General features: G+C 31.4%; 16 protein-coding genes, 1 long non-coding RNA gene and 1 pseudogene across 30 annotated transcripts; 13 read left to right on the top strand and 5 right to left on the bottom strand.

The window, feature by feature from the left end:
- The first annotated feature begins 206 nt into the window (after positions 1-206).
- On the top strand, positions 207-4,166 carry LOC114421003 (zinc transporter ZTP29-like). 6 transcript variants are annotated; one of them, XR_003668477.1, is made up of 6 exons: positions 207-302; positions 411-454; positions 639-695; positions 766-883; positions 965-1,885; positions 3,958-4,166. XR_003668477.1 is itself a non-coding variant. In XM_028386743.1 (5 exons), the coding sequence occupies exons 1-5, from the start codon at positions 300-302 to the stop codon at positions 990-992; spliced, it is 255 nt and encodes an 84-aa protein (XP_028242544.1). In that variant the 5' UTR covers positions 207-299; the 3' UTR covers positions 993-1,491. The 6 variants fall into 6 exon arrangements, 2 of the variants coding, with proteins under 2 accessions (XP_028242544.1, XP_028242545.1); XR_003668476.1 differs by lacking the exon at positions 3,958-4,166 and adding an exon at positions 2,733-3,242; XM_028386743.1 differs by lacking the exon at positions 3,958-4,166 and having other exon boundaries at positions 411-459; positions 965-1,491.
- Positions 4,167-7,640: 3,474 nt separating this feature from the next.
- LOC114424569 (probably inactive leucine-rich repeat receptor-like protein kinase At5g48380) lies at positions 7,641-10,581 on the bottom strand. The gene is made up of 2 exons (XM_028391423.1): positions 9,618-10,581; positions 7,641-8,823 (listed from the first exon to the last, which is right to left on the bottom strand). Exons 1-2 carry the CDS (start codon positions 10,533-10,535, stop codon positions 7,903-7,905), a joined length of 1,839 nt encoding a protein of 612 aa, XP_028247224.1. The 5' UTR covers positions 10,536-10,581; the 3' UTR covers positions 7,641-7,902.
- Positions 10,582-11,525: 944 nt separating this feature from the next.
- Positions 11,526-14,220, top strand: LOC114421955 (probably inactive leucine-rich repeat receptor-like protein kinase At5g48380). 2 transcript variants are annotated; one of them, XM_028388102.1, is made up of 4 exons: positions 11,526-11,754; positions 11,844-12,115; positions 12,785-12,850; positions 13,025-14,220. In XM_028388102.1, the coding sequence occupies exons 2-4, from the start codon at positions 11,903-11,905 to the stop codon at positions 13,904-13,906; spliced, it is 1,161 nt and encodes a 386-aa protein (XP_028243903.1). In that variant the 5' UTR covers positions 11,526-11,754; positions 11,844-11,902; the 3' UTR covers positions 13,907-14,220. The 2 variants fall into 2 exon arrangements, with proteins under 2 accessions (XP_028243903.1, XP_028243901.1); XM_028388100.1 differs by having other exon boundaries at positions 11,527-11,769; positions 11,863-12,115.
- A 1,290-nt stretch (positions 14,221-15,510) lies between these two features.
- Positions 15,511-18,234, top strand: LOC114422984 (probably inactive leucine-rich repeat receptor-like protein kinase At5g48380). The gene is made up of 2 exons (XM_028389565.1): positions 15,511-16,624; positions 17,081-18,234. The coding sequence occupies exons 1-2, from the start codon at positions 15,704-15,706 to the stop codon at positions 18,005-18,007; spliced, it is 1,848 nt and encodes a 615-aa protein (XP_028245366.1). The 5' UTR covers positions 15,511-15,703; the 3' UTR covers positions 18,008-18,234.
- A 676-nt stretch (positions 18,235-18,910) lies between these two features.
- On the top strand, positions 18,911-20,405 carry LOC114421458. The gene is made up of 2 exons (XM_028387379.1): positions 18,911-19,515; positions 20,129-20,405. Exons 1-2 carry the CDS (start codon positions 19,276-19,278, stop codon positions 20,249-20,251), a joined length of 363 nt encoding a protein of 120 aa, XP_028243180.1. The 5' UTR covers positions 18,911-19,275; the 3' UTR covers positions 20,252-20,405.
- A 6,547-nt stretch (positions 20,406-26,952) lies between these two features.
- On the top strand, positions 26,953-30,255 carry LOC114421340 (sulfite exporter TauE/SafE family protein 2-like). Its single transcript, XM_028387220.1, has 4 exons — positions 26,953-27,783; positions 28,592-28,726; positions 28,809-28,955; positions 29,604-30,255. The coding sequence occupies exons 1-4, from the start codon at positions 26,953-26,955 to the stop codon at positions 29,910-29,912; spliced, it is 1,422 nt and encodes a 473-aa protein (XP_028243021.1). The 3' UTR covers positions 29,913-30,255.
- A 1,029-nt stretch (positions 30,256-31,284) lies between these two features.
- On the bottom strand, positions 31,285-38,878 carry LOC114421339 (kinesin-like protein KIN-14C). The gene is made up of 17 exons (XM_028387219.1): positions 38,684-38,878; positions 38,359-38,598; positions 37,989-38,133; positions 37,351-37,460; positions 37,140-37,259; positions 36,728-36,931; positions 36,081-36,290; positions 35,910-35,984; positions 35,604-35,750; positions 35,327-35,462; positions 35,107-35,216; positions 33,795-33,956; positions 33,505-33,710; positions 33,140-33,221; positions 32,944-33,048; positions 32,744-32,848; positions 31,285-31,759 (listed from the first exon to the last, which is right to left on the bottom strand). The coding sequence occupies exons 1-17, from the start codon at positions 38,708-38,710 to the stop codon at positions 31,574-31,576; spliced, it is 2,370 nt and encodes a 789-aa protein (XP_028243020.1). The 5' UTR covers positions 38,711-38,878; the 3' UTR covers positions 31,285-31,573.
- A 2,495-nt stretch (positions 38,879-41,373) lies between these two features.
- LOC114421841 lies at positions 41,374-42,998 on the bottom strand. Its single transcript, XM_028387930.1, has 3 exons — positions 42,808-42,998; positions 42,502-42,707; positions 41,374-41,746 (listed from the first exon to the last, which is right to left on the bottom strand). The coding sequence occupies exons 1-3, from the start codon at positions 42,904-42,906 to the stop codon at positions 41,530-41,532; spliced, it is 522 nt and encodes a 173-aa protein (XP_028243731.1). The 5' UTR covers positions 42,907-42,998; the 3' UTR covers positions 41,374-41,529.
- Positions 42,999-46,739: 3,741 nt separating this feature from the next.
- On the top strand, positions 46,740-49,368 carry LOC114422629 (protein HEAT-STRESS-ASSOCIATED 32-like). The gene is made up of 5 exons (XM_028389087.1): positions 46,740-47,049; positions 47,343-47,534; positions 47,650-47,860; positions 48,612-48,835; positions 49,067-49,368. The coding sequence occupies exons 1-5, from the start codon at positions 46,927-46,929 to the stop codon at positions 49,175-49,177; spliced, it is 861 nt and encodes a 286-aa protein (XP_028244888.1). The 5' UTR covers positions 46,740-46,926; the 3' UTR covers positions 49,178-49,368.
- Positions 49,369-50,602: 1,234 nt separating this feature from the next.
- On the top strand, positions 50,603-53,359 carry LOC114424312. Its single transcript, XR_003668969.1, has 2 exons — positions 50,603-50,790; positions 52,751-53,359. It is a non-coding gene; the product is annotated as an uncharacterized LOC114424312 (long non-coding RNA).
- A 3,356-nt stretch (positions 53,360-56,715) lies between these two features.
- LOC114422060 (anthocyanidin reductase ((2S)-flavan-3-ol-forming)-like) lies at positions 56,716-59,397 on the top strand. Its single transcript, XM_028388246.1, has 6 exons — positions 56,716-56,845; positions 57,370-57,536; positions 57,684-57,884; positions 58,326-58,485; positions 58,599-58,812; positions 59,208-59,397. The coding sequence occupies exons 1-6, from the start codon at positions 56,716-56,718 to the stop codon at positions 59,350-59,352; spliced, it is 1,017 nt and encodes a 338-aa protein (XP_028244047.1). The 3' UTR covers positions 59,353-59,397.
- A 1,970-nt stretch (positions 59,398-61,367) lies between these two features.
- LOC114421336 (anthocyanidin reductase ((2S)-flavan-3-ol-forming)-like) lies at positions 61,368-64,495 on the top strand. Its single transcript, XM_028387217.1, has 6 exons — positions 61,368-61,601; positions 62,254-62,420; positions 62,556-62,756; positions 63,170-63,329; positions 63,454-63,667; positions 64,140-64,495. The coding sequence occupies exons 1-6, from the start codon at positions 61,475-61,477 to the stop codon at positions 64,282-64,284; spliced, it is 1,014 nt and encodes a 337-aa protein (XP_028243018.1). The 5' UTR covers positions 61,368-61,474; the 3' UTR covers positions 64,285-64,495.
- Positions 64,496-64,714: 219 nt separating this feature from the next.
- LOC114421335 (calcium/calmodulin-regulated receptor-like kinase 1) lies at positions 64,715-70,320 on the bottom strand. Of its 7 annotated transcripts, none has more exons than XM_028387210.1 (8): positions 70,127-70,320; positions 68,547-68,902; positions 67,742-67,895; positions 66,857-66,986; positions 66,133-66,227; positions 65,945-66,016; positions 65,338-65,541; positions 64,715-65,204 (listed from the first exon to the last, which is right to left on the bottom strand). In XM_028387210.1, the coding sequence occupies exons 2-8, from the start codon at positions 68,849-68,851 to the stop codon at positions 64,887-64,889; spliced, it is 1,278 nt and encodes a 425-aa protein (XP_028243011.1). In that variant the 5' UTR covers positions 68,852-68,902; positions 70,127-70,320; the 3' UTR covers positions 64,715-64,886. The 7 variants fall into 7 exon arrangements, with proteins under 7 accessions (XP_028243011.1, XP_028243017.1, XP_028243014.1 ...); XM_028387216.1 differs by having other exon boundaries at positions 66,857-66,983; XM_028387213.1 differs by lacking the exon at positions 70,127-70,320 and adding an exon at positions 69,617-69,704.
- Positions 70,321-77,836: 7,516 nt separating this feature from the next.
- Positions 77,837-83,266, top strand: LOC114421334. The gene is made up of 6 exons (XM_028387209.1): positions 77,837-78,238; positions 78,533-79,550; positions 79,680-79,867; positions 81,686-81,722; positions 82,229-82,287; positions 82,392-83,266. The coding sequence occupies exons 1-6, from the start codon at positions 78,141-78,143 to the stop codon at positions 82,876-82,878; spliced, it is 1,887 nt and encodes a 628-aa protein (XP_028243010.1). The 5' UTR covers positions 77,837-78,140; the 3' UTR covers positions 82,879-83,266.
- A 1,002-nt stretch (positions 83,267-84,268) lies between these two features.
- On the top strand, positions 84,269-89,712 carry LOC114421333. Of its 2 annotated transcripts, XM_028387207.1 has the most exons (4): positions 84,269-84,599; positions 85,502-85,664; positions 85,790-88,192; positions 88,304-89,712. In XM_028387207.1, exons 1-4 carry the CDS (start codon positions 84,486-84,488, stop codon positions 89,389-89,391), a joined length of 3,768 nt encoding a protein of 1,255 aa, XP_028243008.1. In that variant the 5' UTR covers positions 84,269-84,485; the 3' UTR covers positions 89,392-89,712. The 2 variants fall into 2 exon arrangements, with proteins under 2 accessions (XP_028243008.1, XP_028243007.1); XM_028387206.1 differs by having other exon boundaries at positions 85,790-89,712.
- Positions 89,713-93,572: 3,860 nt separating this feature from the next.
- On the top strand, positions 93,573-98,743 carry LOC114422222 (annotated as a pseudogene).
- Positions 98,744-101,477: 2,734 nt separating this feature from the next.
- On the bottom strand, positions 101,478-102,980 carry LOC114421332 (pentatricopeptide repeat-containing protein At1g55890, mitochondrial-like). The gene has a single exon (XM_028387205.1). It carries the CDS (start codon positions 102,920-102,922, stop codon positions 101,777-101,779), a length of 1,146 nt encoding a protein of 381 aa, XP_028243006.1. The 5' UTR covers positions 102,923-102,980; the 3' UTR covers positions 101,478-101,776.
- A 10,418-nt stretch (positions 102,981-113,398) lies between these two features.
- On the top strand, positions 113,399-117,240 carry LOC114424281 (transcription factor bHLH112-like). Its single transcript, XM_028391116.1, has 7 exons — positions 113,399-113,965; positions 114,306-114,939; positions 115,217-115,330; positions 115,470-115,535; positions 115,685-115,750; positions 115,842-115,892; positions 116,524-117,240. The coding sequence occupies exons 1-7, from the start codon at positions 113,553-113,555 to the stop codon at positions 116,680-116,682; spliced, it is 1,503 nt and encodes a 500-aa protein (XP_028246917.1). The 5' UTR covers positions 113,399-113,552; the 3' UTR covers positions 116,683-117,240.
- The last annotated feature ends 4,656 nt before the right edge of the window (positions 117,241-121,896 follow it).

Below are 121,896 nucleotides of genomic sequence, written 5' to 3'. Positions count from 1 at the left end.
TACTTTCTCAAAAGCATATTACATACGTACAAAAGTCACCATATAATATAGTATTCATCTTTGCTTATTAAAAAAAAAATACAAAAGACTATTAAAAAAATAATGACCACAGGAAAGCAATCAAAAGCCACCATTTAATAAAAAATATATAAAATAACTATATTGCAGTATAAACTTACATAGGAAGTCATTCGTACGCACACAAACTTGCAGATAAAGTTGTTCTTTCGAAGAAAAATATATATGTGCATGTTTGGCCTTCAAATTTATGACAGGATAGGAGCTATAAGGATGATTTAATGGTTGAAAGAAGAAAAGAAAAAGAAAAAAAATCATAAGTTTGATTTTTTCTTATTAACAAAAACTATTAAATTAATTACTAATATTAATCCTTTGATTTTTTTTACTAGAGAATAACGAAGCTAAATATGAACAACACAATGACATGCTTAAGGTCAGGTGTGGCATGCATCATATATAACAACCTTGCACTATTGCACACAGGATCCTTCTGTTAATTTCAGAATTTGTTTAAATGTTTAATGGTTTTCATAACCATAGATACATCTTGTTGTCTTAAATATGCGTGACTTAGTAAAGTTAAACTTATCGTGACAATTTTTCTTCCTTCTATGTAGGCTGTCTATTCCCTACTAGCCTAAATCCTGAGATTCTTGAAGGTATCCTTGGATCAGGTTAGTACTAATACAACTAGTTGTCAAATTTTGTTTTTGGGCACTTTATTAAGTATATTTTGATAAGCAGTTGGTGGAGTTATGGCTTTTGTAACTCTTCATCAGATGCTGCCACTGGCTTTTAAGTACGCGGGACAAAAACAATTTGTTAAGATCATATTTTGTGGAACGACTTTCATGTCTGCAAGGTAATAACCTCATTGCCAATATAAAAACTTAGAAGCAATTTGCTTTTTGTTGTTACTTAATTTGATAACTATTTAATGCAGTACAACGCTACAAGGTCTTAACATTTAGTATTGGTGGATGTGCAACCTGTATTTTCTACGTATCAGCTTAGCAGAGGACGTGTAGATGGGAAGTATCTCTGTTGTTAACATTTGTAATATTGGCTGTGAAAACAAATGACTTATTTTTTTTTTATAAAAAAAAACACTTCCTAAAACGATTCTGTCAAAATTATATTAAAATGTATTACATTTTAAGATGAGTAGGAACCGTTATCGTAGATGCGTCAATATTGTACGACGTCCACTATGATGATAACGGTTAAAAACCAACGTCATGTATGCTTCATATCCGACGTAAAATTGCTGTTACATGGAGGTGTCATCATCCTTATAGAGATTACTTAAAGTTTCTGCTACTAGAAACATTACAAATAGCATATTAATTAATGCTAAAGATTGATGCTAATAATGAGTTTATAAATAACAATTATTTTTATATATGAAGACTGGAAGAGACACCAAACTGATATATTATATTACATGTATGAAATGAAATTAGTAATAGTTAGCTCAATCAATCTTCACCATCCATCCGTTATTATCCTCTAAAAGACCCGTATGGATTCCTGTAATCATATCAAACAACTTCTGGGTCACAGTGTCGGCTCCTGTTTTGAACTCAACCCTGCACTACCCAATTGTTTTACACTATTAATAGCAGTAATTTATTATTAATTGTAATAAAGTATAAATTAATATTACAAACTACAAAGCTACGAAAATTAATGATCGAATCAAGATTTTGAATTCTATTGTACCTTGTATTCTTATAGGTTGCACTTCCAACCGCAGAGATCCCAACAGCAGTTCCAGTACAGAAAACCTCATCAGCTTCTAGAAATTCATCAACCGAAAATTTGCGTTCCTCGGCCTTGGCAAAATTAACGGCCAATTTTTTTTGTAAGTGTTGTTACAATAATAGTATTAAAATTTATTAACAAGCCTCCAAATTAGATTAATCCATCCCTATATAACAAATTCAAGAATTCATTTGAGAGAAATATATATTTTATACATATTTTCATTTTTATGTTATTATATTTTTTTTATAAAATTTTTGACATGTTTTGAATTTTCATATCAAATTAATATTTTTTATGTTTATTATTTATTTATTTAAAATATTTTTTGCTAATTTGTTTTTTAAATTCTCAAATTGTTTAATTAGCAATAAGCATATATAATGAGGTGTTTACAATTTTTTTATTTATTAAAATATTCTCTAGAATTAAACTAATATTTAAAATGTTCAAAACCAAACGTTTGAAATGACCTTACTGTTTATGTTTGTATTTATTAAAATAGTTTTTGACAATTATTTTTTTAAAAAATATTTCCAATTTATACATTTTATATTTCATTTATATTGTATAAATATCTAGGTAATACGCATGATACTAGTTAGTTGAACACCGTTTTTAACATTAAAGTATTTATTATTTTCATTTAAATTCTTGGGAGACATTTCCTGGACCATGAACTTGAATGACACCATGTTTATGATATACATTAATTTACAATTGAAAAACATGGGGAATGTTTCGTGCTGTACGTAAATGTGTTTACCATGAATTGTGTAGCGGATTTTTTCTTTTCTTTTTGATACTTTATATATATATATATATATATATATATATATATATATATATATATATATATATATATATATATATTAAAATGTCAGTAATAATTACCTGGTAACCCAAATCACGAGCAAGTTGAATGATGCTATTCCTTGTTATTCCAGGAAGAATAGTTCCGAGTGTAGGTGAAGTTGAAATCACGTCACCCTAAAATATGCAGAGGTGCCATGCATGCATATTAACAAGCAAATATATACATATGTAATATATGTTGAAGGAAAGTTGTAAAATTGGCAAAGTAACAAAATATTAATTACCTTGACCATGAAAACATTGCACGAAGATACCTCTTCAATATATTTATGTTCCTCTGCATCTAGGAAGAGGACGTCAAAAAATCCTTTGGCTTTTGCTTCTTTCGTCACTTGGAAAACCTGCGTTAATTTAGTCACTCAACTTCATCATTTAATTGAGTTAATTTGTGTAGCTAGGTACCTTAATTAATACCGATTTAAAGTACTATATATGTTTGAATTAGAGTGCGTGTGGCTATTTATATAAACTTACTGGTGCATAATTGCCTATATTTTTCACTCCTCCAGTCCCACCGGGAAATGCACGAGGAAGTGTATCTTCAATCAACAAGCTCAAGGTTGAATTAGTATGTCGTCCCTGTCCAAATGAACAATGTTAATATATATATCATAATTACCTATTTTGTGATTGATGATATAAAGAAAACATTAATCAACATGTTAGGCAATCAATTCCTCGGCTATCTTATTTTTCTACTACATATATTTGTTCAACAAAATATATATAAACTTGTATAGTTTAAGTTCAAAGTTGAAACCTAAAGTTTACTCACTTTGTAAGCGTTGGAAATTGGATTAGTGTATATTAGGAAGGTGCAATGTGGTGCAGGTGCAATACCCATAACAGATCCACTTCCAAATAATAAAGGCCTAATGTACAACGCTCCTTTTCCGTGAGGAGGCACCTGCATGCATGTTCCAATTACAAAACTCAAAACTCATGATCCAAGAAAAAAAAGAAAAGGGGGTGTTTAATTTTGTTTTTATTTTCTGTTTTAATTTACTTTTTAATTACAAAACTGTTATCTTGTTTTCAACTTGTTTCCTCTTTTGAAAAAATTGTATAGAAAATACTAAAAACAACTTCTTTTCTTCTCTAGTTTCTGTACAAATCTTTGAAAATAGGAAACACATTGAAAATAAGGTGGAGGATTTATAATTAAAAAGTGGAAATAGAAGATGAAAATAGGAAATAAAAATGCAAGTAATTAAACATCATCTGATAAAAATAAAAATGGGAGCAATTAATTAATACATACCCAACGCTTATTTGCATGAACAACTTGTTTGACAGCATCAACGTACTGCTCAACAGAAGGTGCCACCATTAGCAACCTCTCTGCTCCCATCTGCATGCGCATAGCATTTTGTTCTGGTCGAAATATCTGCACCTCACCATCTGCTCTTCTGTAGGCCTTCATGCCCTCAAATAATCCCTATTTTCATGAATGTATTATTTATATATATTCATATGTATACTACACATTTTAACCTGTACTGTCATGCACGAATATTAAATTTTTAATAATCTATAAATTTTATATTAGTATAATTTTTAATGTATCGTGTTACTATTTTTTTTTTGTTTTACAACTTAATTTGTCAAAACATTTTTCCTTTTGGGTGTTTTTAAAGCTAATTAAATAATATTAAAAACAACATTTATGTTTGGAGTTATTATGGCAAAGTTATAAGTTTTTAGCCAGTTAGATATGCAATGTACGATCATTTATGTTAACTATAATACACCTTCCCATGATTTTTGTATGAAATAAGTTTTAATATATTTTAAAAAAATCAGAGATAATAACATTATACATATATTTGACAACTCATTTTTTTTTAATATTTTAATGCTATGTATGGATAGGATGCACTTAAAAAAAAAAAAAAGAAGGTGCACTTAAAAGCCAAACAGGAGTCGAAAGCGATCATGACCCTTATTTTAGCATTTTCCATATGGGGAGGAAGTTTTGTGTCCTTTTCTTTTGTTAGGTGTTTTGTCTCCTTTTCTTGCTTTAACTTTAAACAAAACTTCAAATAAAAAAAAAAAAAAAAACTCTTTCTCCATCTCTTCCTCTCTCTTTCCAATTTTTTCCTTTTCATTCCACTAAATTGAATATTTAATTTGTGAATGAAAAAGCAATAGCTGACCTGTCCGTAATTTAAAACAGTAGAATGTGGTTCGATTTGAACGGTTCCAAATGGTACGAGATCTCCATTTGAGAAGGTCCCTTCTTCATTAGATTTCATTATGTACATAAAATCAGTTGGAATCACTTGAAATCCAAGCTTATCCCAGTCCATCTTGTTATAGCTATCTTCTGCCTCCCTGTAATGAAATTGGAACAAAAAAACTTATGGATAGTTCTTTAGGTGTTGTTGGCAATGCTTACCGATCTGAATTGAAGTTTCATCTCAATAATCTATATTGATTATTGACATTTAATAAGGTTAAACTTTAATTCTTAATGGAAAATAACACCAAAACACATACAAATATGGTGTTCTTTGTTTGCTCAGCCTCAACAATTAATCTAGCTATTTCTTCATCATGAAATTTGAAAAAGCCGATTGGAATATTTGAAAAGCAAATTTCAAAAGGCATGTTAACTATTCATGCAAAAAGTGCTTCTGTAAAATGAATTCAAATTTGTTTTTGAATAAGTACCCGTTGGCTGCTGGTTGATGGGAAAGTGCCATGAACCAATGGGCCAAGTAAAAATGAAGGTTAGAAGAGAAACTAATTAAGCTTTTGTTTTTTTTTTTTTTAAGGAATAAGCTTTAAACATGCTAATATTTATAGGTACGAGAGAACCTAAAAATTGACTCCGAGCTTATGTGGAAGTAGCTGTAGCTTCCTGTCAATTATTACTATATTCTATTCTTTTGTTTCAACCGACTTCTGTTGAAAAGCACCTCCATCAATGTATTGCTTATATTTTCCCACATTAGATCCTTCAATTTTAGCAAATGAACCTAATTAACTTTTAATTTAATGAAAACGATATGATCTAACGCGACAAAATAACAAAATATAGGATTTTAATTGGCTCTTAGTGTAAAACAAATTTACGTGCAATATTGTATTACGTACGTAGTCATTAAATTATGTATTTTCTTTTGAAGAAAATATTACTACTAAAAGTTTCTTCAAATTTTTTTTCGGAAGGCTATCACTTGTTACAGTAACAATTCTTACAAGGATTTTTTTTAAGTAAATACTGCAGGTATTTTATTTTTTTTGAGAAATAATATTTCTTGAATTGAATCGAACAGACTTACTATTAGCAAAAAAACTTCTTCTGAGTATTTAACATAATTCATTGTTAATTACTCCCCCAAATTAGAATAAAATGGGAGAGAATTGATCACCTCCTTTTTCATTTTTTTGTTTAACTTTTAATTTTTATAATATATTTATTTAAATAATTTATGTGAAGAAAAAAATAATAGATTAAAAGAATATAATTTTAATTATTATAAAATATTATTCATTTAATTGATTTATTTATTTCACCTTCTTTTCCATGTATATTTTAGAAAAGTTAAATTACAATTTTAATTTGGGCATACATTTTTTTTATTTATAATTCTTGTTTTTTATAAATATTAATGAAATGCCAGCTTATTTTATTTTTCATTGTTTTCTACACAAATATTTGAAAATAAAAACAAAAGATATATTAATGTAACTATTTATAAGAAATAAACACTTAAAAAATATTTTTCAAACCATTGGCCGATGGGTAGATTAGGAGCAAAGAGAGGTCCTCATCATCAGAGCTCCAAATTTAGACCATCCATGGTATATATGTAAACTTAGGAAACTTTTGTGGGGCAAGTTACTTTTTAGTTCATACAATTCATGTAACAGTTATGTTAACACTTGTATCCTCTATATTCTTTTGTTTTCCACTTAAGTCCTTTTTAATATAATGGCTCTGGTTTTATGCAAGAATAACTCATGACTATTTTAGTTATTTTAATTTGCAGAAGACATATTTATTGTTTACACTATAATATTATAGATTTATTTTTTGAAAGGTCTAGCCTTGAATCTAATGTAGGTCAAGCAATAAACTTTTGTCAAGTGGTCTGTCATATTTTCACTCCTAGGCGTAACATTTTCAAGAAAATAGTTTGGAATATTGTAATTCTTGTGTAATAAATTTAAAAATGAATTTAATGACAGTGTAAAGATTTTTAATACAATCAACCAATAAGATGTCACATCTTTATAACAAAAATTATGAGTCTTATTTTAATCACCTTATAAATCCTATATACTATGAATTGTGTTTGATAATTAAACTCTTTAAAAATGTTGTTTTATATACTCATGTAATATTTTTTTGTTTGTTTTTAAAATAAATATTTATTACAGAGTAAGATAAGAAATATATATTATAATTTAGTTAAAAAAAACTTTCTCTGTTGTATCCGGTTTTAACAACAAAGAAAGTTATTTTGCTGATGATGAAGACACGAAGAGCAGGAATTGAATATCATGTAAAAGAGTTTGGGTAATCCTTGTACTCTATTGAATAAAATTTATTTGGTTATTTGAAAAACAAATAAAGAATAATAAAGATGAAAGAATAAGAAAAATTGTACATAGTACGGATTGATTATCCCCCACTATAAGCAATGATTCAATGATCTAACTATTTAAATTGAAGAATCACACGTCCTGAACTTGATGACAAAAATCATCTGATTCTAATGGTTAACAAATTAAGTCACAAATGTGATTTTGCCGTGAATATTCTGTAAAACTATGAGAATGATTTTCTCTTTTCTTCTCTGGCAATGGTTACAAGGTTTTTTTAATCTTCCCTTCTAATTGGTTTTTTCTTATGATACTCCTCTCAAATTGACAAGTGACACAGCAACAAATTTCAGCATCACATGCAGATTTTCTACGGATTAAATTTGCAGGAAATGTTGAAAGAATAATGCGCAACACCCCAAAAATAAGCAAGCATAATATTAATAATAGCGAGTAAAGTACTTATATGACATCTGTAATATTCTTAGAAAATAAAATGTTTTTTTTAAACTTACATCATGAACAATATAGATACATGTAGGCCTAAATATAACTTGCTTTTCCCCTAAAGAGGGCCATATCTAATAAATAAACTTGTACGCAAATAAAATAGAGGAGAGTTGCCACTTGAGAAAATGGGAGTCCACTCACGAATGTTAGATGAGTATGTATGCCCGTTGATATTTTTCATAGCTCAACAATTTCATCTACACTAGTAGAAGAACTAGATACGTTGAGTGTGTCAGAACCATCACTTATTCTATGTCGCTCTCCCCATATATCGATCATATAGTTATAAACTTCAAGCATCGTTGGTCTTTCATCTGGGAAAGGCTTAACACACTTACATGCTACTTTGATGAGAGTGTAGACCTCATTTTCAAAACCTTCCCCAATTAGAGATTCCTCAATTGCATTATAAAAATTAGAAGGGTTACCAGATAGGTTAGTAGTATTGAATGAACATGATAATTCCTTCAATGTTTTCCCTGTGATTAGCTCAAAAAGCAAACTACCAAAGTCATAGACATCCTTCTTCCCGTCGCTTACATAAAATGTTGTGCTTGCACTGTCCTCAATGTTGGGATTGATAAACTTGGCATTTCCAAAATTGGATATTTTGGGTTCAAAATTCTTATCTAGCAAGACACATCCCGAACTTATATTACGATGCACAACATGCAAATCACAGATATGATGGAGCCAGGATAAGCCTCTTGCTACCCCAAGAGCTATTTTGATCCTCTGAGGCCATTTCAATGTAACTTCACTTTCTAAAGGATGCAACCATTTTGAAAGCCTTCCATTTGACATGTATTGGTATACCAGAATCCTTTCCTTTCCTTCCACACAGAACCCAAGCAGGGGAACTATATTTTTGTGTCTGTACTTGCCCAAAATTCTTATTTCTAAAAGAAATTGCCTCTTAAATAGTTTAGAATCGAATAGTCTCTTGATCGCAAGGTTCCAACCATTTGGTAACCTTCCCTTGTACATTATTCCAATTTTCCCCATCCCAATGGCATTGTCTATGGAAAAGCAATCAGTTGCATCTCTGACTTCGTTGAGCCTCATTGTTGACTTCATTCTGTCTGTCACTACAGAAATCTGTTGATTCCATCACAAATATTAATCATTGCTAAAACTTAATTATAATGCATTAACACTACTATTACATGGACATTCTACTAGTTACTCCTATTGTTTTTCTTTTCTTTCTATTTAGACTTCAGAACATAATTTTATTTCTGTCTATCTGATTGTTTATTAGTTTAAGACAAACATTGTTCATTAGTATCTTTTAATTATTTCCCTTTTCCATATCTAATCTATAAAGAAAAATGTTGTTCTTTATGAATCAATTTTCATAAAAAAGATACAGTATTCTGATTTTTGACAAATTTTATTTTATATTTTAGAGTTTTTTAATCAAGAAAAAATATAAAACTTACACTTATTTTTTTTTAGCTTTTCCTATCACATCATTTATTTATCACTTTTTCTTTTTTATTTTCTTTTGACTTAATTACACTTTTAGTTCCAATTCCAATTGTTTAATTTTGATCCTAAAGTTTTAATTGTATACTTAGTATCTAAAAAGGAAGATTTTAGTTTTTGAGTTCCAAATATACCAATTGAATTTCTAGATATCACAATTATGTAATTTTATTCTATGAGTTAAATTATATTAATTTAACATTGATTGATGACGTGTCATTTAACATGACACAAGATGATGTCATTAATCAATGTTACATCAAGAAATTCATACTAATGAAAGAATTAAAATTACATAATTGGAATACTTAAAAGACCTAATTGGATAATCCAGAGGAGGAATTGGGATACTTACAAGACCTAATTGGATAATCCAGAGGAGGATGGTAGGGATAGAAAAGTACCTCTTTGATAGCTTTCTCTTGCAACTGCAGAGGTTGCAATTCTTGTTCGGTATGAGGTTCAGTTGGTGTCTTCCTCCCTGCGATGGAGCAAATATATTTGCGGAATTCTTTAGCCTTGTAATTTGTTTTATGCTTTGATTCTGATTGTTCCCAAGGTGCAAAGTAGGAGATATAAATGACAATAACAGAAGTCACCGAAAAAGCATAGCCAATAGCAAGGCCCTTCTTGAATGTTTCAGTGAAATCATCGCTTGACCCACATGGTGGCAAAGGCCCTCCACAAAGTTCTCTGTTATTGGCATAACAATCAACACAAGTTAACCCAGGTTGGAACAGAGGAACCGGCCCTGATAAATTATTGTTGACAAAAGAGATTTTTCTAAGCCTAGGAAGCTGTTCAAGTTGTTGTGGGATTTGACCACTTAACATGTTGTTATCAAGTCTAAGAGAAGTCAGGTAACTGCAGTTACCCAAACTTGGTGGAATTTCCCCATTAAACTTGTTATTTGATAGGTCAATGGAAGTAGCATAAGGGAGTAATGTGGATATATCAGATGGGATGGGTCCTGTGAGCTCGTTGTGTGAAAGGTTTAAGGATGTCAATGAAGGGCAATCCCGAAGATCACGTGGAAACTCACCCTTCAGACCCATGTTTGTGAGGTTGAGATGTAGCACTTTATTCTCGCCAGGGTGCCAGCATTCAACGCCAACGAAATCGCATATGAAACCGTTGGTTTTGTTGTTGAAGTTCTTCCAACTTGATAATTTGTTATGTGGGTCTTCTAAGGTGTTCTTAATTGATTTTAAGCAGGATATATCGCTTTCAACGCCATGAGCTACTACTACCATGCAGAAACTGAGTAAGGAAGAACACCAGAAGGCATGCATGAGAATATCCCTTTTTATTTGAAAAACCATTTCTGTGCAGATCCTAGAGTTTAAGAAGAGGAGAAGGATACAGAAAAAAACCATACATCAAAGATTTAAACAATAGTAGTAAGAAAAAATTGAGGATTAAAAAATATTTTAATTTTCTTCTTGTTAATATAACAGTCTAACACGTTAGGGAGAAAAGACAAATGTTATTTCTTGGAAAAAACTACTGCATGAATGAACAAAGAAATCGCGTGGGTTATTGTGAGGTAACTGTTACCAGATTATGGAAATACTAGTATTTTAGTGTAATAAATGGCTTATTGACCATAGCAGTAAGAAGAAATTGAGGAGAAGGATACAGAAAAAAACCATACATCAAAGATTTAAACAATAGTAGTAAGAAGAAATTGAGGATTAAAAAATATTTTAATTTTCTTCTTGTTAATATAACAGTCTAACACGTTAGGGAGAAAAGACAAATGTTATTTCTTGGAAAAAACTACTGCATGAATGAACAAAGAAATCGCGTGGGGTATTGTGAGGTAACTGTTACCAGATTATGGAAATACTAGTATTTTAGTGTAATAAATGGCTTATTGACCATAGCAGTAAGAAGAAATTGAGGAGAAGGATACAGAAAAAAACCATACATCAAAGATTTAAACAGCAGTAGTAAGAAGAAATTGAGGATTAAAAAATATTTTAATTTTCTTCTTGTTAATATAACAGTCTAACACGTTAGGGAGAAACGGATACATTTTGAAAAAGTTAAAAAAAGTGTAAGTCATCTTATAAAATCATGTTTTAAAATATGGTTTCCCTTTTTCAGTTTTTTTTTTTATATTTATAATGGCTAAAAAAATCTCCTATTATAGGAATGAAACTATTATTGGAGCCTTTTAATTATAACTACTATACTTGGTGCCAAAAAAAATTGTTTTTTAGATATCACTAAAAAGATGGTCCACAAGAGGACTCCAACCACTCATTTTCACATCATATCCCTCACAAAGAGAGATATATGCAGAAGCTGATATATATTGTTTCCATGTTCTGGGAAACCAATCATGCTAGAATTCATACAGGTGTAACACGTCTGCTTTCCAATCAAAAGAAGTAAAAAAGTCAAAGAGCATTCCAACGCGGATAGAGAGGCTTTCATGAATATACAAATAAGAAACTACTAACAAGTAAAACTCATCAATTTTCCATTGCATAACATCTGCTCTCTCATACATTCAACTAGCTGCTGTTTCAACAAGTAAGGAGTTATCAGGTGAAGTTCCAGTAGATATTTTTAAGGTCTACTTTTTATAGAATTTAATTTACATAGCTAACAAGAAGTTGTAGTGAACTATGCAAATAACAGGGTACTCTATGGTGGACTTTGATATTCTGTAATTGATTTGATGGAATCTTCCAACCAATTCAATGAATCATTTAGGCAAGGTCTTACAGCTGGATATGTCTTTGCTGCAACTTTTGTCATAGTACTTTATATGTCCTCTTGTCTCCCTGCACAACTTATCAAGAACAGGAAGAATAGAACGGGTGGATTTAAGAAAGCAACACAGAAGCGTAAGTTGCCGCTTCAGGAGTTGAAACAAGAAAAAAACAAAGAGGTTGTCTTTCCCTTTGCATCTCTCTTAGGCACTTTCTTTTTATTCTATATGGATTGTAGACAGTTTACAGAAATGTTAGTTTGCTAGTTCATTAACTGTTACAATCATTCTTTTTGTTTTGCAAATTGTTTTGATAATATTGAAAGTTGTTTTAGAATATGATTGATATAGTGATGACCGATGAGCATGTCTACTTACAATCAAGGTTTTTAAAAATGATCTGTGACCGTGTTTCAACTAGGACATCAAGGTTTTTGGAGTGTTTGTGACTGTAATTATGATCACATTTATTTGTAATTTTTCGCAATATCAAGAAAGGTGACACAACTCCAGCCGTGACCACGACCTCAATTTAAAATCATATAATATACAACAATACGGATTTTCACTTTATGTTGAGTTAGAAAAATTGTAAGTGTCCACCTTGTGATTTTGAATTTAATTTGAATGCACTGTGTTCCAATTATAGATGACTATGAATATAAGATTCTTTCCTTTTCATAATAATTTTAATGGAATATCCACGGTAATTGACAGAATAATTATTTTTATACAAATAATGTATGAAAATTAAAATACATAAATTTACATGAGATTTCATTTAAAAAATTGTTTACGACATAACTGTCATTAATGGTAATCTGTTGTCGCATGCATTTTCATGAACAGAAACGAAAGAGAGCAAGACAGATAGACAGAGATCTTCCTGTGGAGTTGCTAGAGAGAAGAATAAAGGTTACCATGAATCCTTGATCTTTGAAAAAACTTATTGTTATTAGAAATAACAATCCTACCAAGTTAAATACATTTTATTTTCTAGGATATATATAATTCCATTGAAACTCATTTATACTACTTTGTCTTCAATAGTTTAGATTATTAATTTTCTATGATAAATTACAACTACAGATCAATGACATTGGATGGTTGACATGTAGAACGAGCTTCGCAGAACTGTATGAAGCAACCGAACACTTCAGTGAGGACAGTGTCATTGGTGAGGGAAGGACTGGGACAATGTACAAGGCAACACTTCCCAACGGTTGGTTCTTGCTGGCAGTTAAGAAACTCTATGATTCTGAGTTGTGTATCAGAAGTTTCGATTTAGAAATAATGATGGGGAGGTACAGTCACAGAAACATAATGGTCCCCATCAGTTTCTGCATAGAAGAAGAAAAAAATGAAAGAATTTTGGTGTATCATTACATGTCAAATGGAAGAGTTTCTGATTGGTTGAATGATACCACCACATTAGGATGGCCTGCAGTTATAAGGATTGCATTAGGTGTTGCAAGAGGGTTATGCTGCCTTCATCATAGCTTGCATATGGTTCATCTCAGTATTGGTCCCGAGAGTATCTTGTTAGGAAACAATTTTGAGCCAAGAATATCCAATTTTGGAATGGCCATTTTCATAGACTATGATCTAGACAAAAACATTGGATTTGATAAGAAGGATGTGTATGACTTTGGAACTTTGCTTTTTGAGGTGATTAGGGGGAAGGCATTCGGCCAAACAAGTAAATGTTTTAGCAATGCTAATACTAATGGTCCTTTTACAACTTACACATATGCTACTAATCTGTTCGAGGACCCTTTTGGCTTCTATGATGCCGTGGATAAATGTCTAAATGAGATAGAATTTGAAGATGAGGTTTCTGCTTTACTCAGAGTTGCATGTGACTGTGTTCATCCTTTACCTCCTAAAAGGCCCACGATGCTTGAAGTGTATAGTAAGATGAGCAACATATGGGAGAGAGATGGCCTTTTTGAAGATTCTTCCACGTTCTAGTGTTTTTTATTACGTTTCTATATTGATATGTCTAGCCGAAATGCCTCACATTCTTGAAGCTTGGAATAGTTAGCTTGATTGGTTAATTTATTAGTTGTTAGATACTTAGTAATATAACAACATGAAAGCCTTATCCCACTACATGAGATACACACTAATAAGTTCTGTAAATAGAACACATCTCCCACATTATTTTGTATCTTTCTGGTTCCTATTGGTCCTAGTTTGGTGATATGTTCTTCTTCTCTCCTAATGAGCTCACTCATGTCCCCTAGGCCCTAACAAATCTTATAGATTATTTTTTTTATCATCAACATATCTTATAGATTGGGCAGACATAGCATGTTTCTGATATTCAAATTAAATTGGCCAAAATGTTTCTCTCTAGCATTTCAGCCTAGGACAGAACGTTCCTTGGAAGCGTCTGTGAAAATAACCATCTAATTTCATGTAAAATGTTTGAATAAGGAAAAAGAAATCTATTTATTGCACGATTATCCAAATTTTATAAGGATTATATGCTAGATGTGGACCTCATCGCATAAATAGTTAATAAAGATATGCATAGTCCAATTTACAATAAAATTTATTATCATGCATCTTAAAACTTAAACTTATAGTTTTATTATCAAAAAAATATAATTCAATTGATGGAATAAAACACATGAATTATTTTAAACTCTCTGATACCAACCTGTCTTGAATTCCTACTAAATACAACTCAAAAAGACTTCTAGCTTAATTCAACCACACCAATTCAACTTGTAAAATGAAGACCGTGAAGTCTTGTAAGAATTATATTTATACAAACTATATTAATTATATCTTTAGACTTTAGTCCAGGTGAGATGTATCCTCTTGCATCTTTATTTTTTATGAATAAGATCCTGTTGAAATGTTACTAGTGTTATGGACTCTCTTTATTTTTGTCTACTTTCCTTCATTTATAACCAAGCTTTGGGAGTAAGGTGTTGCAAGACTCTCACTCCTATTGCCACGTGTAAATATGCCGAAAAGTCATAATGAACTTAATCAACAGGAATATATGACTCAATGATGGTAATGGTGATTGTTGTAGAATGTGAACGGTGGATCCACAACTCTAAATTAATGGGTGTAAATTATAAAAAATAAAATTAATAAGTTCAATTATATAAATATAGATGAAATAAAATATAAAAATATAAAATTTTATTTACAAATTTAATAAATTTTAAAAAATGAAAAATACAAATGCACACATGTGCCTCACATGGTTACCCTCACATGCGTGTAGTTGCGCCACTAAATGTGGAGACTTTGACTTGATTCATACTCCGTATTGAAACAGTCAAAACACGTTTGTTTTATAATAAAAAAATGAAGTGGAGTGAGTGGATACGACTTTTGAATAGTCTTTGATTTCAGATCATATCATCCTAACCAATAATACAGACAACCAAATATATATTTATTAAGTTAAAAATATATTCAATAATTACTTGATTAGAATTAATTATAGTTTCCTTAATTTAGGAGATGTTAATAATAAGTTATCTAGGTGTGTCACATTGACTAATATTTCTCTGAAGTCTTATTGTTGTGGTGGTATTTAATGCTCTGCTCCGGGCACCAGTAAGATTCAAACTCATAATAACATCAAGCCAAACTCCTCACAAAATATATATGGTGAATACTTTACTAGTACTACCAATGCTCTACTTCTTAGAAGGTTGCATGATTGATGTTGAATCTCCAACACTAAACATGTTCAATGAATGCATCACAATAATCTCCATGCTCATGTAGGCTCAAATTATGTGTACGTGCAGCGAAATGGGTTTCCAAATAAAAAGGAGTATTGTGATCGAGAGATTCTTGTGTGGCTTGTTACTGGGTGTCTTAATGGTAGGTCACGGTACTGACACTGATGTATTCTGTTTAAGTTCCATTAAGGAATCCTTGGAAGACCCGCATGATTACTTTTCCAGTTGGAAGTTCAACGACGTAAACATATGTGTATTTGTTGGTGTTGAATGCTGGCAACATGGGGAGAATAAAGTGCTAAATCTCAACCTCACAAACATGGGTCTGAAGGGTGAGTTTCCACGAGGCCTTAGGGGTTGCTCTTCGTTGGTAGGCTTAGACCTTTCACACAACGAGCTCACAGGACCCATCCCATCTGATATATCCACATTACTCCCTTATGCTACTTCCATTGACCTCTCAAATAACAAGTTTAATGGGGAAATTCCACCAAGTTTGGCTAACTGCAGTTACCTGAATTCTCTTAGACTTGATAACAACATGTTAAGCGGTCATATCCCACAAGAACTTGGGCAGCTTCAAAGGATTAGAAACATTTCTTTTGCCAACAATAATTTATCAGGGCCGTTGCCTTTGTTCCGGGATGGCGTGACTAGTGCTGAAGCTTATGCGAATAATACCCAACTTTGTGGAGGGCCTTTGCCACCCTGCTCAAGCGATGATTTCCCTCAATCATTCAAGGATGGCCTTGTTGTTGGCTATGCTTTTTCGCTGACTTCTTCAATTTTCCTTTATATGTTCCTCTGTAAACCTTGGCATCAGTCAAAGCATAAAAGAAACAACAACCACTGGAATAAGGTTAAAGAAATCGGCAAATATATTTGTTCCATCTCAGGGAGGAAGACACCTTCTGAAGCTGACCCCACACACCAATTTCAAGCTCTGCACTTGCAGGATAAAGCTATGAAAGAGGTACTCTTTATCCCTCGTACTTAGCATCCAGTATCCATCTCTCTTTCTCAAACATTGCCTGCATACTCTGGATTCAAATATCTTTGTTTTCAAGATTTGGTGAATATAGGCTCAAATATGGTAAAGCTACCCTTAAATGACCCAATTTTGTTTTGAATTCTTAATAAATTTTAAGTTACGTATTTTCAAGATTTGGTAAACCAACATGTGTCTGATTCTAGGGTTATTAGGGTTGAGTCTCTTAAGTAAGACATGTGATTTGAGTCTGCTAAATAAAAAAAATGTGATTATTTTTTTTATTAAAAATTGTTAATCAGATTTTTTGGCAAAGATTAATCATTAATAAAGTTGATAGATATTTTATATTGATATTATGCCAAAAGAATGTAATAAATTGGGGTTAATGTATTATAATTAAGTTTTAACAATGACTAAAAGTTGTGCTGACATGAACAGATCTCTCTAGTAATGGAAAGAATGAAGTCCACGATGAGTTTGACCGAAATCAAAGATGCAACAGACTGCTTTTCATTAGAAAATGCCATTGGGATGGGGAAAATTGGAATAATGTATGAGGGAAGGCTAACTGATGGTTCGAACCTTGCCATTAAGAGGCTTTTTGGTTCTAAACAATTTAAGAAGGAATTTCTTTTGGAAATAAGAATTCTGGGTAAGTACAAACACAAAAATATAGTTCCCCTGCTTGGATTCTGTGTAGAAAGAAATGAGAGGATTCTGGTATACCAACACATGCCAAATGGAAGGCTTTCAAAATGGTTGCATCCTTTAGAAAGTGAAGTTACAAGATTGAATTGGCCTCAGAGGATCAAAATAGCTCTTGGGGTAGCAAGAGGCTTATCCTGGCTCCATTATACCTGCAATTTGCATGTTGTGCATCGTAATATAAGTTCGGAGTGTGTCTTGCTAGATAAGAATTTTGAACCCAAAATATCCAATTTTGGAAAGGCCAAGTTTATGAATCCCAACATTGAGGATGGTGCAAGCACGATATTTTATGTAAGTGATGGGAAGAAGGATGTCTATGATTTTGGTAGTTTGATTTTTGAGCTAATCACAGGGAAAACATTTAACGAGTTGTCGCGTTCATCATACAATGCTACTAACCTGTCTGGCAACCCATCGAATTTTTATGATGCAATTGAGGAATCTCTCATTGGGGAAGGTTTTGAAAATGAGGTCTACACTCTCATCAAAGTTGCATGTAAGTGTGTTAAGCCTTTCCCAGATGAAAGACCAACGATGCTTGAAGTTTATAACTATATGATCGATATATGGGGAGAGCGACGTAGAATAAGTGATGGTTCTGACACACTCAACGTATCTAGTTCTTCTACTAGTGTAGATGAAATTGTTGAGCTATAAAGGAATTCAACAGGCATACTCATCTAACATTCAAGAGTGTGTCTCCTTTTATATACTGAGATGTGAAGTTTCATATATATTGCTTTTTTTCACTACTCTAGAAACTTGTTTCATGGTGTGTCTCCTTCGGTATTCATCTAAGTGTGACTATCCTGTTAAATTTAAAATTTCATCTTGTAATATTCATCGCATTATCTTTTACCTTTTAAGTCATGACTCTACTTTAACTATAGTATTCATTATTCTTTCAATTTTTCTTCTATAAACAAATAATCCCTTTTGCTAACTTTGAAATATTAATACGGATAGTCTATAATCTTCTTAACTCATCTCCTCTATCGACAAATTAACCTCTAGAAGTATATAGATTTGAAAGAATATCAAGAAATTGTGTCTTGTTAAGGTTAAGTGCAGTTAAAAAATTTCTACTGAGATTAATGAAAATTAAACTCAAGTCAACTGCCCGAAGAACAAAACCAAAAACAGGAACTAGTGATGGCTGATAATCAAATACTATCTTCTTCTTTATATATAATTTTTTTGTTTGTCTTTTTTAAGGCTCTTTTCTAATTATTTTTTTACTAAAATAATCTTAATTAATTTATAATTTGTAAATTTAATAAAAAAAATTAATATTCATGCACTAATAATATAAAAATATTTTTCATTAACATCTAATAATAAATTGTTATTAATATGACTTTTTAAAGTAATTATCATAAAAATTAATAAATTATCATATTTATTAATTTATTATTGAATGACAACATAAAATTATTTTATATTATTACAATAAATAGTCTTTTTTCTCATGTACATGTATGAGAAAAAAGTATTAAAAATAAAAATAAAATGTATTTCTATGTAACTTCACTTTCTAAACACAAATTCAACTAAGTATATTTCTATAAAAAAAAAGTATTAAAAAAATAAAATAAAATGTATTGATAACCTTCCTTTATAAACAACCTCACAGGACCCATTCCATCTGATATATCCACATTACTTACTTTTGCTAGCACCATAGATCTCTCATTTAACAAATTTAATGGGGAAATTCCAGCAACTTTAGGTAACTGCACATACCCGAATACTCTTAAACTTGATGACAACATGTTAAGTGGTGATATCCCACAACAACTTGGGCAGCTTTCTAGGATTAGAAAAATTTATTTTGCCAACAATAATTTATCATGGCCGGTTCCACTGTTCCCCCTTGGCTTAACTTGTGTTGATTACACGAATAATAGTGAACTTTGTATAGGACAATGTTCAAGGAAGATCTTGCTGTAGGCTATGCTTTTTCTGTGACTTCTGTTATTGTCCTCTATATGTCTTACTGTGCATCTTGGAAACAATCGAAGCATAAAAGAAACAAGCGGTACCGGAACAAGGCTAGAGAATTCCGGAAATATATTTGCTCCATTTTTGGGAGGAAGACATCAACTCAATCTCATACCGCACACGAATTGCAACCTCCACACTTGCAAGAGAAAGCTTTCAAAGAGGTACTCTTTGTTTGTGCCTCCCATCTCTTGATTCAATTTTCTTTCGTTTTCAAGATTCTTGGTATTTAGCTAGAAACATATTTGATCACCCAATATCATTTCTGTGTGTTGAGGAACAAAAGATTAAGCTACTCTATCTTAAGCTACACTAAATTGATACTTGATAATTCTTCTCTGCCCATTCTATTTCCTTTAGTGTTTATTTATACATGACTCATGATTGTCTGTTAGTGGAAGGAAATCATGTAACAATAATATTCTTCTAACAGAATTGCACTACTAACTGCATAACAGAATTTGCTATAAACAGATTCTGTTATGACCTATGGCTAGATGGTGATGGTGCAGTAATCATTGGTGCTTCTTCCTATCACTGTGCCTAGTGAGAGAGAGCAAAGAGAAAGAAAAAAATACAAGTAGAATTGGTTATATAATGTGATGGATAGAGAGAGAGAAAAATACATCTAACTTTTCTCCTTTTCTCCTTTTCTCATCATCTCATGACATTATTATACTACTTGCATTGAATGTCCATTTAATAAATTGTAGTTGCAATGTCAATATCTTATAATTAAGTTTTAGCAATGATTAATAGTTGTGTTGGCATCAACAGATTTCGGTAGTAACAGAGAGAATGAAGTCCACAATGAAGTTCAACAAAGTCAGAGATGCAACTGATTGCTTTTCCATAGACAATGCCATTTGGAATAATGTACAAGGGAAGGTTACCAAATAGTTGGAAACTTGCAATCAAGAGACTAGTCGATTCTAAACAATTTAAGAGGCAATTTCTTTTAGAAATAAGAATTTTGGGCAAGTACAGACACAAAAATATGGTTCCCCTGCTTGGGTTCGGGTGAAGGAAAGGAAATGAAAACTTTTTTTTTTAAGATCTGCATAGTGCATTATTCCCATCACCCATGTGTGAGAGTTGAGTGACACGTAAAGCCTTATTGCCTTCTGATTTCCATTCCTCATATATTGTTTTCGTTCCCCGTTTTGTGTTTATTATCATCATACCTTGTGCCCTTCAATTCGCAGAATGTGTCCACCTTGTCGTCAAGCACAGTTATTATATGGTTGAAATTTGAAATGTTTAATCAACAATCCACGGTTTTTATTGTGTGTTTAAATTGGATTATAGGGCATTACACGTGTAAGCGTGTGAGAGAAATGGAAATGAAAAAAAGTAGCGTGCAGAAAGAAAGTGGAGGAGGAGTGGAATTCAAGATCACTTTAGCCATTTCAGTGGGGGAAAACCAGGCGCAATCAAAGGTGATATGTAGAAAGTATAGGCCACGTTAATATCTCATGTATTTTTTTTATAATATTTATCTATAAAGTTGATTATTAATCTTTATTTTTGATTAATCACTTTTAGTAAAAAAAATTTAATTACATTTTTTTTATCCATAAAACTTTAATTTGAAATCTTATTTGAGTTGATTAAGTTCAATATAACTTTTGGACGAAGATTTTTTGGTCATTATCGCATGTATTAGAAGGGAGCCATGTCTCCTTTCCCCGATTTTTTTTTAATTTTTATTTTATATGCAATGCATAATGTTATGTTTTCTTAATAAGAAAATTACAATACAGTCCTAATATAAGGAATTTTATATAAAAAAAATATAAAGTAGCAATCTTAAATCTCATAGATTATGAAGTAGCAATCTTTTTTACATATACAAGTGGTGTAATGTTTTGTATCAAATATTTTTTAATTGTGTTTAAGAACATAAGTATTTATGTTGTCCAGGTGGCATTATTCTGCCCCTTCAAATATTTATATATAAGTCTATCTCAAAACAAATACTTACACATATACAAAATATGCATATGTATTTTTTTAATAGTTGTTTTATGCACTTTTGTTTTTTTATAATATATTTATTTTCCATAAATATAATTTTTATAATGTGTGGTCAATTAATATGATTTTTTTAGTTATTTGTTAAATTTAATATGTTAATTTTAAATTTTAAAATTTTATCTTTAACCCCTTTAAGAAAATAAAACATTTTTAAAAAAATAAAGAAAAAATAAAATATTGAAAGAACATTTTCTTATTTGTAAGATCGAATCAATAATATTCCTGTAAAAAAAAGACTCAATAATATATATTAAATTATTTTTCTTAAGAGATAGCAAGTAAAATCTTAATATAACAACCGAAGAAAAAAATTACTATCCTCATTCATGTTTACCAACTGCAAATTAGAATTGGTACATGTTCTTTTTCACAAGGTGATCAACCCGTAATATTATATGCATTAATTACTTTTAGATTAAAATACTATTAATTAATTATACTAGCAAACAATTAAAAAATAGAAAAATATTAATAGCAATTGATAGTTTTAATTTATATATAAAAATAAAAATTAGGACATGTTTATTGTTTAACTAAATTAAATAATTTTCTACTAAAAAAATAATCAGTCATATTTTTTAAAAAATTAGTCACCAACTTTATAGTGAAATAAAATAAATATTTTTTTTAATTCTGATAAATTAAGTAATTAGGTCCTAATAAATAGAAATGAAAATAGTAAAAGAAAAAAAAAACATTGAAAAAAAAAACAGGAACAGACAGCCGAAAAAGACTGTTGTTGCTAGTACAAATACATCCACTATTGAAACTACTTTTTGTTTAAAAGCCAAATCCGATTGAAGAAGAAAAAACTGAATTGTATCATTTCCAGCTACACATCATTGACATTTCAATAAGAAATCATCAATAGTCGTCCAGAATCAAAGAAATAGAACTATAAAACAAAGTTGCCAATTGTTAATATGCTCTCCTAGCATTATGTACAAATATGCCTAAGTACGAAAATACATTAAATTTTTTTATTGATAAATATTAGTTAACAATTATTAATTTTTTTAGTATAGAAATCAAATTATAACATTTTTTCTTTTTCTTTTTCTTTAATTACTCAACTCACCTTATATTTTCTTACATAATATATTGAATTGATTTCATTATTATAGATATATATGACAAGGTTGGTGAATTTCAAGTTGGAAGGGGACAATAAGCTAAATTGGACAATAACTTCAGAAGTAAGAGACTGACCCAAGTAAATTAAATCGCTGGACTTACCACTTAGAGGATTGGATACATTAGAATAAAATTAATCATCATTGTTCCGCGAGAAACATTTTGGATCCATATTAAGTTTCCCATCTTCTTATGTTTCCAATAACTACTCTGAAAAATTGAACAACTAACTCAAGCCTTAACACCATCACTGGAATTCAAAATTGATGTCTGAAGATATCAGTTTTTCCAATTATTATACTCTTGAAAGGGAGGGCACTAGAGCAACTAAGCAAGGCCTAGAGCACATCATCGTGGAAGTCATAAACTACTTATATATGTCAATTCAGAGTTACTCCTAGGTAATCAACTAATTTATGTTGGGTTCAATCAATCTTACAATAAATAGAGCAAATCATATTTACATTTAGTGTCACAAAATTTCCATCCTCACACACAGCATGCCCAATGCTTATCTCCTTTATATATGCACGAATGATCATTGCTAGTGTACAAACATTCTGTCGATTGCTTGTCAGTTCTCGGTGCTAGTCCACATTGTTCCAACTTTCCAAGTGCTGGTTGGTGGCAGCCAATAGTTGAAACTTTGTATATTGACTCACATAAACTTCTAGCAATTTTATTCCACTTGCCTATCATAGTTTTTATACAACCCATTAGGTATGGGGTACTTGGATTAAATTCTAATGTTAAAAATCTTGTCTAGATCCTAAAAATTGACAACCCCCCAATCCCTTAGGTGTTTATGTGTTTGCTTGTCACTTGATGTGTGCTAAGAAACACATTGCATATCTCTAGAAGCGAATTCTCTAGATATATTAATAAATTAAAAGGTTTGTTAAAATTTGTTGGTCATATTGAAGTATTTTGGACCAGTGGATATTTATAATGAAGATTGATGAGACGTTGATAGGGATAGGTGTCTTTAATAGCTAGTACAAACCTTAAGTTTAATACAACTTTAAGAATATTTAAGAAAATAAAATTATATCTTTAGGGTTGGTTTAGCCTAATGTTCGATACATATTAAATCAAACAATATCTAAAATCCACATGAATTAATAGACTCAAACTTTGAAAAGATATCTCAGATATCCTCCTCTTTCTGATAAATTAAATGCCACACATGTATACTTGATAGTTGATTATATCTTTTCAACACTAAATAACACAAGTTTAATCACTAACAAACAATAATGTTAAAATCATTGAAACTTTTTAATGACATGCCCGTATTTCTACAAACTCTTTCAAATTAATTATATAGCCCATCAAAAATCTTGTTAGTACAAGGACTTATTCCTACTTTCGGCTTTTTAGTGAAAGACATGCACGCTGATAGGGAAAAAGAGGCTTTCTGCAATTAAATATCGCTTTCTGGAAGTGCTTAAAAAAATCAGCAAGCATATATAATGGAGGGCTGTGTCTCTCCTGCTTTTGCCTCCTTTATCAGTTTAGCTTTTAAATAATTGAAAATTTTGGCACTTTAAAGACATTAATTTGTGAATTGTCTTTATCTACCTCAGAGTCATTCGTCCAGCATGATGAATATAATGTGGTATAGTTGATGAATAATAATATCAATATAATGTAGTATAATATAATATATAGTTTGGTTGACAGATAATAGTATTTTTAAGTATATGACTAGAATTATTCTTAAAACAAAGCATATGATTAGAATTCAATTAATATCTAAATCTTTCTTTTTTAAAACCAAAGTATTTTTATTAGAAATAACCTTATTCGAATATGATAAAACTATTATAAATGAATAAATTTTACTTCAATTATTTAATGTAATTATATACTAAAGATTTAGAATTATTATGTTGAAAGAATCTCATACCATACCAATTAATGTAATGTGTTTCTCGGTAATTAATATCTAAATCTGTGTATATAGAAGAATAAATATATTGAGAGGAATTATTTTCTTAATAGAATTCGGTAATTTATAGAATTAATATATATATGCATATATAATTATTTTCTTTTTGTTTTACCCTTCTTTTCTCTCCGAATTCAAAAGGCAGCATCCGGTGGTAACTCGCAAGCAAAATGTTAAATTAGACACTTCGGAGCGTAAATGCCGAGAGATATAGAAAGAAACAAAAAACAAGTGATTTAATTTAAAATATAAAGTGATGGAGACACCATCAAAATGTCTATACATCAGAATTACATCTTCAAACTCGTGCGGACAGACACCCCACACCAGGCAAATCACAAAAAGGGGATTTTTTTTAAAAAAATTATCAAATGGGTAAAATTTAAATTAACACACGAAAATAGGTAAGTTGTATGATAACCTATAAATTCTGGATTGAAAGTAGTAAATTATTTTATAATTTTTTCTTTTTTTTCATTAACGTCGTAAAAAAAATTTATGACTTTAATCTTTTATTTTTTTAAAACACGATTTTTAAGGTTTAAGAGTTTTTTTCTTTTGTATTATTTTTCATATTACTTCAAATTTTTTGCATACTTTTAAAATTGTGAATAGTTTTTTATTTTAATTATTTATTAAGTTAATGTATTTTTTGGTTTTAATTATTTAATATTTTCTATATTTAATACTAATATTATGGATCATTGTTTTGTAAATTAGAAAATAATAAAAAGACTTAAATTTAAATAAAAAATATTAGAATATTTTGTTCGCATGTACAACAAGAGAATTTGAGGTTCAAAAAATTATAAATACATGACTCAAACAATGAGCAACCACATATATTGCTAAATTGAACGAATGGTGGCATGAGGGGAAAATTTGAGACACTTCGAATTATTTAGTACATTTAATATTTTTATTTAAATTTAAATCTTTTGTATTATTTTTTAATTTACAAAACAAATAATAATCCTTAACATTACTAAAAAAATGAAAAATATTAAATAAAACAAAAAAAGAAAACATACATTAATTTATTAAATAATTAAAATAAAAAAGTATTTAAAATTTTTAAAAAATTAAAGTCGTAAAATAATTTATAATTTTAAAATAAAAACATTACAACTTTAAAGTCGTTTTTGGAAAAAAATACAAAAGAAAAAAATTCTTATGACTTTAAAGTTGTATTTACGACTTCAATGAAAAACAAAATCATAAAATAATTTATAAATTTAAATTCAAAAGTAGTAGTTTAACTTATTCCTTTTAAAGTATTAATTTAAATTTTATCCCATTTGATAAATTTGAAACCCCCAAACCACATGTTTAAATTGTCTTTTCGGTGCACCCATTGTTTTATAGTTTATACTTTTAGGATATCCTCATAGCAAGTTGTGTTACAGAGGTCAAAGTGGGAAAAGTCTTGTTTGATTTTGAGGTGAAAAAGTATTTTTTTTAAGTAAAAGTATTTTTTTGGTTAAAAATTTAAAATTCTTATTTTTACTTTTATTTTATTTTTATTTATTGGATTTGCATAAAATATGTGCATAAAATTTCTTACTTTTATCCAAATATGCACGTAATTATTACTAAATTTATAATACTACTTTGTTGAAAAATTCATCATTTTTGTTATTAATTTTTTTAAAAAAATTAATTAGTGCAACTAATTATTCAGAGAAATATTAATGGGCAAGATTGTTTAAATTTTTTTAAAAAATAACTTTAAAATAAATTCTTTTTTAAGAAGTAGATAAGTTGTATTTCTTAAAATAAGTTAAAAACTGTTTTTAACTAAAAATAGTTTAGACAGACATACTTAAAAAATAAAAAAAATTATTTTATTAAATAAATATTTTTTTCAACAAATAAATTTAAACAAATTGATATATTAATAATAAATTCTTTTTTTCTGATTTTAACAACAAATTTTTTTGATTTCACTATCAATTATTGAATAAAGTTTATTAACTGCCTGAGATTATCAATACAACTGCTCAGAGGTTTGCTTTGGTGATTCACTCATAATCCTGCAAGTAAGTGGGCTTCGTAATGACCCTCTTCGGCCTGTTATTGTTGCTGCTTGTTTCTGCATTATCCCCTGTTTCCTTGTTGTTACCTGCTGCATTGCTATCACTAGCTCTTAACATTTTTCGAATAAAATGGAAAGAGGAAAAAAACAAGTAAATAAAAACAAGGTAATTCTCTAATAATCAATAGTAAAAATACATTTTAAAAAATTACAATATAAAAGAAGCCTACCCTTAACATGTCATTGTTATCCCTTAAGAATTTCAATTTTCTTTTGTTCAACTTTTTTTCTACCATTGTTTTCTTTGTGCATGTGACCCTATTTGTTTTTTGCTCATCAAAAAAGGCTTTGTTACCGGTCCCTCTTTATCCCTATATAAAGGCATTAGGCCATTCAGCTATTCACTCATACTCTTTACAAATTGCTAGAACCTCTCAGAAGCAAATGAGGATTCTTCTCAGCCTCACATGTTTGGTTCTCACCTTCATCTCCTTCAATCCTTGTAATGCAGAACAAGCACAAACTATTTCAAATTCCCTCAGCATTGACCATGTCCTCCAGAAAATATATGAATGGGGAAATGGTGCACAAGGGTTGCAAGAGGCACATATTCAAATTTCTGGCCCTATAGTGGTGGCAGGAGTGTTATGTTTCATAGCTTCTTCAATATCTAGTGCTGGTGGAATTGGTGGTGGTGGACTTTTCATACCAATATTAACCATTGTGGCTAGCCTAGACCTCAAAACAGCTTCAAGTTTGTCAGCTTTCATGGTCACAGGAGGGTCAATTGCAAATGTCATGTGCAACCTTCGTGCCACAAATCCTAAACTTGGTGGCAAGTCATTGATTGACTATGACATAGCACTTTTATCAGAACCTTGTATGCTGCTAGGAGTGAGTGTTGGAGTCATATGCAACCTTGTGTTCCCAGAATGGTTGATTACCATGCTATTTGCTGTTTTTCTAACTTGGTCTACCTCAAAGACCTGCAACAGTGGAGTGGTGTTTTGGAAGATTGAGTCAGAGGAGAGAAGGAAAAATGATGGATTTGAAGGGCTAGAAAAAGGACTATTGGAAGATGAGAGTTCTGAAGAAAGGGAAGAGGGAGTTCAGGTAGAGAAAGAAAAAGAAAAGGTAAAAAGTATTGAAGAACAGGTTATGGTTCCTGAAGAAAATATAAGGGTGAGGATTCCTTGGTTGAAATTAGTGGTCTTACTCTTGGTCTGGTTCTCTTTCTTCTCCCTCTATCTTCTTCGTGGAAACAAATATGGACAGGTTAGATTTTGTTCTTTCTTGTTTATGGCTATATAGTTTTTTTTTATTTTTTATAGGCAAATGTTATAATTGTTAGTTTGTTAGTTTTTATTTAACAGAAGGGATCGAACCCGTGATCTTTCTCTCCTTTCCTTCTTTCTTAATCACCCAACTAACCTTATATCTCCTTTTATTGCTATATAGTGATGTTATAGATTTATTAAACCACATGCTTAGGTTAACATGTTCTAGATTGGCATGAACAACGAGTGCAGGAGAACAAGATTTGTGTCCCTGAGTTGACCAAATTCAATATTGAGGGGGTTTTATTTTCATTTAATTTTTATTTTTTGTTTTCAAAATGCAATATTGCTCAGAAAGCTGGTGAAGGGTGGTATAAGGTACAAAGAAAGGTTTACAATTGAGGGAGAGGGTAGACAAAGATGAAAACATAAGAAGAATATGAGAAAACATCTCCCAGTTGTTTTTATTTTATTTTTAAAAATAGTTATTTTGAAAATAAATTTTAGAACTTAATAGATTTTGGATGAAAATTTGTGTTTTTTTAGTATCAAAAAGTGAGAAGAGAATTAATGTGTTTTGTTTCCTCTATTGTTGTGATTTAAAGTCCCTTTCATTGTGGTGGAATGTAGTGGAACACAAGTAGCCGAAAATCTAGGGGCAGACCATTGTTTTCTTCTAGTTGCTAGATGTAATTGCTGTAAAGTTTCAGTCTTTCAGATGTTAATTATTTTTTCTGGTTTGTTTGTCTTATAATATATGTATGCATCTGATGAATGACCCTGTATTGCAATTGATGAAATTATAGAGTATCATTCCAATGGAGCCATGTGGTGTGGGATACTGGATTATTTCATCAGCTCAAGTCCCTCTTGCTTTATTTTTCACTGCTTGGATTGTATATAGAAAAGAAAGCCATCAAGACCAAAATCTCATGCAAGAGGTTCGTAAAACATCATACACTGAAAACTAGTTCTTGAATGTTGCTTAAGAATTAGAAACTCATTCAATCAAATTCAATGCAGGACTCATGCCTATCCTCAAATGGACCATCAAACAAGCTTATTTTTCCAATGATGGCACTGCTAGCAGGGATATTGGGTGGTGTCTTTGGAATTGGTGGTGGAATGCTGATAAGTCCACTTCTTCTACATGTTGGAATAGCTCCCGAGGTAAGTTCCATTATCATAATCGTTCAGTCTTGAATATAAGCACACACAAAAAAATCAAGATGATTTTAGAATATTAATTAACTTTATTTTCTAAAGAATAAAACTTAGATTCGGTATGTTGGGTGTTATTTTTGGTGTTCTTCAATCTGAATTGAATTTTCATCTCGATAATCTACCTAATCCTTTAATGTAAATCTTTATTTTTCATATTACCAAAATAAAACTCTAATTCTAATAGGAGAACAACACAAACAACATCTAAAGTATTGTATCTAAGTTTTTCCCTTTCCTAAACTGCCCTTTATGCTAATTGCTGGAAAACTTCAATTTTTGGGAACTTGTTTCATTTTGAAGGTTGTGCAGTTGATATCATGAGAATCAAAGGAGTTATTGGAAATAAAACCTGAATTAAATAAAGGATAGTTTAGGAATGATTTCATTAAATAAGATCAAATTAGTTGAGATTTGTTTACATTCTACACCAATATACATGATTTTTTTTTCTTAGACTAGAGAGGATGATCATAACTCGTAAGCTAATTAGGCATTAGTGGCTAGTGTGTAATCCATCAACTCGGTAATCATTATAGTGCTGCTGTGGCTGAAAAACTGGTATTGACTAAGCAATCAAATTATTTTGTTGTATAGGTCACAGCAGCAACATGTTCTTTCATGGTTTTCTTCTCATCCACCATGTCAGCCTTGCAATACCTATTGTTGGGCATGGATCACATAGAGACTGCCCTCATCTTGGCCCTAATATGTTTTGTTGCATCACTAATTGGGTTATTAGTGGTGCAGAAAGCAATTCAAAGCTATGGAAGACCATCTTTAATAGTATTTTCGGTTAGCATAGTGATGACTTTAAGTATTGTTCTAATGACTAGCTTCGGAGCCATTCGAACTTGGAAAGACTATACATCAGGGAGATACATGGGATTCAAACTACCCTGTTGAAAAACAATTTTGCTCAATCAGGTACAGTTTGCTAGAGTGGAAAAAAATGAAATGAGATGAAAGTTTTGAATTAAAATAGAGTGTAAAAGTGAGTCACACTTTATTTTATTATTTATTTCTTCTCTTTTTCTGTAAACAACGGAACCTTAGTATATGATTGCATTCTAGTATCTAGGGAAGCCTAGCATCTTTTGGCTGTTATGATATTCTCAGATTTATGTCGTGTGCAAGAACACGTAACAACTTCTAGAAAAAGAGGTAAATAAAAGATGACATCATTGTTGAAAGAAATTCTGTTGACATATTTTGTCAAAATAAGAAGAAATGTAATTCAAATCCCTTACACGTATGGTTTTGGTTTCATCACGAGATTATTATGTGTACAAGGAAAAAATTCAGTTGAAAAGAGTCTCACTTTCGTGCCGAACCATCCCTGTAAAGAGTTAGAAGACCATAAAAATAAGAAAATCGAGCAAATTGAAGAGGTTATAATTGAACCAGCATCCAAATCCAAGTTGAAGAACTACGTTTTCAGTCTTCCAAGTTTCAATCCTCTACACTATACAGAATGTTATAGGAATTATCAAAAAGTAAAATTATATGTTGAACACGAAATTAAATGGTCCTTACGATCCTTGAAATTAAATGGTCCTAAAATTAGTGAATCATAAATTTAGACTCAAATTACAAAGGTTCCTTTTATTTACCAATTATTTTATGTTGAACACGGGATGAACAACGTAAATTATCTACACACATAACCTTGCATATGTATGAAATAACCTACAAGTTGTTGGCTCAAGGGATATTGAACTCAATTTCCTTAAACAAAATCTAAAATTTAAAATTTGTGGATGAAAAAATATAATTAGGAGGAAAAATTACACTAAGGATGACCGGTGAAATAATTATTCTTCCATGTCAACTTAAATAATTCCTCACAAATAGACTTATCACAGGTAAGATGTTGAGCTCCGTTTTACATGTCAAAATTTGGGCAAATCATTAACCACTCTGATCTGTCTTTACTGAAATTCCCGAAGATAGCCTTAAATGGATACATACGAGGTAAATTTTCTTTGTGCCTAGATCGAGTCCCCGGTCCCATCCCCAGTGTCCTGTTGGCTTTTTTGTAGTGTCCCTCTGTTGTCTTGTTCTTGGCTCTTTTTTGCTGCTGTCGTTTGTAAATGATGCCAAAAACAGAGTTTCAGCCCAAAATAGCGAGGGAAGAAAAGGACTAGAATTTGTTAACATTCTGGAAAGAGCTTTGTGAGTAAAGAATCCACTAAACGGTGAAGAGTTTTATTTGATTTAGAATCAACAGGTGCTGAAAGAAAAGGACCAGGCATTTTGTTAACATTATGGGAAGAGCTTTGTGAGCAAAGAATCCACCAAACGGTTGGTGGAGTTTCATTTCATTTAGAATCAACAAGCTGCTAAATAAATTGTGAATACAATCATGTCACATCTAAATGGTACAAATTACACAAGCCTTTACAACCAATTTACACAAGCTGGATTCTCTAAAATTTTACAGTCATACAATTATCACAGCAGCAAAAATAATATATATTTCACTCTGCTGCTAAAGCAGGACAAATAAAATAATTAATGTTGGTCATGGATGAAGCGTATTGGCCAGGCAAAGAAAGAGCTCTCTTTTAACCATAGCTCAACCGGGACTCTGAGGAGCGTGTTGATGTCTGAGTCTGACGCCGTGGAATCCCAATTTCACAGGCATTGACTCTGGCTGCAAAGCGTAGAGAGCAGAGTGATTCGCCAGCTGAAGATTGATCAGGTGAGATGTTGACAAACATCAACGTTTTGGAATCCCCACCAAGATATGGCTGCCATGCATACAATATAAGTTAAAGGAGCATTAGAAGAACAAGTAAAAACAAATAGTAAACTCAGATCTTCCGTGTTCAACAATATAATAGTGTAAGCATAGAAGAACCCATTAAGTTGAGTAGCATATGTACAGCAGCATTTTCCTTCACTTCATTCATTACCAGAAATTAAAATGATAGGACACTGCCATCGCAGATTACGTTAAAATGATTGGTTTTATCCTTGATTCCTGAGTGAAACCTTTTTTACCTTGTCATCCTCTAAATTGTTATAAGTGTCATCCTTTACTCGACACTTAGAATCTTAAATTATGAATTTATGCTTTATTCTGTTGCTTTTTGTGCCTATAAAGAGGAGACAATCAAACCCTAGTAGGCAATGTATTCACCTTAGTTGTTTTCTTATACAAAGAGTTTTGTGTGAACATGATGATACTCACAAATATGCAGCAGGAGTCAAATGTTGAACACTACGGGAGATGATAGCCAAGTAGCCAACTACGGCCACAGTTACGATATTTAGGTAAATTATTATGCACTTCTTTAAGGAGAATTTGCCAAACACAATTCTACAAAAGCTCTAAAAAAATAAAAAGTTTTTTTAATTAAAAAACATAAAAAAAGTGTTTTATATAAGTTAACTTTACTCTTAAAAAAAAACTTTAGAAGCTGCTTATTAATATTACCCCAAAAACAAAACAGAATCTTCTCATTCTATTTCTATATTCTCAATCTTTATGATTCAAGAATACACTACCCAAATTTTTTTTAAAAACTTCAACTTAAAAATTTAAAATCTTGCCCAACAATGACTGTTTCTGATTATTCAATTGATATAAACCCCGGATCAAGCATATTAATGCCACCATATCAAGACATGCCATTACATTTTTTAGTAGTGTAACATTTTTACTTTTTAATATGAATACAAGAACCACCAGCTCAATTCGACAATATTGAAAATTTTAACAGTAAACAAACCTGGAGAAAGTGTGTCAGCTTTGAATTCCTAAAAGGAACATGCTCCTCTTTCTTTGCCAAAGCAAATATGACATCGCTCAAAGACGAGAGACTTTTGTTGATAGCCTGAATGTGACAGCAAAGAAAATTACTGTTATTAAAGAAAAGTAGAATTGTTGACAGAGAGCTCAAATTCACAGTAATGCAAATCAAATAGATACCTGAGTTTCCTTTAACCGGTCCCCAGTTGCCCCACTCCTTGACAGTCTTTCACTTCCAGCCAGATCAATCAGGTTTAACACACCTTGCACTTGTTTTTCAGTTCTCTACAAAATAGAAAAAAGTGCATCAGGAAATAATGTCCGGAGGACAAAAGAACAGTAACAAAATATGCTAATGAATTACAAAAGCATGTACCTCATTTCTCCCACTTATACGCAATTTAAAGACAAAGTGGCTTCTGGATGACTGTTCATTCATCTGTGTTCTTCCCACTGACCTAAAAAAACATCAGTGCCACAATTTCTTATTTTCTTAGTTCATGAATATGATATGATCCAATTATATATAGACTGTAGACCAATAACAAGGGCTCATCTATCATAAATTAAGTATTAAATTTCTAACTGAATTGAGTACACTAATATTATTCGTTATATCATAGACTGATTAGTTGAAAAGGAATAATAAGTCATCTGAAATTCATGTGGAAGAAAACATGCATTCTTGCACATGTTCATCCAGAAATGATTTGCAGGATCCAAATTCCTAAGACCACATACCTGCTTTGTGCAGCCTGTTGTAGGAGGGAGGAAATCTCATCCACGCTACAAACTTCCAGTGTGGCGAGGTCAGATTCATGTTTAATAGTGTGCTGCTTGCTGGGAGTGGGAGCACTATTTTCCGTTCGTGTATGATCATTCCCACTTGACCGATTTAATGATAACAAATCCCTGATGGTCTCATTATATATTTCATATATTGATACCTGAAAACATTTAATTAAATTTTTCAGTTTCCATTTGTAGATGTGGTCACATGAAAATTGAAAATCAGGACGAAGTATACTAACATGCATTGTGTACTTCCACCCCTGGTCTTTTAGAGACTGGCTAATCTGGAATATCTGTTCTAAAGAACGTGGTATCAATCCTTTCAGATCTGGCGCATCAGGCTTACCCATCATAGTATAGGTTTTTCCTGAACCTGTCTGTCCATATGCAAAGATGCACACCTGCCATAACAAACCATTGCCCTCTGTGTCAAGACATGGTTTAAACCCAAATCAACAAAAACAAAAGCAAGAAAACATATGAAACAAAAAGATAAACCCCCCAGCAAGCCAAGCTTATAATGGTATAATCCATTCCATTTCTGTTCTGCATCTCAAGACTGAAACTATTTTCATGGTATAAAGTATAAACACAACTTTGAGTTGTCTTAAGCCACAAAAACATCCAAGATATTAAGCATGATGAAGTCAGAAGTAGTCGACAAAGCCACCTATTTGAACAAAATACTAGGCTAGAGTTCATAACAAATAACAAATTTAGGGTGTGTTTGGTTTGCATTTTCATTTTCTGTTTTCATTTCGTGTTTTCATTTTCAGAAAACTGTTTTCATTTTCAAAAGATTAGAATTCTGAAAATATGTTTGGTTTGACTTCTTATTTTCTGTTTTCATGAAATAAAAATACTGAAAATTTATTATATATTGATTTATTATCTTTTTATATTTTTAGATTTGCTTAAAACTACATTCATTGTCACTGCAATTTCATTTTAACCGAAATGAGGTTTCTGTACTCAACTGAAAATACTGAAAACGAAAATTTATTGTTTTCATTTTCTAGTTGTTTCCTGTTTTCATTTTCACTGAAAATGTTTTCAGAACATTTTCATCACCGTTTTCTGTTTTCGGTGAAAATGAAAACAGAAAACAACCAAACCAAACACCCCCTTAAAGAATATGAACTTCAAGCATTGATAGTTGAACTTCTAAAGATAAGGCTATACTCAATAAAAAAACCTAAAAAAGAGGACAGTGAATTCGTAACAACAACCAAAGTAATTATTAATTAATGATCACTTCCTATAATAAAGGGCAAAACAGACTATCATACACTACATACAACAACAATAAAAACATTAACCTTATCCCACATGCACTGCATACATTTAAATCAAAAACAAGTATTCCAAAACTAATAATCACATAATTTTGGTTTTACCAAAAGTGCACCCAAGAAATTCGGTAGGAACTCAAATTCAAGAATTATCAAATGGCAATATTATCTTGTTGCTAACCATTTTGATACCTATTTTCCTGTGTGTCGTGTTCTGCCAGACACATACTGAACCAAAAGGAGGCAAAGTAAAAATTACCTTGAAGCCATCAAGTGCACTTTGTACCAGCTGTGATATCTCTATGAAAACGTCCTGCTGAGAAGCCTCATGATTAAACACCTTGTCAAATGTGAAATTGTACTTCTGCCCTGCTAACCGTTAAAGGATGGGATTATGATACTTGAAAAAGCATGCATACTACATGAAACTCATAAGATACAATAGCAACGGAGAGGGACAAAGAAGTTTGTCTATATACCGCTTTGTACCAAATCAATGCCCCGATCAAGCGCTTCTGTTGACGTAGGGAAAGAAACAGCCATGTCTGTTCCTGTACTGTCCTCTGGTAGGAGCGGCCGCACACGGCAGAACACACGAATATTTCCTTTTAGCTCCTGGAAATAGAAATTAATCGGATACCATTGAACTGTAATGCCTTACATCATAGTATAAGTGGAGATTTACGTTGTAACCACCAAACAAAATATATATATATATATATGTGTGTGTGTGCATGTATGTAAAGCAAGCAATACCAGGATAGTGTTGTGCAGTTTTTTCCTTAGCATCTCTCCTTCCATAACTTGAAATTCTTTATCTGCCAATTGATCCTGTAGTTCACGGATAATTCTCTTCTGCTCTTCAAACATTGTTCTTGTTTCTAAAGAAGATAAGTCAGCATTCTAACAGAAAGAAAATAAAATTTTGTGTCAGGTCTAGTTGTCAAAAAACTAAATCACTGGAAGAAAAAATCACCGAATACCATTTTTTCATTTATTTCTACAAATAATAATAATGGTAAGCAACTGCTCCATGTTAAGAATAAAAGCCAACTGCATTACCTTAAACTTTTCCTTTTCAGCAAACAACTGCTGCTGCAGTATATGTATTTGCTCTTTTTGAGATGAACAAGTCTCCTATAAAGAAACCCCATATTACATAAATCGGTGGATTTATGTAAGAAAAGAACAAAATTATAAAAGGTAGAAACAGAACAAAACAAAACAACAAACCTCAAGAGCATTTGTTTTAATCATCAACGTATCCAATTGTGTACATGTTTTCCCTGTATATTCTTTGTACTTTGCTATTTCTCCAGTTAAAGCATGTACTTGACCCAATTGGCAATCACGATCATCTCTAATTTGTTTTAACTCTTCACGAAGGCATTTGAGCTCATTTGCTAAAATTTCTTTCTGCTTTATAGCCTCGTCTTGTGAAACCTGAAAACAGAAAATAAAAGAGTAAAAAACAGAGGCAACAAACACACAAAAGAGAGACTATCAAGATACTCACAATAACAACAGGGAATTAATGCTAATAATAATAGTAATAGTAATATACAACAGTCTCTTCACAACAAGGTTAGTTATGACATTTTAAGAATTATAAACAACCTAAAATTAGAGTGCTTGCTTGAAGAAGAATGCCAGCACATTGGCATCAATAAACTGCTTGGTAAGCTACCAATATCCAGTTATTCACTTCCATTCCACACCCACTGTAGCAAAATAATTTTCAAAATGATCACATATTCCACTTGATTTTAAATATTTTTTAAAATTAACAGGAAAAATTCACGAAACAACACTCTCCATTGACAAAACATCATTAAACACTTCATAGCATGAGAAAAAATATATATATTGATACAACTTACTGTAAGAGACACCAATTGATCCTGCAATGCCTTATTGTGGCCTCTTACATTGCTAAGGCTCTCAACAATTGTTGCTTTCTCTGTTTCAAGTCGTTTATGGGCTTCATTAACAGTTTCAAGATCTGACTGAAGACGACTATTGTACTGCTGCAGGCTCATATTATACTCTTGTGATCGCTTGTACAAGTCCTCATTTGAAATGGCCTGCAAAACACAGCATTTTCAAAGGGAAAAGATAATGAGGAAATCTGCAGGAATCAAACAACAGTAACAGAAAACATGAGCATCTTTTAAGTATAGTGCATAATTTACCCAAGAGGGCAACAGATAGTTTCATATAACCTGGTGGTAAAGTTCAATAGTTTGATATTTTACCAATAACTAACTTATACAGAATATAACATAGTATTACCTTCTTCACAGCAACTGATTTCTCATCCCGAACTTTCTCAAGCTCAGCTGATTTCTCATCCCGAACTTTCTCAGCTTCAGTTCTGGCTTCCTTTTCTTTACCATAAGAATTAATTGCTTCCTAGTTGTGAAGCCACAAGGAAATGAGGCCATCAGACAATAAAGTAAAATCTCTTGAGATATTCAATCACAAAGCTAGCAGGCAACCTTACCAATTTATCCGATTCTTCCTTCACAATTCTCTCTTCTAGAGAAGAAATTGTCTTCCTCAAATCAGATACAGTCTCTTCCAACTCCTCAATCTTACTCTTCATCTCAGTCCCTGAGTAAACACAAAAAGATGTTGATAAAATGAAATAATTGTTCTATCGAATTCGACATGAATTTTTTGAACTGTCCACCAAAAACAATAGATACGATGTGGATATCTAGAGACAACAGAGTCGAACAAGATAGTTTAAAATAAAAACTATTGGGCCATTCAAATAGAGCAATTTCTTCTACAAAGCTCTTAACACAAAAACATTAACCTCAACAAGCTTTCTACATCACCAATCACCAAATAATTACAATCACTAGACTATTATTACACCGAGGAACGAAGTCAAAGAACATCCCTACTTATGAGTAAACTACTTCACCTAAACACCTACCTGCTAGCCACGCAGCATATAATACAACAATACACAAATAGCATCTCCTTCTCAAATCTCAACACAATAAATACAACACAAATCATAGCAAGCAAGCTTCTAAACACAGTTTTTTTAAGATATTTATATTTTCAATAGCATATTAACATATCCACCCAAGTTATTCTAAAAAATCTCAAAAGAGAGAGAAAACGCACCAGTATCAGTGCACTTCTTCTCAGCAGCCTCTAGCTCAGATTGAAGCTTTTCCTTTTCTTGCATATACCCTTCTTCAATTCTCTTAAACCACCGAACACAGAGCTTAAGGCGCTTAATAAGATCCATCATCTGCTCAATCTTTTTCTGCAAAAGACAAACCAAAAACAAACAAACAATCACCTAAGAATGCCTAAAAAAGGGTGATATTTTTTTATCAGCAACTGTTAATTTGTTAGAAAGTTAGTTTTGTTAGCCAGGGAATCAAACCCACAACTTCTCTTCTCTTTCTTTCACCCTTAAGCATCCAACCCACCTTCCTAGGTGATATTTTTATTGACTGATTGATTAAATGAAGAACATCACAAATACCTTATTATCATAGGTGTTCCCCTTCTTCTTCTCATTGAGCAACGCCTCCACCTCGTCCTTCGTGAAATCAACGACGACGGCGCCTTCGGCCGCATCGGCAGTGTCACTCGTTGCTGTGGTGTTGGTGACGACCGAAAACGGCGTTCTGACCCTACTACCGCCCTGCTGTCGGTCCATCTTGTCAGCTCCGAGGATCCTGCGACGCTTGTCGAGAGAAGCTTCTTCGGGGCCCACCTTTTTCTGAAACAGAAGAAAACGATGTCGTTGAGAGGGTAAAGCTCCTCCGTTTGGATAGCAATAAAATGAATGAAAAATTAGCACTTACGTTGGTGCTGTGGTTGCGAGAAGCCATGATGTGCGTGGCTTCGGAATTTGAAGAATGGAATTGGACTGATTAGGTAGGTTAGGGTTGACAAGAGAGTGAGAGTGAGGTTCGTGGAGCGTGGAATTTTGAATTTGGATATGGCGGCCCCAACCCTCTCTGGTTATGGAAGTTCTGCCTCGTTTTTTCAAATTAACAATTTTGAAACCAACGGTCACATTCGATTGTGCATAAGGATAAGGAAATCTTCTTATTTTTAATTCTTAATTAACCCTTTTTTTTACGTTAAATTAGTTTTATTTCTTTAAATTTATTTTTTAATTGAATTTGTTCCTCTAGTTTTTTTTATTGGATCCGTTCCCTATTTTTTTTTACTGAATAGGTTACTAAATAATGTTAAATCGGCACAAAATATATATTTTTTAGTACCATTAATTTAATTTAGACGGTAAAATCAAATTGAATCGGTTTTAAAATTAGGGGACCCAATTAAATCAAAAAAATTTAGAGGATTAAATTGAACATAAATAATAAATTAGATAATCAAAAAATTAACCTAACTTTTTTTATCATATGATATTAATACGAAATTGTTGTGCTAGAAGCAATGATTAAATATGCACACAAAATAAGTATTTTTTTCTTTTTTTTAACACGATTTATTTCATATATAATGATCAAATTATTTGGTTAAAGGATACAAATCTTATAAATATGTTCAATTTTTTTTTGCATGTTAAAGATTTTTTTTCTCTTGTAATCTTTATAAAAAAAATTTATTGTACCAATTCATCAAAGTAGTATTTTAAAACAGTAAAACCAAGTGTCAAGTCCACAAGGACTTTGACTGTACTCATAGTTGATATATGTTCAATTTTAAGTAATGAATTAATTAAATTTGATATTGGTCGAATAGTGATATAGAATATAATATTCAACATAAATAATTAAGCATAGCACATTAAAGAGATTGAATACAAATATTCTGGAGGTGAGTTATGAGTTAAAGTATAATTATGGAACGTGTTGAGACTCAACATGCCAAAACTACTTTTGATGTAACATTAAAGATTTTTTACTATTTAACGTTATTTTGATTATTACCTTCATCTAATAACTTACTCTTTCACATGATCTGCCACATGCAAAGTTCAACTGGCATAAGTGACCACGCTTTAAGTCATCAGATGCGCGTTAAGCCACTAGATGCAGGCTAAGCCACCATATGCAAGCTAAGCTGCCAGATGCGGGCTAAGTTGTCAAATGCGTGCTAAATCGTTAAAGATGCGCTAAGCTTGACTTCCAAGTTAGCTCCTCATGCTAAGCGATTGTTGGCACATTGAGCGTGTTACTCTAGTTCTTCAACCCTCTTGCAAGCCTCTTATTGTGTAACTCTATACAAAATACAACCAAAAATATTATAAATTAACTAACTTTAGCATCTATCGGATAAAAACTCAGAAGAAACTACATTTTTAATGTTTTAACACAAAATAAGTAATAAAAGAGAGAGAAAATTAGATAATTACCATGTGATATAAATATTCAAATTACGTGTGCATAACAATTATCATGTACCATGACTAAAAATATATTTAGACCTAAAATAAAATAACACTTAATTGATTTGTAATTTATTAAAATTAAAATAATAAAAATATATAACTTATCATTAATTGGTAAATTATTTACATTGCCAACAAATTTTAAGATGTATAATTTTATAATTTTCTTGCTCAATTACATTAAAATAATTTGTATTTTTATTTGTATATTTGATCTTCTTAATTGTTTTTTAATCTACTATTAACTCTTTATCAAATTTCAATTTCAACGGCTCTTTTAAAAATAACAAAAAAGAAAGAATTTTGAATGATAAAAATAAATTTATATCACAATTTAAATTATTTATTATAAATTTAAAACATAACTTTTATATTAAATGGAATGTATATATTATAAATTTTAATTATAATATAATTTATGTATTCAAAATATTTATTATAAATTTTAATTAAATAAAAACAAACATTTATACTATGCAATATAAAAATTAATTTTTAAGTTAAAAAAGAGGGAAATTTTAATTTTAGAAATTTTTTTTTTTAAAGAATTAAAATTTCAAAACCTGTTTTTTTATCCCCTTTCCTTTCTTTTCTTTCAACAAGACGCAGGACGAATATGGTATCCATTTCTTGCCGGAAAATAACTATTCCGTGGACCACGTCATGTCACCTTTTCTGGGTGTGGGCACAAGTAGCTTGACTCGGTTCTAATTACTAAGTTACTGTTAGAGTGCAAAACAAAAGGGTATCATAAAATTTTAAGGTTAAATATCACTTTTAATTCTTTATATTTTAGTCAATTTTAAAATAAAAGACAAAACATCCAAAAAAAAAATATTAGAACATAAAAAATCAAAGTAACAGTTAGTCAAATTTTAAATATTTAGTAATGGCTAATGCCAAAGACCCTAAAGTTATGTTAGAGACTTAGAGTTTACTAGTTTAGAATACTGAGTAAATAAATAAATAATGTGTCGATGGTTAAAAGTAATTATATTATAATTTGAATGGTTCAATTTAAATTCAAAATGAATTTATATATTCAATAATATTTATTTATTATAAATTTCAATTATAATATAATATATATTAAAAATATTTATCTAAATAAATATTAATCATGTGCATCTAGATATCCAAAGGTTACGTAATTTGTGAAAAGTGAATGAGAATGAGAGGAAAAGAAAAAGAAAGGTAAATAATTGTACATTTCTTATCTAATGGCAGTTGAAATCCTTGGTCTTAGAATTAATCTTTGAGTCATGGTAACAAAGTGAATGATGATTAAGTGTGGCCTACAATGGAGTTTCCTTGCCTCTTTTCTTCCCTTCTTGTGGCAGTTACAGAAACATAATAACCAATGGTGAACAACCCGTGTATGAAGCATAGAATCCCTCCAATGGATAGAAACCGACGATTTGATATCCCACACGATTCCCTTGATCTTGAGTTGGCTAAGGAGCCAAAAATCAGCAAGGAGAAAGCAATCCCTAATAATATCCTGCAATGAACACCAATTCAACGACTTAACACATCAAATTTTATTCTCTTTATGCGATGATTTGTTCAACATGAGGCCAAATTGATAGAATTAATCAACCAGTATTGACATGGATTAATGTGAAAATCGAAGAGGATAAGGCCTCGGGTAATATACAAATAATTGTTTTTAAGCATATTATAGGTTACAAGTATTCACCAATTTTATAAAATAATTAATCTCAATCGAGAACATGATTTGTTATTATGGATTTTTTTTAATCATTTTTTTCATCCATAATATTAGAATATGGTACTTTGCTTGATTTTGAAATTTTACCTCTTGATAACCGGTTAAGTGGTGTTAATCATAATTAGAAAATAAGAATAATTCTTAAATGGACAGGTACCTAACAACACAGCACATCACATCTTGGTACATCCGCACATCCAATAAATTTTTTTCATATCATTAAATTTTATGATGTATAAATTTTTAATTGGATGTATTAGGTACATGGTTATCTAAGAGTTACTTATAATATAATACTAAAAGTACAGAAGGAATTATATCTAACTTTTATTCTTTACTGGGTAAGTGGAGTTTTGAGTACCACCGGTGAATATATCTGAATATCTATGAGAATGGGTAACCTAACCAAAATAATGACACATTAAAATATCGGAGGTGAGTGCAACCTGTGGTACCATATGACATGACATGTGTATATTTGAAGCACCAATCAGCTGAAATAACACATGTTGAAAAGGACTTACCAAGATAAAATGAGAAAAGCCACTGCTAATCGCCCATTAGCTGTGGCTCCTTGGCATTCTTCTTTGGATTGCATGCAAATGCACCGACCAAGCAAGTGAGCAATTGCATGAGCAAAGACCAAGCAAATGGAAGCAGCAAGTCCTAGCTTGAAAGCTTCATAGCTTGGATCCCTACACTCAAGTACCCACACTTTCAAGTCCTTAACCTGTTCTCATCCCAAAACATGAAAAGAAGACTCATTAATTAATGTTCTCATGACCAAGATTGAGGTATATACATATTTTTGGTCTTATTAGAGTGAGTACCTTGTTTTGAGCCATTTCTGCTTGAATTCCAAGTATGCCAGCTACAATGTCCAAGACCAAGACAAAAATGCAGACAAGGAACCCATAGTTTTTGGCCATTATCACAAAATTCAAAGGCAACAACACAGTAAGGCCAAGCTGTTAAATTAGATAACTTGTTCATAACTCCTTTACTTTAATAGTGGAGCTAACGGAGGAATAAGAATAAAAGGTTCAGCCAGGTATAATTTGCTGCATATTATTATCATAAATGAGAAAAATTTGCTGTGATCTACGGCTAAAAGCTGTTTTTCCTCTTCACAGTTTACTTTATTCTTCGTTTTTCTTTCCCTTTCTAATATTCCTTCCATCAGGGGCACGGAAAGCAGAGTTTCACCACCAAGGAAAGGCCACAACCATGGCTTTGGATTATGGTTGTGTTAAAGGGAACCAATATATTGCTCAAGAGCCTCCCTACTTTTAATTTCATTATTATTTCTGCTATTGGGTCATAGGAATTGTAGCCAAAATGCAACCGAATTACTGCCCCAAATTTTTAGTGATTTGATATAAATCATTCTTTACCTCACATTTCTTAACAAACTAAAGATTAAGAAAGAATACTCACTATTGTTTAGCTTTGAGTGATCTTTTCAAGACTTTAACTGTATTTATCATAAAGATATATAATTGACTTAAGGATTAAAAAAATGAGATTTAAGGATGAAAGAAGGAGAGAAAAGAAATTGCAAGTTTGAATTGACATTTTTTAATTAACATATTAACATTTATGGATAATTTTTTTTTATATCATAATTGCTTTAGCACTGATTGCATTTACCCACAATTTGGGCAAGCAAAATGTTAACACTACGAAACAAATTTCCTGATGAAACAGAGAAATTGTTCGAACTTTTTATTTATTTATTTATATCAGACTTGTTCAACCCTTTTTAAATTTTTAAATTAAGATTTATTTTAAAAGTATTTGTCCGCGTTTTTAATTTGTACATTTCGTGTTCCTTTCGCAACGAATATCACTGCTCTTCGGCAATTACTGTTCAACCGCATCTTAGTTAGCAATCTAAATTCATAAGATAGTTGCTTTTAACACATAGTATTTTTATTGGGACACCTATTAATACAGGTGAAAGGATTAGAATATCTTTCATCATTTTTTTTAAATACGGATTGATGATCCATATGACTCTAACAATCTAAAATCATAAGGTAGTTGCTTTGGATACTTAGTTTTTTTGTTGGAACACCTATCAACACAGGTGAAAGGGTTAAAATCTCATTTTTTAAATACGAATATGACTCATACAGATTGACAATCTGAGTTTTTTTTTTAACTTTTTTTTAAAAAAATAATAATAATTAAAAAAAACTCATACGGATTGTTGATCCGACAATCCTTATAACTCATACGGATCATCAATTCGTATAATTGTTTTTAAACTCATACGGGTCAATAATTCCTATGAGTTTTTTTAAAAAAAAAATTTAAAATTTGAAATCCATATTTATGAAATTGTTAAAACTATTACAAAAAAATTACACTACAAAACAAATTAAAAAAATATATTTGCAATTTTATTTTTTTTAAAAAGTCCTATGGATCAGCAATTTGTAAGAAACATACAGATTAACAATCCGTAAGGCCATACGGATCAGCAATTCGTACAAACCATACGGATTGACAATCCGTATGTTTTTTTAAAAAAATTTATGCATCTTTTTTTCTCCGACGATGAAAAAACCACCACCAAACTTCATTTCATAAATAACACATGTACAGAGTCAGAGACAACAAACAAACGCTCGAAATAGGAGACTAATGAAAACTAATTACACTAAGGAAGTGAGATTTTAGTAGGAAAAAAAATACTGCAAAAATAAAAAAACAAAACCTGTTATCTATAATCAAAAATACCTATAAAATATTTTATGTATCTTGAAAATCTGTTGGATGTCCCAACGTTGGGCACCCAACAAAATCATAATCATAAAATATTGTCCGAGGGCCTAAAGTCTTAATGTTTTCGATCCTACTCTTTTGAGTTATCAAGAAATCAAAAATTTCTACAAGGATCAAAGATCCATTCACCCAAAAAAAAGGGATCTCCTCCATCTTTCATTATTTTAATTTAAAGTTATAAATGATAAATGATTAAATTTGCAATTACACAAGTGTTCAGAAGTATTTGTCAAAAATAGGGGCTCCCTGCCTCACTCCACTTCAGAAAAAAAAAAATGTTAAAAAAAAAGTGTTCAGAAGTAAATTGCACATAATTGATGCCTCTGTGTATATTATTTGCTATTATTAACGAAATGACCCAACTCTATTGACTTTTTTTTTTTTTTTTACATTATTACTATTATTTTAGCTTGTGTGATGCAAAAATAAATGTTTATTTTTATAACTAAAATTTATAATTTATAATAAATAAATATTTTTAAATATAAATTATATTTTAGATTTATGATAAATATTTTATGTTGCAATATAATTTTAATTTTGGCAATTTATTATTTTTAATTTTGATTTAATTGTTATTATCATGTTACTGCGTACGTAACCAAGTGATAAAGAGAGGATTTATTTATCATGAGGTTATTTAAGATTGTTTTTCCTAACAATTTTTTTTTATCATAAGTTGGTATGATGTGAAAATTTCTAATTAATAGCATGTATTGTTTCAATAAAAGTTTTAAAATTAAATTAAATCAGACCGAATAAGAACTACTTTAGTAACCAAATTATTAATTCTTAAAATCATATTATTATCTTTAATTTTTTTTTATAAGAAACAAGTTATAATTTAAAAAAAAATTAGATCAGTTCTGATGGAAATGAAACTACTTTAGTGACCAAATTATTAACCATAAAAAATCATATTACTATATCTAGTCATTTTTATATTAAAAAGAACAAGTTGTAGTAATATGATTTTTTTTAGAATTAGTGAAAACTAGTTAAACCTTCTTAAAATAATAATTATTTTTAAACATATAAATTATATTTTAGATTTATGATAAATATTTTATGTTGCAATGTAATTTTAATTTTGATGATTTATTATTTTTAATCTTGATTTAATTATTATTATCATGTTACTGCGTACGTAACCAGGTGATAAAGAGAGGACTTATTTATCATGAGGTTATTTAAAATTGTTTTTCCTAACAATTTTTTTTTATCATAAGTTGTTATGATGTGAAAATTTCTAATTAATAGCATGTATTATTTCAATAAAAGTTTTAAAATTAAATTAAATCAGTCCAAATCGAATAAGAACTACCAAATTATGAATCCTTAAAATCATATTATCATCTTTGATTTTTTTTTAAAAAATAATTAGATCGGTCCTGATCGAAATGGAACTACTGACCAAATTATTAACCATAAAAAGCCATATTACTATATCTAGGCATTTTTATATTAAAAAGAACAAGTTTAGTAATATGATTTTTTTAAGAATCAGTGAAAACTAGTTAAACCTTCTTAAAATTGATAAAATAAATACAGTGCAGAAAATCAATTTAAATCAATATTTTTTTAAAAATCTATTCTTTAAGTTCAATTTAAAATATTTTAAAGATGAAAACACATATTTAATAAGAGTAATTACAAATTTATATAAATTATTTTATCAATTATTATGAAAAAAATTATAAAACATATAATTTAGTCTTTAACTAGTTTACAATTTTATACATCTTCATTTCTTAGATAATTTTCATTATTTATATTTATAGATGTAAACTTTGTATTAATATGTATTTCTATAGTGTTAATTAGTATATGTATTTTTTATTGCAATTATTTTATGTATTTAGGCGGTAAAAAATAAATATTATATGTATTTATTAAGGATAACATAGTAGATTTTATAAATTTATTTTTGGAACACTAACTAAAAAAAGTAAACAAGTGTTGCAATGTGGTGAATGCAACACTTGGATGGAATACCGAACTGCTACAGCAAGCATTTCCAGCGTTTTCTAGAAACAACTTCATTCTTCTCTTTCTCTCTATCTATTCATTCACGTTTGGGAGATAGAAAAGGTAAGGGAAAATCCAAAGAAAGAAAGGAAACGGAATAATTCGATACCCCTCTCGTCTCGTAACTAACCATGGCAGCGTTCCGATGGAAGAGCTTCGAGGAGAATGAGGATCGCCCAGCCAAGCCTCGTCATTTTGGCGTCACCGAGATTCAAAGCCCCCACTGCACTCTCTTCTCCCACAACCTTCTTCAGGTTTTCTCTTCATCACTCTGTTTTGATTGAGCTTAACAGTTAAGTGATTATCATGGTGGATCATCTTTACAACATGATCCTTAATCTTAATTAATTGCTGGATAATTGAGAAATTATTATATAGTCTGCATCACACATTTTACACTTTTTTTTTTATTGGTAAGAATCAAAGAAAGAGATATAGAAAGTTTACAACAACTTGCGCACCTGCTTGATTAACTGAGCCAGACTCCTTTAGTAGTCTGGATCACACATGTGATACTTAACAAATTAGTTTGGAATGTTTTGTGAAGGATATTTTTGAATCTATGGGAGACTATGTAGATGGGTTAAAGTTTTCTGGAGGTTCTCACAGCATGATGCCAAAGGCTACTATCAAGCAAATCATTGACATGGCCCATCAGCATGACGTGTATGTTAGCACGGGTGATTGGGCTGAGCACATGATTAGCAAAAGTCCATCAGGTTTCAAGGAATATGTAGAGGTCTCTCTCTGCCCACCTGATTCAATATTAATGTTAGTACTACTATAATACTATTATTTTGTGATGAATTTTGGTTTCTGATTTGGTTGCGTGGTTTTTTGTCCTGTTGTCATAGGAATGCAAGCAGTTGGGGTTTGACACAATTGAGCTCAATGTGGGATCGCTTGAGATTCCTGAAGAAACCTTTTTGAGATTTGTCCGCTTGGTCAAAAGTGGTGGTCTCAAAGCTAAGCCTCATTTTCAAGTGAAGTTTAATGAGTCTGATATTCCCAAAGGTGGTGACAGGGCTTATGGGGCTTATATTCCCCCTGTACCTAGATCATTTGGTAAGGATATTTTATATTTATCTCTCGCATATTTAGGCATTGTTGCAGATGCTATATTCTGGAATCTGCATTGTACTAGAAAAAAAGAAGTAATAAAAAGTATATATAACAAGTGAGGTGACATAATCTTAATAAATGTCTTTTGTTTCAGACAATACTACTTGCTCATGTAATTTTCGTGAATGCAGTAAGATGATTCACTACACTGTTATTGATAAGCCTGATATGATATATAATTGTTTAAAAATGTACTGCTATTTAGATTTTGGTTTTTTCCTTTTTTTAATGAGAATGACAATGCAATGTTTTCAATTGAAGCTTGGTTCGCAATGAAATGGCATGCAATGACATCCAATTTGGATAAATTGATCAATCAGATGGATGAATGTAGAAGAGATGTTTATTATGGATTCCTTCACCTTTATTACTTCATATAAATCTGCTGAGAATGTATGCAGAATCAAATGGCTAGAGGGGGAGGATAGGGGTTCAGTACACCTATCCTATGAGGTATCTATATATATGAAGACACTGATGTTGGACATATTACAAATTTTTAGATGCTACTATTTTCTGTTTTGAATGGTGCTTACTGCTTATGAAATTCTCAGGCACTAATCACTAGTACATATAGACATAGTATATCTAATCCTTTGGAGTGAAGGTTGATTGCCATTCACCAATGAAAAATGTAGAATCAACACAAATACAATATATTGGTTTACCATTCCTTTTTAATTTTTCCCCGCAGAATTGGTAGAAGATGTGAATCTCTTGATCAGAAGGGCTGAGAGATGTCTGGAAGCAGGTGCAGACATGATAATGATTGATGCTGATGATGTCAGCAAACATGCTGATAACATGCGTGCAGACATCATTGCCAAAATCATAGGGCGCCTTGGTATTGAGAAGACTATGTTTGAAGCATCAAATCAGAGAATATCGGAGTGGTTCATCAAACAATATGGTCCAAAGGTAAATGCTCTACTAAATAATTTGATTCTTGTCATAGTTTTCCTTTTTACCAAGAATAAGAAACTTTTTTTTATTAGCAAATGTTAGTTTATTAGTTTTGTTAGAAATATCATTTGGGGGGATTTTAACTCCCCATCTCTCCCTTCTCCCTTCACTCTTTCCCAACCACTTCCCCAAGAATAAGAAACCTATGTTACAGCTTTGTTGACATTATTGTTTGGTTATGTTCAGGTGAACCTCTTTATTGATCATTCGAACGTGGTGGATGTGGAGTGCCTCAGGGGGCGCAACTTGGGTAGAAATCTTGCTTCTTTCCTTGGTGCTTCAGATTTCCTGTTCTGAAGTGAGGGAATTTTCGTATAGCACCAAGTGGGGTTGATTTGTTTGTGCATAATGCAAAGACTTGAGGTTTGCCATGTGTGTTACAGTTAGTGTGTTACATATTTCCTTTAGTGATTGAAGATTGGAAAATTTTAAATGGAGAGACTGAAATAAATGAAACATATTTCATGAAATTTATTTCCCTTCTTGAATTTGTGTTTTCTTATTTGCGCTTCATGTAATAATTAATCTAATATTGTACTTCTCATAAAATGATAAAATAATTTCGGTGTTATTTGTATTTTTTTAACGCAAAAATTTTGAGCGTGACAGAGCTGGTGGATGTGTTTGGACCGTAATTTGTAAATTGTTTTTTCGTCAATTGAAAAACATATTTTTGTTAACCTTTACTCAAATAATAATATAAAATTTAAAAATGTTTTTTTTTAACGAAAAAACTATGTTCAAATACAGCACAATTGTGATTTTTTCTTCTAATATATTATCTGTATATAAAATTTAGTTTATACTTTTTCTTTGGGGATTACAAAAAGTGGTAGAACATATAAATACTCTAAATATATGTTGAAACTGACAACAATTTTTACTTTATACTTTTGATGCTACAACAGTTTGGGTTAAACCAATTAGATACGGTTGAATGTATACTGCTAACATTTATGATTTTCTTTAATAAAATTACAGAGTTTTAGTATTAAGAGAAATTTTCAGTTAAACATGGAGTACTAGGTCAATAAATTATTATTAACTTCTACTAACCAGTGTATTTACAACTACTAACCAAGATATTGTATTTGTAGCAATCGGAAACCAAGATGTATTTGTGTTGATTTTAACTCGTGGTTTAAGAATATTGATTAAAGAATTCAAAGTATAAATATTTTTTATTAAGAGATGAAAAATTATATCATCTATCTTGATTTTTTTTTTTATGATTTACACACTAAATATCTAATTTTTAAGTTCTTTAATTAATGCTACACTGATTAGCCAGATCCATTAAATATTAAGTAATAACATCCTTTAATTTATTGTCGAGATGCGCTAACTTAAATGCTTTAAATTACGTTGATCCAATTTCATTAGGTAGATCTAGTTTGGACGGGACCACAACCACGAAAATCTTTCAAAACAATATCAAATGAACTCGCTCATTTAGAAAGAAATAAAAGCAACCTTTTGAATTATATTTTGATTTGTGTGAAAAAACTTCTTTAACATAAATTTCTGTAAAATTATATTTATTAACAATTTAGTTTAAAATATACTGTGAGTTGTGGAAGCTTAGAACTACAAAAATTTAAAATGCATAATAACTATATAAATACCTATATTGGTTGATTTAAAATTAGAAGTTGCTTAATTAATTTTTTATTTTATTTTTCCCTATTTTGTACTACCAGTTTGTTTATTTAGCCAAAAAGTCGTTTATCGTTATGGTTACGGATGGTTCCTCTTCTTCCTCTCACATGGCATGACACCAGTAATAATAACACATTCCACTTTCCCATCTCTGGTTTTTACATTACAATACAACCTTAACGCTCTTGTTCACGAAACACGCGCTTTTTCACAACCTTCGAAGTCTTTTTCGCAACCTTCGAAGTCAAAAGGTAACGCTTTTTTCTTCACTCCAATAAACTTCTCATCCTTCATTCTTAGCTTTTATGTGCAGATTTTTCCGCCCGCTGTGTCTTATTATTAAGCCTTTCTATCTTGTTGTTTATGCATTACCAACGGGGAAAAAACACTTTTTTCCCCTACGGGTATTGGATCATTTGAATAATTGATTTTACCCAAACAAATTATTTTGGTTTAGGTGCTCTGTTCTACCAGGTAAAGCTTAATTTTCAATATGGTCTTCACCATTTTAATTTTCTGAGCATGTTGTGTGCATTTTGCATAATTGGGTGTTGTCTTGTTTGATTGGGGTATGTGTTACTTTAGATTGGATCAATGGGGTTAATGTGATTAGGAATTATCAACAAGGTAATTCTGGGAGTGGGTGAGGTTGTGTTGAATCTACTATGCTGAGGAATGTTACCAGGATGAGGCATTTTGTTTCATGTTTTTTTTCCCTTGTTTTGTGTATCTTGATTTTGTTGAATGTTAATTTGATTTTTTAACATGTTATTGCAATTGTGGCTGTTGCACCAGGTTTAGGATAAAAAATATTGTTGAAATACCAGGAAAATAATGTTGGGATTTGTCGAAGATGGTTAAATGTGGATTCAAGCATCTTGATGTTCATTTTTGGCATTGCTATACTACCAATAGCAATGGTTAAATGTGTCTACTAGCTGTATTTTAATGAACTCAGGAGTGCCAAAAGTTCGTGTCTTGTGAATAGAGGAGTGTCAGGAACACACTTTTAGCACACTCTTTCAAACACACTCTCCCTAATTGGTTAAAATTTATTGAAAACTAAATCAGGAGAGAGACTCATTAAATATGATGTTAGACCCACCAATTTTTATCATTTTCAATAAATTTCAGCCAACAAGAGAGTGTGTTTGAAGGAGTGTGTTTCTAGCATTTCTCCTTGTGGATATGCTATACCACCAATATTTTGAATGTTTTTGTAATAAAAAATATTGGTTTTCTATTGATTTATACAAAATGAACCGCTTGTGATGTTCTCGTATCTCCTCTTGTATATGAGGAAGAAAAGTTATTCTCACTTCTAAGTTTCTCATTGGTCATTACATTTGATTAAAAACTTGTGTTCTTGATGTCTTTAGGGGTTGCATTGGTTTAATGCTGAGTTTTCTCTTTTAGTTGTGTTTTGATTCTCTACCAGCCTCTGTAGTGTAGTGGAATTCTGAATGCTTTTTTTTGTAGAGAGTCTGTTTGCTAATTAATATTTTGCCAAGGATATTTATTTAATCTATGATAATTTATGCCTTCCCATCAGATTTTTTCTAGGTCCTACATGGGATTGAGTAGACTGCTTTCACCATCATGTTTTGGAGTTTTGATTAAGGATTGAATATAAATTCGCCAGAGAAACATTTAGGTTTTGCAATTTTGCCACTTGCTTTCTGTGTCTGATGAAATGAGTGTCAACTTATGGCTTTATTTACTTCTGAGCTGTTTCCATCTTGATGATGAATTAGCATTTAGTTATTCCTTATTGAAATTGAGGAGTAAGATGAGAAAAAAACTGCCTTTTGTTTGAGGGAAGACTTTTCACTACATTCTGAATTTCCTTAGGTTCTGCATTTAATGTGACTCTGATTTTTATCTAGACATATAGGGAGAATATTAGGTAAGAGCGTGAATGGAATGATCTTAAATCTAAATCATACATCTCCATGGATGGTTATCTGGTAGTAGCTCCTTGATGCGTCTGATTTTTATGCTTTTCACTTGATGCGTCCCTTATATATATTAATATTTGCAAAATATCTGCTACTTCTAGCCCCCCACGATATAAACTTTATATTCTAATCTCATGGCAGGTGATTCATGTAACAGATCTCACCTAATAGGATAAGGCTATTATTGTTGTTGTTGCTGCTATTGTGCATTGAATTTCGTCAAACTCTTGCTAATGTTAGATATGTTGTACAGATTCAGGCATTCTAGTCCCGAGTAAGTCATTGTAGAAGCCATGGTTCTCGACTCCATTTTGTCGTCTTCTCCTTGTCTGAAGTCACCATCTTTCAGTAGGCAGTTTGCAAGGCATGAACTGGGAAGTTGGTCAACACTCGTCAAGAGACACTGCTTCCTCTTATCTGCTCTTGCTCTACTAACTGTCCTCTGTACCATTTATCTATATTTTGCAGTTACATTCGCAGCCAATGACTCCTGCTCTGGGTTGAGTGGATCTCTGAGAGATTCCTGTCATATGGAGCATGTTATGGATTCTGAAGCCAAGAGTAAACTGAAAGGTCTGAGACATTTATGATTTCCAATTCAAGTTGTGCCGGAGAGTTTTTTTATCTTTTCCTTTAGTATAATATGTACTATTTATCCATACTGTTTATCTTAGTATTTGTGAGCCAAAATGTACAATGTATGTAGAAAGCAATTTCTTGAATGCTCATTTGGGGGCTGCTTTCTGGGGTCTAATATAAGATCAGTGAGCATCCTGTTGATGGTTAATTCAAAACTTCAGATTTCTCATTTGTGAAATACGTTTGGTTCATTTTTAAATATGGACCTTTTCATGAAGGATCATTTTCGTTGTTGCAAACCAGAGGACATTGGTTAACTTGCACAATGAGTTGGGAGAATGATGCTCACGTATAACTTAGTGCCGGTTAGGTAATATAAAAACCATTTCCCAATAATTCTGTGATTTAAATTATTTTAAATATGAAAATTAGCTTATGCATCATGTGTGTGAATTATTACAAGAAAAAAGAATTTACTGTAGATTAGTGAGACTTAATCACAAAGGCAAGCTGCTCGAGCTTCACGAACATGGACGCATCTGATATACTACATTCTGTCATGTACAGAGAAAGTTTGCCATCAACTCCCTAGAGACTTTGAGAAATCAAGTGAAGATGAACATCAGTAGTTAACTAGTTATCGATTTTATTTGGTTAGTGGCATGTTTTGATTTAGTTTCACGTTAATGATTACTTTATCAATTGTTATCTTTTAACTTGTTTATGCATATTACTATTAATCTTTGTTGTTTATACCATTGTTTCTCAAAAATTAAATGTCTACCTAGTGAATTGGGAAATGCACGTAATTTACTTGTCTATATTTGCTACTTTCATTACTAAAAATTTACTTGTTTTTAGTCACGCTATAATTTTGCAGTTGTTCTACGCATAGGGAGATTAACTATGAAGAACAAAATCCAAATTCGTTAAGTCTGTTAGGTACATATAATTTTTTTGGTTATATCAATGTTTTATTCCTCTAAGTTCCATTTATTCCTTTAATTTTTAAAGGCTTAAATATAATTTTTTTCTTCTATTTTTTTTTTAAATTTTTGTTTTTAGTCTTTTCATTTTTTAATTAAAATATTTTATCCTTATGTTTAAGAAGTTGTTGATTTTAGTTTCTGATTTTTTAATTGAGACATTTCGTTTATTACTCTTATCAAATTTACAATTTTAGTCATCAATTTTAAATAAACTATATAAATATTGATTGACATGTTCTTGTTTATTAAAAAAAAAATGTTTTTTTAATTATTAAATTTCTAATAAGCTTAATTTATCAAAATAAGTATATAATCAACAAGTTTGAAATTGACTAGAAGAATTAAAATTGTAAATTTTAAAAAAGTGGAATGTCTCAATTAAAAAAGAGAGAACTAAAATAGTGAATTTTTGAAAAATAGAAAACAAAATATCTCAATTAAAAATTGAGAGATTAAAATTACAAATTTAAAAAAATTGAAAATGAAAATTATGTTTTAATCATTTTTTAAATGGTTAAATTTCGTCTTTTAATTTTTAAAATTGATTCAATTTGATTAGGTGTTATGTTCTAAATATTTAACTTACAGGGTTACGGATTGCATGCATCATGCTCACCTCATTTTTTATTTGTTTTGGAAATTTTGATTTTTCTAAAAAGTAAAATAATTTAGGTAAGAAGTAATGGTAGACTTGGATTTTATTAGGAGATATTGTTTTGCTTTTTAGTTGTTTTTTTTCTTGGGCCTTGTTTGATTTTTCAATTTAAAAAATTCCAAAGCATCCGTATAAATGAGAAAGTATATCAAGGAGGGAAGGTAATTTTGTTGGAAAATCAGATTTTTACAAAGATAGAGATTGCAGTATTTTTATTTTTTTTTATGTTGTGATTGCATACTTTGAGGGAAGATAATTTCATTGCGGATAGTTTGGCAAAATGAGGGGCACTGGGACTCCTAAGAGTTGGGTGGTTGTTTATCGGCTTAATTGTGAATTTTATTATTTAATCTTCATTAATTTATATTTTGTCATTCAAGTTTCTTTTTTATAAATTTTATCACTCAAATTTTCAATTTTGACACATTTACTACCGGGATGATGTGTCAAAAAAAAAAGTTAGAGAAAAAACAAAACATCATTTTGTTATCAATTTAATGATAGAATGCATAAAAGTTAAAAATTTGAGTGATAAAATTTCACAAAATGATGAACGTTGAATGGTATAAATTTGTGGGTTGAAAATTCATAAAATGATAAGGTTTTGGTGATAAAAATTCGTGAAAAAAAACTAATAAAATTGAGTAATAAAATTTATAATTAAGCCTCCTTAATTATGATTTTCTCTTTGTCGCACATGATGGCGGTCAAGGAGGTATAATTTAGTTAGTTTAACTTGAAAAATGTAAAATTGTTAATACTGGAGTTTGATAAATGAAAAAGTATACTGCATAAAAAAAAGATAAGAAAATCTTCTATATATTTAAATTAAAATAGCTATTTAGCTCAAAGAGTGCTCCACATTCAATTCCATTTAAATAGTTATTTAATAGCTAATAAGCTTAATTTATTAAAAAAGTATATAGCCAATAAATTTGAAATTGACCAAAGAGATTAAAATCCTAAATATTTTAAAAGTGTGTGGATACATGTCTCAACTAAAAAATTAAAAGATTAAAATCATGAATTTTTTAAAAATAAAGAATAAAATGTTTCAATTAAAAAATAGAAAACTAAAATCACAAATTTTATAAAAAAGATAAAAATTATATTTTAACCTATAATATACTATTAAACAATATTACATAATATCCATAACTTAATAATATTATTGATAGTGGTGACATGAGATAGGTTGGGCCTATCTATTTTTGTTCCTACCCAACTCAAAATTTTGTTAAGATAAAAAAAGACTAACGTGATGTAGATCCAATAATATATTATGTGATTCGGAAACTTAAAAACATAATTAAACCAATTAATTTTTAATAATATAAAAACATCATTTAATATAGTTATTAATTATTATATAGATATTCTTATTTTGGGTTGTTGAAGGGAACACAAAAACTTATTTAAAAAGAAAATAGTAATAGGACAAATTGAATTAAAAAGTGCTTATCCCCAGTTTAAATATTCTACGGGTATACCAGGTATACTGTGTTCAAATAACAAAACCATTCCTTTTAAGAAGCAAAGCAACTCTGTCTCTCACCTCATCAAATCAACTCAATTACATTAAAGTTATTTTTTATACTAATTACATTAAAGTTATTAGATGTTGACCTAATTCAGTTATCAAATAGTAGATACGTAATTTTTTAATTTACTTAAATTATATCTTTTGATTTCATCAAAAAAAGAAAATTATATCTTTTGTTATCTTAGAATTTAGGTAAATATCTTGGTTTAGGATTTACATAAATTTTGAACGCGTAGATATCTTATTTTATCTTAAGAATTAGATAAATGTATCATCTTTAAGATTTCCTTGAATTCAAATAGTACGTACCTAATATCTTATTTTATCTTAGGATTTCTATATATGCATGTCTCGGTTACAACTACGATCAATTTTGAGTGAACCACTACTTTATACAAAAGTGTCATTCATAGTACAATTTCCCCTCCTTTGATTGAAGTGAGTGTGTAAACATGGCCAATATCAAGCAAATCGGAAAGAAGCAGGCTTGTGTGATCGGTGGCAGTGGATTTATTGCTTCTTTGTTGATCAAGCAGTTGCTTCAGAAGGGTTATGCTGTTAATACCACTGTTAGAGATTTAGGTTCCTCTCTCTCTCTCTTTTACTATTCTCCACTTCTTGTATATAAACCATTTATATTTTATGGCGATAATTCAGATTTTACAAGAAGTTCTAAAACGTTATTAATAATAAAAAGAAACCAAAAGAATAATAGGTGTAAGATTTAATTATTAGTTTGGTCCCTATACTTAATCACACTTTATGGAGTAAGATTTAGTTCACAAACAAGTAAATTCAACGATTTTGATTCCTACTGTCAATTATCTTCAAACTCTGTTAACGTAAGTCGTTGTAACATCACTGCAAAAAATGTCCAACAAAGTAAAATTGTGTCATTGTGAAAGAAATTTGTTATAGTTTAAACGACGGTCAATTTTTTTTTATTACTATTTTACACTACTAGAAAAAAAAATTAGGGCACATTTGTTGGTTTAGCTTAGATCAAACAAGTACTAGTCCTATTTCCCTTTGGAGTTTCATTGAAGACTAGAGATTAGAGAGTCCTACTAAGATATTTCTGTTAACAAAAATTTCATTTACTGCAGGTAGTATCAATAAAATAGCTCACCTTTTGGTACTGAAAAATCTGGGCGAATTGAAAATATTTAGAGCAGATTTGACAGTTGAAGGAGATTTTGAAGCCCCTATATCAGGCTGTGAACTTGTATTCCAATTTGCTACACCTATGAACTTTGGTTCTGAAGATCCTGAGGTATATTAATTAAACCCTGATCCTGCATTCTAAAAAATTTCACTAAATTGGAAGATTTTAGATTTTTTTTCTCTCACTAAATTGGATGCTTCTGTGTGAGTTGATGAAAAAATTAATCCAAAAATGCTTCTGCAAACTATTATTCAGAATGACATGATCAAGCCAGCAATCAGCGGCGTATTGAATGTGCTGAAAACATGTGCTCAAACGAAAGAAGTCAAACGAGTCATCTTGACATCTTCAACTGATGCTGTAACTATTAACCAACTCAATGGAAAAGGTCATGTTATGGATGAAAGCAATTGGACTGATGTGGAGTACTTGACCACTGCAAAGCCACATGGATGGGTAAGTAATAAAAAAACTTAAGCTGGTTTTCTGCAATGACCCTTCACAATGCACTCCATCATTCAGTGTCATTCCTAACTGAAAAAGATCAAGGCCTTGATTGTTTACTTAACAACAGTTTTTGGTTTTGTAAAATTTGTTTGTCACCTAAGCACATTTGAAAATGTTTGTCCCCTAAGCATATTTCTATTTTCTAAAAGTTTGCCTCTTGAATACCTGAACAGAACACTTGAAGAAAACAAAATAAGAGGATGAGAAAACATCTTCTGATTGTTTCTGTCTTTTGGTTTTTATAACACTTGTTTTTAAAATAATTTTCAAAACTTGGTATATTTTGGATGAGAAATTGATTGTTGAGTAATATGAAATTGTTTAAAAAACAATTTTTTAACAAAAAAGACTTATATTATGAAAGTAAAGTTCATGTATATATATGTGTAGGGATATCCTGCCTCCAAAACACTAGCAGAGAAGGCTGCATGGAAATTTGCTGAAGAAAATCACATTGATCTCATCACTGTGATACCTTCCCTCACTGCTGGTCCTTCTATCACTGCAGACATCCCATTCAGTGTTGTGTTGGCTGCGTCCCTAATGAAAGGTTCACAAACTACCATATCCAATGAATTTAATACTTTTACCTTGCCACATTTTTAAGCACTATACAAATTGACTCATGAATGTTTTGATGGAATTTTTGTTGGTACCTTGCAGGGAATGATTTCTACATTAAGTCTTTGAGAGAGATGCAATTGCTGTCAGGTTCAATATCTATCACTCATGTTGAGGATATTTGCCGAGCACATATATTTGTGGCAGAGAAAGAATCAGCTTCTGGTCGATACATTGTCTGTGCTCACAATACTAGTGTTCCTGAGCTTGCAAAGTTTCTTAGCGAAAGATACCCTCGATATGAAATTCCAACTGAGTAAGCCTCTAACCTTAAATTTGGTGTGAAAATTTTATAATGTAGAAACTCTTTTAAAGTTTTAGAAAATTTTGATTTTTGAAGGTTCACATAGCAGACAATATCTTTTTTGTCTTAGAAATTCTTTTCAATTGTTAGTTTTAACTTTTAACCAATAAGGTCACCCCCTTGATTAAAGTACTTGTGCAAGATTATGGAATCTTTTATGCAGTCCAATTTTATGGGCATGAATTTGTGAAGAAACTTCATTGTGTGGTTATGATTTGGCTTGAAAATTACTTCATAATGCTCTTTTATTTTGATGCCTTGATAAAGTTGTTAATAGCTTCCCCTTCTCAAATAGTAGAAACATGTCTTACATTCTATTGAAGCCAAGTATCATTCTATAAATGCAGATTCCATGATATCCCCTCCAAGGCAAAGTTAGTCATCTCTTCAGAGAAGCTTATCAAAGAAGGGTTCAGTTTCAAGTATGGCATTGAAGAAATTATTAACCATAGTGTGGAGTACTTAAGGAGTGAGGGGGCCCTGCTCAACTAAACTTCGATGTTCTTGCACTTGTTATAGAATTCATGTCATGATAAGTGTGTGCTCGAATTAAAAATTAATTTTAATTGTTTTTTCTATTTATACTTCTAACATTAGCAATACTTTTTAGAATGTTAATGTGTTGCATAACAAACAAGATTTAATACAAGATTAATTTTGTAAAATTGTTACTTTTTTTATTTATTCTTGCTAGAAAAAGAGAAAGAACCTTTCACGAAAATCTTCATAATTTCATTTGAGGTTCACATATATCTTTGGAAGTGGAGGACTACGATGCAACAGTTTATTTATTATTTCAGAGAATAACCATTGCCCAAAATTTCTTTGACCGGAGTAGCTTGTCCATAAAATAAGACATGGTGGTAATAAAAAAAAGGATTAATTGAACATTATTGTCATGGAATAGTAAACATACATAAATTAAATGACTCTTCATGTCTTTTTTTCTTCTTCATCATGATATTCATAGGAAATAATCCTCATTTGACTAATTAGTTGGGTCACCAGGTGTACCAATAGTTATTGGTCTTTTTCTTTTTGAGTAACAAATACCATTGAAAAGTCATTTAATTTATTATTTGTATGTATAATGGTAGATGATCTGGAGGTTATTATTATATCTTTTTCGGGTTTGTGTTAAGTTTATTTATTTTTTTTAATAAATGATTCATTACAAAAGGATTTTTTTAAGTGTATATTTCTTCTTTTTTTTTCTACTTCTTCTTTCAAGGGCAGGAAAATCTCATATATTGTGGTCCTTCCTTCACCACTCCCATGTGGATGGTTCACGGGTTCATAATTACTCACGCTTACTTAGCCAACATTTAGATATGACTCTATCTAAATTTTTTTGTTTACTTCAACATTTCTCACTTGTCCTACTTTTGTTATCGAATAATTTTTGGATATTAAATGGACCTTCCCAGAAGTTAATTTTAATGTGGCCAATTTCTTCTCTTTTGTAATTAGCTCTTAGACAATAATAATAATGATATTTCTAGATTATCTCCATTTATTTTCCTATTCATACGTGATTCTGTTGTGCGATTGAATGTTAGATAGACGGTGTAGATGAGGTGCAAAATTTTAATTCAGTCTGACATGTTTAATTGTGAAGAAAATGTTGAAAAAAATTAAAATAAAAGAAAAGAAATAAATGAGAAGAGAATGCAAAGTCTTGAATTAAATAAAAAAATATTAATAGCAAAATAATTTTAATTGACACCACATGACTATATCATACAATAAATATAAGGAAAAAATAAATAAGAAAAATAATTATTTAGCCTGGGTTGAAGCACTAGTTGGTTTTGACCGTTTGTAGCAAAATGATCCCTCTCCTAAGATACAACAACCAGTTGATTTCGACCGACTTGTGCAGCAAAAGGATCCCGAAACTTGTGAACACCAATGCTTTTGCTCTAAAAAATAAGTTTTTATAGGAAAAGAAAAAGAAGATATTTGGGAGAAAGGAGTTATGTGCTTGTGTTGTTCTTTTTTAGAGAACAAGAAATATATATATATATATATATATATATATATATATATATATATATATATATAGAGAGAGAGAGAGAGAGAGAGAGAGAGAGAGAGAGAGAGAGAGAGAGAGAGAGAGAGAGAGAGAGAGAGAGAGAGAGAGAGAGATCACCTTGTGTAGCAAACAAAAATATGATCATTGTAATCAACCTATAGTTATTAAAACAAACGTAATAGATCAGTTGGCTCATTAAAATAAAATCTTAAGAAAATCTAAAATAAATATTTTATTTTATAAAATAAAATTAATATATATTTATAAATTTTAAATTAAAACACAGATACTTATCGATAGACAATAGTAGTAGTGTGTAGGATATTAATGAAAGGTGAAAGGCTTTTTTGTTCACCCCCAAGACTTGTTGATGTTGAGTCGTTGGTAACAATACACACCACCTAACACCATCACGTGCTCACCTTCAATTTACAATACTCGAACGAAACGATTTGTTAGATTAAGTAACTGAAAGATTAATGTTATTATTTAAGAAGCTTCTCTCCTGAGGGAGGATTAAAAAACTGTCTATAAAGTAAGTTTCATTTTATCCTTTGAAGTGTGTGAGAGAGTGAAAACATGGCCACTATCAAGCCAACTGGAAAGAAGGCATGTGTGATTGGAGGGAGTGGATTTATGGCCTCTTTGTTGATCAAGCAGTTGCTTGAAAAGGGTTATGCTGTCAATACCACAGTTAGAGACCCAGGCTAGTCTCTCTCTCTTTGTGAAATATGTCGCTGTAAAACTGTTTATTTGTTTTGTTTACCATTCAGAAAAATTAAAGAGAATTAAAGAAATAGAAAAGGTATTTAAATTTTCTTTCAATTTTTAAATTTTAGCAGGTACATCTAGTGTGACTAAAGAGAAAGGCACATTATTCAAACGAGACTTTTTTTTAGATAAGTATTGCCTGAACACACGTGATTTTTTCTCTTTACAGAAAGAGACATGAGTGATAAAAAGAGGGGAAAAATGGTTTTAAAAAAATCAAAACTATACTTGACATTAGTAAAAAAAAAAAATGTAATTTAAAGGTACACACCTTTTCTCATAAATTAAATAAGGTGTTAGAAAATTTCTTCTTCTTTTCCCCTCCCATGTGAAAACCAAAAAGAGAGACAACTATTGAATAAATAAAAAAGGTGACATAGTAACCTACTTGTTAACATCCCATCAAAATATAAGAAAATTGGAATGAAAACAAAACCAACGAAAAGGTACTTAAAGACTAGTAATTGGTTAGCCCATAACAAGAAGCACAAGGCCAATCTCCCTTCTAAAGTTTTATTGAAGAATAGAGAATCCAATATAATTTTATCATGACCAAAAGTACTTAATTACATTGGTGTTTTGTGCAGATAATACTAAAAAAATACCTCACCTTTTGGCACTGCAAAGTTTGGGCGAATTGAACATATTTGGAGCAGATTTAACTGGTGAAAAAGATTTTGATGCTCCTATAGCAGGCTGTGAACTTGTCTTCCAGCTTGCTACACCTGTGAACTTTGCTTCTGAAGATCCTGAGGTAGATTAGACACTGAACTAGAAACTGCATTATAAATTTAACAACTAAATCGAATGCTTTTGCGTGTACGTGTGTGCGTGTGTATGTTGAAGAAAAAGACTAATGAGGAAATTCTTTTGCAATTACACTATTCAGAATGACATGATCAAGCCTGCAATCACAGGCGTCTTGAATGTGTTAAAAGCATGTGTGCGAGCAAAAGGAGTCAAACGAGTCATCTTGACATCTTCAGCAGCTGCTGTGACCATAAACCAACTCAAGGGAACTGATCTGGTTATGGATGAAAGCAACTGGACTGATGTTGAGTACTTGAGCACTGCAAAGCCACCCACTTGGGTAAAAGTCAAACCTTATTTCACACATATCTGGATCAGCATTTACAATACTAATTTTGAATGAAATTGATTTTCCAGTCTCGCGATTTATGTTTAGATGATTTTATTCTAAAAGTAACATAATAGTAAAACTCAATATAAAAGTTTTTATTCAACTAAAAAACTAGTTAAAGTTGTTTCAACTCAAAATCAATTTTTTAACGTAGGACCAAATGTGTGAACATTTATCTAAAATCATGTTAACTGTTATTTGGATATGATTTTGAATGATCCAACATGAATCCAAACACACTTAAAACTTAGGATGGGGATGAGGAATGGCTCTTCAGTCTTCACACTTACCATTCCTAGATGGAAAAGATTAAAACTCATTCGATAGACTCTAAAGTAGAGTGTGCATCCAAACACATGCAGGGTTATCCTGCCTCCAAAGCACTAGCAGAGAAGGCAGCATGGAAATTTGCTGAAGAAAATCACATTGATCTCATCACTGTGATACCTACTCTCACAACTGGTCCTTCTGTCACTACAGACATCCCATCAAGTGTTGGCATGGCAGCGTCCCTCATAACAGGTTCAAAATTGTCAAACCTACTGGTTTAAGGACCTTTTAGATGTGTCAAATAGTTGTACTTTTTAAGGACCATAGTGAATGCCCCCATATATGTTTCAATGGCATCTTTCTTTGTACTTTGCAGGCAATGATTTCCTCATAAACGCTCTGAAAGGTATGCAGTTGCTATCAGGTTCAATATCCATCACTCATGTGGAGGATATTTGCCGAGCACAAATATTTGTGGCGGAGAAAGAATCGGCTTCTGGTCGATACATTTGCTGTGCTCACAATACTAGTGTTCCTGAGCTTGCAAAGTTTCTCAGCAAACGATACCCTCAATATAAAATTCCAACTGAGTAAGCTTATAACCATACCTTTGGTTGAAATGCCTTTTCTTTTTTATTCTACGAATCCCTTGCCTTAGTTATAGATAAATTCTTTGGTGCGAGAATCAAGTCAAAGAATAAGAAGCCATTATTTCTGGTGTTTTGGCTTCATATTTTTAAAGTGGTTTATATATCGTATACAATATGCCAATATCTCTGTCAAAGAATTTCTCTTCATTTGTATTGGTTTCAGTTAATACGAAGTTCAGCCTCAATGAAACTTATGTAAGGCTATATATATCGAATCTTTTATGCGGACCAATTTTGTTGGCATACATTTTTAAGTAGTATCTGCATTGTGCTGAATTGGCTTGAAAGACTTCCAATGAAAGTTACCTCATATTGCACACTTGCACTTATGTTTTGAAGCCCGGATGATGTTACTGTTTTGGGTACTCCCTTTTCATTTGTACTTATGGCAAGTATCATTTTCTAATTGCAGATTCGATGATTGTCCCTCAAAGGCAAAGTTAATAATCTCTTCCGAAAAGCTTGTCAAAGAAGGATTCAGTTTCAAGTATGGAATTGAAGAAATTTATGATCAGACTCTGGAGTACTTAAAGAGCAAAGGGGCTCTGAATAACTGAATTTTGAAAATTCTAATGCTCTAGCAAACTCTCCACTTGTTATGTAGTAGCATCTTGCGAATAATTAATCAAGGGGAATAGCAACCATCTCTGTTAATCCACTACTTTATTACCACCTCCTTAAATTACTGATTATGATATTCCCCACTTTGTTAAAAAGAGAGCTCAGTCGCTTTATTAAGTTTGGATTTGATTATGCTTGTTGTTCAAATTTTCACGTTTTTATCACAAATGATTATACATACTTTATCAATGTTCACAATCACAAAGCATTAAGTTTATTAAACATACTTTTTTTACCCTCTCCGCCTAGACTTTTAACTCATAAGACTTGTGTGTAGGATTCCCATAACAAATTCAAGATATTATACCCCATCTATTTCATAATTTTAGTATGGTAAAGAAGTTAAATAACTTAGTAAACAAAATATAAAGCAGATATTTAATCATCCAAAAGCACTAGCAGATTCATAAAGATTAATCGGCTATGCAATCATCTATTTCATAATCCCAGTATGGTAAAGAAGTAATATTGTTGACTAAGTAAACAAAATAGAACGCAGATATTCACACATCCAAAAGCACTAGCAGAGCCTTAAAGATCATCGGCTATGCAATCTGCGCACCATCTTTGAACTCTCAATTGATGAGAAGTCCTGAATTTCAGTCTGGCCCACTTCAATGGACACTTCCTTCAATGCAGCAGGAGATGTTCCACCATGATCTTTAATTTGCCTCTTACAAATCTGAGATAATTCTTGAACAATTTCGCACATCGAAGGTCGGCTTTTGGAGACTTCATTAACACATTTGAATGCAAGTGAAGCCATGTCATGAAGATTATGCACATCATATTTTCCATTTAATTGTGGGTCCACAATTTCTTCCCATCCAACCTTACCCTCGCTTTCCATGACTGCCTAATCATAACCAGAAAAATGCTGTGTCAATCCTAAGTATTTGCTTACATATATTTTCAAACGCATCAAGATACACTCATGCACCACAGCACAAGCACAAACATAGAAACCAACAAGCAGATACTGTTCTTACTAGTTTTACATATTCCATGAGCCCTTGCTGTGGATTCCTGCCAGTGATAAGTTCAAACAGTAGCACACCAAAACTATAAACATCGCTTTTCTTAGTGAAGGTTCTTGTAGACAAATACTCGGGATCAACATATCCAAAAGTTCCTCTGACATTTGATGTGCGAGGTTTGATCATCTCTGGTCTGGAAAGCCCAAAATCAGTGACCTGCTCAGTAAAATATAGATGTTAAACATATATAGAAGAAAAAAAGGTTTTAAGCTTGAATATGGACGGAGACAAGTGAAGGGATATGATGAAAAAGGAAAACTGCAGCACCATCTTTACAAAAATAAGGTATCATTTTCAGAAAAGCTTCCTTTGAGTCAAGAAAACTAGGCAGATTAATTCTTCCTAACAACATTTTCAAGAAAGTAGAGTTAAGATAGTATTATTTTGTTGAATATATAGAAAAGGAGAATTTGCAAAATACAATGCATAAATGAAACAACAAATAACGAAAAAAAAAAAAACTCAAGATTTCCCAGAATTGAGATTGCAACGAAGAATATTTTAAAGTATGATAAACATCCCTTTTCATCTTTGTGGGAACTAAATGTGCAAAGGTTACCTTGGCTCTCATAGACTGGTCCAACAGTATATTGCAAGATTTGATGTCACGGTGCACAACAGGTGGAGAAGCCTGCAATGAGTTGTTTTTAAGAAAATACGAAGAAATCAAAGTAAACTTATTCCATTCAATGTTCTCCACGTGTAAATTTACCAATTTCATTAATAAGATTTGAGTATACTATATACCCCATGATGTAGATATTCCAGTCCTCTTGCAACATCTAGCGCTATGCTAAGCCTCAAATCCCAGCTCAATGGCTTGTGATTTTTTCCCAAATCAGCTACACAAAGAATGGTAAGTAAATAGAGAACAAGAAGGTACAAGTAAAAATTCTTCTAAGCTCTAGAAGAAAATATGAAAATTTGTGTTTCCTAGAATTATCTTTTGTTCAGTAAGCATAATGATAAGTTGACTGTGTGTCAAAGTTGATGAAAAGCAGCCTAATATATAACTAGATTAATGTTATCACCTCATATATGTGGTTTTAATTTTTCAGTAAAAATCCTATATTGGTTTTAAGCTAAAATAAAGACAAAAGAAAATAAAGAACTGCATCATGAACAGCAGGACATCACATACTATGTAAGCATGGTATTGCACTATCAAGAAAGTAAATATGAAGTTCGGTCTGGGGATAATCAAATGTTCTATTTTCCAAAAGACAAGTCAAAACAACTCAGATATTCAAATTATTGAATTAGATAAGTTCACTGATACATCATTGACACAAGACAAAGCAAATACAGATGTTTCCCTGAATTTAGACAAAAATTTCAGGTCAAACTATATTTTTAAGGAAGAAAGAATGAAGCCATTAGACACTGAGAGCATCTACTCCATCTGGCAATATACAAACAAATTATGCCAACTAGTATAAAATGACAAGAAAAAATTTAATCCCTTTCTAACCATATAAATGGGAATCAAGACTGCCATTGCTCATGTAAATGTAAAGAAGCATATGTTTTCCTCTTTCTGCCACATATCCCACCAAATCCACAAGGCTTTTGTGATGTAATCTTCCAAGTAATAAAACCTGCTAAGAGGGAAGGGGACTTTGAGAGTGTTAATCATCAGACAATTTTTAAATCCATGGAAAAGATAGCTGTAAAGAACAGTTTGAGAGTATCTTGTTGCAAATTAAAGGGAGGTAGCAGTAGAGTAACTGAGTAACAGCAAACTCCAACCATTATTGCAAGAAAATAATATATACAGGACATAGTGTTGCATTAATGTGTGTGAAAAGTTGTACTCTTGCACATATTACACCCTATATGAACACAACTCAGTTACCAGTCAGGGAGTGATCTGGTAGTTTTTTACCAGTTTAAAATTCAGAAGATTTGGAAGGGGAAAAAATGAAGATAACAGTATAATTATGTACTAAGAAATACCTTTGAAATTTATAGAAAAATTTTAGTTGAAAGTTAAAGTAAATTTCCGTACTGTAAAAAATTAAGAAAATGTAGTATGCCCAAAGTCATTATCCTCCCACACATTATAGGGTGTTTGAAGTAAAACTTCTACAAAATATCAAGAATCAATTAGTTTGGTAAAGTGGTAATTTAGTTTTCTATTCCCCAATATATTTTTCTAAGGTAAAGAAACAGTAACATTCACACTGTAGAGGATCCTATTGGGAGGCTATATCTTATTGTGATTTCTAAGGTAAAGCATCAATATTGCCATAAAAAATACCTCATTCAATACAAAAGAAATCTTTTCAAAGCAACTTATACAGACATACGGATACAGACACATATATAGAAACCTAAGCATATCATCAATTATTACCTCAGTTAAAAACTCCTGTTCCCCTTGCCTTGAATTAGTGCCAAGAACTTTAACAGCAACTGTCTCACCTGTATCCATCTGCGCTTTATAAACAGGACCAAATGCTCCATTGCCTATGATGGTTGTGAAATTAGAAGTAGCCTTTTGTATATCTCTGGAAAAGGTGTCACAAGATCACAGAAAAAGATTTAAAACATGAGCAAATAAACAGCACTATTGGCAGTTTCCCAGCTTCAGCCACTAAGCTACTAATAAATATATACAAGATCCAATATATTCAGTCCAAAAACCTAAAACTAAAAAATGTGCCAGAGAATTTGCATCATTACATTCTCACTATTTATAATATATAGACAATTTTATTATGCTCTTTGTTTCTCTTAATTGAAGCCAAGGTTTTAAGAAAAAATGGTCAGCAACTACTATTTCAACAACAACGCAAAGGTTTTTGGTGTCTTCATGATCTTAGTTGCGGCCGCATTGACCGCATTTCCCCACAATTTAAAACCTTGATTGAAATTAAATCTGACATTTTTTTCCTCCTCACTTTGAGTTACCGCATATTACCTTAATTATGTCTATCAAACACGACTGTTCGACTTATTTGCTTTCAGAAGTCCAAACTAGAAAAGCATATAGCCAGAAATATTATTTTTGCACAAACATCTGCTTCTTAAGAAAAGCATAAAGATTAATAGTAGGGTTCAAAAAGCTTAACTAAGAGATTCTAGTAGCCGCACACTAATTTACAGCAACTGTCAGTTTACAAAAGCAGGAAACAGCAGTGCAACAAAAGTTAACATACTTGTAAAAATACTTGGGAATTCCACATGCTGACACTGAACTATTCCTCCTAAGTCTTTCCAACCATATAGATGTGTTACTCCACTCAGATGTTCTGGGTGATTCCTGACCCTCTGATAATGTTGAGTTAGAATCAACCACTTGGACCTGAACAGGAATGGTCACTGCACTGTGAGAACTGCTCCTCTCAATGTCTGTGCGCTTCCTTCCACGTATGACGCAGGATACAATCGATAATGCCAAACTCACCCCAACCACAAAGCCTATGCAAATTCCTATTGTGAAAGTTAAGGTAGGCCAGTTCATCTCATGCAAAGTAAGAATATATCCTTGCTACATCAGTGTCTGCCCTTGTACCTGAAAATCACAAAACTATTAAGAGCCACCCAACTACCTTGCTCACTAAATAACAGAAAAAACATGCTCCACAGCACGTTTCTGTCATTGGATAACAAGGGAAAACCAACAGCTACATAATATTGTATCAAGTAATCAACAGGCATTGTTTAGAGTTGCTACATAAATCAGTTTTCCTAACTAGAATTTCTGGAATAGTCATTTCAAACTTTCAAATAGATTCATTTAAGGTTTCAAAAAAACAGTCCATGACCGCAATTTTACAAACAATCTTGAGATCTCCGTGACTGCAATTGTAGTTGCATTGACCACATTTGTCTGTAATTTCCTGCAATGTCAAAGATGGGGACAAAATTGTGGTTGCGACCACAATTTAAAACAATCTTTGTTTCTCAGGGGTAAGAAAAATGCAAAAAAGACATTTTGGTGCACCAGTTCCCACTTCTCAACTGCTTTCTATCAAGGAAGACTTTGCAAAGTACTATAAATTTACTCGAAAATAAGGTGAAGAGGGAGATAGAACCCCACAATGCAAAAGACTTCCCGTAAGGAGAATTTAAAAAATCTCAAACTTGCCGTAACTGAATGGATCATCTCATTATTCATTCCACTCAACTGGTTGAAAAGCCTAAGCAATCACCACCCAATGGTGAAATGAACAATCTGTGAATTACAATCTCCTTAAATAAGAAAAAAGAAATGGCTGGCACTTACGATAAGCAACAAATTGAGCTCATCAAAAGAACCTAAAAAATTGACTTACACGTGACTCATCGAAAAAGAGTAAACTGAACAAAACAAATATTAAAAAAAGAGACAGAAGGAAAGTAAAGTGGACAAGAAAGAATAAAACAAAGGTAAAAAAAAAATTAGATTCCTAATTTTTTTTTTTTCTGATAACAACAGATACATAAAATAATTCGACTGTAACAAAATTCTCAGTATTTAACGCATCTAAATACTCAATCTTGAATGATAAAAAAAGTTTACAATAAAGCGCATCTTTAGTTTGCATTTGAAAATTATGTGATGCACGTTTCAATATAAATTCTACTGATAAAAATAAAATACCAGCAAAAATAAGAATTCTAATGCTTTGATAAAATTACTTTGCCTCAAAATTAATTTTTCCAAGCATGCACGAAATCGTTAGGCACATGAAATTCTAAGTGTAAGTAACGAGGTGCGTAATAAGAATAATAATGAATTGAAGAGTTATCTTACAGAGTAGAGAAAGAACATTGACGATGTCAATGAAACAGAGACACGACAGAAGGTGCAAGGGAAGTGGAAGTACTACTACAGAGTAAGCAAAGCATTGCAATAGTTACATTACAGCGTTAGTATTATGTAGGTGAAGCGAAATCAGGAGAGAAAAAGAAAGAGAATGATGAGAAAAATGGAGAATTTAAGCGTGGCGAGATAGCATCGATTGCGGTGCATACTGATAAATGATACAAAAGTTGATTGATACAAAAATAAAATAACTAAAATTTAAATTTTAAGTTTATTAATATTTATTATTAGTTTTAAAAAAATAAAATGATCGTTGATTAAAACATTTCATGTATAATTTTTTTTCTTTACATAAAATAAAATTCCCAATTTTTATCTTAGGTCTCACTTTTTGTTAAAGAGCATTTTTAGTGATAAATTTAAATTAGGTTTGATGAGTAAGATTAAATATCTGTCTTATATTTTAGTGAGATATTTTAGATAATTTTTTTAGGTCCCACATGGATATCACTTTAAATATTTTATTTAATCATTTATTAAATTAAATATTATTAATTAAGTAATTAATTTTAATGAAATATTAAAGAAAAAAATTATAAATATAATTAAATTAAATATAATTATTTTTCTCTTCTCAACATCCACGTTTAATCTTATCTCCTCCTCCCTCTCTCTAGTATCTCTTCTTCTTCCTTTGTTTGTTCTATCCCTCCCCCTTCCTTCCCTCTCCTTCAACCCTTCCCCCTCTCCCTCCCAGGCTTTTAGGTATGTTTTTTTTTTCTGTTCTTCCTTTTTGTTAGGATGTTTTTTGTTTTTGTATTTTTTTTTCTTTGTGTAAGTTGATTTATTTTTAAGTAATTTTTTATTTTTTTTAGTTTGTACAAAGATCTAAAGGATTCTTTTAAGATAACTCACTTTTCACCTTATAGATCTTTGGAACACAATAATTACAATATCAAATCTTGAATCTTGAACAATAATCTTGAAATAGTAGCCTCCATACAATAGCTTTCATCTTCTTTTGGTAAGAACTGAGACTATGATGAGCACTTTAGCCAACTTTTTAACCTTATCTATAACTTGAAAAATAATAGAAATGATTTCTATATCCCAAAATAAGTGTAACTTATCTACCAAAAATAAAAATAAGTGTCATGTTTAAAGAACAATTGTTTCAAAATAATTGTCATATTAATTTTTAATACAATATTAAGTATTTTTTTAATAATACTTTTAATAAGTTTAGTTTTTCAAGTATTACTAATATTACTTTCTTTTATGTATTTAATAATATTAGTTTTATAAAATCATTATTCTTTTTATTTATTTATTAACTTTTTTTGTTTGTGTAAAATTTACTTAACACAACACTAATTTAATAATGTCATTCGGGAAATTCAAATGTCTCCCTTCTTCTTTCATTTTTCCTCAACTATTGAGTCAATCTTATTTTTCACTAGTAAACCACTTATAAAAAATATTAATATTTAAAAAGTCATTAAATGAATTTTATTATCTTTAAGAGAGAGAAAATTATACACTAATAGAATAAATCATTATTTATGATAAATTTATTATATTTTATACAATTAACTCGAAAGTTATACAAATGATAATTTATAAATTAGATGACATTGTAAATGTAGTATAGTACCGTTAAACTCTATTTAATTTTAAAGCTTTTATTTTAAATTTTATAATAACTTTAAAGACAAAAAAAAATGCCTTAATTATCATAACCTAAACAGGCTACACAAGAGAACATCTGTCTTCCTTTTTTGCCAAATTATACCATTACAGTGTACCAATACAAATGTTAGTAGAATTTAATTTATATTTATTACTACTGTGATAAAATAGTTTCCTGTCAAAAATAAGTAAATAATTTTTTCTTAAATGTTTATATAAAATCTTTTGTAATACATGTAAATTAAACTAACGTTAATAATTTATTTTTAATACATTCTTTAAAAATATTTGTTTTCATTAGCTAAAATTTATTTAAAATTACAGAATTATGTATGTCTCGTTTTGTTTATTAATATAGAATTATGTATGTCTCATTTTTTTATTAGTGAACTTCTGTTCACTAATTTAAAATGTTTAATAAACTTAATTAATAATAAAAAATATTAAATGAAATGGGTTAGAGTATAAAGATCAACAAGTAATATTGGAAGAAGTACTTAAATGCAACCAATAGTTGGGGGATCGAAACCATTTATATGACATAACTTAAGTATGTAGTGTATGTGACGCAATGAAGTAATTTGTTTTTAATTTTTAGTTTTTCTTTTTCCAGTAAAATAAAAAAAATGTACCACTTAGTGGATTTTGTGTCTCCTTTTATAATATTTTAATATATATATATATATATATATATAACAAATATAAAATAAAATTCATATTCGTTTTAATTTAATTTATTTGTTTATAAAACCCCCATCGTAGATTAGTATTTATCATGAAATCCTGTATAGAATTTCTCATATGTTATATAAAATTAAATTAACATAAAATATGATATCTTCAAAGTAAACTAAAAGTTTATTTTGTATATATATGTAATTATTTTTAATTTATTTCATATACAATTGTAATCATCACTCGTAATTTTTTTTATTAAAAAATAGTCTTTATCATAAATTTATTATAATAACTCTAATTCAATTTATAACTTTTTTGGATAAAGCAGAGGATCGTCTAAAAAAGCACCTACCAAACAAATGAATACTTATTCAATCATATTCAAAAGCAATTAAGGAGAATTATGCATCTACCAAATGGCTCGGAAAATATTTTATTACAATTAAACTTAGACCTTTTTGTTCACTTCTTTAATTTTGAGTTAGTATTTTTTAAATATTTATATTTTAAAAAGATTTTAAAAAAGTAAGTGTTAGACAGAGACAACTTGAGAATTACTTCATCTAAGGGTAAGAATAAGTCTAATTAATGGGCACTCTTCTCCCCTTCTTTTAAGTCTAATGGACATTAGGTTCCCAAACTCCATTGCTAAGGAAAGACCCTGTGGATTTAATTGGAAAAAATACATTCAAGATTGAGCACAATGAGGGTGATAGGCTAAAGACAAAATGTTATCCCGATGAAAGTAATTCTTCAAGAATTATGGTTGTCATAGAAGGATTTAGTTATCGGCATGCTTTAGGGGATAATAATTAGGTTTTTTCAAAAAAGGGACCATCTAAAGCCAGTCATAGACTGTTGGGAGGCATTGGCGTGGTAGATGTGCGGAATTGATTTTACATGGTGAAGTTTAATATAACTAAGGATGCAGAAAAAAGTCATTAGTTGGGGGATCTTAGATGATTTTATATCACTACTTCATAGTTTTTCCACGGATTTCAATCTATGTGTCATCAAATGTTAGGATTGGCAACATCTTAGTTTGGATTCATTTTTTGGGTTTAGGTATAGGATACTATGATGAAAGTGTCCTCTTAGCTTTGGCTTTAGCTGTGGGAAAACCAATGAAGGTCGATGTATGTTGATGCATTGAGGGGAAAGTGTGTTAGATTACGTGTTGAAATCAACGTTGATTAGTTAGTGACATGGTAGGTATTGGGAATTGATTTTACATGGTGAAGTCTAGTATAACTAATGATAGAGAAAAAGTCATTAGTTGGGGGGATCTTAGATGATTTTCTATCATACCTTGAAGTTTGTCTGTGGATTCCAAACTTCTGTGTCATCAAATGTTAGGATTGACAACTTCTTGGTTTGGAAATTTTTTTTTTTTTTTGAGTTCAGGTATGGGATACTTTGATGAGATTCTCCTCTTAGCATTGGCTTTGGCGGTAGGAAAACTAATGAAGGTTTTACGTTGATGCATCAAGGGAAAAGTCTGCTAAAGTATGAGTTGAAATTGACCTTGATTAGCTAGTGATGGGAAGAGCATGGTTTAGAAATCATTGAATTATTTTCTTTTAGTCTGCAAAATACTCGATTTGTTGTTGAATATGAAGGTTGTTGTATTGTATAAGATATATGGCTTCTTTGGTCATATAGTGAGAAACTATTCAAAATAGGATGTTTTATAGTTGTTGACCACAGATGTCCGTATCTCTACGGTATAAGGAGAAGCACACGTGCAAGAAGTTGCTTGACAAGCAAATCTTAATATAAAAATTACAACTACCTTAAATCATGGGGCAACTAAACTATGTGAGGGTTAGCTTGTGATAACTAAAGGAAAATGGTCAAATAAATCAAGACAAAAGAATAGGAGAGGAAATATACGAGGGATGAAATTTAGGAAACCAAATGAGGTTAGTAATGAAACCCAAGCCTTAAAGAGTAATAATGATGGTAATAGGGGCCCCAAATTTAAATTTGGAAAAGTTTTCTACCTTTTTGGAGCCAAAGGATGACATGAAAGTTAAGAAAAAAAAGAAAAAAAAAACTCAAAATGATCAAATATTAAAAAATATTATAAATTATGACGTCTACAATCCTATTTTAGAGTCTTCGTCTAAGGCAATGCATTCCGACCAAACCTACTAACACCCCAAGTCTGATATATGTGGTCAAGTCTTATGATTTTTCAAACCATGTTGATATTCATGTTTCCCTCATGTTAACAAGTTGTTGTTTGTCTTGCAAATGCCTTCTTACCTACAATAAATATTGAGGTCCTTACTCCGAACAAACTAATATTATTAAAGGATCCAAAGTAGTCCAATCTTACCTTTAGGACTGACAATGAATTGAACTAACTCAAACATAATTTAAGATTCGACTTGATAATTGACTTGTTAAACTTGATTCATAAAATAAATAATTGAATTTGAGTTAAAGTTGAACTCGTTAAATTAATGGCTAAAGTTGGACTACATATGTTTCGAGTTCGATTGATTCATAAACCAACTTGATATATATATATATATATATATATATATATATATATAATATATAATATTGAATTGATATAATTAATTTCATATTAATTTTATTTTTACATAAAATAAATAAATAAATGTGTAAAATAATTTAATTTTAAATCAAGTTGAGCTGAATCAAATTATTTGTGAATTTTAATCAAGTCAAACTCGAGTTGACACCAAAGATTCCGATCAAACTCAAGTCGAATTTCAAGCTATACCATTTCTTGTCAAGTTGAGTTAAACTGAACTCAACTCGACTCATTTTTAATCTAACCTACCTTCTAATTGGGAATAGAAACATCAAATTATTTTAGTAATTTTTTATCACATTAAAATAAATAATTTTTTCCCATTATTTCATACTATCAATCCTCCTCTTGCTCGTTATAATTTGCCAATCCAGAAACTTTCCTTTTCCCATTTTAAAAAAAAAAATCATTTTATATGCCATTTTACCTTTTTTTCTATAAGCCTTCATTCACCTCTTTTTTCCATTTTGCAAAATTACAAACTTTGTCTATACTCAATTCCATGGCAGTTACCATTTCCATTCCCCCTATAATACACTCTCATTCCATTTTATTTTTCCAAAATTACCCCCCCCCCCCCCCCCCCCCCAAAAAAAAAACCCACTCCCCCCTTCCTTTGATATATCGAAACCACTTTGAGAATTTTTTGGTGTACTATTCTTCGGACCTAACTCTTCTGCTGTCCCTTTTTCAACTGTCCTCGTGTTGCTTCTTAAAAATCACATAGTTTTAAATTGAACCATAAAATTAAATATTAACACAAACTAAGTAGATAGCACTTGAACAACTGAGAAAAGGACAACGGAGAAACCAATTTCACTATTTTCTCTAATATAGGGACTATGATGTACTAAAAGTCTAATACCTACTAGTGTCTAGTTTTACCTATAATGGGTTGTCACATTCCTTGGAAGATTTTGTGTCACAGTAACCGCATTTTAGAAGCCCTGGGCTCGTGGTACTCTAACAATATTCTCGTTCAAGGTACTTAACATGGTAACTGAACACAATGAAGAGAGAGACCAAACAAACCAAGGAGGTGTAAGGGATATTCGAGACAATAAAGGGTCGATTTATAAATAACTATTGGAAACCTAGGAGGGGAGTGTATTTTTCTTATTAGAAGAAAAGGAGAAAAATAACAACTCCACTGTTTTTCTTATTTTTTCCCCCTCATATTTCTTCATTTTATATAATGCGAGGTTGTAGCAACCAAGTGAACCAAGTACTAAAGCAAATAAGTTGTTCGTTCTTGATTGTGTAATCCCTACTGTGGAACCGCTGGGTGGCAATGCCTTTGGCGTTCTTGACTATGTAATCCACAATTTATTGTTGTTTGTATTTTTTCAACAACGAAAGCCTTCGCAACTCCACCTCAATGTTGCTACCGTAGGGTTGATGCTTGCATTCACCCCACCTGTTGCAGAGAGACTTGCGCAAATTGAGAAAGGGTAGTGTATTATATAGGGTAATTTTGGGGGTAAAATAAAAAAGAGAGTGCCTTGGTAAACAAGGGGTAGTGGAAATAGCAATAGCCCCATTTTATTTATGACAAAATGGCTGCCTATGGACAGTCCAACTTGTGCTCTAAGTTGGCCCAAACCTTTAATGGATCCAAAGTCCTTCCTATTAGGGTAACAAAACTTAGAGTTTAATAGTGATGTATGAATAGTAAATGTTGGTTAAGTTGATAAGGATTGTATTCATATTTTATAAGAATATGAGTTTAAATCTTGATACTGATGTGATGATCTTATTGGTCTGCGATCTCATGGTATATCTATAAGTGCTCGTGAGCCTTAAAACATGTTTTGAATTTGGTAAACTTTCAGGACTCAACTCATTTAAACTCTTAATCAACAAAATAAAATAATTTTTTTTATACTATCATTTAATTATAAACTATTATATTCAGTAAATTTGTTAATTTTGTAAAAGAAAAAAAGTCATGTACTGATAAATTTTTTAATGTTTAAAATAATTATTTTAAAATAATTATAATTTGATGAAAGTATAAATTATTTTACATAATATATATGCATTAAACTTATAATAGATATCTTAAAAGTAATATTTATTGTAATTTGATGATGTATAATTTAATGATATTATACAATTTTTTACACCGATAATATATGATCTTTAAACTTTTAATTTATATGAATTTTCAGGCACAAATATTTTATAAAATCAACATTATACATTATAATAGATATAACTTTCCTATAAAAATAGATATATTTTTTGAAATAATTATTATGAAAATTAAAAATTTATTATACATGTTAATATGGAATTAAACGATCATATAAAAACTTTTAATATGGTATATTTACTTATAAATTCTTCTTTTTATTTGATTTACTCATAAATCCAAGCAGGAGAGGATTTTTATTTCTGCATCCTACGATGACAAAGTTTTGTTCCTTTGCGTGGCAACATCGTATGGAGTATGGACAATCATAATCATAATCTATAAAACACAAAAACAATCCCAAATATTAATATGGCACTTTATTTTAATAACTATTTATCTCAAATATATGGTAAGTGATCTAATTCTTATATTTGTGCATATAGATTTATTTTAATTGGCAACAATATTGGGGACAGAAAATACTAAATATATATGTAGTTGATGCCACCTATTTAAAAAGATATAACAAAAATTAAAAGTTAAAATAAAATTGAAAAGATATAATTAGTCGTACTTCTAGACTGATAATACTTTTTATAAAAATTCCAAATAAAGCAAAACCAAAATAAAAAATAATTTGTGCACAAAATCATTCTCTGATTCTCACACAAAACGCTACTCATCCATCTTCTTCACTTTCTTTTCCCCCTTTCGGTTTCGCACCTCAAACCCGACATCAATCTTCATCCCGTTCCTGTTCCCCTTCCTCTCTGTTTCTCCATTCCCACTCGTGGAGTTACTCTCCTTACTTTTCTTTTCTCTCCCGTCGCTTCCAACAGCAACCACGACCCTGAATTTTAGGCTTTGGGATTGAGATTCTTTCTTCTTCTTTTTTTGATTTTTTTTAACTTCTGTGAGGGAGAAAGGGGAGAATGTCGAAGAAGAAAGTTAGCGGCAACACCATGACGCTGAAGGACTTCCATGGCGGTTCAATTCCCTCTGATCTCCCTCTACCTTCTGCTCCCGGCGTGTAAGCACCGCCCCTTTATTGTTCTTACCTTTGTTTTCAATCTATTGTTTTAAATTTTTAATCTTTTCGTGTTAGTTTGATTTGTCTTCGATTATTCGCAAATGGGTACCCCTGTTGATGCTGCGGTTGTGAAAAGAAAAAAAAAGGGTGTTTGAGAGAGAAATTAGATCTGTGGATAAGTGGATTGACTGGATTCTAATTGTTCATGATTTTTGTTTTCTTTTGTTGTGATGAGGTTCTTCATGATGGATCTGTTTGTGCAATGTGTTTACCCCTTTTTTTGGGTTTTTGCAGGACTGTGAGGACTTCAGATCGTGCTGGTTTTGATCGGCCGTCGGCGTGGGGGACACCGATGGGCCGGTCGGATCATTGGTCTCGGCCGCACACGTCGCCGGCAACTAGGCATTATGATGACAAAACCCCGTTTTTGTCACACACTGCCCCAATTGGCAGGAATTTTGATGAGGATGAGAGGAAGCCCCTTGATGGTGGTTCGATGCCACGTAGGACAATCAGTGATGAGAGCATCCGTGGTGGTCCGCCTCCTCGTGTTGAGGTAAGGCCACCTGAGTTTGGACCGGGAGGAAGTTCATTGGGCAGGCAAGTGGCTCCAGTGTCTCAAACTCCTGTTGGGGCAGGTAATTCATACTCGGGGAGGCTCACCGATGCGGTGCATGTGGGGATGAATCCTCCGAGTTTAGGAGGTAGTAAGGAGCAGGGAACTGCAGCAGGTGGTGGTGGTTATCCGAACGCGTGGTCAATGCGGAAAGAAGTGGCAAGTGCTGTCGAGCCAGAGCAACCAGCTTGGTCTAGTGCTGGTGCTGCTTCCAAGTTGGCTCACGCCAGTGCCCTTGAGAAGGTGTCTTCTGGTAGATGGCAGTCTAAGGCTGTAAATTATCAGACTGATGCTGAGGTGGTTAGATCTCCTGAAGTGGAGAATAGACCACATGTTAATGTTAATGGCGTTGGTGCCTATAATTGGACGGAGGCAGTGGGTGAAAAGGAGTATTATGATGCAATGCTAGCTAGACACGCTGAAAGGGGCTTAGGCATTGATAATCCGATGCAAGGTGGTAGGAATGAGTTACCAAATTATGAAAGGTCTGGGGTTTCCCGATATTCAGATGTACGGCCAACAAGTGCACCTCATCACTCTGGTGGGGTTCAGCTGGCTCGAAATGATGGAAAAATTGTTGGGTCTGATTTGCAGCACCCTATGCCTTCTGAACTAACTGAGCGACCTAAACTGAAGTTGCTACCAAGGGCAAAGCCAGTGGAAAGTTCAGAACCTGCTGTCATGGATTATGCACAGGTATTCACGAGTTCAGCTTACAAAATTCCTTCCACAAGATTTTTTTCCCTTTTGGCTGGGGGATTGGGTGATCAGCTTTTATTTATTCTTACAGTTATTTTATGAACTCTCTTATTTGCTTCATGGTAGGGTAATCGTCAGGTTAATGATTCTGGCCATGTTGAAACCGTTTATCAAGCACATGGCCATGCTAATTTTGTGAAGCCTGTATCAGCTGGAAATGACAATGGGAAAGACGCAGGACAGCGTCCGAAGCTGAATTTGAAGCCTCGGTCTCAGCCCACTGAAAAGCTGGATGGAAACAGTGAAAGAGACAGGTCAGTTGCGTGAGCCGTCAGGCAGTCAGTTTGGGAATATTTAACTATTGTATATATCTATTTTTTGGTGTTTGTGTTGTCTATGAAACACTGCCAGTTGGTTCAAACTATAGTGAACTATTGCTACGTAAAACTATTTTTACAGTAGCTGCTTGAAGATTATAAGAGTGTTTGCTCATCACATAAAGTTTCAAACCCTAATCCTAATATATTAGTAATACTCCAAATATGCACCATGAAGTGGGAAAGATATTTTGTTTTAACCTAACTACTTATTTGATAGAAATACTGGGTTTTCACGGGTGGTTCACGTGTCAGGTCAAGTCCAAAACTAAATATAATCCACCTTTTACAAATAGTTTAGGGATTTAGGTTGCCTTCATCAGAGTGAAGATACCTGTGTTCTTTGTGAGAAAAGTGATCCTACTTTTATACAACTCCAATATTTCCTGTTTGGAATGATCAGAAAGGAAGACATGATTCCATCACTTACCACACAGGTATGCATGTGTATGCTCGTAAAATATACAAGGGAGAACATGTTATAATTTCTGAATCAATTTTAAAATTTTAATGAAAATAAAAAAAAGGAGATTATGTGCATTTCATGACCCATGTGTGTATGTGTGTTTGAAATATTAACTTCATTTTTGCTTTTCATTAAATTAGAATTATGGAAAATCTTAAAAGTTTCACTCTGGCTTTGTTACTTTCCAAAGGCCATAATTTGGAGGAACAGTTGTGCTCCCTAAAGTCTAAAAGTGATGGAGAGAAGTAGGGAGGTGAGACAAAGGAAGATAAGTGGTTTTAAGTCTTGAAAGATTATTAGATTGGTCACTTGATCCTGGAATAAATGTCTGCAAGATTTATTTGCTTTCAGGAATAATAGAATGATATTTTTTTTTCCTATTAAAGTGTGGGGGATGAGCCTCATCTAGTTTCCTCTATTTTTTTCTATCTTCCTCTCTGTACCTTATACATTTAATTTTTCATTTTAATAATTTTTTTATTAAACAAATTTGAAGAAGAAACCATGGAATTTTATGCTACCTATATATGGAAACATTATATTATAGGTAGCAATAGTTCTCTGTGTGTGTATTTACCCATGGAATTATGTGTGTGTCTGTGTTTGTATCCTTGGCTCGTTTTCAAATTTAGCTAGTAGATATTGAAATTTTGGAGCAATTCTGGAAGATTAGGCTTAGTCGCTTAGGGCTTGTTTCCTGCTTGGATTTGGATTGGGCCCTTAAATTCAAATTTGATGTTTATCACACATTTTGGAATTAGTAGTATCGATGCCACAGAATTAAAGAACAATTAAATAGTACCATTATTGATTCTTATGTTTGCTTTTAATACCGGAGTTAATTATTTTTATGTTTGCTTTTATTCATGTCATATAAGGAGTGCTGTATGTTTGCTGTTGTGAATTGTTAAAAGGAGCCTCATAACATAGCAAATGTATGACTTATTTTTGGTTTTCTTCACCCAATGCATGTAGCATGTATATTTTTTAAAAATGTAATCAGGCATTATATGTATTTTGAATACAACTGCATCTCAATCATGACCTAATTTAACAAAATAGTATCTCTTGGGTTGGGATTCTTGAATCATGTTTCCTATGTTTGTGAGCTGCCTACATGAAGGTTTCTTATCTCCGCTTTTGTTTAAAAGAAAAATGCATAATATGAAGTAATGATTGATGTTGAACTTTGTAATATCTTAATTTCATCTTGTGTCTATGCTCAATGCATAATAGGGCTATTTTGTAATATTTTAATTTCATCTTAATGACTGAGGCAAATGTTTCAGGAATGTTTTATTTGGTGGAGCTCGCCCACGTGAACTAGTAAGTGTTTTCCTTTATATATTATCCTGAATGCCAGTTAAAGTTTATGCTTTATTTTTATAGAGTAAATGGCCAATTTAGTCCTTGAATTATATCTCATTATCATTAGTTACTGAAATTAAGGAAAACTCAAATAAGTCCCTGAATTTTTTTAAGATTTCATTCAAGTCCCTGAAATCAACTCATTTTTCTCACTTTGGTCCCTAAACTTATGTGATTGTTATCACTTGGACTAAGACCAAAATAAGAAAAAAAGGGTTAATTTTTCAGGAATTTAAATGATTTTCTAAAAAATTTCAGGGACTTGTATGAGTTTTTCTTAGTTTTAGGACTAAAATGACAATGAGATACATTATTATTATTATTATTATTATTATGTGTTTTTGTCATGTTGGGGTTAGGGAGGATATCATGTAATGCCAAATGCAGCAACTGGCATTACTTTCTTTCCTTTTCTCCGTGCTTGGCTTGTTTTCATCTTGATAATGCTGCCAATTTTCCCACAGGTATTGAAGGAGCGAGGGATTGATGATGTTTCAATCAATGTGGTGGAGCATTCAAACAGGTAAGGACTTGTTTTGTCTGTCTGTGTACCATACCGTTTGACTCAATGGTGATCCAAGTCTGATTCAATGCTTGCCAATTGCCAATAAATCGTGTTCTGTAAAGGGTTGAAAACAATATTTTGAGGGTTCAGAAACATCCTGACCATTCAACCCAGACTCGATATGGTGAAAAGACCGAGGATGCTCATCTTGATCAAAAGACAGGCAGAAAACCTGAAAGGAAGGAGCAAAGGGCAGATGGTGATAGGGCTCATGCGCAGAGGAGAAATTGGCGGGGTGATACTCGGAGAAATGGGAAGGAGACCGATAGGCAGCCGCATGCCCCGGAGAGGCAACCTTCACCTGAGACATGGCGTAAGCCTGTGGAGCAGCAGCTAAAATCAGCTCCAGGTGCTGCTGGCACACGGTACAGTAGAGCAGCTTCGGCGGTTGAACTTGCACAAGCATTCTCCAGATCTGTATCAGATCCAAAAGTGAATGATAGGTTTTCAGGTCAAAGGGGTCTGAACACTGGCAACAGCAGCAGGACACAAGTTCCATTTTCACGGCTTGTTGGTCCTACATCAAGGCCTCAGATCAATGGTTATTAAAATATTTGGTGGATAATTGGACTCACTCAAGACCAATTTCTATGAGATAGCATTGGATTCATGCAATGTGGAATTGCAGAGCACTTCATGTAGTGGCTGTGGTTTTAGTTATTTTCTCCTCATTCACAACAATTGAGTGAGAAATTAATGATTTCTCAAGTTACATAGCCTTGGTTGTGACAATACCTTCTTACAATTACCATGCTTTATTTTGTTTTTATTTATTGCCCCATATCATTTGCTGCCAAAACACTAATTTTTTTTTCTTTCTTTGTGGTGGAGCTGAAAAGGCTGTTACCTAATGAAAACATTGTAGCATGATTAACACCATAAAATTGTTCGTTTTAGTTTCATCAACATACAGCTATCTTGGGCAATTTATGGATCATGATCACGGATTTCCAATTTCGAAACAATTTTTAAGTGCTCAGCTTCTTGCCAGGTTATCTGCAAAACAGTAATTTTTGTCAGTAAATCAATAGTTTAATAAATAATAACTATTCTTAATGTTGTGAGTTTCTGCTTGTATTCATAGTTTTGTATTCTTGTGTTACCGATAGATGGATGTGCTACTGAATCATATTACAACAGAAAATGAAATGTTGCTTTCCAAATTTACTCAATGAGTTAAATAACTTCAATGTTTTTGTTTTTTGCTATAATAAATAACTTTAATGAGACTATGTAGTCAAACCATGACTAGACAACGGACTGGCAAAGCTTTTATTTAACATTAATCATTTTTAAAATTTTGTTTTAGTTACAATCACACAATAAATTAATGTGTATAATGAACATCCAGAAAATTATTTTTATATAAGTAATTTTATGATGAATTAAGATTTGAATTCTTGTTGGAAGAGGTGTTCATATTTTATGTTTAATCATACCTCAGGGATGATGATTATGGGAAATAAAAAAAAAATAGATTATATGATTACATATTTTATATTGTTTGATGTTACATTGACTTATTTTGTACGAGTACATTTACTTAACTTATTTAAATCATAAATAAAATTCAAATAGATGAACCAAATTAATTAATATTTCATTTAATATTAATCAACTAATTAAAAAGTTATTTATAAAAAAAAACTTAAATACACAATAAAACATATTTTCATTTTATATCAAGCTTTACAATAAAAACGTGTTTCGCATATCAATCCGTGTCCAACACAACAGACAAGTGTTTTTGTCAAAAGTATTATTTTGGAACAAATAAAAAAAAAGTTGGGATGTGGGAATAACAAAATGGATTACGAGAATAACATGTGCCAACTTTATCCCTAATTTGTCTAGGTTTGATAATTTTGGGCTCATCAAATAATATTTTTAAAATTGTTTTGAATTAAAAAATAAATAAAAAAGCAAAGCAAAAACGACGACGTACTTTGCAATTGACAATTACGACGAGCAACTTGGCGTGCAGGAACCGGAGTCGTGAACTCGTTCTGCGATCGTCATCACCGACCATCATCGCTTTTTCTTCTTTACTTTCTCATCAGAGTCTCTCACTGTGCCAAAACACGATTTTTGTATTGTACCTTTCTTTTGAGTTCTGCGCTTTTCGATCTTAAGAAGACGTAAAAAGGAGCAACAACATGTTGGAGAAGATCGGGTTGCCGTCAAAGCCTTCGCTGCGAGGGAACAATTGGGTGGTCGACGCCTCACACTGCCAGGGATGTTCCTCTCAGTTCACCTTCATCAATCGCAAGGTTAATTCCGGTTATCATTTTTGATTTTCGATTTCCACTCTATTCATATATTTTGTTGTAAATACTGAAACTTTTTGCAATTAGAGGGAAAACCCATGATTTATTTTCCCTTTAGAATGCTGGATTTTATGTGGGCATCTTAGAAAATCTTATAGTCGTTAAAATTTCGCTCATTTATTGTTCGTGGATGATTATAACTTTGTGGCTGATGTCGTTATGCTAGTTTGTTTTTGGCTTCGATGTTTGGATGCTTGTGTGTAGTCATGAATTTTTTTTGTTTGTTTGTATGATGCAGATAGTTAATTTCCTATTAAGTTTGCACTTTTTTTTTAATGAAAAGAGTGATTAAATTTTAGTTCAGTGGGTCGCGGATATGTTTGGGTTAATCGAGTTAGGCTGATTGATTTTTATGATCAGATTAGTTAATTGCATCTAATTGCTGTGTGCAAATTCTCTTTGTTCTGTGAAGCCATGTCTAATTGCAGCTCATTTTCCTCTTTTGCTTCCTACCCATTCATATAAAGTTAGCAAGTATAAATTGTTCATGTCATGTGAAAGTGTTTTCTTGCTCCTTCCTTGGTGCATTGCATCTGTAACTTGCCTAAGAGAGGATCACTCACCGTGCTTGAAGCTTACCGAGTTGAATCCTTTTATCAGCATTGTAGTTTGAAGCTTCATGGAGTCCTTGATTGCAATAAATGAATAATATGCTTGTCGATTTCATTTCATCATTTTGTGTGAAACATGAGATGCTGAGTACTGGAAGATGATCTTCCACGTTTGCTTATAAGAATGAATTTTTTTTGGTTACAGTATAAGAATGAATCTGATTGAACTCAAACTGAATTCTTTGTCCAAAAATTTTTTATTTACTTTTTTTGCAATTTTATTTTATTTTTCAGCATCACTGTAGGAGGTGTGGGGGAATCTTTTGCGGCAGTTGTACTCGACAAAGAATGGTTTTACGCGGACAAGGTGATTCACCTGTGCGTATTTGTGAACCTTGTAAGAAGCTAGAAGAGGCAGCACGGTTTGAATTGCGACATGGACGCAGACCTGGGAGAGGTATATCTTTTTCTTTCTTAATGTCTTTCAAACCACGCGTTTTTGTTAGAGCAGCATTCCTTTATTTTACTTTTATTACCACTAGATTGTTCCATACTTTTGAATATTCATTTCAATTTATCTAGGAAGCTTGAAATCAGCACCTAGAGATGAAGATGAAGTTTTGAACCAGATTCTTGGTCAAACCAGTGACAAAGTTCCTAGTGGACAGAGATCTGTTGGCGTTGCATCTTCTTCGAGTAATTCCAATTTTGATGAAGACATACAAAAAATTGTCTCAAATGACAAGCCTAATGTTTTGGGAATTGATTTGGAATCCACCACTCCTGATGAGTTACGTAAGCAAGCTTTGGAGGAGAAAAAGAAGCATAAAATTCTGAAAGGAGAGGGGAAATCTGACGAGGCATTGAGAGCTTTTAAGAGAGGGAAGGAGCTTGAGAGACAGGCTGATGCTTTGGAAATTCAGTTAAGAAAGTCTCATAAGAAGAGTTTGCCTTCTGGAAACTTGTCTGACGTGCTTAACAAAGGCATTTCTGCAGAGTCTGACAGAAAAACAAAGTCACTTTCTCATGTTGGTAGAGAAAAGAATGATCTTACTTCCGAACTTAGAGATCTGGGATGGTCTGATATGGATCTACATAAGGAAGACAAAAAGTCATCAAACTTGAGTTTGGAGGGTGAACTCTCATCAATAATTGGAGAAGTCTTTACAAAATCTGGTGAACAAAAGGGCAGCAAGATTGATAAGTCCCAAGTTGTTGCTCTGAAAAAAAATGCTCTAATGCTGAAGCGTGAGGGTAAGCTTGCAGAAGCCAAAGAGGAATTAAAAAGAGCTAAAATTTTAGAAAAGCAACTGGAAGAACAGGAACTCCTTGCTGAAGCTGAAGATTCTGAGGATGAGCTATCAGCATTAATTCGTGGCATGGATGATGGTAAAGAATTACCAAATCTGCATGATCGTGGGCATGATTTTGATTTTGAATGCCTTTTGGCCATTTCCGATGACCTTGATGGTAATTTTGAAGTGACCGAAGAGGATATGATGGATCCTGAAATAGCTGGTGCTTTGGAATCATTAGGTTGGACTGAACCTGAAAATACATCTTCCAAGTCTCAAACATTTGACAAAGAACATTTGCTTAGTGAAATTCGATTTCTTAAAAGAGATGCTCTTAATCAAAAGCGAGCAGGTAATACTGAAGAAGCAATGGCATTCCTGAAAAAGGCAAAGTTATTAGAAAGGAGTCTTAACAGCTCTGAACCTGAAGACTATAATTCCGTGTCACAAAAATCCACTGCTATAAGGAAAAGTGTGAGTTCTGAAGTTGCTGGTAAGGGATCAGATTCCATTCATGAGAGAAATACTAGTGCCACTAATAATGTTTCTTCCACAGTGGCACCAAAAAGCAGATTGATGATTCAAAGAGAACTTTTGAGTTTGAAAAAGAAGGCTCTCACATTGAGAAGGGAAGGGAAAATGAATGAAGCAGAAGAAGAAACACAGAAGGGTGCAGCTCTTGAACAACAGCTGATGGAGATGGATAAGGCTTCAAATCTTAAAACATCACGAACGAATACCACTGATAATGTCCCTCATCATAACCAAGCTGATTTCCATAGAAATCTGCCACTTGAGGAAGGAAGTGAAGATGACGTAACAGATCGAGATATGTCTGATCCAACATATCTTTCGCTCCTTAGGGAGTTGGGTTGGAATGATGACAATAATGATAATTCTCCAAGCAAGTCTTTGAAGAAAGATGATAATCATTTTGCTCCAGTCAATGACGCTTCTCTAAGTAAGCATTCCACTAATATCCGGGTTCAAGCTCCAAGAAGTAAAACTGAAATTCAGAGGGAACTTTTGGGTTTAAAGAGAAAGGCCCTTGCTTTCAGGCGAGAAGGGAAAGCTGAGGATGCAGAGGAAGTTCTTAAAATGGCAAAAGCATTAGAAGCCCAGATGGAAGAGATGGAAGCTGCAAAGAATAAACCTCAGGTTGAGGCTACTGTGACAAAAGATGGACTTTTCAATCCTCCAGTTGATGAAGAAAGGTACATGGTTGTTTCAGAAGAGGATTTGCATGACCCTACATTGAATTCAATGCTTACTAATTTAGGGTGGAAGGATGATGAATTTGAATCTGTGGCCATAAAAGAAGATCCAGTTAAGGAAGCTACTGCTACACACACTGTGGATCTATCTGCACATGATTCTTCTTCAGGCATTCCTGCTACAGCTTCAAGAAGTGAGGGAGAGATTCAAAGAGAACTTTTAACATTGAAAAGGAAGGCACTTGCTTTTAGGCGCAAGGGAGAGATAGAAGAGGCTGAGCAAATTTTAAGGCAAGCCAAAACTTTGGAAGACCAAATGGAAGCTTTTGGGAACCGGAACAAGGACTTGTCACTTAATGTTTCTAAGGATCAACAATCTGTTCTGTCTGAATCATCTGACTACCAGGAAAGACATGGAAGTTTGGGGGTTGCTACTGAAGTTGATAATGCTTCAGCCTCATCTGTGATTTGGTCAAGTAAGAATAGTTCTGAATCAACATTTGGTTTAGAAAGAATCAACAATGAGACAAATATTCCCATCTTAAGGATGTCTGATAATTTAATTCATGCAACCTCTCACTTTGCAGATGGTAAGCATTCATTATCTGCTGAAGGGAGTACTTCAAGTGAAAATCTTTCAAAGAAGATGAAAGCAGAAAAAAACATTGGTCATAGCTCCTCAGCTGGCCACTCAACGGATATGGTAGATTTACTTACTGGTGATGGTAGTAACATGTCTGAAATATTGACTAAAAAACATACAGAATATAAACTTGGTTCAGCCAATTCATCTCAAGCTGATCCTGCTATTCATTTGAACTCTTCAGTGAATTTTAACCAAGATCGGGGATTCAAAAACAGTGATACAACTGAAAAAAGAGAAGTGACTGATGCAATTGAAAAGCCAAACATAAACGAGTCAAATGCTGTTCAGGATAATGCTTTTCAGCATCACCTTCCCTTGCGTCAGGAAATTTTGGCTCATAAAAGGAAGGCAGTTACTTTGAAAAGAGAAGGGAAACTAACAGAAGCTAAGGAGGAACTTCGGCAGGCCAAGCTGTTGGAGAAGGGCTTGGAGGATGGAAATTTGCTGCCAGACACTGCCTCTTCCTCTGCCTCTGCCACTGTGAACAATGTTTCCCATGCATCAAATGTTGTACAAAAGAAACAAGAATCATCAAATTTTAGTGCAAAACCATTGAGTAGTCGTGATCGATTTAAATTGCAACAGGAGTCTCTAGGGCACAAACGTCAAGCCCTAAAGCTACGGAGGGAAGGCCAAATAGAGGAAGCTGAAGCTTTGTTTGAACGGGCAAAGGCAATTGAAACCCAGCTGGAGGAGTTGACAGCTCAAGATTCCAATAAGTCAGAGGGTGTAGATGATGTGGCTGTTGAGGATTTTCTTGATCCTCAACTCTTGTCTGCTCTGAAAGCTGTTGGACTTGATGATGTAAGTGTTGTGTCAAAACCCCACCCAGAAAGACAAGAGACTGTGAAATCCAATGCTAAAGTTGAGAACTCTAACCAAGAGAGAATTCAGCTAGAAGAAAGAATCAAAGAAGAAAAAGTCAAGGCACTTAATTTGAAACGTTCTGGGAAACAAGCCGAAGCCTTAGATGCTCTTCGACGTGCCAAATTGTATGAAAAGAAGCTAAATTCATTAACATCTGGTTGATGATGAAGTAAACACTGCAACTTCAAGGTGGGCAAAAAGTCCTCCCGTGTTCAAATTGTTAGTTACTTTTAGGATAGTTTAGTTTGTGAGTTTTCATTGAAGGAGGACCAGAAGGTGCCCAGGAGGTTGCTCCTTCCATTTCATGCATGTTTGCTTTATTTTGTTCATAAATATTGGAGAATTTATACGTGATAATTCTCAAGTTACAATTTTCAAATGTGGTTCTAAACATGAATCAATGTTGTATAATGTGTTTACATAAAGTGTTAAACATGGCCATTCCCATGAGATATTGCCAGAACACTACCTTTTTTCCCCAAAGAGCTGGTCTTTGCTGTGGATCTAACTTGTAGGGCCGATCATTTTATGCCGTATTCCATTTGAAAATGACTTCATCACTTTTACACTCATAAGAAACTATGATATGAGCATGTCCAATACAAATTGTAGTGACTTTTGGATATAGCTTTGGTAATCCATAAAGAAGATAAGGTTTAAAGGTTTATTACCTGATTCACTACCCCGCCTAAGAGCTTGATTCAGGATTATGTTTACATCCATGCTGGGAAAGAGGATTTTTGTTCCATACCCAATTCTAATTCTATTTGAAAATATTTTGTTTTCATTTATTCTTCTATAAATAAGTGTCGAAGTATCATATTATTTTTATTGTCACATTCTTCTACAAATCAAACTAATATTATCTCTGCAGAGTTGTGTTGGGATTATTAAGGAAGAGAAAGAATGAGCTAGGGGAAAGAATTAGCTGCAGCAGATATAGAGCAATACCTGATGCATAGTTAATGGTCGTGGGGTTGGTGCGGTTTGGCCGTTTGGGTGTGGGGAACTTGAGGGGGTGAGAACAATTTACTAAGTGGGCAAAAGAGGCATTTTGCATGATTTGGTAGTGTCAATAACAAAGCTGATAGTTCATGTTTGTCAAACTCGGCCCAATCCAAATTTGGACATGATGTTTTGAAGCATCAAGACTTCAAGTGAGTACTTGCACAATAATAATAATAAAAGACTCAGTATGACTTTGATAAAAAAAAAAAAGGAGAAATAGTTACTTTTATTTTGAATGTGTATTTCACTTACAAATGTGTTCATGAAAGATTAAAATATAAAATTTAGTTCTCAAAAGTGTAAAAAGTGGGACAAATATATCTGTTCATTAATTTCCGTCCCTCATCGTTAATAAAATAGCTTACGTGATACAGAGGAATGAATTTGTCATTGAAATAATTGTCAACGTGGTCATCTCTAAATGTCATCTCTAAATGTCAACACATGGACATATTTGTCATATAATATTTCTTGACTTTTCATCTTCCTACTCCGCTGACAAATGCATCCTAAAAAGATAAAAATATAAAATTTAGTCCCCAAAAGTGTAAAAAGTGTAACAAATATATCCGGACATTAACTTTCGTCACCGTTAATAAAATGGTAAAGATTCGAAGAAGTGAAATATGATATATATTTATCTTTTATTTATAGTAGATTACGACTAATTATTATAATTTGAAAAAATTTGTAATGATTGGTACACTATTACCATGTTTATTTTTGTAAACTGGTACAATGTTTATTTTGGATAATTTCTATTGTGACAGACAAATTATAATTGATAATCAATATTATTTTTATTATTATGTTTGTTTTAAATTATGTTTGGAAATATATTTTTTAAGTGATTATTATGTTTGTAACAATAAAAAATGGCAAAAATTTATCCTAAGATTATATTTTACCTTTAAATGAAATAAAATTTGAGGTCTAACACATTAGTTCAATAGAAACATACTGATATTTAGATCCAATAAAAAATTAATGACATTTCCATCCAATAATGACAACTTGGTTGAATGGAAGGTACTGATGTTTAGGTCAAAAATAAATCATTGACATTTTTTCTACAATAAAAAATATTGACATTTTTTGTCCAACAAAAAATCATTGACATTTACGTCAAAAAATGATCTTTTATAGACATTTTCATCCAATCTAGTCAACATATCATGTTAGTAATCATCTCAATGACAAATTCGTCCCTATGTATCATGTAGCTTATTTTATCAACAATGACGGAAGTTAAATTTATTACACTTTAAGTCTTCTAAATATATTTATTGTACTTTTTATATTTATATGATGGGAAACTAAATTTATTTACCCTTTTTGTCTACGGGGAGCAATGATTGAAATGGTTAGATTCAGGCCAAAGCATCACGCCGGAATGTTCGTTGCCACATTTGATGAATCCAACTTCTAAGTTGTTATACTGACTTGACTTCTATGCGGTTGTAATACTGATGATAACAATAGTGTTAAGCATTTCATATTCCGTTTTTTCATTATTGAAAAGCAAATTTTCTGGATACAAATACAAAAAAGCTCCTTTGCAAATTTTGTGGATACAAATACAAAGAAAGCACCGATTTTTAATGAAATTTTGTGGATACAAATACAAAGAAAGCAAAATTTTCATTACTGAACAACAATTTTTATGGATACAAAGAAGGTACAATTACCTGTTTAATGAGACAAGAGATGATAATAGGCTATTGTTATACAAATCTAGTATTTTAATTTTGCAAATGGGCTAACCATTAACTCTGTCAAATTGATAATGGGTGATTATATGACTTCTTTGTACATGATAGTATGACGTGACTTATGACTTGACACACAAAAAACTTAATTATATTATATTGTTGATTTTTTGTTATAATTATTCCACAACTTGATTCTTATTTTTTGATTTGCAAATGTGGATCAACCATTTGTTACTTGTTAAATAAGTAACAAAGATGATGATGCAATACTTTGATGTGTTTCTATTTATGTGTCATTATGTAACGTGGATATGTTTTAAAAAGTTAAAATTAAAATAATCTTTCACCAATAAATAAAAAGTTAAGCATTATCATGTGAGACAAATTATAAATTTTATTATTTTTATCTAACAATGTCTTTGTTTATGCAACATTTTCATGGGTTACAAAACTACAAGTTTACTCATAGGCTAAGTTAGATAAAAGAATAAGTTGATTCTTCAAAGTTAAATACACGGAACTATAAGTTTTTTATGATTTTTCTTCAACTTAATTCATAATTTTTGACAACATATATTCCTCAAAAAGGATGTATTAAGTGAAAATTAAACTAAAATAATCTGTTAATTCAGAAAAATTTATTAGATGTACATATTTTTTATAATTGATGATTAGATGAAAATGTAAAATTATTATTAAAATGATCCTTTTTCTCTATTTATAAAAAGAAAAACAAATTTAAATATACATTAAAAAAATGTCTTGATCAATTTTTCTCCATCTCGAATCTCAACCATTCATCACATTCACTTTTGTCTTGTCCTCCTGAAGGACTATGTGTGAGCTACTGCAAGCTTCGTCCAAAGAATGCACTGCCATAGACCTCAGAATAAGTTAGTTATAACCATTTAGAGGTTGTAATTAGGATCATTATCAGTTTTTTAGTGATTTGTTAGAAATCTGTTAGAGCCATTATGAAATCTGTTTCAACAAATCAGTGTATAAAAGCAATTGCAATCAATGAATCAAGGGAGATGAATTTACATAACCTTAGTAAAATAGCACATGAGGATCCTTGTCCTCGAATTCAAGGAGTTCCTTATCTTTCTCTGCTCTTAACATAACAGTGTGAGTTTTGGACAAATTCTGTGTGAGTGAGATACATATAAATTCATCTCTTTTACTGTTTTTTTTTTTTTTATATGTACCTCATTTGACTAGGTTTGTGTGTATCTCTCTTTTTTGAACTACTAAAAATTTCAGCTAAATTTTAGCGAAAATTAATCTTTAATAAAACTAATAAATACTGCACTCAATATCATGATAATAATAATTATAAATTATAAATAAAAAAAATTGACACAGGCTAAAAAAAGATACTTAGCACTGTGCGACTTGTACCGGTAATCATGACTTGTACCAAGTAACACGTTATTCTTGATACTTAGCACTGTAGATGATTTGATTTGGTGCGCTAAATATCGAAATGCACAAATGACCAAACCTTCTTACTCGTGACCCTATAAATGTAGCTAATTGATGATTGATGATTCATCTCAGGAGTGTCTGTATCTATCTATCTTGTAGTGCTGACTTAGCTTTCACATACATATTTTGTTTGCCATGGCACTGTATTTCAAATTGTGCATTCTTTCTTTCAAACCTCAAATTATTATTACAACAAAGGCTCAGCTTTCTCATAGCTTCAACCCTGCTAAACTTGATTCTCTTCACATTGCCATCAAATGGAAAATTGTTCAAGAAGAAAGATCTACAGCATTATTGACAAAAACTGTATGTCCAAATTTTAATCATACTAGTACTGTCTTGCTAATCTTCTTCTTGTTAGAACTTGAAAATGATAACAAACATGCGCGCACACACGAAAAAAATATATCTAGAACATCAAGGGTTGAACTAATTGTGTACTTTCTTTGGCAGGGAGATCTCAGCATTAATCACTAAGACAAACTGGAGGTGGTCAAGAATGAATTTAGGAACACTATGGGTGAAAATACATTAAGATGTTTGTACATGATTGATGCCGTGCAGCGCCTAAATATTGATTACCACTTCCAAGAGGAAATTGAAGCATTCCTACGGAGGCAATATGTGAATTCTAGTACTATTCCGGGTGGTTATTATGGTAATGATATTCATGAGATTGCACTTTGCTTCAGGCTATTGAGACAACAAGGTTTCTTTGTGCCTGAAGGTTTGTTTCTAATACCCTGAAAATGATATTTTGACGTGCATAGTTTTTTATTATGCTAAAAACCATGAAACACTGTGTGGATAGAAATTATTATACAGTACATAGCTGGTGTGCAGTAATTGGTTAGATATTAGAGGAAAAGTTTTACCAAATATACTAATTTTATTCTTGAACATAATTATCTTATGTGAAAGATATTTATCTAAAAGAAATATTACACAGTTCGAGTTCGAGACTATTATGATCTCCATCCATTTTAAGATACATGTACAAACATAATGATGAAATTGATTAGGATTCCTAAACTATATAATAATTTCTGTTGGAATAAAGTAGAAATTAAATATGTAAAAAATATATTATTCTTTTTCGTCCCCTTTTCCTGCCAAAGTTTAAGAGTGATTGCTTTCCCTTTTGATATTGGAAGCCTAAAACGTTTGTTCATTGGAAACATCACAGAGGTGTTTGGCAAGTTCACAAACAAGGAGGGAAAGTTCAACCAAAAACTTGGTGAAAATATCATGGGAATGGTAGACTTATATGAAGCCTCACAGTTAGGCATAATAGGGGAAGACATACTTGCTGAAGCTGGAGAATTTAGTGGCCAAGTCCTAAAGGAAAAGGTGGATTGTATCGATAATCTCGAAGCTATGTTTGTGAAGAGAACCTTAGAGCACCCTTTTCACAAAAGCTTTCCCATGTTTACTGCTAGAAATTTCTTTGGTGATTTCCATGGCACGAATAATACATGGTTAGATTCCTTAAAAGAAGTGGTCAAATGGATTTCAATTTGCGGGAATGCATGTACCATCGAGAGATCACTCAAATTTCTAAGTATGAAAATTTAACTTCAACTTTTTCTGGACTAATTTATTTAAGCTACCTAGTCCTCATAGTTCAATTGTTTTTGCAGATGGTGGACAGGGCTTGGTTTAGCCAACGAGTTAATATATGCGAGAAACCAACCACTTAAATGGTACATTTGGTCATTGACATGTTTCACGGATCCTACTTTGTCAGAGGAAAGGGTTGAGCTCACAAAAACCAATATCTTTAATCTACATAATAGATGACATTTTCGATGTTTATGGGACACTAGATGAATTAACTATTTTCACAGAAGCTGTTTGCAGGTAAATGCCAATCACTAATTTTTAGTTAAGAGTTTTCTTAGACGAAAATAATTTTTTTTATGGAAAGATGAAAAGAAATTAAAAACAATGATTACTAATTTTTGAATAATGCCAGATGGGATATTACAGCAATTGAGCAGCTACCAGATTACATGAAGGCATGCTTCAGAGTCCTCTATAATCTCACAAATGAAATCAGCTCCAAGGTCTACCAGAAGCACGGGTGGAACCCCATAGACTCTTTACTAAATGCGGTAATTCAAGAACACCCATATGGCTTCTTTAGACTTTAATTATATGTGTATTGCCCAGTTTGGATTAGATTTAACATATGAAACTTTTCAATTGTAATACCTTACTATTAAGACTTTTTTAAGGTAAGAATGTATTTTTTTTAAAATTATGATTACTTCTAAAGAAAGACATGAGAGAAAAACAGAAACTTGTACAAGAAGATTTATTGGTAATTATAATATTGGTGTGAAATATCTATTAGTTTTTTGGATGATTAATAAAAACCTCACTAGCCATCTATGTAGGAAGTTTACGTCACTATATTTTCTTATTTTATTTATTGAGAAGTTTATCCAAACTACCTCGTACTGTCTTGACTATCATAGAATTTCTTATTTTATTTATTGAGAAGTTTATCCAAACTACCTCGTACTGTCTTGACTATCATAGAAGGTGAAATAGATTGTTCATTTTTCTGCAGTGGAAGAGTTTGTGCAAAGCCTTCCCAGTTGAAGCAAAATGGTTTGCCTCTGGGAGAGGAGCTTGCCCAGTGCTGAGGAATACTTAAAGAATGGAATAGTAAGCTCTGGAGTGCATATTGTGATGGTTCATGCTTTCTCCCTTTTGGGGATGGATTAACCAAGGAAAATGTTCAAATCATAGACAGAAACCCTGTCATCATTTCTTCCCCGGCAACAATTCTTCGACTTTGGGATGACTTGGGAAATGCAGAGGTAAAGAGATTCTGTGTACATATGTTTTCCATCCCATTTGTTTTCCTTTTTACCTTTTTTTCATTATTTTTATCTCATCACTCTTAACATCTTTTTACTTTTTTCTTTCTTTTTCCCTACATCCATTCACCTCAAATTTGGAGTCTGCACTTCATATTTTTTTTTGTCTCTTTTAATGATGCATGAACACTTCATATGACACATCAAGAGTGAAAGAGGTAAAAAGAGAAAATATATGCAATAAGTGAAATGATGGGAAGAAAAAGAAAAAACATGTCAAATGAATATTTGTAATATATGAAAAAAATAATTAAGAAGTTTCAAAAGAGTGTTTGTAATATATGAACGGTCATAAAGTCAACATTTTTGCGGCCATCTAATCCATGCGCTCAGTGGTCAATGACAATACTATTGGATTAAAATAAAACTACGAACCAAAATGTTTTGAAATTATTAATGTTAATTTATCAAGTTGTAAAAAAAGCGGTAACTTATCAATTTTTTAAATGATATTCATATTAGTATTTGAACATGTCTCGAAATAGTAGCATATAGTATGATTCTTCCGAATAAAATAGCATACGTTTAAAATATTTACCACTTGACTTTTTATTAAAGAATATTTTATATCACTTAAAAAATAATATTTTGAATCTAACCTACTTTCCATCTTCTTTTTTTTTTGCCATCTGCCGCCAGTAACTGCGTCACTGAGCATATTGTCAACAAAATCAGAGTTAAGTTGTGACCTAAAAATCTCAAGAAGGTAACCGACTCAACCAAGAATGTGAAGTTATCGAAAAATATCAAAAACTCTCAAATCAACTTTATTGTTGAATTTTAGTATCCTTTTATAACTATTTCCCCCCTCATTTTATGCAAATTTAAGGTTCTTGTGGAGCTTGTTTCCATCTCCTAATTTGTCAATTGTCTTCAGTCAAAAAAGAAATGGCACCATCACAACCTAGCTTAGTGCTTTTCATATAGTTTTTTAATGTTTAAATGCAATCATGCATAACATGTGTGACATGAGGTTGAAGCTACTTGCACGTGTTTATCATTAGATAACAAGACATAATAATTATGTAACTGGAGGAGTTTGGTTAATCTCTAGCTAGTATCTTTCTCTATATATGCATGCTTGCTGTATATATTGAGATTCTAGAGGGCTTACTGCCAAATCTCCCGTTTGCGTCTTGTGGTTGTTTGGAATCACAGTGGACCGGTAATTATTTGTATTATTGCACTGCTTGTGCTTCATGATTAATATATTATTCATTGCTTATTAAAAAAAAAAAAAGACATTAGAATGTTCTTTGTTGAATCCATATGATAACAAGACTCCCTTCTTGAGTTTTCCTTGGTTTTTACAGCTCACTTGGCATCGATGACTCTAAGGAGGAGGATTAGGATAACTTAGGATCACACCATTATTATTTTATATTTTTAGGATCCTATGTTAGTTTTCTTTTCAATATTTTTTTAGCTTCATTTAATAGGACCCCTAGGTTTAATTATCATCCTTATATAGTCTTGATGATATCTGATGGATTTTTTTTAATTATATTTATTATTTGCATGTTACAGTGGGTAAGGCTCTAATGCTTTCTTAGAAGAAGCAAAATGAAAAATGGGATAGTGAGCACTGGGGTGCATATGATCCTTGTCCAGTACTCATTCTTTTTCATGGGTCAGGCTATAACCAAGGAAAATGTGACTATAATGGATGAATTCCCAAACATTATATCTACGACAGCAACAATTCTAAGGCTGTGTGATGACCTTGAAGGGGACCGGGTACGAAGAAAATCAACTATTTCTAACGTCATATTGTTTCACCTAGTTGGAGTGTTGGACCACAAATAATTGAGAATCTGAAAATGTACAACTTGGATTGGTTAACTCCACCACCATTGAAACATCAACATCAACCTTGCCTCTCTTCATATATATTCCATGTTTAATTAATTTAATTAACTCAGGATCGATGTTAATCATGATGTATAGATGAATACTCCTTATATGTTATCTATTTTTTTTTTTGTATATTTGCTAATAAAATTATTTTAAAAAATAATGCAGGATGTTAATGGTGATGGTAATTATGGGTTGTATATGAAGTGCTACATGAAGGAGCACCCACATGTTTCTATTGAACAGACACGGGAACATGTCACTCGAATGGTTTCGGATGCATGGAAACGACTCAACCAAGAATGTCTCATGAGTCATGACAGATGCAAATCCTTTACCATCATCTTTCACTAAACGTTGCCTCAATGTTGCTCGGATGGTACCTCTAATGTATAGTTATGACACAAATAGTCCATCGAAGCTAGAAGAGTATGTGAAATCGTTGCTTTATGGTGGTGCTATGCAGAATATTTCAGAAAATCAGACCATTGTTTCATGAAATGATGCTACATATATAGAGCGGATCGAGATATATATAATCTCGCTAGACCACAACAAATAAAATTGTTTATGTTCTAATTAGGGTGTACTAAGATCAATTGTGTAACTGTCAAAAAAAAAAAAAATCAATTGTGTAAAATTTTTTAAAAAATAATGTGAAAAAATGTTAAATTCATGCTGCAAAATAGCATTTCCATTCTTCCATCACTTTCATGCACACTTATATATACATGCCAAACTAGGTGAACTGGCAACCTAGCCAATTTGTTGAATTGGCAAGAAACTTAATATGCCATGTTATCATATCTCATGTTATTAAGTAGAAGTTATAAAGAGATCGAGTTTAATTTTTTTTTATAAGATCACAAGTATGATTTATAAATTAAAAATAATATTATTTAAGTCGGATTTTTTTCGGTTTTAGTTCTCCCAAATTTCCTCATATTTTGTTCATCAAAATATAAAACATGTTTTAAAGCATCTAACTCTATTAACAAGTGTTTTTTTCCATCCAAATAAATTTTGTAAAATTTTATTTTAATTCCTTTAAATTTAAAGTTTGATTATAATTTTCATAAATTAAAATTCAAAACTTTGATTATAGCCCTTAAAAATATTATATTGTAATTTTTAATATAATATATTAAACCACACTAAATAACAAATAACAAAATATTAATAACTTTGTAATATTATTGATTGGGGTTAGTGTGAGACGGGGTAGTGACGGGTTTATATTAATTCCTACCTGACCCGAAACTTTTTTTAGAATTATTTATGTGAACTTAGACCCAACTTATTAAGATTTTATAATATATGGAACAAGATGGTAGATTAAAAAGTAAACTTAAATAATATATTGTTAGAATGGATGGGACTGAACTCATATCCCTTAAAATAAATATCGACTTTAAATTTCGTAAATGAAAAAAAAAATGATTGAAAAGTAAGACTCATCATCAAATAATTTTTAATAAAAATTAATTATTACCAAAATCAATTAATATTTCACACAAATAAAATAGTGATGTCCAAAAAAAAATAGTATAGCCATTAAATATTCTAATTTAAATTAATTAAGGTAACTTTCACCAAAATATATTTGACATAACTTTCTTAGTTAATATTCAGTAAACAAATAATTTTAATTGATATAACTACATATTTTTAGGAATTCAATTTTTTTCCAGTGAATTTTTTTTTTCATATGCACAAAATTGAAAATATTACTGAGATTGGATATATACTCTGTACCATTTAAACCGATGACCCGATGGCCAATCATTAATATAAGATTTGCTAGTTAATATATCCTAACAAAACTGCTATCAAAATGATTCTCTCAGCCTTTTTTTTTTCTCTTTCCTTTCTTTCATGTCCTCTTTCTTGTTTATAAGGTAATGAGACACCTATCCCATCTCGCATTCATCAGTGACATAAATCCTTTGATTCTTCAAAATGTCAACCTTAAACAATGTTGACATCTTCTGCTTTTCTCTTGCTTTTGCATCTGTCTATTGTAGTCCTCTTGATGATGATCACCACTGCAATGCCTGCAGACTCAAAAGTGTCTTTTGCATGTAAATATGGTGGACAATTCCAAGTACCTCCACAAGGCTCTCATGAAAGGACCGATACTCATGGCTCGGTCGATTATTGCATAACATCTTGTTGTAATTTGACGGGTTCTTTTTTTGCAAATAGGGATGATCTAGATCTACTCATCAGGAAGCTGCATTGTATTTCTATTGGTTGGTAAAACCAGATGGTTTCTACATTAATTTGGACAATTCGCGGTGGGACCAAAAAGCTAATTGGACATTGATACAAGAGTGTTTAGTTGGGTTATTTTTTTGGTGAGAATATATATTATAATTACAAATATTTTTATTATAAAAACTTTTGTTGTATTACACTCTTTGTTTTCTTTTTTATGTGTTTCATGATTATGATAATTGAAAGAAAAATAATAATTATTTATTAAAAAAGGAGCATTGAAAAAAAAAAAGAAAAATTATCTTAAAATATAAGAATGAAACTGACAATAAATCAAATTACAAAAATATTAATTTGACATGAAATTTTAAGGATTGAAAAAAAATTTAAGCACTTATCATTAAGGAAGAATCAGATAGTAGTGGATAGTGATTATTAAGAGAACATATATGAATGTTTACTTATGAAGAAATATTTCTATCTCATGGGAATAATTTATTTTGTCTCTTCTGTCGAGACTAAATATTAGTAAAACATAAATTTATATCTTTCTCAAGAATAAAATACACTTTGGATTAATTTTTTTATGACCTGATAAAAAAGATAAACTTTTTTCAATCATATATTTTAAAAAATAACTAAAATAGTCCAGGAAACAAACTTCCCCTAAATCTTTAATTTTCTCTCCTTACGGCTTAAAGTATATCTCTCTTCTTTTTTTATCATTCTTAAAGTATATCTCTAACTCTAGAGGAACCAAACTCACAAATTTAATTCTTTTTAAAGATATTAAATAATTATCGAATTAATCCTTTTGAATTACAATATTAGTCCTCCCTTAATAATAAAAAAAAAAAAAAAAAACTGATAAGGTTTTATACCTTAGCAAGAGTAATTTGATAAACTTTTCAGAAGATTAATACAGTGACAACTAGAGTCTACATAGGCTGTTGCCTGTTGCCAGGGCCCATAGGCTATCGTTTTTTGACAATCTTTCTTCAATGCCCTTGCCTTAAAACCGAATCTATATTTCTATATAGCATTCAAGATGATGGCCTAGATAACAGTAGGGAGACCAAACTCCAAAACATTCACATATAAGTTCATATGTGCATGCAGGTATGCATTCCATATTAAAACTGCTAAATGCAAATTCACATAACAAGAAATTTCATGCAGGGGAGCAGTTTAAGGGTACTATCTAACCAGCAAAAGGAGCTAGTGCAATCAGACTGCATAAGCCATTTTGAACCAAACAATTACTAAGCTCACAATGCCAAACAAAATCCATTGTTGGCAATTTCCCAACCATCATTGTGAAAAAAAAACCATTTAAATTGCAAGAACAACAATAAAATGCGACTAAGTACTAACATAATTCTACTTCTCTGCTGGCAAATCTAGCCTATAGCGACAATACCTATTGGTTTTCCCTATCTCCACAATCTCCTTCGCCTCTGTATCCATGCCCTCACTCGCCAGCTTATCCACCACGCCCTGCAGCAACGTTGCGTCAACACGGCACCGGTTGTTGAAAATCTCCTTGCACATATCAATGGCAGTCTTGAAATCACCCTTCTCACAGAGGAATGGAACAATGATAGAGTAAGTATTCCTATCAGGGTCATACTCAAACTTTGCAATCTCACCAAACCACTTCTTAGCCTCATCCAAATTACCCTCATTCACGAAACCTTTGATCACAGCATTGATGCAGAAGAGGTCAGGCTTCACACCCAACTTCTCCATTTCCCTAAAAAGCACAACTGCTTCACCCATTTTCTTCACCTCAGCCAACCCCACCAACTTGGAGCAGTAACTCCTCACACCAGGAGCAACATTCTTCACACCCATTTGCTCCCACACTTTCTCACCCTCCTCAAAACGACCCTTTGAATACAACCCATCAAGCAAAGTGTTGAACGTGATGGAATCAGGGCTCAAACCCTTCTCCTCAATCTCTTGAAACACTGATAATGCGGAATCAAACGAACCCTTTTCGCAAAACGCCTTGATGATGGTGTTGTAGGTCACCAAATCGGGCTTGATTGAGAGCTGCGTTGGGAGGTCCCTGAAAAGCTCTCCGACGATGTCGTATTTGCGGGAGTGGAGGTACGCAGCGAGGAGTGCGTTGAGGGAGAGCACGGTGCGGCTGCAGTTTCGCTGCGGCATTTCGTCGAACACCTTGCGCGCGTGCTTGGTCATGCCGGACTTGCCGTACAGGGAGATGAGGCGCGCGGAGAAGCCCTCGTTGGAGATGTCGGAGTACTGCTTCTGGTGCTCGAGGATGTCGCGGATCCACCGGAAGCGTCGGGCGCCGGCGAGGCGGCGGACGGTGTCTTCGTAGATGCCGGTTTTTTTGCGGAAGCGGTCGATGTCCGAGGCTTTCTTGAACTTCTCCACCACATTCTTTAGCTTCACTTCCTTGTACAGATCCTCCGAAATGGACTTGATGGAAACGGTGACGGTGGCGGTGGTGGCGGGCTCGGTGGCGGTGCAGAAAGCGCGGTGAAGAACGCGATACATTTTGTGACTTCTTTTGTGTCTTCTGCAACACAAGGTCTAAAGGGAGCCATTGTTTGTTCAATTGTTTTGAAGTTTGGGCTTGGAGCATGCTCTGCGGCCCAAGGGTTTTAGATGATCTAGTTTAGGTCCTTAAGGGTTTTGGACGGTTAGAAGTTAATGTCGTTTAAACTATAAAAAAATGAGTTTAACGAATACATTGTTAGGAGTTTAGATCAGTTTATTGAATATGACGGATGAGTTACTGTAAATTTTTAATATTTTTTTTTATTCTCACTTATAAAAAAATGGTGAACATTGATTATATAAAGTCAGTAAAGAGAAAAAATGTTACTTTTGTCATTATATGTAATTTAAATATTTATTTCTTATTTTTCATATTATATGATTTAGTGTGTATAGAAAAATTATGTTAATCTCTTCATTTGTATATACATTTAATGTGTTTGATTTAATGTTGAGTTATATAAAATCATATTGAAATATCACTTAACGTGATTTTATTTTAATTTATATATAGAATTGATTTTATATTTAGATTTTATTTTGAATTAAAACAATTTGAATTGACATGTATTAGTTTTTATAAGGTAGCTTTCCGCCACTAAATGTTCATGGTCTCATCTAATTTTTATGTGACACGTATATAAGTTTTTTAACTTATAAGAATATAATTAATAATACTTAATTACATGTTATGCGGAGATTGGTGGAGACAATGAACTAGGTGTGAGGTGGCAGAAAAGGAAAAGGATGAGGAAGAAAAACTATGATTGTGAGACAAGGGTTCAAATCCAAGAACCGCGAGACGAAAAGGAGAAGGAGGGAGAAGCTCAGTACCAGGCTTTTGATGCTGCGGTCTTTAGTACCATCATCACAAAATGCAACCACCTGAACTTCACTTTCTAATACATATTATATTCCTTTATCTAATGATTAATTTAGTATTCATTTTCTCGGATTAGTTTTTATTTAGTCCACCAAATGGTTCCATGGAAATTGATTATGAATCCTAATATTGATTTTAGATGAACAAAGCAACCTTTGTTGAGGATGCCATCACCTACATCAAAAGCATGCAAGACATGGTCCAGAGTTTCAGCCAACAGCTTCATGAAATGGAAGCAACATCAGAGAAAATAAAGCAAGAGAATTTGTTGCAGCAGAAGAGATGAAGAAATTGGGGATACAGGTTATCTACAATTTACTTTCTTTACCTAACTAAATGAATTAATCTTCTCTATAATTACAATTAGAAAAAAGATTGATGCAGTTACTTTTATAGGAAGAGGTCCATGTGACAAAAATTGGGCAAATTGAGCACACTGGGTTTCATTTACAAACTATTTTTCAATAAGGTCTATTTTGAAATATATTAAGCGGGGGAGTCTGTTTTGGTAAGTATTTCGCCTGCATGATCAGCGAATCCGTCCACGTGAGTGGATTTCGTCATTTTCACTTGTGAAATAGGTGTAGAGAGTGGATTTCGTCATTCTCATTGACGAAATTGGTGCTGAAATATTAATTGATGCTAAAAAAAGTAAATGTATTTATTAGTATCAATTAAGAGATTTGATTAAACGATTTTAGTATTAATTATGTTATAAAATAAATACATTTATTAGCATCAATTATCTTATAATTATAAAGAATTTTTAATCTTTCCAAATTTGTTATCATAATTGAATTTTTTTTAATCATGATATTGATAGTGGATTTCGCCATCCGCAAAATTGATGCTGAAACCGTTTAATGTATTTATTAGCATCAATTAAGAGATTTGATTAAAAATTCTTTTCAATTATAAAATAAAATATTAATTAATGCTAAAAAAATAAATGTATTTATTAACATCAATTAAGATATTTGATTAAATGATTTTAGCATCAATTATGCTATAAAATAAATACATTTATTAACATCAATTAACTTATAATTATAAATGATTTTTTAATCTTTCCAAATTTATTCTGTAACACCACAAGCGAAACATGCACAGGATGGTCACATGAATGCCCTCCAAGCAAGCCTATTTCGTCAATCCCAATAGCGAAATACACTCCAAGCTATCACGTGGACAGATTCGTTGATCGTGCTGGCGAAATGCTTACCAAACAGACCCCACACAATATGTTTCAAAATGAACCCTTATTGAGAAATAGTTTGTAAATGGAACCCAATGTGATCAATTTGTCCAAAAATTGATGAGAATAAAATTTGGGTCAAAATGATCATGGAGAAGAAGTGGGGAAGGTTCAAGAAATTGATGGAGGCAATGCATACTTTTGGCATTGAACTGATAGACACCAATGTTACAACCATAAAAGGAGCACATCTGGTTACAACCTTCATGCAGGTGACCCTAGGAAAGATCATAGGAATATATCATTATAAAAGGAGAATAGTTTATGGCTTTATGCTGAATGATGGAACTTCTATTCATGATTTTACAAATGTGCTGCTACCCTGAGAAACTTTACCTCATGCTAATGTATCAATTGCTTTAATTTGATGAAGTTTGAGTTTTTTAAGTTGATCCTGTTTTAGTTATTTTTCAGAGCATGGATGGTGAAACACTTGAAGATCAGCAAACAAGAGTTGTTGTTAGATGTAATAAGTACCATATAGTATAGGGCAATTGGAAACTTATATTTCTTATTCATTGGAAACTTATAATTACAATTTGCTATTCTTTTTTGCTTTCTAAGTTTTCTCTTTTAAGGTAATTTTGTTTAAGGTAAGATTAGACACTAAGTATTTTTTTATTCTTCTAAAAAAACATTTTATTATAGCAGGAATTCAAATAGAGACAAATTTAATGATATAAACATTTTTTCTTCTTCACAGCCTGGCATTGAAACTCCTCATTTATCAGAGCAGCATTCATCCAATCCAACCCCTACCCCCGGGCCCCATCTGGCTCCACAGCATCAAGCAGCCCATAAAACGTGATCAATTCACACTCTCTGGTGCAAAATGGAATATGAGAATTCTATTGTTTAATTCATATATTTTAAAAATAAAAGAAAAAAGAGACATAAGGTTAATTCAACAAAAATGTTGAACGGAAGACAAAACATTTGCATTTGGGTTTATTTACACTTTTACACACCAACAACTACCTTATATTTAAATATTGGGTTAATTAACTTTTTTATATTTTAATTTCTAGTGTTTTAAAATTTATTTGAGAATTTTTAATCTTTCATTAATTTTTTGTCAGTATTTTTAGTTCTTAAAATTTTTTTTTGCCTAATTTTAATCATTCATTTATTTTTATTACTTAAAATTAGTTCAAAATATATAAAAATTAAGGACTAAAAATAGACAAAACAAGCACTGACCTTGAATAATAAAGATAAATGAAAGACTAAAAATGGACAAAAAATAATTGAGGACTAAAAATGCTAATGAAAAATTAAGGGACTAAAATTTGTTAAAATAACCCTTTGAAAGACTAAAAATTAAAATCTGAAAAAGATAAAGAAATTAAAAACTTATATAATTAACTATTGGATATTTGTATACTTTGCCTAAGAAAATATACATGTATTAGTGAACAAATTATCTATTTGTGTTTAAATAAATGAATGAATACGATTTCATCATTGTATGACTATATTCTTTGGAAAGATTGTGACATTTCTTAAACCCAAACTCCTTTGAATATAAGTATAAAATTTTGGAATAAAATCTTAATTATTTAATTTAGTCTTTAAAAAACATTTTTTTATGAATTTGGTCCCTTATGAATTAATTTTACGAATTTGCTTCAAACCAACATTTTAAGCCTTTTATCTAAACTTGAAGGAAATTACAAAATATTGAAATATGAAAAAAAAACTTGATAAAATTAAAGGACTACACATATAAAACGTATTTTCTAGCTATAATATTAATTGAATTAGAGTTTTCCTCAGTTTTAATGTTGATCCTAATTAACGGGCAGAGGTATAATTTTTTCTCTTATGATCAACTTCATGCAATTAATGGATGACATTATATATTTTGGTTTTGCACATCTCATCACATAATTCTCTCTAGGGAAAAGCTGAACCCAGAAAAGAGAAACCAAAAAGAGTAAAGAAGCCATTCTCAGCCAAGCGAACAACCTTTCATCTCTGAGCTGTAAATCCAACACCCTTCCTTCCACCAACCTTGAGCATAAGACCTGCACCCACATCAAATTTCGATATAAAAACTCTAAATCCAAAAATAAAGAGAAAAAGTGAATAATGAGAACAGAAACACAGTAGTCACTGCTTGGTATTCTGAAAAATAATGTTTGAGATTAAACTAGCTAACCTATTATCTTCTCAATGCATCTTAAAATCAAAACCTACAAATGAGCAGAAATTATTACTCGCTCTCAAGGGTCTCAGCCAATCTCTGCCCACGCAATATATAGTCAAGTTTATTAACCTTTTCTTTTCAATTGAAAAATTTGATTACATATCATTCAGAAATTGGTCGAGATCATAGATATGATAATCTGAAATCAATCTGGTCTCGGTCAATCTCCACACAATATGCAGTCAAGTTTACTAACTTTTTTTCTCACAAATTGAAATTTTTGACCATATCATTTAAAAATTGATTGAGATCATTATCCATTCCATCGTCTCAATCATGTAATAGTTTCTCCATAAATGAAATGCTTTAAAGAACTTGAGCAAGTGAGTGTTGCAAACTCCTTACTATCATTTTCGATTCTTACAATAAAAAAAGAGAGAAAGGACATGATAATGTACCTGAATGGGATCTACAAATTGGAGGATCTTCAAACCGAGACAAGGAGAGGCCGACGAAGGATCGGTGACTATGATATCTTTCACAGGTAGCCACAAGAAAAGCTCTTCCCTTGACATCCCTTCCAACACCTTGAGCTGTGTCCGAAGCTAAGGTTAGCCCTCACCACACTGTCAAAGAACACCCTCGTCTCGTACTGAGCCAAACGCTGTCGGTCAAGTGCACGTCCAAGCGACCCGTTTGGTCCAAATTGTAAGACTTGACAGTCCGAGGGAATAGCCCTGCAGGCAAGCCATGTTTGTGGAGCACCCTGTGAAGATCAGAAGAATAGGAATACTCTTTTTCTGCTGCTGCTACTGCTGACCCTGCGAGAGAAAGGAGAATAAGAAGAAGAAGAAGAAGGTGTGTTGGAACAACAGAAGATTTGGGTGTCAGAGACAACATCGTTGTGGTGGGAGAATGTGATGATTCACGACACTGCTTTTGGGGGTATCAAGGTTTTAAGGTTTTTTAAAGATTGAATTTAACGCGCATGTGATGTGACTCGCCTGCAGGGCCGAAATAGACATTTTCTTTATATTTTAAATTACACTTCCGTTCTTACAATTTTTTTTTTGGAGGAACGGTTCTTACATAGTTGTGACTGTTATATTGTTGTTCTTTCTTACGTTTAAATATATAATTTTACTTTAATTTTTAACAATATATATATATATATATATATATATATATAATTTTCTCCTTAAAAAAATGCGAGTAGTACATTACTATATCTTCTTATAGTAAAACAAAATAAATTACACTTGTTTTATCTTTGAAAGATACAAATATTATATTATCCTTCATCTCTTATGATGAAAAAATGTAATATTATTTAGTCTATTTAACATAACATCACTAAAAATATTTTTAATTTAATAAATTATCATTCTCTCTCTTGATATATTAAAACATGTAATTAAATATAAAATAAAATAATGAATAGTGATAGAAATTACGGGATATATATAATTAGGAGGAGTGCAAATAGCGAATTGCTAGAGGCCAGAGCAATTGCATTGGGTTGTATAGTTTCTATGGGCTATCGGAGCCAATTTATTGGGGTTGCTATTCGGCCGAAAGTAAATAATGCTAAAATGAGGAGAAGCTTGCTCATTTTTTTCCCAGCGTACAAGAATGTGTTAAGTGTTTAATTTTTATTTTATCGGGAAAATGATAATTTATTGATTTTATTAGAAATTTCAGTTTAGCGTATTTATTTTTAAAATATTTTTTTAACAATGTTTTTTACAATATGTATGGATAAATAAAGAAAAATTTATTACACGAAATAAGATAGTATAACGTATTTTTCTTTTAGTAAGCTGAATTTAAAACATTCTATTTATTGACTAATGCTTATTTCAGATTTTTTTAATCGGGAGATAAATATTTTTAGCTCTCAATAATTGTAAATGAAATAACTTAGTCATTTAATATTCATTTGGGCAAATTAATTAATGCATGAAAGTGTTTTTTTGTAATTCAAACAAAACACTTCGTATTATATATAAAATCATTTAGGAATTATTACAAAAATATATTTTTTTCAAATCATTTTTTATAATCAATTTTTAAAATAAAAATTTCATAACTAATCCAAACACATATTAATAAGCTAGTTTTTCAACAAATTTTTCCAAATATAGCCTAAGTGTTAAAAATAAAAAAAAAATGAGGAAAGAAGGATGCCCCTAAATCAGGGTAAAATACTAAAAATAACTTAAGAATTTAATAATAATGCACTGATAATGGAAAACATTTTTACACTGTTATCCAATCATAATTTATTATTAATATAACTTTTAAAATAATATCATAAAAATTAATAAATTTATTATATATAATAAATTGTGATTGAATTATAATGTAAAAGAATTTAAACTCTCAGTGTATAACGTTTTTTCTCATAACTTAATTTTAACGATGTTAATATTCTTTTTTTATTCGACTATCTGAAGCATGGGAAGAAAAACACTATCTCTGTTTTTTATGTTAGTTTCAATCCCGCCGTTAAAATTCGGGGTGCTTGGTTTAGATAACATGCATGCAATGCCATTTATGCAGTTCAAACATTAAGTCACTTACGTACCCTAAGATTTATGCCGTTCACCCAATTACATCGAGAAGAGCTCAGTAGATGAACGACCGATTCCAAAGTCCAAACATTATAAGATTGAAAATAAATCAATTACTGCTTATATGGTGGTTGAAGTGTACTGTGGATAAGCATGAAGTATGAATTAAATTATTTTTTTGATAGGATCAAACGTGCACAAGTCTACTCCATAATATAGAAATAATATATAGTGTTTCATAAATTAAAACAATTGCCGCTTAATTAGGTCATCACCACAAATTTCCCTTTCTTTTTTTGTTTTCTATCTTAAACAAACTCTCATATTCAATCATAAATATTCTTAATGTTTTTCTAAAACAATTTGCAATGACAGTATGAAGTTTAAAATTAGGATTTTATACAAACTATCCAAAGTCCAAACCCTATTGGGTTATTTTCTTAATTTTTTTTATAGTTTTTGCATGAATTGAAAATATGGAAACGATTTTCAATGTTGACCTCTAATGTCGATCTAGTTTATTTAAGTTGTTCTAGTCAAGTTCGAAGTCAAATTCAACGGAGAGATATTTGTCATTGTATCTCAATAGTAGGTGCAAAGTCACATCATCAGATTAATAAATTTATACCTATAAATTAATGCTTTCTTTGGTATAATTATTAGTTTTAAATTTTAAATTTATAAAAAAAATCAAAAGTTGCTTTTAATTTTATAATTTTTTATTTTAATTTTCAAATTTTAATTCCAATTTTTAATATCAAAGCTTATTAGAACTAAATTTTACAAATCACTTGAGAGGGGTGATCACAATAATAATAGTGACAATAGACTTAAGACAATGGAATAATAACAAGCAGCATAATAGTAATACTAGCGTCGCATAATAATAGCAGTACTACTAATATGATATAACAACAAAAGTTGTGATAATGGTAAAATCATGATTTTAAATAATGTTTTGTAATTATTTAAAATCATGATTATTTATACTATAGGAGACATTAAGATAATAATTAAGAAAGAAGAAGCAATGGCAAACAAAAGGAAACACAGCAAACCTTGTTTTATTAACGTCAAAACAGTTTATCTATTGCCGCAACATGTTGAAACCATTAGTATTTATAATATATCAGATTGGTTATTTATGCTAGTCCCTTTCTTCCTCTGAACTCAAAATTCTGTGTCAATTTTATCCTATGTATATTTTTTTTAGTTTTATATATACACAATGATTATCATGCTTTCTTTCTTTTTCTAAACATTAATAAGACTGCCTGATTATTATAAATTTATAGGAAGGAGCAGTTCAACCTTCTATGGTACAGCAATTGGAATGTAGCATTTGGAATGAAGAATTTGATATTTGACGTTTATATGACAATAATTTATCTTAAAATGTTTTGACTTTAAGCATATTATGATCTGACAACTAGTTCGTTTAATCTATGATTGCGTTGAAGCCACTTAACTCAAAAGTACTGTTATATATTTGTATTTCCTTTAGTAGTATTTATCCTCTACTTGCTCAGATAGGGTAAGTTACTTAAACGAACTTTGCAGGTATACGTTGTGAGTTTAATGGCTGACCTCTAGTCTTTGCAGATTTTTTTTATCAGCAAATATACTTATTTATCAATAATTGGTACCAGCAGTACCATAATAGCTTACACCCAGAAAATGATATAGCATCTACATAGTTGTTCTTGGTTACCAAATATTTTACATATGAAGAGAATATAAGGTAACCACAACAACCATATTGCAGCGTAACCCAAAACAACACCTCTAGTCTTTGCAGATATTAACAGTGAAAGTAAATCTAATGGTTTGTACGTAAAGAGTATTCTATAGCCGGCCTGGCATAATCTATAATTCTATTAATTCAATAAAAAGTGACAGAAAATTACATAATTTGGTATGATAATATAAGAACATTTTGAGAAGCTTCGATGAAAATATTAATTAAAAATAAATTAATTAATTAGAACAAGTAGGAGAAACATGAATAAAAATCAAAGAAGTGTTGTTTTTTAAAAATAATATTGATAAAAAAAAGCATATAATAGAAAGTTATTTTAAATTTCATTTCCAAATGGGTGAATGGGTACTTCTGAAATATATTGGGGGTAATATAGTCCACTTTCATTACAGTCAATTGCTAGCTGTTAATTATTATTTTTATCTTTTTACTTTAATTTATTCTTGTTTGACAATTTTAAATGAATTCTTTAAAAATTATGTCATTAATATTACTCTTGACTCCTGAGTTTTGATACTCTTGCCTACCCAAGAAAAATATTTTCAACAATTAAGGTTGTTCACCTTCATATTTATTTATCAATTGGTATAATATTATCGATCTGTTCAATATAAAATATTTAGAAGAAAAATTTTATCATCCATAATATGGTATTTTTACATTCAAACAAAGATTATCTTCACTAAAAAAATATGTGATCTGAAAAAAAAAAATATAATTAAGGTCGTTGACACTTGAATTTGGTTCCTGGTAATTTGGTAGTTGTGTGAGGTCAAGTAGCTTTGTTAAATATTTCAGTTTTAGTTTTAGTTTCACTAACCCACGTGATGTTTACACGCGTCCCCACAATGCTTTGGCCAACTAATTCGTATTTGGAAAAATGGAAACATTTAGTACATTACCAACTAGGTTATTGGCCCAGCTAGTTGTACTACTAGTACTGGTACTACGTCGTCTGCAATGATAACCTTACCATGAAAATGGTCCTCAATTTTATCTCAGGGTACAGATTTTTGGATTATAATAATTGTCTATCATGTCAGCAATTTGTGGGGGAAAAAGAAACGGGGTACTTTAAAGGTAAGTGTATAGGAGATTCTTTTTCGGCTTTTTTTTTAAAAAAAGAAGAAGATAATACAGTAATTTATTTTCTTAAAGAATGTATCTTAAAATGGACTCCATGACGAAATTAAATGTCACCAAGAGGAAAATGAAAATAAATCATTTTCTTAATTATATAATTAGCTTCATTAATTTTTAGCTATTTTTTCATAAATTTATTTTTCATTTAGAGTTTAGATGAGGGGACACTCAGTTTTAGGAACTTTTCTTAAAGATAATGTAAAAAAGAGTTACTCCTCTCATTAAAAAAATGATTAGGTGCAAAAATAAATAAATTAATACAGGGTTTCAACCCTTTACGTACAAATCATGACATGGCTGGACTGCAGATCGATCAAATCTTCACAACATGAATATCATTATACCACATCGCTTCATACATAAGGAACACATTTTCCACAAGACACGTATAATTTATATAAATCCAGTACAAAAAGAAAACAATATCTAGCTTGGCATATAGTAGTACATATTATGATGAGCTTAGCAATATAATATATACTTTTTGCTTATAAAACAAATACAAAAAGTAAACAAAACAAACGAAACCAATTATCAAAGAAATAAATTTACAGCCATCTATATATATTATAATTTTTTTAAAAGAAAAAGAAGAATTAGAATATGATTCAAATTAAATTCTCTCTCATTTGTCCAATCATCCCGTTGTAATGTCAACTGGATTCCGGTAATCTCCACTGTCCGTACCATTCTAACCGTTTCATATATAAAAACCCTTTGGTTTTGCAAATAAGCCTATATTTGTGTCATACCATTTTTTTTCTTTCTATAGAGCACGTACCTCAAGAAGTTAGCAAAGCTCAAAGATATATACAAAAACGTACAAATCAGTAATATTTGAGAAGAATAAAAAAAGGGTTGTCTCATGGCTGAGGAGTTTCAAGCTAGGATTTGTGGTGAAAACTGGTGGAGTAGTACTACTATTGATTCAACAAGAAGTAGTGTGTTGTTCCCTCTGAGTTCATCATCATCATCTATATCTTCTTCTCCTTGTTCTGTGGCAGCTAATAATAATGATGCAGGAAACTATAGCACTAGGGGAACTAGTGACACGGATTTGAAGGCAACAAAATGTTGTGCTGAAGACACTAATGGCAACAATCTGGTTTCTGACACTACTTACCTGGGTTTCGTTGATGTACAGAAGCCACATAATAAGAGTGAATCAGCAGCCAGTGGAAGTGGTGGCATGCTGATCGATTCCACCTTACAGATGATGGGTTTTGGCCTCACATCTTCAACATCATCTTCAGAGAATTGGAATCAGCCTCTGTTATTGTAAGGCATCACAAATATAAATATATATGATATATATTTTACTATGTGTCTTTGTTGCTAACATATTTTCTTGTGAGAGAAATTTCAATTTCTATTTAAATTAAATTACATGTGAGTCGAAGGTTTATAGTGTATGGTCCAGCAATTCCACTAGGGTTCAAAAAGATTTATTTTTTTTCCTTAACTTTTTCTCATTGATTTCATTTGAAAAAAGAGAACTTGATCTTATCAAAGCATATATGGCGTATACTATAGCTCTTTTAACTAGTTCTTTCCCTATTGGATTCTCCAAACCATGACCATATATATTTTGTCTCTCTCTCTCTTTTTTATCCTATAGTCGATGTAATGGAAGGCCAGAGAGCAATTTCCACTCCTTGATTCAGGAAGAAACGGGAATGGATTCTTCTAATTCACAAATCCATAGGGATTGGATCCCAAAGAGCTTCTCCTCTGGCGGTGGAAACCAACAAATTGATTATAATAATTTCAAGCCATTATTATTGAGCAAACAAGAATTTTCATTAGATCACCATAGTCTAAGTTCTTTAACCACTACTGGGTTATCATCAAACCGTGGATTCCCAATTGGATCAGCCTCATCATATGGTAACCCTTCAACGTTGCAAAGCCTATATGACCCTAATTATAATCCTCATCCACAGCATAACTCACTTTTCACCAACCGTCCCATGTTCTATTCATCAAAAGCATGTTATGGGACACCCTGCACCGAACTACCACAACCATGGTCTAAAGTCTCCACTTTTTTGAAGCCCACGACCACAACAAATGCAAAGCAACAACACCCTAATATTGGACTTCACTTTTCTAACAACACTCCTTTCTGGAATGCTTCCGCCGAGGCACTTCACGACATAAGAGTTGGTACGTTTGCTTCATCACAATCACAATATCATAGGCCAACCTTCGATGGAGAGAAACCCAATTGCCCAAGTACTCTATTAAACAAGGTACATGTTTGACTTTTTTTTCTTTAGTGTAAATACATGTTTGATTGAGTTAATATAAATTTTCAAATTTTTTTTTTTTAAAGACCAATATTAATTATTAATTGTTAATTTTTATTAGTAAATAAGATGGATTAATTGAATTCATTATCTTTTTCTCTCATCTTTCTTCAACCAACAAGATAATCTTATAACTCCAGTTCACTAAAATATATATCCATATAACTAGGGTTTTCTATATGGGGAACTATATATATAATTGATATATATCAATGTGCAGTTCAATAGTGAAAAAACTCTAGTGTCGGCATCAATGATGACTAAGAAAAATGTTTGTGAACCAGCATTAAAGAGGCCAAGAATTGAAACTTCATCTCCATTGCCAACTTTTAAGGTATTGTACTGTTATACGCTTATACGTATGTATTTTTTTTTACTTCAATTCAAACCTTTTTCACTATGCAACCGTAACATTGTTCAACCTTTATAATAATCACACTTTAGATTTTAATCAACTTGACATGTATGGACAGGTTCGGAAAGAGAAGCTAGGGGACCGGGTCACTGCTCTTCAGCAATTGGTTTCACCTTTCGGAAAGGTGAAATTTTTCGGATGTCTCTTTCACTTTTCTTTTTTATTTACACAGCAGCTAAGACTGTGATAGAATTGAAACCTTTACTTTCTTAGACAAGGTAAAAAGGTAAAAACTCACTCAGATTTTTTATTCTTGTTGATCTTAATTAACAGACCGACACAGCATCCGTTCTTCACGAAGCCATCGAATACATTAAGTTCCTTCATGATCAAGTCAATGTATGTTTCCATGATCCAACATTGTTTTGAATAAAACCCTAAGTATTGATCGTACCGTATATAAATTTTACCTTGACATCTTGAATTATAGGTTTTGAGTACTTCATATATGAAAAATGGAGCTCCCATTCAACATCAGCAGGTACTCCAAAATGCTTCCATATCGATATAATTTTCTTCAATAATAATTAAATTATTAGTATAGGCTATGAAATTAGAGTAAGAATATGATGCTATATATATGAGAGAGAGATCTTAATTGTTATTCATTATTAGTGTAGTTAAATTGTAAATCAATTAGAAGTGATCTTTAGAATGAATTTAAAAGTAATTATCATAAAAATTAATGAAATTATCATATATGATTAGGATTGAAATGGTGACATAATTTTTTATTTGTTTGTTATGTTATTGACCTGAAATATTTATTAGTCTTAATTAATTTTCATTAAGAAATTGTATTAGTTAGTTTTAGTGAGAATTTTCTTACATTTGGATCACTTTTTTTTTTTATGCACGTAGCTCTAGCTTATTGTGTATTACTGAGATTGAATGGCACACTAAATTTAATGTCTTAATTGTTTTAAATTTATAACAACTACTTTAATTTTTATCAGGTAAAAATATATATACTAACATATATAGATAATACTAGAGAGTAATTAATTACTAATATTTTCTTTATCTTTAGTACATAGATTATAAATTTCTTTTTGTAGTGATTTCTATTAAGGTTGAGTAGTTCTGAAACATTTATACAACTTTGTTCAAAGGGCTGTGATGATCTGAAAGACTCAGAAGGACCACAACAAGATTTGAAAAGCAAAGGGCTGTGTCTGGTACCGATTTCAAGCACATTTCCAGTGGCAACAGAAGCCACTAGTGCTGAATTGTGGACGCCTACATTCAGATCAGGCGCACTCTTACGGTAGATAGAATTGGGATAATAAAGCCAAAGAGACTCGACCAGTGGAGAAAAATTGATGACGTATTATTAACTATTTGCATGTGTAAAAGGATGATGAAGCAAATGTGAAGCCACAGTTTGATGAAGAGAAAAAATAAAAAGCTGAAGAAAACAAAGGATTAAAAGAAGGAAAAGTGTGAGAAAAGAAACAAACAAAGTGACCCTTCAAAAGATGGGCAGAGAAATCATGGGCCAGGCACGTTGCAGAATGATGTGCGCTTGCAAATGATTAATGACCACTGGAAGAGAAAAATATATAACTTATCTATAGGTTAATTAACTGGGTGCTACAAGATTAATATATAACCCCAAAATGTTAGTTATTTTCTGGTTGGTGAGAGTAGGAACGAATACTGAACTCACCGACATTTGACATTAGATTATAGATTATTTGATGCTGGTTCTGGTAGAAAATATATGGCAGAACTAATTAGCGGATATATGGGACTAATTTAATGTCTTTTACTTTGTTCCTGACAATGAATTTGCTAATTATGATAGTAATATATTTTAATTAATATTATATATCATTGTATGCCTGGCATCAATTTGTTTTATTTATTGCAAAAAAGAATATTTTAAAATTGTACAATAATCATTTTTTGTTTAATGTAATTTATACTTTGGTTTTACTTTTTTTTTTCTACTTTGCTCGGTAATAGGATAATTGTATGAAGTTGTAAGTTGGAATATTAATGTAATCATTGTACACACGAAAAATAATATTACCGACTCTACCTTAGCACCTTTAATGCTTATGAGTAATTATTTTAATAAATCTATCTACAAGGTGTAGTATAAGTGATCAGTACGTAATTTGAATCTTTTAAGCATATAATAGAGAATTTTGATTATGTGAATATAACATCAATTTTTTAATTGAGTATCAGGGAGTTAAAGAATTTAAGACAAAATACGAAATTAAAGTAGATGAATTTTTTTTCATTATAGAGAAAGTGCATATTTTACTATAATCTTCTTCTATAATGGTACAAGAAGAGGAGGAGTTATTCCTTCACTTATACTCTATTTTCTCATAGATTAGACTCATACTTTCTAATCTGGTTATGAAAATACATTTTTATATCAAGTGTTTAATATAAAGATAATATAAGAGTATATGGTCACTTTTGTTATTTAAAGTATATATACAACAATTTCAATTTAGTTTATAAATAAACAAAAAATTTGATTTAATCTTTAAATATATAAAAAGTGTGAAAATTAAGTTGTCTTGGACTTAAGTTTTCATGGATTATTTTGCGATTAACATATAATATTCAAAAATTAATTTAACCTTAAAATGTAGAGTTTAAAAACTAATTTAACATTAATTAAGTTATAAAATTCAAGATGAAATGACATTAAATTATTCAACATAACATAATTATCACATTTTTTATCCATTTGAATACTAAATTGAAATTTTTGTTCTTCAAAGACTAAATTATTATCGGTTTACATTCTCAGGGAGCAAAGTAGTCATTTGTGTACAGTAATAATATCATAAAATGACTTTTTTTTTCAGGATATTGGAAGCTAGGGAAATCACCCTCAAAGCTAGACAGCTCAAGAACACAAGTGACTATCAGCCACAAAATTGTTGTCGATTTTGAAATTGTCAAACTTCCATTTCGGAGCCATTTTATGATAAAATCATCTCATTTTTTGTTTCAAAAATAAAAATGAAAGAAAAGTTAGTAAGTGTAACAAATTTTTTACTACTACCAATAAAACGGAGTAGATTAAAAAAAATTCAATTCATAATTAAATTAATCTAATTCAATTTTATCTCAACTGTAATTGTTAAATGTAACTTGGGCCAGTCTGGCCCATCTTAATAACCTTACCTGTAACTTTTAGATTTTGTTTAGTAATACCAAAGTTTGTTTGATTCTTTGTAAGAACAAAGGGTAAAATTTAAACTAATTGGTGAAAATTTATTTTTTTACTGAAGATAAATTATTTTAATGCAAATAAAAAATTATATATATTCACGATTTTTAATTATAACAATCTCAGAGTTCTACAAAACATCTCAAAAAGTGATTTAATTATGATTTTCAAATATCTTGTTACATTTAATATATTAATTGAAGAAATTTAAATATTCATTGAAAAATTAAGAACAATGAGAATATCATTAATTAATAAAAAAAATACTAATTTGATTTCATTTAATAAGAGATATCAAGACATGTGGCATAATATGAGAACCATAAGAATAAAATCTAAGACTTAAATTTAATATATACGAGCAGATATGTCTTTATGTTTTTCTTTTGCTTTAAAGTGTCTATGATATTTTTTTAGGTTCTTCTAAAAGACAAAAATAAAATCTAATTTATTTAAAATCAACATAAAATCAACTACGTACTATAAAAATTATAATAATTAAACTCAATCATGTGAACACTTTTTCTACGAGTATTATTCAATCATGTATGACTTGTTATATAATAGTGACACCACCGAACATATGTATCAAATATGATTGTTTTAATTTAATTAGTATACATAAGAGAGATGCATTAACTTAGAATTTTTTTTGTCACTCATACAAAAATATTTGATATATATCTCTTAATTAAAAGAATTGCAATGGACTAATTTGTGGGCTCATGATCAATTAACTAAACAGAAATAGGCTAGAAGATGAAACTAATTAAACTCGAAAAAGTACCACTTAAGTAAATTTTTTTTATCAACAAAAGCAAACTCATTAGATAAGATGATAATTAAGGGTACACGGCATGATATACGCACAAAAAAAAAAAAAAGATAATTAAGGGTAACCTGTTATGTGTACCGGTACAAGGGTAACCAACCCTTTACAGAACTAAGCCAGATTAGATTTGTGGAAAAGCTAAACTATCCTCTTACCCATAACAGCAAAAAAACAAACCTAATCAAAGTGTTGCATGCTACACGTGATCTTTCCACTATTTAACCCACCCAATATATACTATTATCCACGCACACACACACAAAAAAAAATAAAACGGTCCTAGCCTTCATATACGTACGTAACATCTAATTGATAGGTATGTACTAATTGGCACCCATCTTTTCACTTCTGTTTAATTATGTCCTTTTAAATTGATCATCTTAATTACCATAGATATTACGTACCATTCTCGATCTCGATCTGGCGTATAATCTTAGTTTCTTCATAAACTTATATGGTTGATTACTAAATATAAGAGAAGATATATACATAAAAGGAATTTCATTAAGCAGTGAAACGAAAAGGCACGAAGCATCATTGTGGTATTATTAAAGTATGAGTATTATGAGTCCTCACTCATCTTTCTTTGATACAAAACTTTCTCTTTTTCTTGTTTTGGCTAATCAATGACAATCTATATCTATCTTCTAGTACAAGTTTTTCTTCCCACCTGAAAAGGGTTCTTTCTTTTCACCAAAGAAAAAGAAGGTTATTCCTTCTTTGTTGGTACTTTGAATCTGATCTTCCAAGCCCTTTACGCACCAAATTACCTCTTCTGGGCTTCGGAAGAACGCTGATGTAGCAACATTAGATGCTTGGTGATAGGGGTGAGAACCCTCCATTTTGGTAATATTAATATTTGAATTAGAAAGGAAATGACATAGAAGGCAAGAATTTGTTATTAAAAAAAAAAAAGATGAAATGACAAATAATGAGGGCTAAAAGCATGTTTGCATTGCAGTCTAAATTGTTGTGCACAAATTCCCCCAAGATCACATCCAATGACTCAACACAGATGGAAGTATGGAATGCAAAAGGAAGAATCAAGATGCTTTTGCAAACCTATGCTTGATTCTAATGTCCGTTTGCAACGGTTACTTAAACATGTACTAAGTAATATTCTTTTTAAGTTTTGAGGTTTAAAACCTCTCAAAGAATTAAAGGAAATAAGGAACTATGAAGTGTCCCTTTTCTTTCGTTCTCTTCCATCCATACATATGTACTTTTTATTTTCTTATTTTTTTGGTCCGTAACATATATACCTTTCAGTGCTGTCAAGTTGCTATAGTTGATGAGATGTTTACATTTGTAAAGGAGACAAAAAGGATTTTACTATTTTAAGGGTGAAAGACGTACAGATACCGACTTAAGCATAATAATGCTAGTTGACATTGGTTATTCCCAAAGTTAAAATAATAGGAAGAATAAACGCGGTATATTGATGTGTTTCCTTGCCAAACTTGTCGCTGAAACGAAAGAGAGCACTAATGTTGAGCTAGCTTGTCTAAACTCTAAAGTATCATATTGGATAGCAACAAAATTATGTCTAACGGAAAATGCAAGTTTCTTGTAACGTGACGAATCAAAATTCAATTTTTTATTAAAAGGGGTGACAAGATTTAATAACTAACTGAGTCATGAATAAGATTATCTTTAAAGGAGGTTATTTAAGAAAAGAAAAGCTACATATAGGATTGGGGTTGATATCACTAAAGAAAGTTTAAGCCTGTCTAAACTCTTCAGATTTCTTCGGTTTGACTTACCCTGATGTTCAGCATGTGTTCAAAGTTTATACACAAAGCATTTAACTTTGATTAAACAAGCAATTGGGTGAGTAAACACTGTCCTAACCTTGGTTAATTAATGCAATTGAAAATTTTAAATTTCTACTAAAAAAACGACATGAATTGGAGCCTTTCACAAGAGGGGCACTTAAAAAGATATGTATATCTATAAAATAGCGATTCTGTTAACTCCTTTTGATCCTATCAATTTCATTCAAATCGACCTTAAGCAAATTCATTCTCGTACGTTTTATAACCAAAAAGAGTTAATTTTCCTTTAGAAAAGATATAAGAAGAGGTAACACTTTCTTTGGGGCCGGGGGAGGGGGTTGTCATAACAATATGTGAACTGCTAGGAACATTCAGTATTTTTGCTGGTTTTCTAAATTTTTTTTTAAAATATAATTTATGAATTAATTTAATGGTCCAAACAAAAAATAAACTTGTAATTTTCGCATTATTAATACAACGTTCTAATCAACTAAACCAATATATCAATTATGTTATAAATGATTAATGTCGTTATATATAATACTAAAATTTTTAATGTATATTTAATGCACATGTAAATTTACATAATAAATTTTATGATAATTAATTTGTTTAAATATATAAATTATAAATAAAAATCATAGGTTTAATAAAAATTTACATATGTAAAAAAAAT

The sequence above is a fragment of the Glycine soja genome, chromosome 8 (assembly GCF_004193775.1).
Source record: "Glycine soja cultivar W05 chromosome 8, ASM419377v2, whole genome shotgun sequence".
Classification (NCBI taxonomy): Eukaryota; Viridiplantae; Streptophyta; class Magnoliopsida; order Fabales; family Fabaceae; genus Glycine; species Glycine soja.
The sequence above is the reverse complement of the archived record's forward strand: the minus strand, read 5'-3'. Positions and strand labels throughout refer to the sequence as shown.

Excerpts from the sequence above, each read along its gene's own strand:
- LOC114421955 (XM_028388102.1), top strand. The coding sequence starts at position 11,903 with ATGGAATCTTCCAACCAATTCAATGAATCATTTAGGCAAGGTCTTACA. Across the intron at positions 12,116-12,784 it reads AACAAGAAAAAAACAAAGAG|AAACGAAAGAGAGCAAGACA; the intron begins GTTGTCTTTCCC and ends TTTCATGAACAG. Across the intron at positions 12,851-13,024 it reads TGCTAGAGAGAAGAATAAAG|ATCAATGACATTGGATGGTT; the intron begins GTTACCATGAAT and ends TTACAACTACAG.
- LOC114421003 (XM_028386743.1), top strand. Across the intron at positions 460-638 it reads AATGACATGCTTAAGGTCAG|GCTGTCTATTCCCTACTAGC; the intron begins GTGTGGCATGCA and ends CCTTCTATGTAG. Across the intron at positions 884-964 it reads ACGACTTTCATGTCTGCAAG|TACAACGCTACAAGGTCTTA; the intron begins GTAATAACCTCA and ends TATTTAATGCAG.
- LOC114421333 (XM_028387206.1), top strand. The coding sequence starts at position 84,486 with ATGTTGGAGAAGATCGGGTTGCCGTCAAAGCCTTCGCTGCGAGGGAAC. Across the intron at positions 84,600-85,501 it reads TCACCTTCATCAATCGCAAG|CATCACTGTAGGAGGTGTGG; the intron begins GTTAATTCCGGT and ends TTTATTTTTCAG. Across the intron at positions 85,665-85,789 it reads TGGACGCAGACCTGGGAGAG|GAAGCTTGAAATCAGCACCT; the intron begins GTATATCTTTTT and ends CAATTTATCTAG.
- LOC114422629 (XM_028389087.1), top strand. The coding sequence starts at position 46,927 with ATGGCAGCGTTCCGATGGAAGAGCTTCGAGGAGAATGAGGATCGCCCA. Across the intron at positions 47,050-47,342 it reads TCTCCCACAACCTTCTTCAG|GATATTTTTGAATCTATGGG; the intron begins GTTTTCTCTTCA and ends TGTTTTGTGAAG. Across the intron at positions 47,535-47,649 it reads GTTTCAAGGAATATGTAGAG|GAATGCAAGCAGTTGGGGTT; the intron begins GTCTCTCTCTGC and ends CTGTTGTCATAG.
- LOC114424281 (XM_028391116.1), top strand. The coding sequence starts at position 113,553 with ATGGCTGAGGAGTTTCAAGCTAGGATTTGTGGTGAAAACTGGTGGAGT. Across the intron at positions 115,751-115,841 it reads TCCTTCATGATCAAGTCAAT|GTTTTGAGTACTTCATATAT; the intron begins GTATGTTTCCAT and ends CTTGAATTATAG. Across the intron at positions 115,893-116,523 it reads CTCCCATTCAACATCAGCAG|GGCTGTGATGATCTGAAAGA; the intron begins GTACTCCAAAAT and ends CTTTGTTCAAAG.
- LOC114421334 (XM_028387209.1), top strand. The coding sequence starts at position 78,141 with ATGTCGAAGAAGAAAGTTAGCGGCAACACCATGACGCTGAAGGACTTC. Across the intron at positions 78,239-78,532 it reads CTACCTTCTGCTCCCGGCGT|GACTGTGAGGACTTCAGATC; the intron begins GTAAGCACCGCC and ends GGGTTTTTGCAG. Across the intron at positions 79,868-81,685 it reads GGAAACAGTGAAAGAGACAG|GAATGTTTTATTTGGTGGAG; the intron begins GTCAGTTGCGTG and ends CAAATGTTTCAG.
- LOC114421335 (XM_028387210.1), bottom strand. The coding sequence starts at position 68,851 with ATGAACTGGCCTACCTTAACTTTCACAATAGGAATTTGCATAGGCTTT. Across the intron at positions 67,896-68,546 it reads ATTCCCAAGTATTTTTACAA|AGATATACAAAAGGCTACTT; the intron begins GTATGTTAACTT and ends CACCTTTTCCAG. Across the intron at positions 66,228-66,856 it reads TCTTGATTCCCATTTATATG|CTGATTTGGGAAAAAATCAC; the intron begins GTTAGAAAGGGA and ends TTCTTTGTGTAG.
- LOC114421332 (XM_028387205.1), bottom strand. The coding sequence starts at position 102,922 with ATGTATCGCGTTCTTCACCGCGCTTTCTGCACCGCCACCGAGCCCGCC.
- LOC114424569 (XM_028391423.1), bottom strand. The coding sequence starts at position 10,535 with ATGGTTTTTCAAATAAAAAGGGATATTCTCATGCATGCCTTCTGGTGT. Across the intron at positions 8,824-9,617 it reads AAGAGAAAGCTATCAAAGAG|ATTTCTGTAGTGACAGACAG; the intron begins GTACTTTTCTAT and ends TGGAATCAACAG.
- LOC114421458 (XM_028387379.1), top strand. The coding sequence starts at position 19,276 with ATGTTCAAGGAAGATCTTGCTGTAGGCTATGCTTTTTCTGTGACTTCT. Across the intron at positions 19,516-20,128 it reads AAGAGAAAGCTTTCAAAGAG|ATTTCGGTAGTAACAGAGAG; the intron begins GTACTCTTTGTT and ends TGGCATCAACAG.
- LOC114421841 (XM_028387930.1), bottom strand. The coding sequence starts at position 42,906 with ATGGCCAAAAACTATGGGTTCCTTGTCTGCATTTTTGTCTTGGTCTTG. Across the intron at positions 42,708-42,807 it reads CAGAAATGGCTCAAAACAAG|GTTAAGGACTTGAAAGTGTG; the intron begins GTACTCACTCTA and ends GGATGAGAACAG. Across the intron at positions 41,747-42,501 it reads GCTTTTCTCATTTTATCTTG|GATATTATTAGGGATTGCTT; the intron begins GTAAGTCCTTTT and ends TGTTCATTGCAG.
- LOC114421340 (XM_028387220.1), top strand. The coding sequence starts at position 26,953 with ATGAGGATTCTTCTCAGCCTCACATGTTTGGTTCTCACCTTCATCTCC. Across the intron at positions 27,784-28,591 it reads GTGGAAACAAATATGGACAG|AGTATCATTCCAATGGAGCC; the intron begins GTTAGATTTTGT and ends ATGAAATTATAG. Across the intron at positions 28,956-29,603 it reads ATGTTGGAATAGCTCCCGAG|GTCACAGCAGCAACATGTTC; the intron begins GTAAGTTCCATT and ends TTTGTTGTATAG.
- LOC114421339 (XM_028387219.1), bottom strand. The coding sequence starts at position 38,710 with ATGGCTTCTCGCAACCACAGCACCAAC. Across the intron at positions 38,134-38,358 it reads GGAACACCTATGATAATAAG|AAAAAGATTGAGCAGATGAT; the intron begins GTATTTGTGATG and ends TGTCTTTTGCAG. Across the intron at positions 32,849-32,943 it reads ACCGGTTAAAGGAAACTCAG|GCTATCAACAAAAGTCTCTC; the intron begins GTATCTATTTGA and ends TGTCACATTCAG.
- LOC114422060 (XM_028388246.1), top strand. The coding sequence starts at position 56,716 with ATGGCCAATATCAAGCAAATCGGAAAGAAGCAGGCTTGTGTGATCGGT. Across the intron at positions 56,846-57,369 it reads TACCACTGTTAGAGATTTAG|GTAGTATCAATAAAATAGCT; the intron begins GTTCCTCTCTCT and ends CATTTACTGCAG. Across the intron at positions 58,486-58,598 it reads GGCTGCGTCCCTAATGAAAG|GGAATGATTTCTACATTAAG; the intron begins GTTCACAAACTA and ends GGTACCTTGCAG.
- LOC114422984 (XM_028389565.1), top strand. The coding sequence starts at position 15,704 with ATGTGTACGTGCAGCGAAATGGGTTTCCAAATAAAAAGGAGTATTGTG. Across the intron at positions 16,625-17,080 it reads AGGATAAAGCTATGAAAGAG|ATCTCTCTAGTAATGGAAAG; the intron begins GTACTCTTTATC and ends TGACATGAACAG.
- LOC114421336 (XM_028387217.1), top strand. The coding sequence starts at position 61,475 with ATGGCCACTATCAAGCCAACTGGAAAGAAGGCATGTGTGATTGGAGGG. Across the intron at positions 62,421-62,555 it reads TTGCTTCTGAAGATCCTGAG|AATGACATGATCAAGCCTGC; the intron begins GTAGATTAGACA and ends TACACTATTCAG. Across the intron at positions 63,330-63,453 it reads GGCAGCGTCCCTCATAACAG|GCAATGATTTCCTCATAAAC; the intron begins GTTCAAAATTGT and ends TGTACTTTGCAG.